Source organism: Xenopus tropicalis, chromosome 5, assembly GCF_000004195.4.
Source record: "Xenopus tropicalis strain Nigerian chromosome 5, UCB_Xtro_10.0, whole genome shotgun sequence".
Classification (NCBI taxonomy): domain Eukaryota; kingdom Metazoa; phylum Chordata; class Amphibia; order Anura; family Pipidae; genus Xenopus; species Xenopus tropicalis.
The window spans coordinates 39193568-39337746 of record NC_030681.2 but is presented as its reverse complement, the minus strand read 5'-3'; the positions used below and the strand labels follow the sequence as shown (position 1 = coordinate 39337746).

The following is a 144179-nucleotide window of genomic DNA, read 5'->3' as shown; positions in this document are numbered from 1 at the left end:
AGAAGAATCCACTGGAATGGGGTTATTTGCATTTGTAAAAAAAAAAAACCTTTACATTTAGGGTATTGGTATAATATTGCAGTACAGTATGTATGAATATTACATTACTAGTCAAAGTGCGCATTTGCACGATATGGAAAGAGATTTGGGACAAATATAATGGGACAGATTCAGTATGGTGAAAAAAGTGAAAGACCATGAGATCCATTATTCTCATCAAAGTGAATCTGGGCTATTATGTGAAGAGTCGTCTTTATAGTGGCTATAGGCAGGGTAGGCGGGACTGGGCCGACGGGACACTGAAAAAACCTGGTGGGCCATGCTGATCCAGGCCTGATCCCTGCCAGCAACTTGGACCATCATCCCCTATAAATGCGGTGCAAGTAAAAGAACATGCGGCATGCACAGGTGGTGGGTGGAGGAGGTGCGTGTGCAGGTTGAGGAGTTGCCGACTAGGTGCGGGCACTCGAGGTGGCAGCTGCAGACACCCCAGTCCAACACTGGCTATAGGGTTTATATATAAACAGTTGCAATTGTTGTACATACTTACACTATTCATTAAAGGGACTTGCATCTAAACATGCTCCTGGCACTTATGTAAATGTTCCATTGCATAGCCTTTTGTACACCAGGATTAGAGTTATTTGTAATTAAATTTGTAATACCCTTAAGATGTACCTCTAGCTCGCCCCTGATCCACTCGAATCTTACCTTTTTTTCTCCCCAGTTGTCTTTAAACTCATCCTCCATCAGGCCATGTGCCACTTTTGCGTCACTATCCCACCCTTTTATCATCACTACCCTGCCCCTTTTGTGTTTGCCCTCACCAACTGGTAAAAATAAATTAGAAAGGTGGCAAGCCCAGCCCTAATGTCAAAGAAAATATTGATATATTAAGTAATGAAAGGGCCCCTTAAATTTACTAGGACCTAAAATAGATGTCCCTTCTTCACTACTATTATTTATGCTTCAGTTTTATTCATATAATACAAATTATCATGTAGGAATCTAAAAAAAACTGATTCTACCCTAATAATGTATTGTGGGCATTGTGTAACATCAAATGAATATGTTATTGTTCTATAGAAATTTTACATGAACATACATACCTTTTGATTGTATCTCTTTTTCCCGATTGCTTTATTGCATTCTCAAACCATGTAGATTTGATGGACTGCATTTATCACGGAATAATACTTGCTTATTGTTCCCAGTGTTCCTTGACAGATTGTCCGCTTTTTTCCTGAAGCAAATAAAATCTATACACATTTGACTTGCCATTACCAAAGCTGCAAAAGCGCCATTGTACCGGTAGCAGATCCATTTGATAATGACAAAGATAGTGATAAAAAGAAGCTCTGGTGCATTTGCGCTTTGTGAGCCGTGTATGAATAATTGCACTTTAAATTACAACGTGTAGTCAGTTGACACAAAGAATGGGAACTTAAGGAAAGAATCATACTCATGGCTGCTATGGAGGTTATCTCTTTCTAATCATTTCTTCCACCATCCTGGCATTTTTCTATTTTTTTCTATTTTTTACTGTTCTCTTTGTGGAAGCAAAAAATCAGACATCAGTACTGGTTCAAAATTTATTGTCAAGTTGTAGGGAATTAAAAAACAAATACTGAACATGAGTATACTATATTCTTGATTTACCCTAGACCAAAATTGTAATATAGTCAATATAGGGGTGTCTTGACTGGGCAGTGTCCTCTGTTGCTCTCTAACGATCATGCAAGTTAGTAGGTGGTAGGGGGTCGCCTCTGTGCCCTAAGGTAGTGTTCATAGAGCAAAAAACAGGTATATTGTAACCATTTTTTGCACAGTGCCTTAGAGATTGTACATGACCCCTAATCCAACGGTAGTAGGTTGTTGTTCCTATGCTTGGGGTTTTGTAAAGGGCAGTGTCGGACTGGGACCCCAGGGGCCCACCAGAAAACCTTATACCATAGGCCCCCTCTCCAAACTCTTTTTCCTCCTATCGGCTAAAGCCAAAAAACTCTACTCGCTACTAATACTTCTCGATCTCTCTGCTGCTTTTGACACTGTGAATCACCCTCTTCTCCTCCAGACTCTCCGCTCTCTTGGCCTTCGTGACACTGCCTTATCCTGGTTTTCATCTTATCTCTCAGATCAATCCTTCAGTGTCTCTTACAATGGGGAATCATCTTCTCCCTTGCCTCTTTCTGTCGGGGTTCCTCAAGGCTCTGTCCTGGGCCCATTACTATTTTCTCTCTATACCTCCTCACTTGGAAAATTAATCAATTCTTTTGGCTTTCAGTACCACCTCTATGCTGACGATACTCAGATCTATCTTTCCTCTCCTGATCTCAACCCAGAGCTTCTAACTCGTGTCTCTTCCTGCCTGTCCGCTATCTCCACTTGGATGTCCCAGCGTTACCTTAAATTAAACCTCTCTAAGACTGAATTGGTTCTCTTTCCCCCATCCAACGCCCACATTGTTCCTGAGGTATCTATAACGGTTAACAATTCTACCATCACCCCATCTTCCCAGGCCCGGTGCCTTGGGGTTATCCTTGATTCTGCCCTGTCCTTCACTCCTCATATCCAATCACTTACCACATCATGTCACTTTCACCTAAGAAATATTTCCAAAATACGATCTCACCCAAGATGCTGCCAAAATTCTTATTCACTCTCTTATAATATCTCGCCTGGACTACTGTAACTCCCTGTTAATTGGCCTTCCCCTCCAAAGACTGTCCCCTCTCCAGTCCATAATGAATACTGCTGCCAGGCTCATACACCTCTCCAACCACTCCTCCTCTGCCGTGCCGCTCTGCCAATCCCTGCACTGGCTTCCCCTACCATCCAGGATAAAATTCAAACTAATGACTCTCACATTCAAAGCAGTTCATAACTCTGCCCCACCCCACATCTCTGAACTCATCTCTAGGTACCATCCAACCCGCTTGTTACGCTCCTCTACTGACCTGCTCCTCAACTCCTCTCTCATTCCCTCCTCACACACTTGCATTCAAGACTTTGCAAGGGCTGCCCCCCTTCTCTGGAATTCACTCCCACAATCTTGTCAGACTTTCACCCAATCTCTCTGCCTTCAAGAGAAGCTTACCCTAATCTAGTTTAGCAATACCCTGTGCCACAACTCTCACAACTCTGGTCATGCCCATTCCCACACCTTGGGGCACATTTACTAACCCACGAACGGGCCGAATGCGTCCAATTGCGTTTTTTTCGTAATGATTGGTATTTTGCGATTTTTTCGGAAAATTGACGCGACTTTTTCGTTACTAATACGATTTGTGCGAAAAAACGCGAGTTTTTCGTAGCCATTCCGAAAGTTGTGCAAAATCTGGCGATTTTTCGTAGCGTTAAAACTTGCGCAAAAAGTTGCGATTTTTTCGTAGTGTTAAAACTTGCGCGAAACGTCGCACCTTTTAAGTTTTACCGCTACGAAAAAGGCGCAACTTTTCGCGCAAGTTTTAACGCTACGAAAAAATCGCCAGATTTTGCGCAACTTTCGGAATGGCAACGAAAAACTCGTGTTTTTTCGCGCAAATCGTATTGGTAACGAAAAAGTCGCGACAATTTCCGAAAAGTCGTAAAGACGCCGAAAAAATCGCAAAAAATACGAAAAAGTCGCAAAATGTTCGTTTTCAAATCGGAATTTTTCCAATTCGGTTCAGATTCGTGTCTTAGTAAATGTGCCCCCTTGTGTCTCAATCCTTTCTCCTTGTAGATTGTAAGCTCTTTTGGGCAGGGCCCTTGTCACCTCTTGTATTAGTTATGTATTGCTTTATATGTTACTCTGTATGTCCAATGTATAAAACCCACTTATTGTACAGCACTGCGGAATATGTTGGCGCTTTATAAATAAATGTTAATAACAATAATAATAATAATAACTAGGCTGCAATGCTTTTTGAATCTGCTTCTGGCTTCAGAAAAGAAAGTATGGATCCTTATATGTCTCTTTCTCTCCCCAGTTTGATGGCCATGCTTTATGAATATCAACTGGCAAAGTCCATAGAAGTGTTTATCTGGTTACACACTAACCCACTGGCCAGTTCAACATGCTTAATATGCGTTTCAAAAAGCATCAGTTAATAGAGCTTCTCCTGCAGAATCCTGCATTGAAATCTGTGTGTTTGCCCATGCCAGATTCCCTTAAAAACTACCGTTCTACCTACTACAGTATTGCACTATAGAGTCCCTGATTTTCTTATTAAATCCTCTACAATAAATCAACTAAGAACTTGCTATCATGGGCGTCCACAGAAGGGGGCAAGAGGGGGCACTTGCCCCCCCCTGGAAAAGTAGGAAAAAAAAAAAAAAAAAAAACCTTACTCGGTTTCTGCACTGTCCCCTCAAGCCCGTTTTGCTGTGCTCCGATTGGATCTTTCTTCTTGTGGATTCTCCAATCAGAGCACAGCTTCCTTGACAGACAGTAAAATTGACCAATCAGAGCACAGATGCACACAGGGATCGGGAGATTTTGCAAACTGGAAACAGAAATGAAGACTGAAAAGAAGAATCTGCAGCTGTAACTTTACCTAAGAACCAACTCTCAACTTTTGCTGCAGTTTTCATCCCACAGGTACTATACACAGGTACTATACACGGGTACTATACACAGGCACTATACACAGGTACTATACACAGGTACTATACACAGGCACTATACACAGGCACTATACACAGGTACTATACCCAGGCACTATACACAGGTACTATACACGGGTACTATACACAGGTACTATACACAGGCACTATACCCAGGCACTATACCCAGGCACTATACACGGGTACTATACACGGGTACTATACACAGGCACTATACCCAGGTACTATACACAGGTACTATACACAGGCACTATACACAGGCACTATACCCAGGTACTATACCCAGGCACTATACACAGGTACTATACACGGGTACTATACCCAGGCACTATACACAGGCACTATACCCAGGTACTATACACAGGTACTATACACAGGCACTATACACAGGCACTATACCCAGGTACTATACCCAGGCACTATACCCAGGTACTATACACAGGCACTATACACAGGCACTATACCCAGGCACTATACCCAGGCACTATACACGGGTACTATACACGGGTACTATACACGGGTACTATACCCAGGCACTATACCCAGGCACTATACACGGGTACTATACACGGGTACTATACACGGGTACTATACACAGGTACTATACATGGGCACTATACCCGGGTACTATACCCGGGCACTATACACGGGCACTATACACGGGTACTATACACGGGTACTATACACGGGTACTATACCCAGGCACTATACCCAGGCACTATACACGGGTACTATACACGGGTACTATACACGGGTACTATACACAGGTACTATACATGGGCACTATACCCGGGTACTATACCCAGGCACTATACCCAGGCACTATACACGGGTACTATACACGGGTACTATACACGGGTACTATACCCAGGCACTATACCCAGGCACTATACACGGGTACTATACACGGGTACTATACACGGGTACTATACACAGGTACTATACATGGGCACTATACCCGGGTACTATACCCGGGCACTATACACGGGCACTATACCCGGGCACTATACACGGGCACTATACACAGGCACTATACACGGGTACTATACACAGGCACTATACCCAGGCACTATACCCAGGCACTATACCCAGGCACTATACACGGGTACTATACACGGGTACTATACCCAGGCACTATACCCAGGTACTATACACAGGCACTATACCCAGGCACTATACCCAGGCACTATACCCAGGCACTATACACGGGTACTATACACGGGTACTATACACAGGCACTATACCCAGGTACTATACCCAGGCGCTATACCCAGGCACTATACCCAGGCACTATACACAGGCACTATACACAGGCACTATACACAGGTACTATACACAGGTACTATACACAGGTACTATACACAGGTACTATACACAGGCACTATACAGTTCTAAAGAATCACTAGCTGACAGTAAATTGTTTTTTGCCTGACCTGACATCTATAATAATTTATAATCTACCCCCTACCCTAACACATGGAGGGTAAGTTAACTCTTTCCCTCTGAAAAAGCTCATTGTGTGTTTGTATATATATATATACAATATATATATATATATTTGTATATTTGTTGTTGTTTTTTGCACTTACTATTTTTTTTTTTTTTTTGTCATTGTTTTGTTCATTTATAGTAAGTTACAGTGGGGCCAATGTTGTGTATCAGTGCCAGTGTTATAGTGCCAGGGCCTGAATATCTGCCATCTGTACCCACTGCTCCTCATGGCATATAATGTGCTGGGTTTGTAAATACGGACTGCGTCTCACTGTATATAATGGGGAGTCAGTACCCACTGCATTTCTTGCTATAAAACTAACATTAACACATCTAAAGGGGTGGTTTACTTTAACCTTTAGTATGTTATGAAATGGCCTATTCCTAGTAACTTTGCAATTGGTCTTCCTAATTAATTTTTTTGAATAATTTGCCTTTCTCTTCTGCCTCTATACAGATTTCAAATGGGGGCCAAAAAATATTGCTCTGTGAGGCTACAATTTTATTATTATTATAATTTTGTATTACTTATTTTTCCAAGTAGGCCCCTTAACTATTCATATTCCCATCTCTTGTTTAAATCACTACCTGGTTGCTAGGGTAAATAAGACCCTAGCAACCAGATAGCTGCTGAAATACCAAATGGAGAGCTGCTGAACAAAAAGCTAAATAACTGAAAAACCATTAAAAATAAAAGTGAATTCGAATGCGAACTACCCCTTTAAGCTAACTGATCACAAACACAAATGTTTGCAGATCCCCTAACAGAAGTGCGCGTATGAATACTTTTACATACTAAACATTTTAGGATAAAAAAAAGCACCCCCACCCGCACTTTTGTACAGTATCCCTGGGAGTCAGTGGGAACGGCAAGAGGTAGTTGGGAGGTTAACTTTTTACGCCAGCAGCGAATCCACTAAGTGTCACATTAGCTGTAGGTCAGTCTGTGTATGGCCCATCTTTAGCCTCCCCTAGTATCATCCTGCAAAAAAAAAAAAAAAAAAATATATATATATATATATATATATATATATATATATATATATATTTGTCTGTTGCAGGATGATACTAGCTTACTTGCCCCCCCTTGGAAAATTTTCTGCTGACGCCCATGCTTGCTATGCCACAAAGATTAGTAGTGTTTGCAAGGTAATGCTTCAGAGCAAATGCACCACGCAGCATGGATTAGAAGCTGAAGATGATTTTGATTTAGCGCATTAATAGACAGAACACTGGGGGCTATGTAAAAAAAAAAAGTGACTAAGTTTGCCCAGGAGCAATCACCCATAGCAACCAATCGGCATTTAGAATTGCTGGTCACCTATTTAAAAGCAAACATCTTAGTGGTTGCTATGGGTTACATCTACTGGGCAAACAGTGATTTTTTTACATATATGGCATCCTTCCATTTATTTTATATTGTACACAGATGTCCAGGGTATGATAAGTATTTAACATACATTGACCAGCCAATAGTATTTAACATACATTGACCAGCCAATGAATAGATGGGCCAATGACTTCTAGAAGAAAAGTAAAAGTCATTTGCCAGATCTGTAGGGGGTAGAAAAGTTGTCAATAAAAGTGCAAGAGTGCAGATAAGAGCAGAATGAAATATTTGCTTGTCGCAGGAAACACATCTGCTGGTTGTGGACAAATAAAAAAAAAAGCAAAGAGAACAAACTCCTCTTATTTAGTTTAATCGTAACTACAGCCCATCAGTTTGCCCAGATGCAGCCCCTTTCCACCTGCTCATGTGAACAGAACATTTGTTGCCCATCTTAACTCGGCACAAGGTGACAATTAAAGAGATTTTATTGTTCCCTCCACCTTCATATCACTGGCAAACAGTCTCAGTGTTTTTAGTTATTATAGAGATCTGGAAAAGGCTGAAACCCCTCTAACATCAGTCTGACCACCCAGGGATATTTGATCAAATAACTTTCACATTATAATAGCCTTTGATGAGACCCATCATGTCTGGCACTATCAGGTCTTAGGGGGCATCTTGCAAAGGGCAAGACGCATTGGGACAGGAATTGTCATGTTTTTCCCCCCCCCATGTATAATATAAGGTTGAAGGGAGTTGTTGCTGGCAGGAGGAGGGCCGTACCATAGTATCCAACAGCTAGTGCTTTAATGGAGACTGTTACACAGTAGAAGCTGCGTGGAAATAAAAGTGCTGGGAATGAGACAACTGCTGATATTGGGGCACAGTATAACCTTCCAGTTTGGGGCAGCGCCACTAAACACACACTTGGGCTGCTGCTACTGCACAGTTCTGTTTGTCACTTACAGTTATGGCTGTTTCTTGTGGGAGAGGGAAAGGACTTGCCCAGCCCTCATTAAAACATTAAAACACATTGTAAACCAATTGTATATTTGACATTATACAGTTAAAGGAAGGGGGAATATGATACTAGGAGAAAAGGCTGCATTTTGGGATACTGCCCCAGTGTTACTCCATAGAACAAGTAGCCCTATCTGAAAGCTGCACTGATGACATCATGAGCTGTAAAAGACAAGATTACTATATGGGCAGTCAGTTAACTGGGCAGCACGGTGGCGCAGTGAGTAGCACTGCTGCCTTACAGAAGCACTGGTCACAGGTTCAATCCTGGCCAGGGCACCGTCTGTAAGGAGTTTAAGTGTATGTTCTCCCCGTGCCTGTGTGGGTTTCCTCCGGGTCCTCCGGTTTCCTCCCACACTCCAAAAACATACAGATAGGTTCCCCCTTCCCTTAGTGTGTGAATGTGTGAGTGAGTGATAAGCCAGTATGAATAATCTCCATGGTCGTGGAGGACTATACTGGCTTGTGTGAATGGGAGCCAGTATGAATAATCTCCATGGTCGTGGAGGACTATACTGGCTCGAGCGAATGTTTTTACAAAAAAGATACATTGAAGTCAATGGGCCCTTTTTATCATATGAGTTGTTTTGCAATATGAAATTTCAACATGTAACAAAATTTACCTAATTTATCTATATTTTTGGAGTTCATATAATACATTTTCTGAAAAATTTACATTCATATATTTTCATAAAGGACATGCCAACCCCAAAAATATTTTTTTGCCTCATAAAAGAAAACATAATTTGAAGCAACTTTCCAATATCAATTTGTTAAACATTATTAGTGCTTTAATAGTTATTGTGTTGGGTTGAAAACCCCACAGACTGTTCTTCCACTTTGGCTTATTCTTCCGCTTCTTCTTCTTAGCGCCCCCCATTTTCTAAACGCTACTCCTCCTACAGTTTTAGGGGTACAGCACCCAAACTCCCCACACTTCTTCGCCCTATAGCGGAGCAGGTTGCTTGTGCTTTTCTAAGCGATCCCACTCCCCGTCTTTTTGTGGCGCCGCTCCAAACCCCCCAATTTTCCCATTGACTTTGACAGGGAAGATTTTCAAACTGCTGCCACTCTTACAGCTTTGAAGCTACACCCCCCAAACTTGAATAACATAATCATGGGGTCACCCCGAATGAAACAGCGACATTTGTTGGATGACCCCAAAGTGGGAGGGGCCAACAACAGCCAATCAAGTTTCACCCATTGACTTTAATGGGGAAATTGAAACTGATGCCAATTTTACAGCTTTGAGGCGACACTCCCCAAACTTGAATCACACAGTCATGGGCTCAGCCTGAATGAAAATATGATGATTGTTTGATGCCCAAAAGTGGGCGGAGCTGTGAACAGCCAATCAGATTTTACCTATTGACTTGGTGGAAATCCAACCTGCTGCCATTCTCACAGTAATAACACCGGGGTCCTACAAACTTTGCAGACTTAGGCACCAGGTAACTGCTGTTAAAGGTTAGAAAAAGTGGGCGGAGCCACCAACAGCCAATCAGAGTTTACCTATTGACTTTCAATGGGGAAATCCAACCTGCTGCCATTCTCACAGAATTAACACGAGGGTCCCCAAACTTTTCACAGTTGGTCACTAGGGGACTGAAGTTTAAGTTTAGAAAAGTGGGTAGAGCCACCAACAACCAATCAGATTTCACCTATTGATTTTTATTGGTTTGTTGCCAGGGTTCCCAAACTTTGCACAGTCAGACACTGGGTGACTATGCATTTAAGGTTTTTGGTATTTTTTTAAGTGGGTGGAGCCACCAACAGCCAATCAGATTTTACCTACTGACTTTTAATGGGGAAATTCAACCTGCTGCCATTCTCACAGTATTAATACCAGGGTCCCCAAACTTTTCACAGTTTGTCAATAAACTGCAGTTTTAGTTTTGAAAAACTAGGTGGAGCCACCAACAGCCAATCAATTCCAAGCCAATTCGTCAGAATATGTACTTTTCAAAAATATATGGTTTCCTAGGGTAAACCTAATGTCTCAGGATCTTTGGAATCTAAAGTATGCCATATTCTGCTGTAATGCTTTGAAAATTTAGTAATTTACTGCTGGGAGTTTTTGATCTATAGAAGTCAGAAATCTCCATAAAACTATACATATCGGGTTTTTGCACGTTTGGGAGACATGAGACTTTCCAAATCAGTTGAATTTTTGTCCATAAAATAAAATATGTTTCTGGTATAAATCCCTATGGCATGAAAAATAGCATTTTTTTAGCAGATTTGGAAAGCTCAGGATCTCCAGAAAAAAACAATATATAGTTTGCCTACCTAAACTTAACCCTGCCCCCAGTAAAAGCCCCTAAATTGAGAGAGCACAGAATGTTTACAAAACGTCTGGCACTGAGGGGAACCGAAATGTCAAATTCTGCTGGCACTTAAAGGGTTAATAGCAATTATATATACAAATAACTCAAAAACCATTACAAATATGTAATGAATGTATATTGCAAAGTTGCTTAGAATTAAGTTTTCTTTTATTAGGCAAAAATTTATCATTGGGGTTTACATGTCCTTTAAACCTGAAATTAATACATTTTCTGAAATCTGAATACTCCCAGCACCGAGTACCTTGTCCAACATTGAGAAACAGGAGCTTACAAGATTCACTTTTAGTCAGAGTGACTGCAGCTGTATTACATAGTGAATAAATGCCGATAAATATTCTGTCAGCTATACACACTTGTACTTTAATATCCGCTCAAAGGAAAACGAAATTATTGAAAAACATTTTGAAATAATGTATATTTTCCATGTATTTTTTTTAAAACTTCCCAAAATATATTTCTCTTAGTCAATGTTACTAAAGGAATCATAAAGTGGCTTAACCAAAATTCAGCGTAAGGAGCAGAGTACATTGTCCACCCGGTTTCTCCTAAGTAAGCACTTAGGGGAACGCACTTGTACTACTAAGCACTTTAGCATTTGTGTCCTGGGCTAAAACTAATGCCCCATTATGTGTAATAAAATTCCTATAATTCCTACGCTGACATTTATGTTATATCTTTGCACAGACAGACATTAGGCCATGCCCATGAATGATGCCCCAAGAGCTTATTATTATTAACATTTATTTATAAAGCACCAACATATTCTGCAGCGCTGTACTATAAGTGGGTTTCATACATTGGACATACAGAGTAACATATAACGCAACTAATAACCGATACAAGAGGTAAAAAGAGCCCTGGCCAAAAGAGCTTACAATCTACAAGGAGAGAGGGTTGAGACACAAGGTGTGGGAATGGGCAAGATCAGAGTTAAGCAAGGTGAGAGATGTGGCACAGGTTATTGCTTTCAGCAGCACACTGAGGTTATGTTAAGCTAAATTAGGCTAAGCTTCTCTAAATAAATGCATTTTTAGAGATCTTTTGAAGGCAGAGAGATTGGGAGAAATCTGACAGATTGTGGAAGCGAATTCCAGAGAAGGGGGGCAGCCCTTGCAAAGTTTTGAATGCCATTGTGTGAGGAGGGAATGAGAGAGGAGTTGGGGAGCAGGTCCAGTGTTGGACTGGGACCCCAAGGGCCCACCAGAAAACCTTATACCATAGGCCCCCTCTCCAAACTATTTTTCCTCGCCCAACCTCTTTATTCTCCTAGTCTCTTTTATTTACTGTACATGTTAGCATCTATTCTTCTATCTATTTCTCCTCTTCATTTCTATTTAGAAATAGGTAATGACTATATAGCAGGCCATTTGGTAAAGGGCAGGAGGGCCCACTGACACCTGGGCCCTCCGGGAGATTTCCTGGTATCCTGGTGGGCCAGTCCGACACTGGTAAAGGGTTTGTCCTTATATTTATACATTGCCAATTGCAAAGGTATGTAAGCTGATGCAGATAGTGTGAGAAGAAACTCCATAGGTAAGTATCAATATAAAGGAGGCACAGGCCCCTGGTTCAAAGAAATAAAATCTGTGCAAGACTCACCACTATAGAGACAGGCTCAGTTGCACAGTCCTGAGCTTTTAGCTAGCAGAGCGGATTTAATGCATTTTTTGAAGAGCACGCACCTAATGAGAATCTCTAGGCAGTATTCTTAAAAAAGATCAGTTTATTGAAGAACTATAGTCAGAAAGTTGCCTTACACGTTTAGTGTCCCTGGATACTTTATCACAGGCCAATGACTAGGTGGCCTATGATTGAGTGTCCAGGGACACGACTGTCTGACTATATTTTTTTTTAATAACCTGATCTTTTTTGAGACTTCTGCCTGGAGATAAACTCAATAAGTGCCCGCTTGTCAAAAAAAAATGTAATAACAGGCCCCTTGGCTGCAATTTTTAATATTTTTGCATTAATGCACCAAATAAATGAAAAGTAAATGGTCTTGGGAAAGCTAATATTTACACCATGTGATAACAGACATTCCTCATAGATGGGCCAATGTGCAAAAAATGGGGTAAGCAACTACTGCCACAGCTCTTTGCACTCCAAAATGGGCCACAAGGACCTGCATCCCCCTCATGAATACAGTGCTGCCCGCAGTTGGCATGTAGGGATTCCCTCCTGCCCTCTAACTGCTCATTATTTAGACCCACAAGCCAGGAAGCACTGGCAGGCACTGGATGTAAAGCAGCCCTGTACTTACAACCTGCTCTGACCCCTAAATGACTCAACTAAAAATAATGTGCCCACCCTGCCTTTTCTGCAGAACTTAGCTCGAGTGTGACTATTAACGCTACAGACCCTGGAACTACTGCCACCCTTGGATGCCCCCTAGTGAGTAAATCATTTGGAGCAAGTGCCACTAGTACAAGGCAGGGGTGGGCCAAGCTGACTGGGCACCCTAGGCAACCCGGTCGACCACTCCTCCCCACCCCCGAAACGGTGCATGTGCGCCAAAGCACAAGCGAGAGGGGGAAGAGAGGTGCGAGGGGGGGCACGATCAGAACGGTCATTGCCTCCACCGCTAGTGACAAGCGGGGGGGCAATGACAGAGGAAGATGACTAGGGGTATGCAGAAGAGGCTCCTGCCTGTCGTTGCGCCCTAGGCAGCTGCCTCTTCTGCCTACCCCTAGTTCCAGCCCTGGTACAAGGAGCAGGAAAACACTGAACATAGTTTACAGAGTTACTGCACCATATTTTTAATCCAAACCATTGCCCCAGACACAGCTGGTAATTACAAGGGGGCTAAGGGGTGCCATTTTGTACCAGGTAATGCTCTTGCAGAAGCAACTACCAACAGTTAATTATCTCCTACTAATGTATGAGCAGATCACAAAAAAAGCAGTTCATCCTTAAAGTAATTTACTGCTTGGTTGGCTTCATAGAATTCACTACAGTTCAAAAATTAGCTGTAGTCGTTTGAAAAAGAAAAATATCAAATACATTTTAAAGGACATGTCAACCCCAAAAACAATTTTTTACTGATAAAAATAATAATACAAGCAACTTTCCAATGTGAAGTTATTGAAACATTTTAGTGCTTTAAAGTTATGTGTAAATGTAATTGCTATTAAAAGCAGCATTTGCTGAACTCCTGGTTGTTACTTTTTAAACAATGTTGCAAAGATCAGTCTCCTCCAGGTCAGGTCTGTCAGTCTGCTGCCTTGTGTTACATTGTTACAAATATCAGAGCCACCAGGGCAGAGAATAGAAAGGACAGACAAACACTGCTTCTAATAGCAGTTGTAAAGTTGCTTAGAAATATGTTTTCTATTATTGGGCAAAAAATAATATTTTGGGTTGACTTGTGCTTTAAAATAAGCAACATAAAACACAAAATGAAATATATTTTCAAACAAGTCTGTGCCTTTAACAAGGATTATTCTTTTATTATCCTTTTATTAAAGGAACAGTAACACCAAAAAATGAAAGAGCTTTAAAGTAATAAAAATATAATGCACTGTTGCCCTGCACTGGTAAAACTGGTGTGTTTGCTACAGTAACACTACTATAATTTATATAATAAGCTGCTGTGTAGCCATGGGGGCAGCCATTCAAGCTGGAAAAAAGAAGAAAAGGCACAGGTTACATAGCAGATAACAGATAAGTTCTGTAGAATACAATAGTGTTTTATCTGTTATCTGCTATGTGCCTGTGCCTTTTCTCCATTGAATGGCTGCCTCCATGGCTACATAGCAGCTTATTTATATAAATTATAGTAGACTTTCTGAAGTAAACACACAACTTTTACCAGTGCAGGGCAGCAGCACATTATATTTTAGTTACTTTTATACACTTTCATTTTTTGGTGTTACTGTTCCTTTAACATTATTCCCAACTCTTTATCAATCCTGATATCTCTTTGTCTTAATGATATTCCAGGCAGCACTAAATAATATTGATACATTATCCCAAGCAGAGAGCTCATGGCCTTTCTGATCATTTTTTTCTCTCAGTGAGTTTTATAGTTATTCCTGTGGTGTGCACTGAAGTGTAGAGCAAGCTGTAATTTATCAAGACGTACTGAAGTAATACATTTTTATATGCAGATTGTGCAAACAACCAGCGAATCAGTTCTAAAGAAGCTGCATAGACCAAGGCCTTAGTCATTATAATGACTATAAATGTACAATCATTCCTTGTTGTCCTCCCTGATTGCAAATGGCAGAAAATCCAGCTGTATTGTTTCTAAAGCTCAGAGATGTTACATTCAGCGCCCTCCAGGTGTAGAGCTGTAGCGAAAATAACATGGGGATAGAGAGAGAGCTAGAACACGTGCCCCCGCTGAAAGTCAAAAGCAAATTTTGTGACCCAAAAAACAGTACTGTCAGCAGAAAATCATTTAGATACCAGCAGCTGCTGCCTGTGTGCGTTTTACTGCATCTGCAGGTTTGCCATGTTCTCCCTGTTTACCTTTGTTTCACTGCTGCAGCTGCCTAAAGCACCTCACATATAGAAACAGAGGAATAGCAGTTACATTTGGGTGGAGAAAATCTAAAAAATCAAGGTTAACCCTTCCATACAGTATATATATATATATATATAATATATATATATATATATATATATATATATAGATGCAGTAGAGGACAGCACTCATAGGACTTCAAAAAAACATCATCAGAAAAAATAAAGGTTTTAAAAAAAAAGTATTTCAACATGGTTTTTTATTTGCCCAACGTTTCAGTTCCAAACAGGAACTTTCTTCAGGGAGAACAGCACAGAGTTTGTACAAACACATTTAAAGGTACAGGGTGGCACCAAAATCGCGTTGCTAGGCAACCGCAGACTAACAAAAATCAAGTCTGTGGTTGACTAGCAATGCATTTTTGGTACCACCCTGTACCTTTAAATGTGTTTGTACAAACTCTGTGCTGTTCTCCCTGAAGGAAGTTTCTGTTTGGAACTGAAACGTCGGGCAAATAAAAAACCATGTTGAAATACTTTTGTAAAACCTTTATTTTTTCTGATGATGTTTTTTTGAAGTCCTGTGAGTGCTGTCCTCTACTGCATCTTTATTTGTATATTTTGCATTTAGCACCCGGGCATTTATCCCCCTGTGTGTGGTGTGCTACCTCTGCAGAGACTATAAATATATATATATATATATATATATACACATACAGGTATGGGATCCCTTATCCGGAAACCCGTTACTTATGAAAAGACCATCTCCCATAAGCTCCATTATAAGCAAATAATTATAATTTTTAAAAATGGTTTCCTTTTTCCTCTGTAATAATAAAACAGTACCTTGTACTTGATCCCAACTAAGATATAATTAATCCTTATTGGAGGCAGAACATGGGGTTTATTCAATATTGAAATTATTTTTAACAAACTTAAGTTATGGAGATCTAAATTATGGAAAGATCCCTTATCCGGAAAACCCCAGGTTCTGAGCATTCTGTATTACAGGTCCCATACCTGTATAATATATACACAAACACGCACATACCTATAACTACCTATCTATATACTCATATATCTAAACTATATATTTCAATATCTATAATAAACTAATTGTAGATCTCAAAGACAGATGGCGACTTTTTTAGTTTAGGAAGGCTAATTAATCAATTAAGCTATTCTAAAGATAGCTAGAATCTTAGCCATAAAGAAATAAAGCAGGGCAGGACTGCTGCTCACAATGAGTATTACATAGGGTCTGTGCCACTCTAACATACTGCTCTGATATGGAGATAGCTAGAATCTCGGCTATAAATACGTTTGCCACCTTTGCCGGAATCAAAATCAAGACAAAGGGGGGGGGCTGCAATGTTTGTAGGCGGCCATGATGTGGGGGCCAGGGTTATGATCTTACACGCTGCACATATTGAGGGATTTCATACGTTTTTTCAATCTGGAGAAACTGGGCAGGAGGTTTTGAACCGGACAGGCCCAGACAGGTAGGGCAGCTGCTTACAATGGGAGTCGTATAGGATCTGTGCCGCTGTGACAGACAATGAAGCTAGAATTTCAGCTATAAAGAAGGGCAAAATACAATGAGCTTCAGACAGGAATGTGAGCCCACTGTGACATAATGCTCTCTTATTGAGACTGCATACAGCATGTACATTTGTTTGCACAGCTTCCCTCAAATATCTTACCCAGACCAGCTATCTGCCCTCTCACTTCAGTTCATACACTTCTGTCAGTGCCACTCAGTATAGCATCACTTTTTTTCTTTTCTTTTTAAATATTTCTTCTTTTAGTCTTAAATACCACCTATATGCAGATGACATCCAGATATATTTAGACACCCCTGCACTAACTGCTGATGTCCAAACCCAGATTGGTAACTGCCTCCTGGCTATCTCCTCCTGGATGAACCGATGCCAGCTCAAACTTAACCTAGCTAAAACAGAGCTCATGGTCTTCCCGCCCAAACCTGGCCCTCCTCCTCCTTTCACCATTACTATTGATGGCATGACCATCAACCCTGTAAATTCTGCACGCTGCCTTGGGGTTATCTTTGACCAGTCTCTCTCCTTCTCTAAGCATATTAATAACACTGCCAAAACCTGCCGCTTTTTCCTCCGCAATATTGCCAAGATACGCCCCTTTCTTTCACAAGCAACAGCTAAAACACTAATCTATGCTCTTTTCCTTTCCCGCTTAGATTACTGCAATCTCCTACTAACCGGCCTCCCAGACTCCCACCTCTCTCCCCTGCAATCAATCTTAAACTCTGCTGCCAGGATCCTCCTGCTCTCTCCTAAGAGGGATCCTGCTCAGCCTCAATTAAGCTCACTAGCATGGCTGCCTGTCAAGCAAAGGATAGCTTACAAAATCCTTCTGCTGACATTCAAAGCCCTTCACTCCTCTGCTCCTCACTACATTTCTTCACTGGTCTCCCTACATGTTCCTGGTCGTCTCCTCCGCTCCTCTCAGAGCCTCCGTCTCTTTACACCATCCACACCCACTGCGCTCTCTCGTCTTAAACCTTTCTATCTCGCTGCTCCTTACCTCTGGAACTCTATCCCTGAATCCCTCCGTAGGGAAAACTCACCCACTCTCTTTAAGAAAAAACTCAGCTGTTACCTTCTGGAGCACTAAGACATTATTTTGCCCAGTCCTGCGCTTAAGGGCAAATGCCCATATCTGATGCACTCTTACCTTCCAGTTTGTGCCTGTATGTTACCCAACCACTCAGATTGTAAGCTCTACGGGGCAGGGACCTCCTTCCTACTGTGTCTCATACTACATGGCACTTATATATATATATACATATATGTATTTATTGTATTTATTTATTATATCACTTGTCCTCCCTGTGTGTAATTTTGTATTCTGTAAGACTGTACAGCGCTGCGTACCCTTGTGGCGCTTTAAAAATAAAGTTATACATACATACATACATACATACATACAAATACCTTTATTTGTATATTTTTTTGGTAGGGTAGGGGTAGGTAGGGTTTCAGTCTGGAGAAAGTAAGGGAGGTGGAGTACCCCACTAATTTTTTAATGTAAGGTATTAAAAAAGAAGAGATAAAAGGTCAGAGGTATTTTGAAAAATCTAAAGAAATCAATCCAGTTGCTCCTCAGCAGAGTTGCTCCTCTAGCAGTCAGGATGATTATGAAGGGTCCTGCTGCCTGAGCCAGAGTTTTATCCAATCAGATTGCATATAGATGGTATGTGCCACCTTTGATTTGCCAGCAGCATTTACTGGTCACCTGTTTAATAGCAAGCATCTTATTGGTTGGTACAGCTGGGCAACCTTTGTGCCTGGGGATAGACTCATTGGGGGTCACTTATAAAATGTGTGCAGCACAGAATTATTCACACAGTGAAAATATTTGTCCTGCCTGTGTTTATATTTATAAAGCTGGACAATGTGAAAACATAATTGTGAAATTTATTTGCAGTGTAAATGTTCTTAAAAGCTTTTTAAATATGGCATATTTGCAAATTGTAAATATTTATGCGCACACTCTGTGTCCCAGTTATGGCACAACTTTGGTGCAAATAATATTTACTAAACTGATTTCGCAATTTCTGAATTTGTATTTGCAAAGTAAAAATTGGCATTGTATTCGTGAACAATAAACCTGCACAATGGGCACACGCATGCATGTAAATTTGCGAATTTATGAGAACAGTGCAAAATTTAAGCAAAAACATGTTAAAATAACTGTTTGTAAAAAAATATGCACTCTGTGAACTTTATAAATGACCCCACTGATATTGTGCTTATTGTGTCAGAAACTCATGCTAAGAGATTTGTGAATGGGTTTTTGCCAGTACAGGTATGGGACCCATTATCCATAATGCTTGGGACCTGGGATTTTCCGGATAAGGGGTCTTTCTGTAATTCAGACCTCCTTCCTTAAGTAATCTTAAAATAAATTATAAACAGTAATTAAACCCAATAGGATTGTTTTGACTCCAATATTTATATTAATTATACCTTAGTTGGGATCAAGTACAAGGTACTGTTTTATTATTACAGAGAAAAAAATGTGAATTATTTGATTAAAATGGAGTCTACAGGAGATTGTCTTTCCGTAATTCGTCTTTCCGTAATTCGGAACTTTCTGGATAATGGGTTTCTGGATAAGGGGTCCAATATCTGTACTTGATTTTACTGATATTGTTTATCGGAAATATTTGGAAATTTTCTCTGAAAAATTCAAGTTTTTCAAAAATAACACCCATAATTCATGAGGCAGGTTTGATCTGTTGAGTGCCATTGAGTCCAATGGAGGGTTAGAATAGAAGAGGAATAGAATAATGACAGCCTGTCCTTAACACATTTTCAAGGAGAAGTTAGTCCCCTCATTGTTTTCTGTTTCACCCAGTTTCAAGGGGAAATAAATTCCCTCATTGTTTTCAGTTGAAATTTTCTTACAAACTATTTAAGCATTATCGTGACATTTTATGAATACAACAATTCAAATTTATACCATGTCAAGTTTACACAACTTACACAAGGCCAGAACAAAACAAGTTTTAGTAAATGTGCCCCTTACCTTTCTGGATAACAGATTTTTGGAAAATGGTATTTAATCTGCAAGCACCATTATTTATATATATATATATATATATATATATTATTTAAATATATATTATTTATATAATCTAATGGAAACCATATCTGTGCAGAAAATTATTATTCCTTTTTTACATTTTACTGAATTGAACATTTACACCACAAACCTAATTTTCATGTCTGAGCCCTTCTTTAAATACCAAGTTCAAGTGGGAATACCTTAAAGCACAGAGAATGAGTTAGTCATAGGGGCTTTTGGACTGAAAAACCTCAGTATTCCTTAAGTCTTATCTCTTCTGAAAATGGCATAATTTAGTAAAACCCTTTTGCAGTTAATTAATTCTACAGTCAATTCCTAGAGCATCATGGATCCAAGCAGCTAAATATTGGATTAGCTGTATAATAATTATGTAGAGACGGTTTAGAGGAAAAACATTTTACTTTATCGGAGACACTTCATCTGAAAGATCTATTCTCTATGAGCTCTGTGGACTGGATTTTATGCACTGACTGTGAGTAATGTTCAGTATAGGGAATCAGATAATAAGGCCCCGCAATGCAAGGGCCGCCAGGGTCTGCAGGAACCTACTGAGCATGCCCCACCTGAAAGCTGATGCTTCACCCTGGGTCGACTGTAATAAATCAAAGATCCACTGTGCAACGCATGGCCATGTTTAATTTTTTTTTTAAGCCAGGCAGAGGGAGACAAGCAGCACTGGGGCAGTGTTTGTGGTATTCTATTTGGGTGAGTTAATACTTTCAGTCTAGCCAATTATGCAGTGAGCATTCAGGCAAATTTGGAGTTAATGGTGTTTTTATTGGCCAGTTCTGCAAGTCTGGCATTAATCGAGTGCTCATTGGCTGTTTCTGCAGTGATGTTACTGTCATGAAATGCAGGTGCCACAGTATGTCTGGAATGCATTGGGCTGCAATATGTCATGAAATCGTGGGTGCCCCTTTGTTTGTCTTCTGGTGCACGTTGTGCTTCTGATACTGCTATTCTAAACATGGAAAAGAGGGTGTTCTTTTTAAAATGGCATGGTATTTTAAAAGTGTTTACACAACAGATTATTATTTCTACCTTTCTAATTTTTTTATGTGTTGGGAGGTATAGTACTGGCAGCTAGGGTGTACTTTCTAAGTCTTTTGAGGGGGAGGGGACCTCCCAATGTTTGCCTGCTGGGGGGCAACTTCTAGTTACGCCACTTGGAGGCACTGGTGTGTTCAGGTTTTTCTGCATGTTATTGATGAGCACTGCCCCTGCAGTTCTGTGGGCAAAAGTGTCAGTTCTGTTAATGACAGAAATTTAGCTGATCATTTTGGAATATATTCAAGTTTGGGAGCAACTTGGGAAAGAACATTAGTCAATTACAATGAAAGTAGACTTGACTGACACTAGTAATATCCAGTCTCTCCATCCAGTGCCAAGGAGCACAGAGCCATTTGATGCTGCCATTGCAGCTGAACAGCAATTGGAGGTTATTTGTATATCCATGATTTTTAAATCTATATTAAAAGGGCAGACACCGAGCTGTTGAGGTGATACTGTACATCTTAGAAAAAGATATGTATATTGCTTACAGCTGTTATTAACTGATGGGAGATCAGGGAGGCAGGTGTTTACAGAGAAGGCAGGTACCTTACTGGAGGATCCTTCCATTAAGTGGGTTGTGAAAATTGCTGTGAAAATTAATAGAGTTGCAGTTATAGGGGGGCAGCTCTAGAAAAGTCCTGGAGGGGTGTGTGAAATGACACCATAGAAGGAAGACAGAAAGTAGAAAATATAATTGCAGCCTCAATTCGGGTGTTTAGCAGTAAAATAACTGATATTATTTTTGTTTTATATCTCTCTATCAATATTTACTATAAGTACATATACAGTATGAACAACAAACCCTATGGGATTCCCTGGAGGTTGGTTTTAACAGCAGCTAAGGCTAGAACCTTGGCATACCCGACCTTGGTATTTAGTATGCTACCAAAGGTTAATATTGTGATTTTTCTTCATTCTTCCCCTTGCTACTGCTCTGAGCTTCACTGTCTATTAGTCTATTACTTTTTTTCCAGCCATGGTGTGTGTCTGACAGGTATAACATTATGGGTCATTCATTTTTCATGTGATTAATTCCTATCACAGGGATAACATGATGGGAGAAAATTCTCTCAGTGCCCCTTCATACTGGCAGACTACTGTGACCTCTGCAGAATTTGTATCATTCAATATGATATGCCTACAACTAGAACGTAGCTCCAGCCTCTTCTGTTGCAGGGTAGCCATCTGTGACTGGGCCTGACATATACCAGAAATTAAAAGGCTGAATACACATTTCACTCATTGTGAATGACACATTACCAAGTGTCTGCTGGCAATGCAGAGTTACAGTTTGTGTAAATTATAAATGATTGATCTAACATTCCTCTAATACCTATGCATATTTATCTAGGAAAATAAACTTGGCCTTTGCCACTGCTGATAATCCAGAAACCACTAATCTGTCTTTATATAAAACTACATAATTGAGGCAAGATGCATAAGTCAAATAGAATATAATGAGGGTATTTGGGGGGGAAACAAGAGCAGAAGCGACGGTCCCTGAAGACTGTTACCATACCTAATGGAAAGGCCAGGGCCCCTTTTCCTATCATTGCTGCCATGTCAGAGGCAGAAGCCTCACATTTAGAGAAGACATTTAATACAAGCGCACAATGAAATTGCACATATATTGAACCTGTGCATCAGTCAGGAGTTGCCTCTCTATTATTCCGAGTATTCATGTCTCAAATGTTAGTACCCTGGTTGGCTGCATTTAAACTAAGGGGCGTGGTGATAGTGTGGACTGACAAGTGTTCTGTTATAGTTTAATAAATGAGTATTACACAAACAAGCTCTTTCTGGTGAGTATGCAGACTATACATTCATGACCATTAGTCAGATGAGACATAGGAAGGTAGATCACAAATACAAACATGGCATCAGGCACATTTTTCAGCAAACAGCTAATGACAAATATGGAGCTCAAAAACATCTTAACCGGCTGTAAACTGATGGCAGGGGCTCCTCACACTATAGGGTGACCCCTTAAGCTCTACTCCCTCTTACCCTTACGTGGTTGGAAAATTGTATGCATCGTATATGGTGCAGGTCAGTTCTACTTTAAAATTGATGAAGGGTTTTTTTGGCCAAAAAAAGTCTGTATTTTTATACCCTGTGTATTATATAGTGAATAAAGTACCCCTTTTTGTCACAATGGTGTTCTATGACCATATGCTTTTGAACAGCTCATGGAACTCTGAGATGACTTATAATATCCTCATAATTTTTAATGGGGGGGTACAATATTTATTATAATACACAAGTTTCAGTGAGTCCTGTGACAAAAATTACATCACTAAGCACCGATTACAACTGATGACATCATTAAGCATCATATATAAGGATATAATTTACAGGATATTCATGGCTCTTGTGTATTATAAATAAATATCCACAAAGGTCAAAATTGAGGTAAGAGTGCTGGTCTTCCAACTTCTTTACATGGACTTTAAAGATGGTCTTTAGATGAACAGCATGACTTGTAAGACACTTTTATGCATATAGCCTTGTCCAGGGAAATACTTCAGAAAGTTCATTTTGTATGGGATCTCCAAGAAGAGTTTTTTCATAGGGTCACTCTCAGTTTGATATTTTAAGGAATGGACATGGAACCTATAATCTAAAGGAGGCATACATTGCAGGCTGGAGTCCCCAGCTCTCAGCAGAGGTGGTTGGCACATTTTATTGTGTAAACCTTGACATTTGTATAAACATACATACGCATAAGAAGACCTTTACGTGTTTTACCTCAGATATGTTTTCCATGCCAAGGCATCCTTTATTAGCTCTCAGTAGTGGGAATTCTGGAGGATGGCGGCTGATGCATGAGCAAGCCAATGAGCCGTGACCACTATGAATCTTGAACATCTGTTAGTATACACATTAAACAATTATATCAGGGGACTTAACACATTGCCATCCAAGCTGTCTGAAGCAGGTTGTTAGCTAAATTTAGCACTTTAGGAAAAGTTAACCTTATAATTACAATTACCTGGTACTTTTGTGAACATTTAACTTATTCTACCACAGAGTTAAGGGATCCACTCTGCTTTGAAAGTCCATGCAGAAATAAACTGTCCAGCACTGCAGCATGAATACTGGACTTAGTATTGTCACTGTGGGGTCCCTTCCCCCGACTACCAGAATCCAATCTGGTAAACAGCTGTTAACATTTACCCAACACCATACAGAAAATTCTTATAGCAGCCATTACTGTTTATTTTTCCTTTATATTCTATAACACTGACATATTTACTAGTATTTTACAGAGAGAGTTCATCATTGGAACTTCAATGCATTCATTCAAGTTCAACAGCAGCTTGTTGGCCTACCTAGACCTGGACTGGCAATCTGTGAATTCTGGCAAATGCTACTGTGAGATGCCATGGATAGTCACTATTGCATACCTCCCAACATTTTAAAAATGGAAAGAGGGACAAATAAAATGACGCAGACAGAGCAGCAAACCATTTTTTGACCTCGCCCGTTTTTGCAACCACACCCCCTAATGCCACGCCCATTTTACAGTTTTGCTAAAGAAGGTGAAATTGCCCTTTAAGCTGCAAGTCTCAGCTACCCCCAAGAGGCCTGTTTAGCTTATTAGTTACAATTGTATCTAAGTGCAGGTGTAGTTTGTTAACTTTCTGGTCTCTTTGCCAAAAGCTACCTATTTAATTAAGTTTGAGAAACATTGTATTTAAATGCAAGTGTAGCTTGTTAAGAGTTCTGGGGTCTCTGCCAAAAGCTACTTTTTAATTAAGTTTGAGAAACATTGTATCTTTTTTTAATCAGTGCAGGAGATCAAAGGGAAATGAGGGACTATTCAGTAAGAATCTGGAACTGCGGATTGAGTTGTTAAAAAAGGGACTGTAGGGAGGTATGCTATTGATGGGGACTGCCTGGGTCTCTGACTACTTAAAATGCCATGGCCTATTTTAAATCCCAGAACTAGAGCACTAAGGGGTCATCTAATGATCACTCATGCCCCAAGGTAAACTGGGCTCTTCTCCTTGTGCCAGATTAAAAATATCCTTGTCTTTACCCTAAGGCTTACTTCGTATTATATTGACCTTCAAGCATAAGACTTTCAAAGGTGTTGAGTTACTGGGGGCTAAGCTTTCCATTATTGTGCATTGCCACAAGTCAGTAGTGGTTATGTACAGAACACGCTAAATTAACACTGAAATTGCCACCACCGTTCCGTAGCAACCATGCCCACAATTGTTCTCAATTCATCAGAGAATGCTGAGCTAAACATACCACTTGAGGGTAATTCCAGGGTTGCCACAGTGTGTCAGACACCAACAACATTTTTGATTTATTCACCAAAATTGACACAATTCCCACTCTAAAAATGCTGGCCTCATATTGCAACCCATTCATTGATCACAATTTCATTAGATGCGACTCTTTGCCAATGATGCTGGAACTCACTGCATAGTGGGAAAACCTAGTGAATGGAGTCCAAAACCTGCACTTTGCCGGTAAGTAAATGCTTATTGCTTATTATGTTGATAGTTGCATTTTTCTTCTCAATTCAATTCTTGTATATATATATATAACCTAAAGGTGACAATTAATTAGTTAATTGCACTTTTGTGGATTTGTATAATTATATAATGGAGCTCCAAGGACACATTATTGTGCTGTTTTTCTCATTTTGTGTCTTTTTTTTAATTGAACTTCCGCACCTCTTGCATAAAATGAATTTAAATACCTCTTTCTCGCAAAGCTGATCTAGAGAAATGTTATTCACATAATATTTAAGGTTATGTAGATTCATGTTAATATGCAAGGCAGCAAATTTACTTTTAATTTCTTTTTTTTACAGTGTTCCCTGCAGCTGTAGAAAATGTAAAAGAAGAAATAAAAACAGCACTTCTAAAGTCTCTGGCAGAATTAATGCCGAGCTATTATGTGCATACAGGTGAAGTAATTTAAGGCTAAAATAAATGACTGAATTCAAGATAAACCATTATATGAGTGTAACCCTTTCTTTGTACCACAATTTTGCTGTTTTTGTGGTGCTCATTTGCTTGAATTGGACAAACAAAAACCTCTACTATGTAGGCCCTACTCTGTAGTGACCGGGGGTCAGATATACTATAATGCAGTGCCTACTCCTAATGGGCACTGCCAGGCCTAGGTCTATTTTAGTCTTGTTGCTGTCAAACTCCACTGTATCCCCTCCAAATTGTGCCCTAGGTAGCTGCAGGGGCCCAAACACTAATCATGCATAGAAGCCTTGTAGTACAGGTATGGGACCTGTTATCCAGAATGCTCTGGACCCGGGGTCTTCTGGACAACAGGTCTTTCCATAATTTGGATATCCATATTTTAAGTGTACTGAAAAGTGATTTCATCATTAAATAAACCAAATAAGATAGTTTTGACTCCAATTAGGATTAAATGTATCTTAGTTGGAATAAAGTACAAGCTACTGGTACTGGAAATCAGTTTTAAAAAATTAACTCATTTGATTAAAATGGATTCTATGGAAGATAGCTGTAGGGACCCGTAGGAATTAAGCTCCCTATGGCTTTAGCCCTACACTGTGTTATCTGCTGTTACTGAGCAGAATGTAATGTTGCCACTTTAGTTATCTGTAACTATGCACTTCTTGGCCCTTAGTTAGGATGACCACTTCCTGCACACTGTAATATAGTGATTTGCAGGGTGTGGGCACTTCCTCTTTGGCATTCCTATCATACAGAGCAGGTTGCACATTGAGCCTGGGACCTAAACTACGCCCAGAAGTCTGTGCCCTAGAGGAAGCCAAATCCATCTAGTGATTCTAAGTCGGGGATCAGGGACCCCTTGAATGAGGTGTAGTCATTTGCAGGTTAGACTCTGTTATAGCACGCTTTAGGAGTGTGACTTAGTTCAGGGCTATTTAGCAAGAGCTGCTGTATGCTCCAACAAAGGAGGAATTAGAGGGTTTAGTACACCCAAGGCTCTGCTGCCTTACTGTAGGGACCACAGTGTCAGACATAGGATTCAGGCTGTTATTAACCCCTGAACCACCGTTGCCTGGAGGGATCCGGTCCAGTATAGGTAGACACCCTTGGGACTCCTGGCTATTCCCTATATCCATCTCCACAGTGGTGTCATACTGTTTCTGCAACCTGCAACTGCATTTGATATTTGTGCTATTCTACCTCAATGCTGTGAGTATTAACCCTGCTTATGCTGTGTACCATCAATAAACCAAGTTCTAGTTAAATGCAAAAGAACCTCTGGTGTCCATAATTACTTTATATACAATCTGTGGCAGTGGAGAGTTGCAGTTCAGCAACACCTCACAAGTGCAATTCTTCCGTTTTGCGAAGGCCCAGCCTGTGTGTTGGAGTCACATGTGCCCGTACTCATACCTACTAGCTGGTACTGGCAAATACTAGCCAGGATTTGCCTTATTTAAGCCAAGATAGGGTTACATTGCGATACCATAATTTGAAGTTATCTGGATAATGGGTTTCCAGATAATGAATCCGATACCTGTATATATGTCTGTCACCGACAGTAAAAGGCATAGGTATTTGCTATCGGTTCCATCGCGGAGATAAAAGATCACAATGCCCATTAACTGTGCAAAATAAATTATCTGTGTGAAAAACCCTGATGATAAGATGATAATTGTTATTGTTAATCTGAAATTATACTACATACTTTACTTTATTTCACAGTTGATATATATCTACAGTTTTAAACACTTTCAGTGACGAAATGGCTGTTATTTATATATCTAAAACAACTCATTGTTTTTCATTTATTATCTGAACAATAAAACATATTATAGATTGATGTTTCCAACTCATTGTTTATCAGCAGTATAACCCATATGCTTCCGGTGTTACTTTGCACTAAATTAGTTTCCAGATTTGAAGTCTGAACATGCGCCATTTCAGTGAATATCCCCTTCAGCACATGATATCTATTGAGAATATCTGGGTTCCAAAGCATGTAAGCACTGGTGCCCTCACATTATCAGTCCCACCCTAATAAATGTCCCATTTTCATTATAGTACAAAAGTCATCAGGGGTGTTAGGAGTTTACACGATCCCCCTTTAAGCAAAACAGGGATTGTTTGTCCATATATTGCAATCTATTCAAGCTGGCCAACTACATCATCCCTGTCTTGCCATTCCTACACTCACTTTCATCTAATTTATTAAGAAGTCTGTGGCTTCATTATACATTTTTACAAAGTGACTGAGTTTTACCTGCAACTTGCCATTTTATTGGCCACCGTTAGCATCACCTGACTGTAGCTGGGAAGCATGTGAGCTACAACTAGTTTAGGAGCTAGGAGTAGTTGGGTATCAGTCATGTCTCTCTACACAACTGTAAGGCTAATGCCACAGGAGGCATAGGGCTGAAATTTTCGGCAAGCGGAAAAACGCTTGCCAAAAAATCAGCCCTACGCCTGCTACTTGTGCCTGCACCCAAATGAATGGGATACGCTCGGGTGCAGACACATGTAGCCGATATACGCATGAAAACGCGAGACTTTGCATTCTCTCGCGTTTTCATGCGTATATCGGCTACATGTGCCTGCACCCGAGCGTATCCCATTCATTTTCGTTTTTCCGCTTGCCGAAAAAATCAGCCCTACGCCGCGTGTGGCATCAGCCTAAGACAAAAGCTTTTCTCATATAAAATGTCCTATATTGCTGCTGAGAAATATTTTATTTGAAAGTGATAGACAAATAGATATAACCTTTAAATACAATATTTTCACTTTATGGTGTTATGGGACTTTTGGTCTTCTGTAGATCTCATGAGTCACTTTATCTTTCTGTCAGACTTTATCTAGAGATGTCTGTTTATCTGAGTAGTTGAGAGATACTTCAGTGGAAGCAATTCCTTATAGCTATAACATGTAAATCAATCCCAGAGCTGCATTCAGAAATCATGGGACCCATACGTCTGCTAGGCTCTATCCATTGTGTACCAAAACTTCAGTTTACTCCAAACACTATCCTGTTCTGTGCAGACTTCATAGGATTTGACGCCCCATGTTGGGGCCCTTACAAGTCTCTTACACATCCACCCCTGATAGTGGCCATAACTAAAACACTGCTCTTTTAGGGCTCTGGCACACGGGGAGATTAGTCGCCCGCGACAAATCTCCCTGTTCGCGGGCGACTAATCTCCCCGAGTTGCCATCATCTGCCATCCCGCGGCGTGGCACACGCGGCGGCGCAATTTCGGGAAATCGCCAAAAAAGCACCCGCCAGTGTGATGGCAACTCGGGGAGATTAGTCGCCCGCGAACAGGGAGTTTTGTTGCGGGCGACAAATCTCCCCGTGTGCCAGAGCCCTTAGTTATAACTTATCTAAGCTAGGAGGCTCTAATTAACTGATAGGCTCCTTATGTACCCAAGAAAACATCTGTCAGGAGTGTCTGCTAGAGAATATTCTGATTAAATTGTCATTAGTTTACAGATTATGTATAATAGTTGTAACCCTTTTCTGAAAAGGGGTTACATTTGCGTTTACATTCCCTTAGCAGCTGTAGGAGTGTTCCTCTGTGTTACACAAAGTACATACACAGACTTAATAAAAAAGGTAAATAAGCACAAAAAATGCCCTATCCCAAGCATAAAGGAGAAGGAAAGGCTAAGTCACTTGGGGGTGTTAAAATGTTAGGCACCCCCAAGTGATTTTAATCGCTTACCTTGTACCCCGGGCTGGTGCCCCTGTTAGGAGAAAACTGCACCAGTAGCTGGAGTGATGCGCTTCTGCCTTCCTGCTTCCTTAAACTGTGACTATGCGGTAGGCGCATGCGCAGTAGAGTGAAAAGCCGACTTCTCTGTTAAAGTTCCACTATTCACTCTACTGCGCATGCGCGCGCTCGTGAAGGAGGAAGTAGGAAGCACTGCAGCTACCCCGGGCTAGTGCTGTTTTCTTCGTACAGGGGCACCAGCCCGGGGTACAAGGTAAGCGATTCAAGTCACTTGGGGGTGCCTAACATTTTAACACCCCCAAGTGACTTAGCCTTTCCTTCTCCTTTAAGTCACTCATTATAACAGATCTAATCTGTTAGATCTAGATCAATAGCAATGTCTAATACAGACTAGCTTCTTTAAAAAGATATTCTATACGCTAACCCCCATAGGTAATAAAAGGCACTAAGTTTGCCCAGGAGCAGTAACCCATAGCAACCAATAAGATGTTTGCTTTCAAACAAGTGGCCAGTAAATGGTACCTGCTGTTTGGTTGCTATGGGTTACTGCTCCTGTGCAAACATATTGCCTTTTATTACATAACCCCTTTTGTAGATCGCTTATTTCTGGAAGGCAGAATGCAAGCATATGGATACAATTATTCTGCATTTTAAAGATTTAGAAAGGGGTTATTTACACTTCCCCATGGAACGAGCACCCCAGAAAAGCACTGAGCTTATTGCACCATAGGGGTAAAGACAGGGCACCTTTGCCTCCTGCTTGACTATTTGAAAGGCCTGCATTGGCTGAAAATGGAGTGCAGAGGCTCCATTCTGCAACAGCAGAAAGCAATGAGCAAAGTGTAAAACTGCACTATCCTACTCTCCCTGGATTGAATATTGTGCCCAAAGTGCAGAGAGCAGCATCAGGAGGAGCAGGTAAGCAATGGTTTGCACTGATACCTTGCAGTGCTAGGGTCCTTTAATTCCAGCCTGGGCACTGCTGGGTGCTTGTATGTTCTTCCAGTGTCTGAAAATGTCAGCACTATATAAATAAGATATGAGATGAGATAATGAATAAAATAAATAAGGAGTTGGCTAATGTACTCATATATTACCACAATAATTGTGATAAATGGTATTGTTGGCTGAAGAGCAATTCATTACAGGCCCATGAGGCAGCAAAAGCACTGAGTTATCAGCATTGTATGAAAACGTGACTCTTGCAGCAAATAGCACTTACATGTTACATGCATTAAGCCTCTAGACTGGATAAAGGTTGTTGCTTCTTTCCGTCTGCTTTGGTTAGAGGGGGATCTGTGGCATGTCTAGATATTGACAGACAAGCAAAGAAAGAGTGATCTAGATATACAGATGATGATAATACTAATAGATGATAGATAGATAGATAGATAGATAGATAGATAGATAGATAGATAGATAGATAGATGATAAATAGATATACAGATAGACTGCACACTTTATATGTGAATAGACAGACACAACCCTAAAATAGCTTTAACTTGAAGCAGCCCAGTATCTCTTTTTTTTTCTTTACAAGAGGCAAAGAATAAGGAGTTTCATTATTTAAAGCAGCGGCAAAGTGGGCTTACAGAATGCAAATACTAATCACGTGTTTTTTTTATAATTATCTTATTTGCAAAATTATAATTTTTTTCTTTCTACACTGGTGAACACAATAGCTACTCTGAAGCATCACAGCGCCACCTACAGGATTTTCTCAGCTACATTTTTTAAAGGAAAGCGTTTGCAATAGCAACACTGCAGCATGGGGGAAGGTCTCTGGTCCAACATGGGGGTCACTCTAAAGGCTGAAGCATATTGATTGCTGGTGTTCTTGAGGAATTCTAAAATATGTATTTAATTTTTTAAGACTTTTGTATGATTGTAGGGTCTATCCAGGCTTATCAGCAGGGAAGAAGTACATCGTAAAAAAAAACAGATGATAGGACATAGACTGTGTCATTAACTTCAATTATATTTAAAGGCGAGTTGACAACAAACACATATGAAAGACTGTAAGTTTTCAGTCTTACCAAAGATTTAAATAAAATAATAAAAGAGCTAAAAATAAAAGTTTGTCACAGTCTAATAAAATGGTAACCAATCGGAATTTTCTTTTTCAAACGGCTGACTAATAAATGCTACCTGCTGATTAGTTGCTATAGGTTACTAGACCACAAGCAATCTTTGCATCTATAAGAACATTACCCACAAATTAAGACTTTAATTGATCCCAGCAGATACAGATTCCAGGTCCTTCCACGTGATTATCAATCCCATTTTACTTAATGAGCTGCAGAACGTTACTGAGCCTGCTTTTAGAGTTTCTGCTAGTGTCAATAGACTATTGCTTTAATTTAGCTTGTTAAGCTTGTTTTTCATGCAAGCAATGAGCAAAGAAAGGCAGTGAACCAAATACAACTGCTCTGCTTTGTCCTATATACCTAACAGTTTATTCTATTTAAAGGTGGCAAATCTTTCAGAAAACTCCCCTTATTGCACTCCCTAGTTCCCCAAAGCTGGCAGCCCAAACTTGCTTTAGCACTATCATCTTGGTGTTAGATACAAAAGGGAATTATTGTGTTTGTAACATAACATGAATCAGAGCATAAGTGACACTAGTGGGAGACTATATTGACATCATTCATTATTCATTATTGTGATGTGGTTTACCAGGGAATTACAGGTAAGGGAATGCATTATCCAGAAACCTGTTATCCAGGAAGCTCCGAATTATGGGAAGGCCATCTCTCATAAAATACATTTTAAGCAAATAAGTCTAATTTTTTAAAATGTTCTTTTTTTTCTAGGTAATAATAAAACAGTGCCGTGTACTTTTTTAGTAACGAAGCTGCATAAATCCATACTGGTGGCAAAACAATCCTATTGGGTTTATTTAATGTTTACATGATTTTTAGAAGACTTAAACTATGGTGGTCCAAATTATTGGAAGACCCCTTATCTGTCAAGTCCCAGGCCCCGAGCATTCTAGATTATTAACCCTTTGTAGTACACACCACCATACGTGGAGACTCCCTGGCTGGCTGGGCACTTCAACATTAAATAAAGTGGAAAGCCACACAGGTCTTGCAGATGAATTTAGGAACAAATTTTATTCACAGTTATTGATGCAGTTGTTCACCAGAGGGTAACAGAATATCTAACTGCTTCTCCTGCCTTGTCTGACCCATAATGAAGCATGCATCAGAGGAACCGCTGCCTAGCAGGACAAGGACCTACTTAGTCCTACAGGGTTCTAACCCATTCCTTCCTCCTTAATGGAGCCTCTGCTAATTGGCTAGCTGACCTCTTGTATCTTAAGCTGCCCTAATGCTAGCTTTTATACACCTACTGCATTACAAAGAACCAGGTATACATAGTGACCAAAGGCAGCAGAATTCTCCCTGAGGGATTTTTTTTTTACATCAATAGGGCAAATTACAAATATGATCCCTCCTGTACCTAATGGTTCCCTCCAGCATTTTTATAATACGTCTAGCACTGCTGCCTTTCAAGTGCACCCAATTTACACCAGAAGTGATGGCTTCCAACACTTTTATGCACTCTCCCTCCTAAAGAATCGCTAAATTTACAAAGCAGCTGCAATAACTTGGCACAGTGGGTTAATGTACAATGAAGCCCTTATGCCCCAGTACTGCATTCTGCAAAATGTAATATCTTTATTTATAGACTTCTATTTCGGTATTTTGATATTTTGGTATTTACATAGATTAAAGTAAACATTTTTATTAGTATTTCTTGTATGTTTTAATTAAAGGACAAGTCAACCCAAAATATAATTTTTTTTGCCTAATTAAAAAAAAACATGATTCTAAGCAACTTTGCAATATACATTCATTACAAATTTGCAATGTTTTTTACTTATTTGTATATATAATTGCTATTAAAATCAGTGTCTGTCTGTCCTTTTCTATTCTCTGACCTGGTGTTACAATGTACAACAGACCTGCCTTACTGGAGGAGACTTGTATTTGCAACATTGTTTAAAAAGTAACAACCAGGAGTTCAGCAAATGCTGCTTTTAATAGCAATTACATTTACAAACTAGAAAGGAAACTTGATTGAGAACAAACTTCATGTTGGGTTGAAAAACATGAAGTCACTGAATGAAATCGGACCTGTTGTTGGCTCCGCCCATTTTTTCTAACCGTGGACCACAGTTATATAGTAAAAACCACTGTGCAAAGTTTGGGGACCCTGGTTTTAATAGTGTCTGAATGGCAGCAATTTAAATTTCCCCACAGAAAGTCAACAAGTGACATCTGATTGGCGGTTGGTGGCTCCACCCCCTTTTCTAACCTGGAACTGCAGTTACCCAGTGACTAACTCTGCAAAGTTTAGGGACCCTAGGATTAATAGTTAAAGAACGGCAGCAGTTTAAATTTAAACCAATAAAAGTCAGTTGATAAATTGTGATTGGTGGTTGGTGGGTGTGCCCCCTTTTTCTAACCTTGAGTCAAAGTCACCCAGTGATAAAAAGTGGGCACCCTGGCATAAATAGTGTGAGAATGGCAGAATTTTAAATATAAACCAATAAAATGTAATGGATGAAATCTGATTGGCTGTTAGTGGCTCCGCCCACTTTTTTTCTACCTTTGAACTTGAATACCCAGTGACTAACTCTGAAAAATTTAACAACCCTGGAATTAATACTTAAATAATGGCATCAGTTTAAATATAAACCAATACATTTTAATGGGTGGAAATGGATTGGCTGTTGGTGGCTCCGCTCACTTGTTCTAACCCTGAATATGTAGTCATCCAGTGACTGACTGTGCAAAGTTTGGGAACCCTGATATAAATAGTGTGAGAAAAGCAGCATTTTAAATTTAAACCAAAAAAATTCAATAGGTAAAGTCTGATTGGCTGTTGGTGGCTCTGCCCACTTTTTTAAAACCTAATACTAATATTAGTATTAATATTTAAAGAATGGCAGCAGTTTAAATTTAAACGTATGAAGTCTATAGGTGAAATCTGATTGGCTATTGTTGGCCCCGCCCAATTTTCTAAACTTGAAACATAGTCACCCAGTGATAAACTGTGCAAAGTTTGGGGACCCTGACATTAAACATGTGAGAATGGCAGCAGCTAGAATTTCCCCACTGAAACAATGAAAGAAATGTGATTGGCTTTTGGCAGCCCTGCCCACTTTTTCTAACCTTGAGTACGAAGTCACGCAATGACTGACTGTGCAAAGTTTAGAAACTCTGGCATCAAACCAATAAAATTCAATGGGTCAAATCTGATTGGCTGTTGGTGGCTCCGCCTACTTTTCAAAACTAAAACTGCAGTCCCCTATTGACCAATTGTGAAAAGTTTGGGGACCCTGGGGTTAATACTGTGAGAATGGCAGCAGGTTGAATTTCCCCATTAAAAGTCAATAGGTGAAATCTGATTAGCTCCACCCACTTGAAAAAAAAAATTTGAGTATGTAATCATCCAGTGACTGACTGTGCAAAGTTTGCGAACCCTGGCATCAAACCAATAAAATTCAATAAGTGAAATCTGATTGGCTGTTGGTGGCTCCACCCACTTTTCAAAACTAAAAATGCAGTCCCCTATTGACCAACTGTGAAAAGTTTGGGGACCCCGGTGTTATTACTGTAAGAAAGGCAGCAGGTTGGATTTCCCCAATGAAAGTCAATAGGTAAAATCTGATTGCCTGTTGGTGGCTCCACTCACTTTTTCTAACCTTGAACTGCAGTTACCTGGTGCCTAACTCTGCAAAGTTTGGGGACCCCGGTGTTATTACTGTGAGACTGGCAGCAGGTTGGATTTCCTCCAAGTCAATAGGTGAAATCTGATTGGCTGTTCACAGCTCCGCCCACCTTTGGGCATCTAACAATCATCATATTTTCATTCAGGCTGAGCCCATGACTGTGTGATTCATGTTTGGGGAGTGTAGCCTCAAAGCTGTAAGATTGGCAGCAGTTTCTATTTCCCCATAAAAGTCAATGGGTGAAATTTGATTGGCTGTTGTTGGCCCCTTCCTTTTTGCTTTTTTTTAAAAGAAACTTAAATGCGTAGTCACCTAGTGACTGACTGTGCAAAATTTGGGAACTCTGGCATGAAACCAATAAAAATCAATAGATTTGATTGGCTGTTGGTGGCTCCACTCACTTATCAAAACTAAAACTGCAGTCCCCTAGTGACCAAGTGTGAAAAGTTTGGGGACCCTGGTGTTATTACTGTGAGACTGGCAGCAGGTTGGATTTTAGTCAATAGGGAAAATTTGATTGGCTGTTCACAGCTTCGCCCACTTTTGGGCATCCAACAATCATCATATTTTCATTCAGGCTGAGCCCATGACTGTGTGATTCAAGTTTGGGGAGTGTAGCCTCAAAGCTGTAAGATTGGCATCAGTTTCAATTTCCCCATTAAAAGACAATGGGTCATTTGATTGATTGTTTTTGGCCCCTCCCACTTTGGGGTCATCCAACAAATGTCACTGTTTCATTCGGGGTGACCCCATGATTATGTTATTCATGTTTGGGGAGTGTAGCTTCAAAGCTGTAAGTGTGGCAGCAGTTTGAAAATCTTCCCTGTCTGTTGATGGCTGCACCTACTTTTTCTAACCTTTAACCTTGTTCCCTTAGTGACCAACTGTGAAAATATTGGGGACACTGGCATTAAATATGTAAGAATGGCAGCAGTTTAAATTTCTTCATAAATCTGTATCTCTGTATTGTTGGCAGCATTCAGTAGAAATAGAAAAAGCAGGTCCCACCTATAAATTTGGATAGAATTAATGGAGAACTGATTTCCATGCAGTGGGTGACAGAAGGAAACAGACTCTGCAGGCGTGGGCAGAGGGGCCAGGGGGACAGAGTCTGCTTCCATTGTTGCATATGGGGATTTGTGTGCAAGGGGAGGGGTCATTTCCCCTGCGGACCCCTACTCTGAGCCCTCCCAGCACAGCGTAATTACGTCATTGTTTCAAGGCCCTTCTCATGGTAGTGGCATGGAACCATCATGGGGGTCTGATAATTCTGTTATGTTTACTATTAAACAAAAACAACTATTAAAATTTTGCAGCAGTTTGGTAAAAAAAATCACCAATTTTTATAAATGATTCCTTTTTCTCTGTAATAATAAAACAGTACCTGTACTTGATCCCAACTAAGATATAATTACCCCTTATTGGGGGCAGAACAGCCCTATTGGGTTTATTTAATGGTTAAATGATTCCCTTTTCTCTGTAATAATAAAACAGTACCTGTACTTGATCCCAACTAAGATATAATTACCCCTTATTGGGGGCAGAACAGCCCTATTGGGTTGATTTAATGGTTAAATAATTCCCTTTTCTCTGTAATAATAAAACAGTACCTGTACTTGATCCCAAGATATAATTATTTGTGGCAAAACAATCCTATTGGGTTAAAATAATGTTTAAATAGTGATGGGCGAAATTTTTCAGCAGGCATGGATTCACTGTGAAATTCTCCATTTCGCCATAGGTGGATTTTTCATGAAACAGCAACAAAAATTTGGTGCGGAAAAAATTAACCAAGTGAGGAAAAAGTTGTGGTCACAATAAAAAAGTTGCGGTTGCATAAATAAACTCACTATACCATAACGTGTATTCAAATGTTCATTGTTTTTTTTATTTTTTGAGATTGTCTTTGAGGAACAAAAATAAAATACATTTGTAGCTTTTACTGTTGTTCTTTTCTTTAAGTATTATTATTACTATTATTAGTGTCTGATGTTGTTGGTGATTTTTATTTGAAAAGAAAGTGCATTTTCTTTTAAAAAAAAAAAAAAGATCTTTTGTTTTATAGCTTTCCTATATATTTAGATTTCCTGCTAATATGGAACCAAGGCAGTCAGGGTGATACTGAACATTCCCTTTAGCTGTTTGGTAAAACACCCCTGCTGTCATTACAGTGGTATTGCCCATCCTTCAAGTTCTATGGTAAGACAAACCTGATGACATCACAATGGTATTGCTGTCCTTCCAGCTGGGAGGAAAAACAAACCTGATGACATCACAATGCTCTCCAAACGATATCAAGTTTCCGCCTAGAATTCTTTTCTTTACTAATTGAGCTTGTCGTGGAGGAACACGGGTTTTTCCCGTTGACCTTTATTGGCACTCAATTTCCTAAAACCATGGAAAAAATCTTTTTCTGGTTTTTATTTTCTTTTTTTATATTCTTGACAACTTTTAATAGAAAAGCAGGTACGATATTCATTTATATTAATACACAGAAAACTCATGTTCAGCTTCATTTTATAGTCTAATTGCAGTGAGGTCGAACCATTAACTCTGTGACGTTAACTATAAATAAAAGCTATAGGGTATACTAAGATTCAGTATTGTAGTTTTTAACCCTAGAAACAAGTTGATATTAATAAAAAAAAAGTAAAAATAAAACAATTTTAGTATTTTCTAAATGTTTAATGTTTCCCTAAATTATACATTTGTAGATTTCTTTGACTTTCTTTTTAGAATAGAACATGACTGTAAGCCCCTTGAGCTAATATGAGATTATTTTCTTTTCTCAATGCAGGAGCTAGTTTGGAGTTTGTGCTTGATAATGATGATAATGATGATAATGATGATCGCACTCTAACTATGAAACCCAGCACAGCTAATTCAGGTACCATTACATTGGGCCTAATAATATTTGTGTGTGCATCACTTTCTTTTGGTTACACTCAGGGCCATATTTATATATATACAGTATATATAGGCACCACAGATGGCGGCAGCTTTTGGGGGACGCCCCTTGGGTGCAGATATATAACATTTTTCTTTATTTAAAATAATAAAAACTGCCCCCAGGCTACGCCACAGAGTTCCTAGGGTAATGTACCAAGCCTTGGTTACACTACATTATCAGAATAATAATATTATACTGTTATAGGCTAATGACATGGCTCTTGGACAAATGTTTGTAATTTGGCCACTGGGGGCACTGCTTCGTTTTAATATAATGGTTAAATAGTATACTAAAGTCCTCTCATATTAATGAATACAAACATGAAAAAGGCAAACCATAGTCCATAAGATATGGATACTTACCTATAATTCAAAGGAAGAAATCTAATCCTGCTTGATGAGAAGTGAGAGGACTATGCAGTAGTTTAAGGGGTGCCCAAATAGGCCATTTTGATCCCCCCGTTAAGCAAGTCTGTACAGCCACTCAGAGCTACTGAATATTAGCAGTTTAATCAGTTAAGCAGCTGTTAGAATTTTCTCATCTAATGGAGACTAAATATAGAAAGGGAACATCTTTATTGGTGATGAGCCAATGGAAAAGGGTATCAATTGGTCATGTGTTTGCATGTCTACTCCTTGTACCAAATGTTTGCTATTACTTTTTATTTGAAATACAATTCTTTTTGCTTATTGCAGCAGCAACTTCTGTTGGACCTATGGACACTGTCCCAAAATTAGATGATTCCGCTGCCTATGGCAGTAGCAAGGATTATGATAATAAAGATGATAATGATGACACCATCAAAAATGATCAAACAGAGGAAGGAATAAGAGGTAAGGTTTCATTTGTATCTATTCATGGTTTTAGCTGGTGCTTGTGTTACATTTGTGGGATACCTATGAAGCTCATATTGATATTTACATTATTTAGGCGACTGTACCAACTATTAAAAGAGCTGGTAGAATAAAGGCAGAGATAGGCCAAAATCTTGGCAATGCAAATGGAAATGAGTGTTAATATATTGTTATGAGACCATGTCATGATCCCTCTTCTTTGGACCAATCTTGAGACCTATGGCCTTGAGATCATGTTTTGACCCCTCTTATTTGGATAAACCTTGAGACCCATGACCTTGAGACCTTTTTATCACCCCTATTCTACTTGAAAAGGAGGCTGGATATAAATATAATAATTAACCATGTCAGAAACTCATTACTATTATCTGTATGAGACAGAACAGAAGAGCAATGTGATTGTGCATGGTATTATTGGGACACGTCTGCTATTTATAATGCATTGAATTTGTGTTTTTGGTTATGGAATTCTAAGCAATGTTTCAATACACAGTCATGAATAATGCTCAGTATTTGTTTTATGTTTTAGTTCATATCATTATGCAATAGACAGTTTTAGGGTAGAGGGCGCCTTTAGTAGAATCCCCATGCTTACATCTGTTTGTTTCCAACTATTATTACCTTTATAATTATTATTACCTTAACTTGAGTTCATAAGATGCGCAAGATAATTCTATTAATACATGTCTTACCTCCCATAGGTTTATCTGATGCAGAGAGAACATCGGCACCTGCAATCTTATCTTCAAAACTAGGTAAATCCATTTCCCTTTAGTGCCATTTTCCTATGCTGACGATAAACTCTATTGCTCCTTAATATTCTTAATATACAATGATTATTTAATGATAAATGTTGTAGTTTTTTTTTTATTATATAGAGATTATAATCTCATTTTCTTTTCAGAGCTTATACTCGAGATGCAAAAGGACCTGTTTGAGTCTAACAGACTATATCTTATTTTGGTATGCTCTGTCATTGGTGTTGGTAGTTTGCTGCTTTCTCTGGCGATAATATACTTGGCACTGAAGATCTCCAAGTTAAGCAGGTATTGCTGGGTTTCTTTCGCTTCTACTATATCTCCATTTTGAATGGTCAGATTTGTAATTGTTATTTATTGTCTTTCAGTGAGAAAGCTGACATAGTCTCAGCTGAAGAAGGTAGATATTTGAGAAAATAATGATTCTAGCTGGACGGGGATATCACGTGGGAATAGATACTTAATACGTCTGCTCTTGTAGGACTTTCTCAATAACTTCATTGGAAGAGCATCGCACAGGCTGAGCAAGAGGATTGGAAGAGTAATAAATTTTAACCAACGAGCAGTAAATATTTTCCACTGCCTTCGATTCTTCTGGCATGGGAAATCTGAACGTTTCTACTTCAATAAAGAGTAAAGTCTAAAATTAAATTTGCTTTAATTCATTCAAATTAATATGGGTAATAACGGGAAGATGTCAGGGGAGATTTATGGAACAAAAAAGTGTAATTGTAATTATGCGGTATAAATTGCAGTTTTGACTTCATAATTCAGACTTGCATTGGTGCCATGGTTTCCAAAAGAGGAATCTCTGAGTATCACCCATGTATTATAAGGGATAATGTACCCCCTTCTGTAAATGATAAGGATATTAGAAGTCACTGAGGGGTTCTGTGACCATATAAAGGCACAAGGCTGCAGGCTAAGTTATACAGGGAGCTCTATCGCTTATGTATTATAAGGGATAATGTACCCCCTACTGTAAATTATAAGGAGTAGTATTCATACAATGGTAGGTAGGGTTGCTACCTATCTGATTTGGACCTGGACAGCCTGGTTTTCCATGGGGCTGTCTGGGTCAAAACCTTTTTCACAGTTTCACAAATCTTTTCAAAGAATTGTATATTTTCTGCTGAAGCAAAATGGGACAGATTCGCTCATCACTAAACCTGGGTGATATGGGGTGCCCATATACAGATCATGTACCACCATTTCAGCATACTGCCGGGCACAGTTAGTGCTCCATACAGAATAAAACACATTCTAAATGCTCATTATAGTCTACTGGCATAAAACTTACCCTGGAAGATTAGTATTTCTGTAGATTTAGCTTTATTTACATGAGCAGCATCAGCCATTATGGCTACAAACAGGAAAAAAAAACAGATGTGGAGTCCATACATTATCATTATGCAGGGCCTCATAGTGGAAAAAAGCGGTGAAATGCTTGCCTGCTTTTAGGAAGCAATAACCTTTGAACAGTGTTTCTCTCCATATAACAGTTTGTTTTCCAATTCCAGATTTTCTCATTAGTTGTTGCAGTAGTTCCGTATGCAGAACTACACTCTTTATGTTCCCAAGACCCCCTGTGTTAATTTGCAATCTCGTCTTGTCTTACAGCCACCAGGATACTAGGGAGGGAGATGGAGAATGTGCATATGAGTGTGGCATAGTTACTGTATATATATATAGTATTTAGTATTTCAAATAGTATAGCATATAGATCCCAGTTATCGTGTGACCCCATTCCCTAAGGTAAGGGAATCCAATAGCTTCCAACTCTGTATCCACTATTCACACAGGTACAGAGTTCTGAGTCTCTGTACTTTAGATTCCCGGGTCTTTTCAATGGCCTTACATAAGGTAGGGCCTAGACCTTGGTATGGATTGACTGGGGTTTTTAGTATTGCCTTGACCTATGAGGACCAAGGAAAGTAATGTAAAGAAAGAGAAACTGCCCCTTCTAGGGGCCAAAATGCAGAAGCAGAGCAGAACCTCAGAGCTGAACAACAGGGCAAATATCTGGGGCAGATTGTATTCAATATAGGAGACTTGCTTGGAAAGTTGCTTGGAATTATATTCTCTTTTATTAGGCAAAAAAATATTTTTGGGGTTGGCGTCCTTATGCCTGAGAGGGGTTCAGAGGGGCTCAGTAGGAAGCACTTGGAAAAGCTGGTACCATTTGGTCCTCTAAAAGAAGGTGTGATTGAGATTGATCCTGAGGAAATGTATAGGGGGTAAGGGTGGAAGTGGTGGATGGACAAAAGAAAGGGCAAAGTAAGTAACTAGTGGAACTAACTGCTATCTTAAAAGAGTAAAACATAACTGTTTTGGAAGACAACAAGCAGTGGCTAGTCATGCTTTCCTGTCTGCCCCAATATGGATGCTTTTACAAAGGGTAAATAAAACATTTTTGTTAGATGCAACTCCCGGCACCCTCTCAGTTTGCATTAATACTTGTCCAAATGGGGCAGCTTTAATTTCATTTGCTTCCATAAATTAAGAAATATTTTTGCCCTGCTTGTATGCCAGATCTGTATATTGAATGTCTCAAAATGACATCTGCTCACAAACTGACACTGAAAAATCTGAATGTAGGAATATTTTCTTCACTTCTGGGAAAGGATCTACTTTCTGTTAAACAAAAAGAGCAGGTGGCTATGATGCAGTGCCGTCTAGCCACAGTAGGCTTTTGGCCCGCTATACATGTGCATCTGGTTCTTCATTGGATGTCATTCTACCAGCTGCACTTGTTCTAAAAGCCTTGACTGTGATTGAAGCTGCATGAAGTTTAATTGATACATTTCTAAAAATACAGTGATGTGGGTAAATCTTTATAACCTTCACAGCAAATATGCACTGGCAATAAATTCAAGACAAAGGCATATATGTCACATAACATGCACTGCCGTTTGCCTGGGTGTTAACTCTATATACAGAGAATACTTTACAAGTGAGTTTCTAATATAGTATAACACAATGGAGCCATTAATAAATGTGTTGAAGAACCATTATAGATTTAGGACTGTCAGTTTGAGAGAAAAGTGGGGTCTGCACAGTGTGTTTATATAGGTACCTTAGACTGCAGGGACTGATGTGAATTATGTATCGCTATGTGACAGCACTGCTATAAAAACAGGGCCATATTTATATATAGGCACCCAAGGGTGGCTGAGGTAGGGCAGTAAGTAAGAGTTCTAGTAAGGGTGCTTTATATAAATACTGAAAATATTTGGGTAGCACAGATATTGTCAATTTGAAAATAAGTGAGAGAATAGTAATTTGGGCTGGGCCCAAGCAACTGTATGCTCTGCAGTCTTTATCCTTATGCTAACATAAACACATAGGGATTACAGGCGGAACATGTGATGATCTTTTTGAGCGTCTGTTCTAAACATAAAAGAAACAATACAGAAAGGTTGGTCATTTTACAATGTATTGTCATGTACATGTTGTGGCAAATAATAAATCCAGTCCAAGTTGCAGACCATAGCATGATGGGGGTAGGCAACCCTGTCCTTAACACTTGCCACAGGGCAGGCAGTAAGGGCAGCCCCCCAACTTGTGCATCTGCCTTCCTAATAGTAAATGACCAGGGTCAGAATGGGGGGTGCAGGGCCCACAGGGGCTTCTGCCTGAGGGGCCCCTGTGCCCCTCAATGGCCCCTGCCGCAGCCTTCACACACACCCCCGCGGGGGCCCCCACCAGCCCCTCCCCTGAGCGCCCATAAATTAAACTTGCAGCGCGTCGGGGGAGGGAGACTGGCAGCTCAGGGGAGCACCCTGCGGGGATAAGGTCCCAGCCCAGTCCAACCCTATAAATTACCCCCCTATGATTTTATTGCCAGTCACACAACAGATCAATTGTTTAAAACTTGTGAGATAAACTTTAATGTAGAGAAAAACTTCACTATAAATGTAATATTACTTCACAAACTTTATAACAGCTACTCAATCACAGACAGCACTGTAGGGGCTTAGCCATTACAGGTTATTTAAATAAAGGATAATAATTTACAGTGTCGAGCAGGACCTGTGCTCCAGCGGTGCAGATCAGCAATACTCCTACATAAACTTGCTTGTCTTATCTCAAGAAATTGCATATAGAAATTCCTTGTAAGAGAGACCGGGGATCCCTCTTTGTTACTCACTGTACAACAGGGCACCTGCCCTTCCTCTGAGAGTGTCAGAAAAAGAGCAGCAAAGCCTTACAGAGCCTTTTAGCAACTTGGGCATAAAGATGGCAGGCCCAACTCTTGGGTTTGCAACTGACTAGGGAACTATGAGTTAGTGTGGGTCTTTGCTAGCTACTTATATTTCACCTCTACTAGCAAAGGGACTAGTATGCATGATTTAGCATTGTCTGAAGAATGCTAAGTAATAAATAAAACTTAGGGGCTGATTTACTAAGACACGATTTCGAATCCGAATTGGAAAAATTCCGATTGGAAACGAACATTTTGCGACTTTTTCGTATTTTTTGGGATTTTTTCGGCGTCTTTACGATTTTTGCGTAAAAACGCGAGTTTTTCGGCGTCTTTACGATTTTTGCGTAAAAACGCGAGTTTTTTGGCGTCTTTACGAAAGTTGCGCAAAGTCGTGATTTTTTCGTAGCGTTAACACTTGCGCGCAAAGTAGCGCCTTTTTCGTAGCGTTAAAACTTAAAAGGCGCAACATTTCGCGCAAGTTTTAATACTACGAAAAAATCGCGACTTTGCGCAACTGTCGTAAAGACGCTGAAAAACTCGCGTTTTTACGCAAAAATCGTAAAGACGCCGAAAAACTCGCGTTTTACGCAAAAATCGTAAAGACGCTGAAAAAATCGCAAAATTACCGATCATTACGAAAAAAATGCAATCGGACGCATTCGGCCCGTTCGTGGGTTAGTAAATGTGCCCCTTAGTGACTTTTATTACACAGCTATATGTATATAATAATGAAAAGACCTTAATGATCTTCAGAAAAAAAGCAAAGCAATTTATTAGTACCTGTATATAAAAACCTTTTAAATCATTTACATAGAAATCAATAATTTAACACTACTTTAGAATTGTTAATAATAAAACAGTACCTGTACTTGATCCCAACTAAGATATAATTAATCCTTATTGGGGGCAGAACAGCCCTATTGGGTTTATTTAATGGTTAAATGATTCCCTTTTCTCTGTAATAATAAAACAGTACCTGTACTTGATCCCAACTAAGATATAATTAATCCTTATTGGGGGCGGAACAGTCCTATTGGGTTTATTTCATGATTAAATGATTCCCTTTTCTCTGTAATAATAAAACAGTACCTGTACTTGATTCCAACTAAGATATAATTACCCCTTATTGGGGGCAGAACAGCCCTATTGGGTTTATTTAATGGTTAAATGATTCCCTTTTCTCTGTAATAATAAAACAGTACCTGTACTTAATTCCAACTAAGATATAATTACCCCTTATTGGGGGCAAAACAATCCTATTGGGTTTATTTAATGGTTAAATGATTCCCTTTTCTCTGTAATAATAAAACAGTACCTGTACTTGATCCCAACTAAGATATAATTACCCCTTATTGGGGGCAGAACAGCCCTATTGGGTTTAATTCTTGTTTAAATGATTCCCTTTTCCCTGTAATAATAAAACAGTACCTGTACTTGATCCCAACTAAGATATAATTACCCCTTATTGGGGGCAGAACAGCCCTATTGGGTTTATTTAATGGTTAAATGATTCCCTTTTCTCTGTAATAATAAAACAGTACCTGTACTTGATTCCAACTAAGATATAATTACCCCTTATTGGGGCAAAACAATCCTATTGGGTTTATTTAATGGTTAAATGATTCCCTTTTCTCTGTAATAATAAAACAGTACCTGTACTTGATCCCAACTAAGATATAATTAATCCTTATTGGGGGCAGAACAGCCCTATTGGGTTTAATTCTTGTTTAAATGATTCCCTTTTCCCTGTAATAATAAAACAGTACCTGTACTTGATCCCAACTAAGATATAATTACCCCTTATTGGGGCAAAACAATCCTATTGGGTTTATTTAATGGTTAAATGATTCCCTTTTCTCTGTAATAATAAAACAGTACCTGTACTTGATTCCAACTAAGATATAATTACCCCTTATTGGGGCAAAACAATCCTATTGGGTTTATTTAATGGTTAAATGATTCCCTTTTCTCTGTAATAATAAAACAGTACCTGTACTTGATCCCAACTAAGATATAATTACCCCTTATTGGGGGCAGAACAGCCCTATTGGGTTTATTTAATGGTTAAATGATTCCCTTTTCTCTGTAATAATAAAACAGTACCTGTACTTGATCCCAACTAAGATATAATTACCCCTTATTGGGGGCAGAACAGCCCTATTGGGTTTATTTAATGGTTAAATGATTCCCTTTTCTCTGTAATAATAAAACAGTACCTGTACTTGATCCCAACTAAGATATAATTATTTGTGGCAAAACAATCCTATTGGGTTAAAATAATGTTTAAATAGTGATGGTCGAAATTTTTCGGCAGGCATGGATTCACTGTGAAAATCCACATTAGGTAGATTTTTCATGAAACAGCCACAAAAATTTGGTGCGGAAGAAATTAACCAAGTGAGGAAAAAGTTGTGGTCACAATAAAAAAGTTGTGGTTGCATAAATAAACTCACTATACCATAACGTGTATTCAAATGTTCATTCCTTTTTTTTTTTTTTTGAGATTGTCTTTGAGGAACAAAAATAAAATACATTTGTAGCTTTTACTGTTGGTCTTTTCTTTAAGTATTATTATTACTATTATTAGTGTCTGATGGTGTTGGTGATTTTTATTAGAAAAGAAAGTGCATTTTCTTTTTAAAAAAATAAAGGTCTTTTGTTTTATAGCTTTCCCATATATTTAGATTTCCTGCTAATATGGAACCAAGGCAGTCAGGGTGATACTGAACATTCCCTTTAGCTGTTTGGTAAAACACCCCTGCTGTCATTACAGTGGTATTGCCCATCCTTCAAGTCCTATGGTAAGACAAACCTGATGACATCACAATGGTATTGCTGTCCTTCCAGCTGGGAGGAAAAACAAACCTGATGACATCACAATGCTATCCAAACGATATCAAGTTTCCGCCTAGAATTCTTTTCTTTACTAATTGAGCTTGTCGTGGAGGAACACGGGTTTTTCCCGTTGACCTTTATTGGCACTCAATTTCCTAAAACCATGGAAAAAATCTTTTTCTGGTTTTTATTTTCTTTTTTTATATTCTTGACAACTTTTAATAGAAAAGCAGGTACGATATTCATTTATATTAATACACAGAAAACTCATGTTCAGCTTCATTTTATAGTCTAATTGCAGTGAGGTCGAACCATTAACTCTGTGACGTTAACTATAAATAAAAGCTATAGGGTATACTAAGATTCAGTATTGTAGTTTTTAACCCTAGAAACAAGTTGATGTTAATAAAAAAAAAGTAAAAATAAAACAATTTTAGTATTTTCTAAATGTTTAATGTTTCCCTAAATTATACATTTGTAGATTTCTTTGACTTTCTTTTTAGAATAGAACATGACTGTAAGCCCCTTGAGCTAATATGAGATTATTTTCTTTTCTCAATGCAGGAGCTAGTTTGGAGTTTGTGCTTGATAATGATGATAATGATGATCGCACTCTAACTATGAAACCCAGCACAGCTAATTCAGGTACCATTACATTGGGCCTAATAATATTTGTGTGTGCATCACTTTCTTTTGGTTACACTCAGGGCCATATTTATATATATACAGTATATATAGGCACCACAGATGGCGGCAGCTTTTGGGGGACGCCCCTTGGGTGCAGATATATAACATTTTTCTTTATTTAAAATAATAAAAACTCCCCCAGGCTACGCCACAGAGTTCCTAGGGTAATGTACCAAGCCTTGGTTACACTACATTATCAGAATAATAATATTATACTGTTATAGGCTAATGACATGGCTCTTGGACAAATGTTTGTAATTTGGCCACTGGGGGCACTGCTTCGTTTTAATATAATGGTTAAATAGTATACTAAAGTCCTCTCATATTAATGAATACAAACATGAAAAAGGCAAACCATAGTCCATAAGATATGGATACTTACCTATAATTCAAAGGAAGAAATCTAATCCTGCTTGATGAGAAGTGAGAGGACTATGCAGTAGTTTAAGGGGTGCCCAAATAGGCCATTTTGATCCCCCGTTAAGCAAGTCTGTACAGCCACTCAGAGCTACTGAATATTAGCAGTTTAATCAGTTAAGCAGCTGTTAGAATTTTCTCATCTAATGGAGACTAAGGGGCGCAACTTTTCGCGTAAGTTTTAACGCTACGAAAAATGCGCAACTTTTTACGCAACTTTCGTAATGGATACGAAAAACTCGCGTCTTTACGCAAAAATCGTATTGGTAACGAAAAATTCGTACAGAATCCGAAAAAATCGCAAAACATACGAAAAAATCGCAAAGTAATCGCAAAATGTTCGTTTTCAAGTCGGAACTTTTCCAATTCGGGTCGGATTCGTGGGTTAGTAAATCAGCCCCTAAATATAGAAAGGGAACATCTTTATTGGTGATGAGCCAATGGAAAAGGGTATCAATTGGTCATGTGTTTGCATGTCTACTCCTTGTACCAAATGTTTGCTATTACTTTTTATTTGAAATACAATTCTTTTTGCTTATTGCAGCAGCAACTTCTGTTGGACCTATGGACACTGTCCCAAAATTAGATGATTCCGCTGCCTATGGCAGTAGCAAGGATTATGATAATAAAGATGATAATGATGACACCATCAAAAATGATCAAACAGAGGAAGGAATAAGAAGTAAGGTTTCATTTGTATCTATTCATGGTTTTAGCTGGTGCTTGTGTTACATTTGTGGGATACCTGTGAAGCTCATATTGATATTTACATTATTTAGGCGACTGTACCAACTATTAAAAGAGCTGGTAGAATAAAGGCAGAGATAGGCCAAAAGCTTGGCAATGCAAATGGAAATGAGTGTTAATATATTGTTATGAGACCATGTCATGTTCCCTCTTCTTTGGACCAACCTTGAGACCTATGGCCTTGAGATCATGTTTTGACCCCTCTTATTTGGACAAACCTTGAGACCCATGACCTTGAGACCTTTTTATCACCCCTATTCTACTTGAAAAGGAGGCTGGATATAAATGTAATAATTAACCATGTCAGAAACCCATTACTATTATCTGTATGAAACAGAACAGAAGAGCAATGTGATTGTGCATGGTATTATTGGGACACGTCTGCTATTTATAATGCATTGAATTTGTGTTTTTGGTTATGGAATTCTAAGCAACGTTTCAATGCACAGTCATGAATAATGCTCAGTATTTGTTTTATGTTTTAGTTCATATCATTATGCAATAGACAGTTTTAGGGTAGAGGGCGCCTTTAGTAGAATCCCCATGCTTACATCTGTTTGTTTCCAACTATTATTACCTTTATAATTATTATTACCTTAACTTGAGTTCATAAGATGCGCAAGATAATTCTATTAATACATGTCTTACCTCCCATAGGTTTATCTGATGCAGAGAGAACATCGGCACCTGCAATCTTATCTTCAAAACTAGGTAAATCCATTTCCCTTTAGTGCCATTTTCCTACGCTAAGTGATGATAAACTCTATTGCTCCTTAATATTCTTAATATACAATGATTATTTAATGATAAATGTTGTAGTTTTTTTTATAATCTAGAGATTATAATCTGATTTTCTTTTCAGAGCTTATACTGGAGATGCAAAAGGACCTGTTTGAGTCTAACAGACTATATCTTATTTTGGTATGCTCTGTCATTGGTGTTGGTAGTTTGCTGCTTTCTCTGGCGATAATATACTTGGCACTGAAGATCTCCAAGTTAAGCAGGTATTGCTGGGTTTCTTTCGCTTCTACTATATCTCCATTTTGAATGGTCAGATTTGTAATTGTTATTTATTGTCTTTCAGTGAGAAAGCTGACATAGTCTCAGCTGAAGAAGGTAAATATTTGAGGAAATAATGATTCTAGCTGGACGGGGATATCACGTGGGAATAGATACTTAATACGTCTGCTCTTGTAGGACTTTCTCAATAACTTCATCTAAACACTTGGAAGAGCACCGTTCAGGCTGAGCAAGAGGATTGGAAGAGTAATACATTTGAACCAACGAGCAGTAAATACTTTCTCTGCCTTCTATTCTTCTGGCATGGGAAATCTGAATGTTTCTACTTCAATAAAGAGTAAAGTCTAAAATTAAATTTGCTTTAATTCATTCCAATTAATATGGGTAATAACGGGAAGATGTCAGGGGAGATTTATGGAACAAAAAAGTGTAATTGTACATTATGCGGTATAAATTGCAGTTTTGACTTCATAATTAAGACTTGCATTGGTGCCATGGTTTCCAAAAGAGGAATCTCTGAGTATCACCCATGTATTATAAGGGATAATGTACCCCCCTACTGTAAATGATAAGGATATTAGAAGTTACTGAGGAGTTCTGTGACCATATAAAGGCACAAGGCTGCAGGCTGAGTTATACAGGGAGCTCTATCGCTTACGTATTATAAGGGATAATGTACCCACTTCTGTAAATGATAAGGAGTAGTATTCATACAGGACACACAATGGTAGGTAAGGTTCCTACATATCTGGTTTGGACCTGGACAGCCCGGTTTTCCATGGGGCTGTCTGGGTCAAGACCTTTTTCACAGTTTCACAAATCTATTCAAGTATTTCTGTAGATTTAGCTTTATTTACATGATCAGCATCAGCCATTATGGCTACAAACAGGAAAAAAAAACAGATGTGGAGTCCATACATTATCATTATGCAGGGCCTCATAGTGCAAAAAAGTGGTGAAATGCTTGCCTGCTTTTAGGAAGCAATAACCTTTGAACAGTGTTTCTCTCCGTATAACAGTTTGTTTTCCAATTCCAGATTTTCTCATTAGTTGTTGCAGTAGTTACTTGTGCAGCACCGCACTCTTTATGTTCCCAAGACCCCCTGTGTTGATTTGCAATCTCGTCCTGTCTTACAGCCACCAGGATACTAGGGAGGGAGCTGGAGAATGTGCATATGCGTGTGGAATAGTTATATATATAGTATTTAGTATTTCAAATAGTATAGCATATAGATCCCAGTTATCATGTAACCCCATTCCCTAAGGTAAGGGAATCCAATAGCTTCCAACTCTGTATCCACTATTCACACAGGTACAGAGTTCTGAGTCTCTGTACTTCAGGTTCCCGGGTTTTTTCAATGGCCTTACATGAGGTAGGGCCTAGACCTTGGTATGGATTGACTGGGGTTTTTAGTATTGCCTTGACCTATGAGGACCAAGGAAAGTAATGTAAAGAAAGAGAAACTGCACCTTCTAGGGGCCAAAATGCAGAAGCAGAGCAGAACCTCAGAGCTGAACAACGGGGCAAATATCTGGGGCAGATTGTATTCAATATAGGAGACTTGCTTGGAAAGTTGCTTGGAATTATATTCTCTTTTATTAGGCAAAAAAATATTTTTGGGGTTGGCGTCCTTATGCCTGAGAGGGGTTCAGAGGGGCTCAGTAGGAAGCACTTGGTGTGATTGTGATTGAGAGTGATCCTGAGGAAATGTATAGGGGGTTAAGGGTGGAAGCGGTGGATGGACAAAAGAAAGGGCAAAGTAAGTAACTAGTGGAACTAACTGCTATCTTAAAAGAGTAAAACATAACTGTTTTGGAAGACAACAAGCAGTGGCTAGTCATGCTTTCCTGTCTGCCCCAATATGGATGCTTTTACAAAGGCTAAATAAAACATTTTTGTTAGATGCAACTCCCGGCACCCTCTCAGTTTGCATTAATACTTGTCCAAATGGGGCAGCTTTAATTTCATTTGCTTCCATAAATTAAGAAATATTTTTGCCCTGCTTGTATGCCAGATCTGTATATTGAATGTCTCAAAATGACATCTGCTCACAAACTGACACTGAAAAATCTGAATGTAGGAATATTTTCTTCACTTCTGGGAAAGGATCTACTTTCTGTTAAACAAAAAGAGCAGGTGGCTATGATGCAGTGCCGTCTAGCCACAGTAGGCTTTTGGCCCGCTATACATGTGCATCTGGTTCTTCATTGGATGTCATTCTACCAGCTGCACTTGTTCTAAAAGCCTTGACTGTGATTGAAGCTGCATGAAGTTTAATTGATGCATTTCTAAAAATACAGTGATGTGGGTAAATCCTTCATAACCTTCACAGCCAATATGCACCGGCAATAAATTCAAGACAAAGGCATATATGTCACATAACATGCACTGCAGTTTGCTGGGGTGTTAACTCTATATAAAGAGAATACTTTACATAAAGTGAGTTTCTAATATAGTATAACAGAATGGAGCCATTTATAAATGTGTTGAAGAACCATTATAGATTTTAGAACTGTCCACTCTGCCTTATTTTGCTTGTTTGGCAACAGTTTAAAGGAAAAGTGGGGTCTGCACAGTGTGTTTATATAGGTACCTTATACTGCAGGGACAGGGCAGGGACTGATGTGAATTATGTATCGCTATGTGACAGCACTGCTATAAAAACAGGGCCATATTTATATATAGGCACCCAAGGGTGGCTGAGGTAGGGCCGTAAGTAAGAGTTCTAGTAAGGGTGCTTTATATAAATACTGAAAATATTTGGGTAGCACAGATATTGTCAATTTGAAAATAAGTGAGAGAATAGTAATTTGGGCTGGGCCCAAGCAACTGTATGCTCTGCAGTCTTTATCCTTATGCTAACATAAACACATAGGGATTACAGGCGGAACATGTGATGATCTTTTTGAGCGTCTGTTCTAAACATAAAAGAAACAATTCAGAAAGGTTGGTCATTTTACAATGTATTGTCATGTACATGTTGTGGCAAATAATAAATCCAGTCCAAGTTGCAGACCATAGCATGATGGGGGTAGGCAACCCTGTCCTTAACACTTGCCACAGGGTAGGCAGTAAGGACAGCCCCCCAACTTGTGCATCTGCCTTCCTAATAGTAAATGACCAGGGTCAGACTGGGGGCTGCAGGGCCCACAGGGGCTTCTGCCTGAGGGACCCCTGTGCCCTTCAATGGCCCCTGCCGCAGCCTTCACACACACCCCCGCGGGAAGCTCAGGGTCACCAACAGTGATAATAAGTTTCCAAATAAAGTGAGAATCAAGCATCTATTTTAGTTCAGGTTCTTTCCAAAAGAGAAGTACCGATCCTGCCACCTCACTGAGGGGGGCTGAATCAAGAGCTGTATTTCCACCTTTGCTTAGTGCAATGTTAAAAAGTGTTATTTCACCACCTTTCAGTAAACTCATTCATGTCTGTATAACCTGTATTGGCACAGTCATTTAGCTCCTGAAAGTTCTTTTTGTTCTTGACCAAAGAATGTAGAAAGTACTTCTTGATGTGGGTGTAAGGAGCCAACTAATGGAAAAGTTTGTTCTCTTCAACAAAGTAACCTATTCAAAGACTGAGCACTACAAACGCTGCTTGAGCACTGCATAGGGGCGCCAAGGAGTTTAACATGGGGCGGGAAATGTGGCAAAGGCACAAATCAATAGATTCAATCAATTTTAACATTCAATGTTACCTTGACAACAAGGTTAGGATTTCACATGAGTGTTGAAAATGGAACAGAAATATTTTATCAATTTAATAACGAAAATCTGAATGTAGAAATAGTTTTAAGTTGGACAAGTTGAAGGAATAACATTCTTTAGAGCTGCTGACGGCTAATAGGAGAGTTTAAAATAACACTTGATCACACGGTTACATTTACCCTCGCAACACAGGAGAGGTAGAGCATAGAACAAGGAAAAAAGAAACTTAAAGAGACACTGACACCTGAAATGAAACTGTTTTTTTAAATATATCATCACGTTGTATTTGCATTTTATTTATAATTTTGCCACCCAAGTACCGACTGATGCTTTGACATTATCGATCAGATCCCCCATGTTCCTCGATGAGGGGGCGGCCAAATTTGTGCAGCAGGAGGCCATTAGCATTAGAAGCTGTAACTGACAGGCTGAGAAGGGACAGTCAGGCTTAGGAACATCAAGTAACAATTACTTACAAAACAAGCCTATAGGTGAAAAATGATCAACACAACCTATAGGTAACTTTTTATGTACATTAATATTTCAAAAAGTTTTTCATGTCAGTATCACTTTAAGCACACAGTGTTCTGTTCTTCCCTGAACTTCCCACTTGGTAAAGCTAAACATGACAGCTTCCCTGGTGTTTTCCTTCCTTTGTTGTTCATTGGCAATAGAGGAGTTTTTATCATATCAGGTTTTATGATCTTCACCAAATATCATCCTTACAGTCAAATAAGGAGATATATTATGATAACAAACTTAAGGGAAATATTAAATAGCACTATCCAAACAAAAATACATCAAGTTTTTGCAAAGCTTTTGTTTGCATGTATTTTTTATCTTGCCGAACTTATTCGGATGCAAAAACCGGTCATGCATTAATACTATTTATAAAGGTTTTTCTAGCCATAAATTCAGAGCTGGCAACTTTCTGAAATAGTGCGCCGGTGGATCCTATGCAGTGTGCTCAGAGCACCACTGAACGTTTGGCCCGTGACTGGAAGTGGCATCATACGCCGCTGCGCCCCACCGGAAGTGATGTCATGCACATATGTGATTCTAGTCAGCACCTCTGTGCCCATTTAACGTCTTGTTATTAGAAGCAAAATCAAAACAATTCAGAAGGCTACTGAGAAGCCTTCTGTATAAACAAGCCCCTCCATTGATTGTTATAAAAGCTACCAGTACTGCACCTGATATACACCATTCTCTGTATAGCCCTAAAATATGTAATACCCTATAAATTACTAGGAATTAGTGATGAGCGAATCTGTCCCATTGCACTTTACTTCGGAACTGGAGAGACACAAATCCCATTGGAGATATATAATTGTAAAATATATTGCACCAGGTTGTGTGCATATAAATCCTCAAATACTGATAAAGTTGTCACTAAATGGGCACTGCACTAATATGTGGAAGAATAGAAATCTGATGCACTTGGCTAACACACAGGATAGAAGGCTTATTCAGCAAATGGAGAAGAGACCATCCCTGCAGGCACATGTCAAGCACAGAGACTAGTTTAAGCAGTGCCATGGAAAGAGACAGACACCAACACACAAGCAGGTGACACATCTCCCAGGGCCACTCACAAGGGAGCAACTGGATACAGAACTGGACAAATATATGTCCCAAGCAAAAGGAGAGCAGGATGCAGAGCTGGCAGGATCCCTGAGCAAGACTTGTATCCATCAATAGCCAGACTGGGGCAATAATGATGATTAACATCTAATAAAGATTTGTCTGGTTACACAGCAGATTTCTCTGTTTTTCTTTATTTCTTTAAACTGTTGCAGACAATTTGGAAGGTATGTCCTTTGCCAACCATAACTATTATGAAACTATGAGGGCAGGGGTGGGTGTTGCTGGTTCCAGTGTGCCCATGGGCACATAACTCCAGACAAGCTTTAACACATTAATATTCTTCTCCCCAATGTAACAATAGTTTATCAGAATGATCAGTAGCCTACAAGCAGCACTTCTTCTCCTGCTCTGGCTGTGCTCCTCATGTTGCAGCAAATAAAAAATCTAGCCCAAGTTGCAGACCACAGGATCATGGGGTGCAGGCCAGCCGTGTAACATAGGGCAGTAAGGACAGGGCCCCTCCCTAACTTTTGCATTGTAAATGACCCTTTATGTTTTGATTGCCAGTCAGACAACAGGTCAGGTGTTATAAACCTTGGGGTATAATCTTTCATTTGAATAAAAAAGATCATTCAGTACCTGACACCCATCAGCTAAAAATGTTCACAGTTAAACCTCTCTACATGGCTACTCTACATATAGAAGTATGCAGGATACCAATGCAATTAAAAGTGATCCCAGCAATGGATTTATTTCTTGTGCACACACACAGCCTCAGGAAATTCTTTGATTTTTCCTGGGAAGTAACTGTTTACCATTAATATATGATGTGTAGTATATTCTTGGTATGTATGCATGTCCCCATGTAAGTCCCTATGTAATATTAGTAACAAAGGTATAATTAAATAATAAACATTTTACAAACACTTTGATATAGCTTGTTGTAAGTAATCAGTTCCTCAGTACAAAGATCACATTGGTCTTTAAATATGTATCTCAACGATGAAACATCAAGGGACCTTTGCAAGCTGACTCTTCTCAGTAGTGAAGGATTCATTTGCTAACTCAATTACTTATGACAGAGTTAATGCCCAGCAGGCGTTGCATTAACAATTCAATATTTGGGTCATTAGCTTCTGCTAAGGGTTGATTTGACCTGTGATGTGACTGTATTACAGCTCTAAATGGGAAATTACGGTTTTTGACAGCATTCATTTCAGAGAAGGACAGAAATAGAAAAGGGTTCTTCATAAATCAAAAACACAAGATAAGAGGAAGCATTTATCCACTGCAAAAGTTTAGGACAGGGAAGAAAACAAATTATCTTTCAACAAGCAGAGAATCATGCATAATTCTTCTCCAAGGCACATAGTATTTACTGCTGTGGGGAACATGATAACGTTAATTAATTTAATTACGGTCTAAATAATGTCTTATTTGCAAAGAAAATAATTTGTTTTCATGAATGTAAGCACATAGTTGTGTGGGGAGGAGGATATTCAAAGGATATTCAACTAAACTTTCAGTCTGTGAGGGAAGAAGGCACACATTAGAGTAAAAAGGAAAAATAAGTGTGGGGGTGGCAGGAAAAAAACTAAAATGTGTCATTTAGAAAGTGGTTTCTGAGAAAGAATAATTTTGGAAGCCCCTTCTGGGTGGCATATATCTGCAGACATGCTGAGCAATTAAGGTTACAAGTTGTATGCAGTAGTAAGGTCTATGAGGGAAAGGAATAGAAAAATAGAATGTCCTTAGCTAAATCTAAGGGCCAGATAGAAGTAACTGAGATGTGAGGGTAGATACACTTGAATAGGGACATAGAAATGTTATCTATCAGAAGGAGATTATTTTTTGCCTGTGCACCACTTGATAGGAGACCTAGGGCAACAGAAGAAAGATGAGAGGTCTAGAAGAATGATAGATGATATGGTGACCTGCATGGAGGACAGACTGGAGTGGATAGAGATGCCAGGAAACTAGCCAGTATCAGTCTCATGACGGTGAGGATTTGAGTGTTTGAGCAGTAGATGTGGAGAGGAATGAACATTTCCCCACTGCACAAAGAACACTAGTTTATAACTTGCAAATACATTACTTGTACTTCCAACAATAATGGGTAGTCTTCTTAAGTTCAGCCGAGGGATGAAAATGTGTTCAAGGTTGCTCTGCAAGTGCAGTTATTGTCTATTTATCTCTAGTATTAAATATTGTGTATAATGACCTAGGTGGAAAAAAACATTATTGACTTAGTAATAATCTATTGAGTGTCAAAGCTCTATTAATGGAGATAATGTACTGTAATGCAAACTGGGGAGGAAATATGGGGGAATAAATATAATATCTGTGTTGTAAAAATTCACATATCATGACAAGGCTCAAGTATCAGCACTAATACATATACTTACATACATAACTACCCACTGACTAGTGATTAGATGTCCCAAAGACAGCAGAAATGATGCTGAAGACCAAAGAAGTGGAACAGGGCCCTGCTCAGACACTGGGGTTGCCACCTGGCTGGTAATTCAACAGTCAAGTCTGGGGACAGTATTACAAATTTACTGGTAATGTACACCCAAGCAAGTAATGTACATAGCGGTGAACATTTCAACTACAATGGGAAAAATGTAGAATCCATGGAGACTACACCTCACCACTGTAGATTCTATGTTGCCGGGTTTCTTTTTGATCTGTGCTGCAGCATGGCATGCATCTAAAGAGCAAGCACACATAGGGTCAAAGATGCTTTATAAGTTTACAAACCAAAGACAAACTCTAAAAGGAGACCCATTGATATGTTTTGGATGGTTATAGAATTTTAGGAAATACATGAAAATGAATTTATTAAAACCAACACATTTTGTAATGTGAGTCTTCAACTCACATTACAAACAAGGTACATTCCAAAGAACTGGTAAGTGCATTCCTCTACATTACTTGAGATGAATGTGATGCAATGAGAAATTCCCTTCAGTTGAACAAACCACAAGAATTCTGCCACCTACGTTTACTGCTCTCACATTTGTACAAACACTGATAAATGGAAGCTAGTGGGACATGCTACGAGGGAGAGAGACCTAGAGGGGTGTACACTCGGGGGATTCAGGTGGGGGTAATAGAGGCTTAGGAGGGTGATATATGGTTAGGTGGATATATCTAGGGGAAGAAATGAAAGGAGCAATGCAGCCAGGGAATGTAATGTGATAAAGGTTGTGCCTTGTCTACTATCAGAAACCCACTTTTTCACCATGGTTTCATAAAAATGTAACATTTAGGATCCTGTGGCGTGCAATATTAAATATTTTCTATTACAACCCTAGTAGTGATTGGGCCTCCCACAGCTTTTCCACCTGTCCTCTCCTATTGGCTGCCCTGGTGTGCAGGGAGTGTACTCATGGGAGGCAGTATGAGAAATAAAATAAAACATGAATAGAAGTGGGTAAATCCACTTAATGGATTGAAGCATTCAGGATGGAGTATGGAAAAGGAAGAATAGTACCTGTGGACTAGAGCTGCAAAGATGCCCAACTGCAGCTGTCTATTTATTCACCAGAGCTGGTAAGGCAGCTAATATAAGGTGATCTTGACCCCCCTGCTGCCCATCAATTGCTGTCTTGTTGCTAATGCCTATGTTTTTATTCAAACTGCAGTTTCATTTAGCCTTTGTAACATTATTATTATTATTAGCTCATCCCCCCCAGTTTGTAATAATAGTAATAATTTGGAAAACCGGACTGGCAGTTTTGACCCGGACAGCACTTCAGAAAAATCAGGCTGCTTGGGTCAAAACTGGAATGGCGGCAACCCTACCCATGACTGCAAGAAGTGTTTGTGCTCTGAATATTAAATGTATTATTAATGAATTTAGATTCATTCTGCATGGCTGTATATAAATCAGTTCAGTCTGCAGAATGTATCTTCCATGCATAATGTGAATTCAATATATGGTCAGTATTAAAGGGGTGAGGTGGCAACCTCTAATATGAAAGTGCATTTTGCACCATAATATGCAATATGTTGCAGCTTCAAACTATAAAATGCAATGTTCTTTAAGGCATTCTTTGCACTCTTTATTCCCTGCTTTGTGGATATTGAGAGTTTCTGCATGCACGATGAACTGAATTTGCACAAATCATTTTCAAAAATGGACAGATTAAAGGGATATTGAAACAATGCATAAAATATTAAATGAGCAAAGATACTGAAACTTTGTGAAAAATGGTCTTTAGGGAACATCTTCAGTATGCTTTCTGCTTACTAACTGGCAGGAAGAGACTGTGTGAAAATATGTGTAACATTAGTGAGACACAAGAAGCAGCAGTTGGTCTGTACAGTTCACACTTTAGCAACACACAAACTACCCGAATGAGTGACATTGCTTGCAACAGCATTGGAGAGCTCTTCTATCTCTGACCAATCACACACTTCCTACTAACTAAACATCTTCCTGTGTGAGATTTGCCATTTCAGATAAGTGGAACATTCTCTGCTTCCCCTTGGTCCTTAGAACACTTGCAACTATGTCTTCTGTCTGGGTTATTCTACCCCTATTCATTTTCATCATGTACATCTGCACAGGGACCTACTGTGGTGAGTATGCAAAATAGACTTGATTCTGGGTGCTATTAAATCTGTTCTATTGTTTCAGTATAGTTCAGTAGCCTGAGCTCACACAGAGGAGCAAGCTGCCTCCATTTACCATTAATCAGGTGAAAGTGAGTGCAACTGAGCCTCGTCCACTTGTCTGGCTTGTACATATCCAACAGCACAACCTCTCTGAACTATTACTGTGCCTGTTAATTGAAGTTCTTGGCTGTAATTTAGCTAACAAAAGACATGCCAAATAACTCCATGTCATTCGGGTGATAACAATCTTTTCTGGGCATTTTTGAAACCTTATTTCAGGTTACCATTTAGAGTGAGTTGGAATGAGGTTTGGATCATTATCATTCTCATGACATAGGGCCAGTTGACATGTCTGCATTAATTCAGAGTAAATCTCATTTCCTCCTGAAACCTGTGTAAAGACCTGTGGTCAGCCTGCTTTGTAGACACTGAAAAATAAAGTCATTTGTAGTGAATGCTGCTGGGATGGTTGACTCAGAAATGAAACCAGATAGAGATAAGGTACAGCCGCCTTTGCCAGCAATTTGATGTGTCTTAATGTATATATAATATATAGAATTGCTGTGGTACAGCAAGTGTTACGTAGGGAAATGCAAATTCTCCTATAAATTAACAACTAGTATGATACATCCATTGGTATTCTAAGAAAGTTTATAATTTGTCTTTATTTTTTGTGTGACTTCTGAATAATGTTACTATAATTGCATGCCCCCAGTCTTCAGTCTGTAATTCCAAATCTAGTTGCTAGCCAACCTACCCTAGCAACCAGGTAGCAGTTTCCCTACTTGCCCTAGAAACTAGGCAGTTGATTTGGAAGTCAGAATGGATGATAAATAGGACAGACTCTCTTTAGTAGGATAAGTAATGAACATATCAATAAAATGGATCCTCACAGAAAGTCAGATTTAAAAAAAAAATAATTTTTGACAAGTTGTTCAGAATGGCTTACTGTATAGCATGCTATAGGTTCATTCCTCTTTAAATAGAAAACACATTCCTATGCCAAGTATCCACTATTCAATAATCCCAGTTTCTATTAATTTCCTATACCCCAGCAACAGGGTGGGTTGCTGCCTTTGCTCCATTCAGCTAGTACTCCTATGACAGTGCAGGGGTTAAAAGGCTTTCTGTTTGTAAAATATAGTCTGTTCGTCTGCCTTTTATACCCTTTCAATGCCGATTGATCAGGCCAAATCGAGAATATCTGCTTGCTTTCGCCCATAGGTTATGCTGTAACCCAAATATGTAGAATAGGTTTTTCATAATCTGCAATCTGAGAGGCCATACATTTATGCCAATACAAGTGTATCTCTGTACTATTTACCATTCTGCTGGCAAACTTAAATTCCTGTTAACTTTTTAATACAGATATATATGCAGCAAAGCAGTTTGGCCCCATGCTCTTTTCTGTATGTGTTATTGCTCATCTTATCTTGTTGCTAATTGTGGTTTCCTTTCAGGCAACAGCGACTTTAATGTTGTGAAATTAAGTTTCATGTTCATTTGAGCTGTTTCTTCTCTGTGTGCTGTAGGGAACACAAGTCCATATAATATGCTGTATTATTGGCAGCAGTAGTTTGTGAGAGAAGGTAAAATCCTTAAATCATCCAGTTTCTCTACCATAGCTGTCAGCAGCCCCCAAGATTCCATTTGCACACCAAGAGATAGTTGTTTTACAAATTGTGTGATTCCTTGTATCAGCATTGGTGAATCAGGAGCACTTGCCTATATATATATATATATATATATATATGTATATATATACTGCCCTGGCTGCCATTCTGCTATGGCAGGTACTGAGATTTATCATGCCCAGTTGGTGTTTTCTTCATATTTTTTATTATGTCAGGCAAATATCATTTAGCTAAGAGCTGTCTAAGGTAGGAACTGGAATTTTTTTCTAGCCCAAGCCCATCTGAAGCCTCAAGATCCTGCCTTATCCCTCCACTATATGAACAAGGCTCCTTCAAAGGAAGTGGCCCATCAAGGCCAAAAACAATTTAGTATTAGGAAACACTACACACAGTATAAAATCCTGGATTTGGTACATCCCTAGTTGAAACAAACTGGGGTGGCTCATACTACTGACTACAAGTCCTAAACCTCAGATGGAGAGTCCCTAGTGCAATATGTTAATCACAAATTTTGTTGAAAACAATTGCTCTGGTTTTGGTATTGTAACATTAACTTGTGCTATTAACCCTAACTGTGTAACTTTCAGTAACGGTTTGGCATGGCCCCTGAAACAAAATAAATACAAGAGCTGTGAACATGAGCTGTTTGTTTACAGCTCTTTATATAAGTTATACGCATAAAGCAAGAATGTCATACAAAGAGCTCTGTGGAGATCTTGAGTGTGCCGTTGGGCATGCTGGAAGCCATAATAATCTATTGTTGAGCCACCAGTTGGACAGTCCTATTGTAGACTAGACTGTTGTGGGATATACAGTAAATGGATAGATTTAAGATTGTAAGTTCTTCGGGCAAAATATCAAGTACATATATAAGTACTTGATATTTTGCCAGAAGAACTTACATTCTTAAATCTATCCATTTACTGTATATCCAATGGGACAATTTTCATTTTTACACTTTTTAAAAAAATGTTTCCTTAAATATTGTCTATCAATATTATTATTGTGTAATATTAAACCAGTGTGAACACAGCAATAATGGAATCTAGGTACCCAATGTTGGTGTTCTGCCATATCAGGTCATGCTGTACAGACAGGCAAGAGTATTTAAGAGCTAAATGACTGCAGTACACGTGGAACTGCCATTCTTGCCAATGACTTTGTTGTGGTTAGTGTTTTGAGAAATGCATGCTTCCTGTAATATTTGTAAATTTCGAGTCACATCCTAATCTGTGTGGTCATACACAGTGTAAATTTGATGCACTCATGGGTGTCTGCAAGGGCCCCCCCCCCTGGAATTTTGCAGCATACATCCTAATTGTTCCATTGTATTATTCTGCTTGAGCAAGTGTAGGCGAGGTAATGATTTCAGTCTATCTCAATCTATTTTAATCTTTTATTTCTGAATTCTTCTTTATGGCATGTCTGGATTTAATGGAGTGCTTATTGGCCATTTCTCAGTTATCTTAGTGACTTGCCTGGCATTAATGAAGTGCTCATTGGCCATTTCTACAGTGGTTATACTGTCATGTCTGGGGTTAATATGCTTATTATCCCTGTTCTGTAGTAATTGTACTCGCAGCCAGTGGTTAATATTCTGATTATCCATTTTCCGTAGTAACTATACTGGCACGTTTGGGGTTAATAGGCTTATTGTCCATTTTCTGTTGTAATTACACTGGCATGTTTAAGGTATGTTTTGTAAAATGGATGTGTTATTTAGCAACCAAAGTGTATATGGCAAAAACATTGTTGGGCCCTGCTGTCTTCTAAGGCTAATGCCACATGCAGTGTATGTAGCGTATTTTCAGCAAGCCAAAAACCACTTGGCGAGAATATGTTACATATGCCTAAAACTTCTCCTACCAGTGCCTGCACCCGAGAGCATTGAATATGCTCACACATGTAGCTGATATCAGCCCAAAACAATGTCTTGCGTTTTTTGCCCAATATTGGCTACATGCCTGCACCCCAGAATGTGCTTCTAATGCATTTTGACAGTGATCTTACTGGCATGCAAGGATAATTATGGCTAAAGGGTGTGGCAAAGCACAGTGGATTTTTGGGGGGGTCCCAGGCTTCTTTTTCACCTTAGGACCTATATTTTGTTGATACAGCCTTGCTCTTCTATGTACTGGGCAGAGAGGGGGGGCAGTAAAAGCTGTAAGGGGTACTAGTGGTGGTTGCAGCAGAAGTTGGCTTGCGTGTGTGCATAATTGTGCAGTAAGTAGGGTGGGGGCATAGCTATTTGTGGCTACTGCACCAAGGGAACCGACCAAATTCCAGTCTGTATTTATTCTGTGTATTTCAATTTAGTGATGTGCGGGTCGAGTACAACTCAACCCATAACTGGCCATAACCCACCTGCTCCCAGCCCAAACCCTACCCAACCCAGCTAGTCCCCTCTATTTATAGACCTGTATCCAACCTGCCCCACCCCTTGTAATGCCACTGGGGGGCAGGGCTCACACCTATAAACCCGAAAGCCGCCAGTATAAGGTCACTGGCAGGAGAGCAGGCAAAAGAGCTCAACCCGAACCTGCCTGCTACCCGCAATTGGTGTGCTGAGGTCGGTCCAAACCCACCCAACACACGGGTACCAGGCCAGCCTGCACATCACTATTTCATTTCCCTTAAAGTCTCTTATGTTCTGGCTCTTCCCACTGAAGAAATATCACAATACTTTTGTCAATAAACACATTTATTCACCATAAAATATATATAATTTAAAGGTAAACTAACCTTATAAAGTTTTGTTAAATCTTAAATATTCAAATTAGGGTTTGGATTTGGTTTGGTATTTATCTGAATCCAAAAAAGATGGATTTGGTACATCCTTAGTTATTACATTGCTTTTGTAAATAAGTAGGGGACTGGGACAAGGTCACAAAGAGCCTAGAGTGGAACCACGTTAGACATGGTTGTATCTGAATGGACTATTTAAGCACCAATGCAGAGCTCAGCCCAAGGGTAGTAATCACTTTGATTTCTTTCAGTCCTTTAGTGGCCCAGTCTGTTAATATTCTATAATTTTATTTTCCAAAGTGAACCCCGGAGGTATGATCTTATTGCTGGAGAATTATCTTTTGCTTAAAGATACAATTCCTGCTTGGTTTCTCTTTTTTTAAGTCAGGCAAAATGAGTTCTCTGGCCTCTTTATTGTAAAGCAGTTGAAGCTCATGAAGCCATTATTAAATGATACCTTTACCGGCACAAACATCTAGAGGCCAAGTGTAGGATTAATGACTCTATTATCTCAGCTACAGCAGAGGGAAGCATCCCCACAGTCATGTGTTTATCATTTCCACCACTTGTCAGTCCTGTAACCTGTGAATTGCTCCACCTAGCTTTCTTCTAAAAAAAAACCATTTTCTACCCTACAAAATGCTTTATTCCAGCTCCGGACTTCCAGATTACAACAGTTGACCCCGGCTTCCCCAGAAATATCAGCACAAATGATCCTGCAGTAAAAAATGCGGCCAGGGTAACCGTATACGCTTATAACAACAAGTCCAATGATAGCTTTCTCTTTAAGGAGCTGGAGGTTCAGAAGGCTATGATTCAGGTAAGGCTTTATGTTATGAGTTTTGCTGGTACAAAGCTTTCTGGCTGATCCCAGTGCACAAGAGTAAATACCATTTCCTTTTTGCACAGATTGTAAAAGGAGTGAAATACTTGCTGCAGACTAAGATAGGAAGAACCGTCTGCCCAAAGAAGGAATTTTACAACTTGGATCAATGTGACTTTCAGGAGGACAATCCTCTCAAGCAGGTAGCATTTGACATTCTTGTAATTTTCTTCAAATATGCTGTCTTACACAATGCACATACAGAATGACTCAATAATAGCCTATTTCAGCTATTACAGGAAAAATGTATTGAGTCATAAAAAAAATTCCAACGTTTAGATTACACCTAGTGATCCCCCCCTCCTATCCCCTATCTTACACGTCATTCAGAGGCGCAAGGTATGGAACGGCAGGAGGTGCAGCCTGTGTCGGGGGCCTGTGCTTTCCACTTGTAAGGGCAGGGCTTGGTAGCTCCTCCTGCTCTCTGCAGTGAGCACCAGATTTTTGATGGGTGTCTGCAGACAGTTTTCCAAGGGGGGGCAAAGTCATCAATTAAATACAACCTGTTTTCCTAGACCAAACATGTATACAATAACTAGGTTTGTAGGTTATTTTGTAGGAAATCCATTTATTGAAAAAGTTGCACACTGCTTACATAACTGGGGGGCTGTTTAATCGGAAAGTATAATTAAAGACAAACCCCCTTATGTAAGTAAAGTTTGCCTACGTGCAGGAATCCATAGCAACCAGTAAAATGTTTACATTAAGACTAGTGCTACCTGGTAATTGGTGGCTATGGGTTACTGCACCAGGCCAAAATTAGGGTCTTTTATTTTATAAACCCAAAGGGGGTTATATAATAAAAGGTACAAAGTTTTTTACAGGTCCAATCACCTATAACAACCAGCAGGTAACATTTAACATTTACAGATGCTTAGATGCAAACCCCTCATTAGTTGCTAAGTAGTGATGAGCAATTTTTTTCACCAGGCATAGATTAGCAGCAAAATTCCACATTTCGCCATTGGCAACTTTTTTTGTGTGAAACTGAGAAAAAATTTGTCAGAACAAAAATGTCACTGAGACAAAAAATTCAGCAAGACAAAGAATGTCGCTGATAGAAAAAATACCCCTTGGCTTTAATGCGTTAATGGAGTAAAAAAATGTGTTGCATGTAAAATTTGTTGCCTTTTGACTTCAGTGCGTTTCATTACAGATTAGACAGATTAGCTAATCACTATTGCTAAGGTTGCTACATATGGGCAAACACAATACCTTTTATTACATATGGGGAAATCATTTATACCAGGCCTAGTAACCCCTAGTAGCAAGTCAGACAAGTAGTGTCGATATATTTATGGAGTGGAGTAATGAATTTCACTTTCTGGCAATAGTAGATAACATTTCAGTATATCTGCACCTTCACATAGTCCAGACAATGTTACCTCCACCCTATGCTCTCATACAAACCTACACAGTTTATGACACCGTTACACATGGTACACAGAACATATTGTATTGAAACACATAAGGCAGCACTTGCTCATGTTTTTGTGCATCAAAAAGAAATTACAAATATTTGCACACTAAGCCTATTGGAAACAAAAGGAATGTGAGTGAAAGAATTACCCAAAATTTTAAATCTTTGGCTCAAGCAGCAATGTCTGAAGTGATGTCCAAATTTATTAGGGGGTGAGGTTGAATTTATGCCAGGAAGGAATTCCTGGCTACTGTGCTGGAGATGTTTGAGTGTAGATTCTGGGGATGAGGAAGTGTTATATATATATATATATATATAATCAATTTTTTTTAACCCTACATTTGTTTCATAAATACATATTCTAGTTGTAAATAATGATTGTTTGCTATTAAGGCAAGTTGGCCTGTTTATGTGTGTGTTTTAATTTATAACTATAACGCATTTGTTTGGTTTTTTTTCAGCAAATGTTGAGTGTTGTATCTTTCTTTTTTCCCATTAGACCTTCTCATGCTATTCTGAGGTTTGGAACATTACCTGGCTTCACGTGGAAACCGTCCCAGTGCTTCGCTGCCAAGACCTGAAGTGATCACACAGGACCTTTATTTCCAGGACACAGAACAAAATATTTTGTTAATTGAAAGTGAAATATAATATGCACATTGATACAGATTAAAACAATAGACACTGCATTATACAATTATCTTGCCATACATTTTGTGTAAGTCAAAGGCAAGGAGAGCCACTCGGCAAAGACTGGACACTTTGTGATATCATCTCGACAGCACTGCATTTCCTGTGTTGTTACCTGAAGGCCCATAGGGGAGAAACTAACTGGAGTGCAGGGTATGGACCGTTGTACAGTCAAATATGAAGAATAACAACACCAGCTATTCCTATCTTGCTTACCAGCATGAATGGTGCAGGCATATAATATACTAAACCCATCCTATAATTACTATGAAGGACTGTAAGCAGTGCCAAGTTTGGTCAAGTGCTGGTACCTGACAAGTGTGGATCGGACTTTTCACCTGTTATTACATTTTCCTTATGCAGCTTCCCTGCTCAGATGGATGTTTTCCAGTGCTTTCATTGTGATCAGTGTGCTGCCATTGCTCATCCAACAGAATCAGTCTGCTGTCTCTACATTAGAGCAAAGTTATATATTATACTCCATTTTATAATGATACATTACATTTCTTATATTATACGTTAAATATTGTTGAGGTTGGTGACTATTTTGTTTATAAATACTTATGCACTTGGAGTTCAATGTCCCATGGAATATTAGCACTGTACTGATAGTAAGTTCCCTTGACACCAGGCCTGGCCTAGGCTTCAAAATAGGCCCTGGTATTAAAGTACACAGAGGCCCAAACAACCCCCCATCAGCCCACTACAAAATGGCATGTTAGCAATCCAGTACAGTGTTTGGGGTGTATGTAATAAAAGAAACCTGGAGAAGTAACCAGTAGCAACCAATCAGTAAGTAGAATTTACTGATCACCTGTTCAAAAGCAAACATCTTATTGGTTGCTATGGGCTACTGCTACTGGGCACACGTAAAGCTTTTTTTTACATATGGGGGTTAGAGTACTTCATATTAGACTTATATCTCCTTTAAATATTTTAATACAAATTAAAATTGAGGGATCTGTAATAATAATATGTATATTTTAGGTAAAACACAAAAAGTCTTGTAAATGTGGGCCTAGCTCAGGGCACTCAGGGCTTGTTTAAGGGGATCTGTCACCCTAAGAAATACTTTCAAACCCTTTTCTATTGTGCTAGTCAGGCAAAATAAACTTAACTTACACTGTATAAATTATATAAATTCTGTTTCCTTCCCAAACCCAGCAAGCAGGCAGACAGGCACCATTGTATGGAACACTGTTTATAAGGCAAGTTTTGTATTACCCCGAAATCTTGTTTAAGTGCCAGAATGAGGGTCCTGACCCAATTACGGACTGTTTGGCAGGTGGGTAAATATGAGGAGTGCAGTGATGTCTAGGAAATGTAGAAGTGGAAGTGATTGCTGTGCATGTGTTATACACATAGGGGCACATTTACTAAAATCCGTCTTTTTCTAGGCTTAAAACCTGATATGGTATAAATTCGGAGTAACCATGATAATTTCTGATGTTCTAAAATGTCTCGACAATGCTTTTATCGTTCGTATGAAAATATTACAATTGCATTCTGAAAGTCACAAAATTTTTGTGCTAAAAAATGCGTTAGCACCGCGAAAACCTTTGTGGGTTTGAAGCCTTCCATGTCTGGCTTTGGAAGCCTTCCATAGGACTCAATGGTACTCGACAGATCAGACCTGGCGAAAAGATAATCCCGAGGAAAGTGTAACCAAAGCATTAACGAATTCTGAAATGTTCATATTCTTTGTGCAAAGTACATTTTTTCTGTGGAAATTTAACGAAAACCACGAAAAACTCATGAAATTTTAACAAACTTTCTGCATACATTCCAAAATGTTCTATAAGTTAGAAAAAAAGTTAGAAAAAATATGAAATTATCTCAAAATTGTTTAGTAAATGGGCCCCATAGTATTTAGAATTTATGGATGGTTAAGTTGAAATGTCCAGAAACAGACCAGAAAAAGTGTGGCTTCCCGTCAGGAAGGCATCAGCGAGAGGCTACTCCTTCATTGTTGCTACTGACTGAGTGCTGTATGAAAGTGTATGGCCTGGAGCGTACCCCTATGGCTGCAGCCATATGTGAGTACTAGTTGAAACACTTTGTGGAGATCACAACCACTTGCTAGCACACAGCTCTTGATGTTTACTTGGTGGTTCAAACCACCTCTGCCTCCATACCAGCTAAACCATCAGTTGATATTGCCCTTTACCTTCAATAGGGATGTACATAAGAGAAACTAGTTCAATTATAATCAGATTCTTTTATCTATATCAACTCAAATAGTGGTGCACTTCCTAATAGCACTGCTTAGTTTGGCACATGCAAGAAGCCCTAGTTATGGTCATGCACAGCTTTAATGCATTGGTCTAATTCTTCTTGGACTTGTACCTAAAACAAAAATATTATATAGCCTAATTTTTTTTTTTTTACTCTGGCAGAGAGCATGGTGCTCCTCTCCACCAAATATAACCCTCAGATTCAGTTGAAGGAGAACAAAAAGTACCTCTCTATTTAAAAAAAAAAAGTCAAAATTCATATCTGCTAATATCCCCACTTAAAGTCAGAGGGGTTTGGGGTACAGCAGCACAACTAAAATGCAAGAGAATGTCAGTTTCATTACAAAACATTCCCTCCATCTCTTAGCTTGACCACTCACAGATATCTAACGGGGCTTTTTTAGATTTTGTTGGGATAGTACATAATATGCCATTCAGGCTGTTGATGCCATTTGTGGCTACAGAAGAATAGTCTGCACAGGCCTAATTCATGGGTTTTCAAACAAGTGGGCCCATTGGTTTAGCAACCTCACCAAATGAGGTTATCTATCTTAAAAGGCATGGAGATGTTTTGAAGCTATAGGAGGTCATGGGTTAAACATCAATAATGTAATGTATAGGTGTAATATGTGATAGCTATTCATATACAGAAAGTAAATCAGCACATTTTATGTTTAAAGTCATCTTGAGGAAAAGTCAGTTTACGCACTACTGACGTCAGTGCTGTCCTGCAGGGCTTAAGGTTTGGCTTGTTTTATTACAGCTGTATAAAGACAAGCAAAACAACCTTGGATATATGATGAAACAACATTCAATTTATTCATTAAAAAAAAACATTAACATTATATAACAATGAGCCTTATTAAGGTTAACATTTCACACTGAATATTCCATTCACCATTTTGATCAATGTAAAACAAGTGCATACTATATCACAATATTATTAAAGTGACACTAACAAGAAAACATTGCGTTTCTGTATAGTCTAGCTGTGCCAGTGGCATTTGATTTTTTTTTTTCAAAATATTGTATTTGAGAACTAAAGGAGCCCAAACATACAGACTTGACTGTTTACAGAGCAAGGTGGGTGGCTGTACGCCCCCCATACAGAGAAGCAACCAAACCTCTAGTGCTTTGTCAGCAGCTGGGTTTTATTTTCAGGCTCATCTAGTCCCAAAGGGTTAAGAAAGAATATGTGCCATCCCCCAGATACCATCAGTTCTTGGCCATGGCATTTTTGCATTATACAGAAATATGCTTTATTTGCGTCAGCATCGATTTAATGTAGCTTCCAGTGTTTGTTCATGGATTTACTCTACTCCAAAATAGACTCTCCGTATGTCTTACCAGCTAACTAGTAAGATTAGTCAAACCAATAAAGAGTGCAATGCAGGTATTTAGGACCACACAAAAAGGCATAACTAGGTTAGAAACTGACCAAGGTTTCATGATGGAGGTTACTATAGCTGCTGTTCAGTGGTTGAATCTTCCAAGGTGAGGGATGAATGTAATGCATCTTCAAAATTCTTCAACTGCCCTATGCAGGTCAAATTTCAAACTTCTGCACCAATTATATTCAAAGGTTGAAGGGCTGTAAAGAGCATCACAAGAATCCCAACCGAAGGAAGTTTGTGATTGGCTGTGCAGTTATAATAGACTGTGCCTGCAACAACTAATGCATTACCTGAATCTCTCAAACAACCAACCTGAGCATCTGTATTGAGTCTGGATGGAGCAATATCCAATGGGTGGCGAGCTGAGCATAATCTTATTGGAAGATACTGGCTGGAGACCGCCTCATAGCAATTTGGCAGTGAGAGGTCTTTTTATCTATATGTAAGGATACGGTCATTGGAATAAAGTAAAACAAAACTTTTCACAGTCCTCCAGGGAAATTCAGCAACTCTTTATTTACTTATATGAGATTTTTAGGAAAATATTTATCAAACAGTGAAAGTAAGAGTTTACTATTTTATAAATATGTCTAAAAATCAATGGAATTTTACTCTGGCAAGCTCTATTTTCATTCTGATTAATATGCCCCTTTGTGTTAGAAATAATCTCATCAGAAAAGTCCCTAATAAAAGGGCTGTTCACCTTAACGTTAGGATTAGATGTAGATGTAGAGATTGGTATTCTGAGACAATTTGCAGTTGGTCTTCACTTATTATTTTCTGTCATTTTCAAATTATTTAGCAGCTCCTTAGTTTGTAATTTTAGCATTTATATGGTTGCTGGGGTTTAAATTACCCTAGCAACCAGGCAGCGATTTCAATGAGAGGTTAAAATATGAATAGGAGAAGGACTGAACAGAAAAGATAAGTAATAAAAAGTAGCAATGATAACAAAATTGCATCCTTACAGAGCATTCATTTTTGGCTGCCCCATTTGAATGCTGGAGTCAAAAGAAGATAAATAATTAAAAAAAAAAAAAATGAAGACCAAATAAAAAGTTGCTAAGAACTGGCCATTCTACAGCATACTAAAGGTTTACATAAAAGTGAACCACCCCTTTAAAGTTTGTGGCCTTTTTTACTTTCATATCCAAAAGGTTCAGTTGTTTACATTTATTTTACTGCAGTTGGAAACACCTTCATTAAAGCCTTCATTAAATTATAAAGGTAGTTGAAAAGGGACATTTTTGTTAATGCTTTGTGCTTTATCTAAAGTTCTAGAAGAATGTTACATATTACTTTCAGAGAAAAGAACATTCAATGAGGTTATTGTATAGAGTAATATTGTGCTGTTACATTGCCCCCTTTAATTTCCTGTGCTGGCTCAGTTTCATCTACCTACAGTGAACAGCACGGCATTGAGCAAAGAGAAACTAGGAACATAGTCTAAGGCTGGTACTTATGTGTCGTTGCCATAGGTTCTCTCATTGAACAAAGTGAACCAGATTCAAGTAATCATATGATATTGTGCATGTGGTAAGCGTATCCAGCAAGACAAACCAAACGGCCACTGTGCTGGTTACTAGTGGCTATTAGCTTTTCAGATTTACTTACCGCTGTGTTAAAATTGGAATTTTCATGACTCATTAGTACAGAATAACTGCAATACGATCCACATTATCAGCAAAACATATTTCTTCACTCACTCAGCATCTAAAGATCACCTACAATCTGCTCACTAGGCTGCTGTATTTTACCAGAGTGCTGGCAGTGGCTCTGAGTGGCTTGCTCCTTGTATCCTGAGTGCAACAAGCTTCCGGCTTCCCTTTCTGCCGCCTCAACTGTAACTTCAGTTTGTTTTATCTACACGTAAGTAAATGTTTCAACAGATAATGGTCTGGAGACTGGTCCAACAAAAGCACCACTTTCTGGCTTTTTAATTGCCTGGATGGTACATAATTTAAAATGAAAATATAATTGCCTAAATAAAAACAGATCTTGACAACTCGGTTTACACAGCTATGCCAATGCCTTGTGAGTAGGAGTGGCTGGAAGACCTAAAGATAAAGGGGTATAGAATCTATTATCATGAATCCATTATCTATTCCCATTTCACACAGAGAACTGTTTAAAATAATTCTTCATTTCTGTCTTGCTTGCTCTTCTCCATGAGAACATTTTAGCCATGGTGTTCCATAGTCTGGAAATATCTGCAAAATTGCAGTTCCAATAAATCCTGATAATACCAGTATTATACATACCAGTAAGTCAATTAACAGTCGTGTAAATGAATGCATGGCTACTTTGGGGGTGGTACATGAGAGTAGTCTCTCCTCCCCATTAGTGTGTACATGCACGGTTGTATAAGTGTAAGGAGAGGAGTCATAACGGGTAGCACACAGCTTGCCAATATAATAAGATATGAAAACTAATTCAAAGTCAGATACTGAAATCCTGGGAGACGAGCAGAGCTGTCAATGTCATTTGATCATAACACATCTGTAGGAACTACAGTGACTAAGTAAACAGCACCATATGATAGGCAGCTCTTTAAGTCCTAGATAACTGCAGCCCTAAATGTGAGCATTTCAAGGCTTTTACTAGACTTGTCAGAGTGTAGCAAAAGAAGAGAGTTCCAAATGTGACAAATTTATGAAATATTTCAGTTTGCACCCAGTTGGTAGATAATCTATGCCATACTTCTTTAGAAGGGATCTATAAAATGAATGTGATTATTTTTAAGCTAAGCCATTATGCATGGTTTCCTAGTGAGAAAAAGTCATTTATTTAGGTAGAACAGTTATTCCTTAAAGCGACAGGCCTTGCTGTGTATTACAGAATCAGCTGGTGTTCTTATAGGCTTAGCTTGGATCAGCAGGTCTGGCAGAGGCCCATCGCTTGATTCCTCACATGCCAGGGCAGGCTTCCTGTGTAACCTCATACATCTTTAAGGTTAAGCCTGCAAATAAATGGTGAACGGAAGGATCCCATATACAAATATCCATCATGTTCATGGGCCTCGCTAATGAAGGTGGCCACCTCTCCATTAGGATCATGAAAACTTCTCTTGTACGACCCCTTCTCTCCAATCTCTACAACCAGGCTGTATCTGGGGACAAACTGCATCACTGTATCATGACTGAAGAGCTAAAAACCAAATAAACACACAAATGATCAGTAAATGCAAAATGTCATTACAGGGGTAATAACTGGCTTCAATAGAGTAAATGGCACAAAGTTTTCAGCTACAGAAAGATTTGTGTCTATGTTTAACTTATAAATAGGTCAAATCATTATATAGTATGTATACAGGTATAGGATCCGTTATCTGGAAACCTATTATCCAGAAAGATCCGAATTCTGGGAAGGCAGTCTCCCATAGACTCCATAATAAGCAAATAATTCTAATTTTTAAAAATGATTTCCTTTTACAATGTAATAATAAGACAGTACCTTGTACTAGATCCCAACTAAGATACAATTAATTGTTAATAAAAGCAAAACAATCCTGTTAGAGAGGTTAACTCGGTTTATTTAATGTTCAAATAATCTATTAGTAGACTTAAGGTAAGGAGATCCAAATTACGGAACGATCCCTAATCTGGAAAACCACAGGTCCCGAGCATTATGGATAATGGGTCCCATACCTGTACTAATTTTGCACTAGCATGTACATTGCCTCCATAAGGTAACCAAACACACTTTGCTCCCTTCTGATGCACATTTTTATTTTGCTTTAAAATTCTTTAGCACAGACATGTTATGAGTAAGTCCCCTGGCTTGCTAATTATGTGAATGCATTTGATGTAGGTTTGGTAGACTCTTCCCCTGATCTTATGTCACTTGGCCAAGGTCTGTGGTCCCTCATGTTGCAGGCAACATTGTGCTTGCTATAAGGATTTTTTTTCCAAAGTAGTATTGTTTCCTCCAACTGGAGTGCGGGCTCTATTAGCCTGCGCCTCCAATGGGGGAAACAATTTTGCTATGATAGGTGCCCTTTAACTAAATATGTAATTTGGCAAGGGGTGCCCAAACATTTATATTTAACTGCATGCCCCAATGCTATGCTGTTTCAGATGTATTAGCCATAAAGAACTACATATCCTTCCCCGTGATCTGCCATCAGAAAAAGGTATTTTAGCCCACTTCTTATGTGTTGAACAAACTTGACAGAGCATGTTAACAAAGTAAATATCAGTGTTGGTCAAGCACAACTACTCACTGCTGCCCTAACCAAATACAGCATTTTTCTTTTCATTATATTCATTTTTTTCATTATATTCAGATTCACTTACCTTAAAAACATTTCTTCTAATCCATGGTTTGTCAGACAAGAAATCAATCATAGAAAACCCAGGATTAAGTCTGACAGCAGACATAGCAACCCAGTATCCTCCCGAGCTACTAAGGCGAATGTTATCAGGGAAGCCGGGCATGTTTTCCACAAACATATCTGCACCGCCTTTGGTAAGGCCTGACACATAATACCTAATGAAAAACACAAGTATTATATTAACAAAGCAAACTGACCCCTATTAAACAGGTACATATATTTTCTTGCATATTTATAAAAACAAACCACATTGTCTCAGAGATGCTCCAACTCCATGTCTGGATTATCATAGAATAACCAGCTGGGACACAAATGCAAGCTGTTAGAGGATGCTAGGAGTTCTATTTTAACAGCAGCTAAATATTTCCCCGGACAGTTATGTGTGACCGAGTTAACCTCTCTAATTAACCCCTTCAAGTGCTACTGGTGCCACTATAAGCCTCAAACAGAAAGATTAGCTCTAGTAGGTTTTTATGTGTAAGGTGTGCGTTGTTGTGTTCATTTGCGTTTGTCTGCATTTATGTTTGCTTGCTTTAATTTGTATATCTGTGTGTTTGTATGTGACCTTCTGTCTGTGTGCAGGGTTTTGTGTGTTACTGTATGCATTTCTGTGCACACTGTGTTTATGTGTTCACAATTGTGTATTTATATGTGTTACAGAAAGTCTGTTTGTGTCTTCACCTTCACCTGCCAGTATCTTAATGTTTCATTCTCCAACATAACAAGCAAGTTAGTGGCCCACTTAAACTTCTGTTTCCACTTTCCTTTCCCTGTAGGGCTCAGACAAATGCTTAAGAGTATAGGTGACGATACAAAGGAAGATAAAAGCTGCAGACTCGGTCACAACAGACCAAGTCAGCAGCTTATTAGTTCATGTATGGGGCCCTGGGACTGGCCTGCTTGACAGATATCTGTCCATCGAAAAAGAATTATTAAGCATCCAATATAAAGTTTAGTTGGTTTTTTTTTTTGTTTTTTTTTTTTTTTAACAGTGTATGTTCCTGAAAACTGCTTAGCAGGCACCTACAAAAGTTAAAATAGCACAGCACCCACCTCCTTATTCGTGCCATAGTAGTTTCTGCTACAAGTACAAAGTCTTCTGCCGGTGAAAGCTGAACTCCATTGGCGAATCTCAGCCCACCCATCAAAACCTTCACCACCTTTGTGACTGTATCATATTCCAGTAAGCTAGAGATGGCAGATGATACAATTAATGTTTTAAAAGTGCATGTGCTATGCTTCCATAGCTGAAACAAATAATATTTTATTGACATGGCAGATTAAATTCCACTATATTACTGCCAGCAACACAGAATCCGTGTTACTGCCAAAAAGGCTACAAAGTGCTAGTTGGTAGAGGTTAAAGAATTAAACAAATCTAGTGCATTAGCTGCATCAAAAATATATTAATTAAATCCCACTGACAACAATTATCTACCAGATGTGCAATACAGTAACAAGCTCTCCACTTGTTACCCCAAACTATTCATCCCCACCACTGCTGTGTTTTTGCTGGTTATGGGGCTACTGTAAACTCAGAGATTAACATTATTATATATACGGGACTGGCATTGGCAGGCAAAAAATAAATATATTACTTGCTCACCGTCCATCGTCTGTGCCCTCCATAATCAGGTAAGGATAATCTCGCCGCTGCCATTTACTGCTGGAATCCGTAAAGTAAATCTTTCTTCCATCGCTGGTCACAGTGAGATCATTTACAAATGACATTATTTTTCCCTCTACTGGGACCTTGGACGACACAAGCATTGCCACAGCACCTAAAAGAATGGGGTCCCATATAATAATTACATTTTTTTCATTTCAAAATATCATAAAAAGAAGATTAACTCAAAATGTTCTAATTTCCTTATCTCTACCTGTCACTGGATTTACTTCAAAAATCCCTTGATAAGCATCAGAGACGTACAGAGTTCCATTTGGGCCAACTCTTAGACCCAAGGGCCGCCCGCAGGTATGTTCATGCTCCCTGAATCCTGTAGAAGAGATATGGAATACAGCTTATAATAAATGGTTGTAGAGCAGTCCCAACCTTTCCCACAGTGTGCCAAATACATAGTAACAAATGTTAGGGGCCGTACCGTATTAAGCAATGCCATTTAAAGTGATCTGTGGGGCTACTAGGCTGAGGAGCTGCCATTCTACTACTTTGATTGTGTGAACCTACATCCAAACCTGGTCCTCCAATAAGACAGCACAGAATATATGAAATACCTTAAGGAGACAATGGGGTTATGTAATTAAAGGTGCAGAGTTTTCTACTGGTCTCCTTAGCTATAACAACCAACTGGTAATCAACTTGATATTTATTGTTTTTAGCATGTTAGATAAACAGATATTTGCACATTACATTAAGCTTGTGCATTTGTCAAATGGAAGTTTGGTTATTAAAAACAACATTTGTCTAATTTCCATATGATATATATACAGGTCCTTTTCAAAAAATTAGCATATTGTGATAAAGTTCATTATTTTCTGTAATGTACTGATAAACATTAGACTTTCATATATTTTAGATTCATTACACACAACTGAAGTAGTTCAAGCCTTTTCTTGTTTTAATATTGATGATTGTGGCATATAGCTCATGAAAACCCAAAATTCCTATCTCAAAAAATTAGCATATCATGAAAAGGTTCTCTAAACGAGCTATTAACCTAATCATCTGAATCAACAAATTAACTCTAAAAACCTGCAAAAGATTCCTGAGGCTTTTAAAAACTCCCAGCCTGGTTCATTACTCAAAACCGCAATCATGGGTAAGACTGGCGACCTGACTGCTGTCCAGAAGGCCATCATTGACACCCTCAAGCAAGAGGGTAAGACACAAAAAGAAATTTCTGAACAAATAGGCTGTTCCCAGAGTGCTGTATCAAGGCACCTCAGTGGGAAGTCTGTGGGAAGGAAAAAGTGTGGCAGAAAACGCTGCACAACGAGAAGAGGTGACTGGGCCCTGAGGAAGATTGTGGAGAAGGACCGATTCCAGACCTTGGGGGACCTGCGGAAGCAGTGGACTGAGTCTGGAGTAGAAACATCCAGAGCCACCGTGTACAGGCGCGTGCAGGAAATGGGCTACAGGTGCTGCATTCCCCAGGTCAAGCCACTTTTGAACCAGAAACAGCGGCAGAAGCGCCTGACCTGGGCTACAGAGAAGTAGTACTGGACTGTTGCTCAGTGGTCCAAAGTATGTCATTCGGAAATCAAGGTGCCAGAGTCTGGAGGAAGACTGGGGAGAGGGAAATGCCAAAATGCCTGAAGTCCAGTGTCAAGTACCCACAGTCAGTGATGGTCTGGGGTGCCATGTCAGCTGCTGGTGTTGGTCCACTGTGTTTTATCAAGGGCAGGGTCAATGCAGCTAGCTATCAGGAGATTTTGGAGCACTTCATGCTTCCATCTGCTGAAAAGCTTTATGGAGATGAAGATTTCATTTTTCAGCATGACCTGGCACCTGCTCACAGTGCCAAAACCACTGGTAAATGGTTTACTGACCATGGTATTACTGTGCTCAATTGGCCTGCCAACTCTCCTGACCTGAACCCCATAGAGAATCTGTGGGATATTGTGAAGAGAAAGTTGAGAGACACAAGACCCAACACTCTGGATGAGCTTAAGGCCGCTATTGAAGCATCCTGGGCCTCCATAACACCTGAGCAGTGCCACAGGCTGATTGCCTCCATGCCACGCCACATTGAAGCAGTCATTTCTGCAAAAGGATTCCCGACCAAGTATTGAGTGCATAACTGAACATAATTATTTGAAGGTTGACTTTTTTTGTATTAAAAACACTTTTCTTTTATTGGGCGGATGAAATATGCTAATTTTTTGAGATAGGAATTTTGGGTTTTCATGAGCTGTATGCCACAATCATCAATATTAAAACAAGAAAAGGCTTGAACTACTTCAGTTGTGTGTAATGAATCTAAAATATATGAAAGTCTAATGTTTATCAGTACATTACAGAAAATAATGAACTTTATCACAATATGCTAATTTTTTGAAAAGGACCTGTATATGGTCTGGTTAAAGAATATGCACCAGTCCTTGCCTAAATAGCCATATTTTCCATACTTTTTCATATTTGCATAAGTTATTGTTGAGTAATGCTGTAGGTTTCCATCTCTGTTGTCCACAATAATTTATTGCAGACAGAGCTGACATTGTAAAAACTTGTGTGGTTCCTGGGTCAGTGAAACTACAGCTGGGGAGCACAGAATGTAGAGCAGCACACACAGTTCCGGTAATATTTTCCAGATAAAGACTTGCATGTGCTGATTTTTTAGAGGATTTACATTATCAAGTGTGTATTTTGTGAGGGTAATATTTAGATTAAGTAAATGAGGCATATGCCAGACAAATCAAGTACAGCTGTGTCTCATCTGCTTCTATGTTTAGCAGTTATATTAATGGGTCACTGCTCCCAACAACCAGATTATGCCTGAGACTAGATTTGTATGTATACAGTTCATCGCTTATACATCCCCCTGTCTGCCATCAAAACTACTGTCTGACTGCTGGGCTTGAACACTACCAATGTGGTAGCAGCTGACAAAATAGAGAGAGCTCCAGGACAAAAGTATAAATATTAAAAAAAAACAGTGCTAATTGCACTGGTTTCAGAAATGCCATTTAATGAAAATCTGAATAAATTACTAATAATCAACCTTATATTGAGACATTTATAGTCTGTATATATTGTCAGTCCCCAAGTTCAGTAACTGACAGCAGCACAGAGCATATGCAGTACATCAGCAAAAGAGAAGATGGGGAGCTACTGGGGGCACAGATCTTCCCTGCTAAAGGGCTATGGGGGTCTTAGGCTGGTATTAAAACATAATGCACAATATGTCTGCCCTACATCTTTAGTTAAGCTTTAGTTGTCATTTAGTGTGAAGACATAAAGAGCTACTAGTAGCAGCTGCTTTTCATGGCTACTAAAATAGACAATGCTGAATATTTACGGATAACTGTCTCTAGGTGTGTTTTAGCAGAGGCAATTCTTCAGTATCATCTATGACAGGGTATTTAGTAGCTGTAAAAAAGTAGCTGCTACTAGTAGAGCCAAGTGTCTTCACTCTTAAAAGTCAGGGCCGCCATCAGGGGGGTACAGGGGGGACAATCGTCCCGGGCCCCGTGAGTTTTGGCTCTTAAGGGGGGGCCCGGCTCTACTGCACTCTTTATTAGCCGGGCCCCCCTGCTGTCAGCAGCTAAACCTAGGATCTTCCTTTACCCAAGATCATTGCACTGCCTGCCCCCAGAACTGCTTGCCCGGCCCGCCCCAGCCCGGATTGGCCCGGCCCGCCCCCAACCCGATTGGCCCAGCCAGCAGCAGCCCGAATTGGCCCAGCCCCCCCAACCCGATTGGCCCAGTCCGCCCCCAACCCGATTGGCCCAGCCAGCAGCAGCCCGGATTGGCCCAGTTCACCCCCAGCCCGGATTGCCCAGAACTCTGCAGCCTGGATTGGCCCAGCCCTCCCCCATAGAGAAAAGTATGGGAAAAACAAGGAATGGGTAAGAAAAAGTGTTTGGCAGAAAAATATGGTGAATGGGAGAGTGAAGAGATTGGGAGAAACAGAAAGGGAGAGTATGTAGAGAAAAACAAAGAAGTTAGGAAAGGTGGGTGATCCACTAGCAGAGATGACAGTGTGAAATATGGACAAAAAGTTTAAAAGAGATGAAAAGTAGTATAAGAGCTGAAATGCTGAAAGAAGAAAAAACATAGGAAAATGTAAGAAAACAGGAGAGAAAAACAAAGCAGAAATCAGAGAACAGCAAAATCAAAAAGAGAAAGTAAGCAGAATTTTGCACTTGCACATTTTCTATATATCCAAGCCTTGTGTTGCTTGTGTACATAGCAAGGCAGCAGTGGCGCAACAGTATAAGTGTACATTTTTTATTATCTGCAGTTTGAGTTTTTTGTGTTGTCGCCCACGTAGCCAACAGTTCCCTCAGTCTCCCCTCGTGCCATAATTATTAGCACTGCTGTTGTCACGTCTCCCTCTTGTTGGTTACACGGTACCCATGGTCACCAATATGTGTTCTGGTTTTTAACCATTATGCCTCTGGGGGGCCCTGATAATTTTGTTGTACGGGGCCCCGTGATTTCTGATGGCAGCCCTGTTAAAAGTAGAAACTCAGAGTGTGCACTTAGATTTGCTCATATCTAATAGGTGTTGGACATGGGATTTACAGCTATTCAAAAGCATGAATTCCTTGGTTACTTCTGAAGTACTCAAGGTATCTTTAAGAGCAGTCTTTCTGTGCTCTACTTATGTGAGAGCATTAATGTAGAGAGAACATGTAGGAAATCTATGTAAATGGCTGTTGATTCTTATGTAACATTGTTCAGATATTATAATTCTAACACCTTTGTCAACTACATTTCCCCAAATATAGGAGATGTGTGGTTGTGGTGGAGGACTGCAGTCCTTACAGACAATGTCATTTACAGTACAGTGTGAAGAATTAAATAGATGGGCACTTTGTATTGCCATATTATTTGCCCTGGTAATTAACTGTAAGTAGAAGGTAGCAGACTAACAATGCAGAATAGAGCAAGCCTAATCTTTTATTAATAGGTGGCTTAAAAGCGAGTCAATATAACAGAGGAGAACATACCACAAGGAGGTTTGCCAAGTCTCGCTATTGTGTGGATTTTGCCATCTTCTATCTTCAGAATTTGCCCATCAGCTGTGCCTGTAAACAGGACATCTAAAGAGAAGAGATGAAGTAATGTTAAGATTGTTGTAGAAAACTCATAAAAAATCTATAAACCCAAATCAAGTTTAATGCATTAGTTGACTAACAAAATATTAATTAGCTATTCATTACCTGTCAGTTTATAATATGATATATCCAACACATGTAAGAAACAGGCAATTAAATTATATTTGTGGACAGGTCTTTATCACTGCCTACAATAGATTAACTGATAATAAGTACTGTCTGAAGCAATGCACACACTCAATTATGTAATTATGTGATAGTATATGGAAAAGGACAGAGAAGCTCTAACAAGGGAATAGTGTATATTCAGCAGTTGACTGGGAAATGAGACCAACTAGGAGGCCCAAGACTAGGGTCCAGTAAAAAAAATAATTTCATACATAGGGAGGATATGTGTCCTTATACCACTGCTTATAGGGCCCTTGCATTCTATCATAGGTTGCAATCCTTGTTAGACTACAACACTCAAGATTTACTGAGAGCCAAAAGGTAGTGCTAGGCCTTCTACATTTTCACAAGACCTCCCTCTCCTTTTTCTCTGCCCATGTTAATTCTAATAACATCTCTGTCCTGGTTAATTTTATTCTCAACCCCTCCTCCTTTTCTGTTTTCCAACTTGTTGGTAAAGCTGGCCATACATGGGCCATTATTAGCTACAGACCAAGCAGGCAGATTATTGGCCCATATATGGGGTCATTCTATTTGGCAGGCTTAAAATCCCATCATGTAAGAGTTTTAATGACCCACTAATGGTGTTTTCTCCTAATGGAATTCCATAGGCACCTATTTGATCACTGGCCTAATCACCGAATGAGCAAATATGCCCAATTTGGCCATTAACATGAGTAGCCAAATTATTTATTTTTATTAATTTCTCTAAAAAATGTTTTCAGTCCTGTCTTACATTTGGAAGGGATTTTATTGTCCAGAAGAAACAGCGCAGGATGCTGCCAGGGGATGTCTTTCTCTAATTCAACCACTCATTTATGGCACCTGAATCACTACTGGAACAGAAACAGATCTCTATAAAAGCTTGCCTAAAAACGTAAAGGGGTTATATAAATAAGCCGTTATGTGTGTGTTTACTGGTTTTGAGTTGCTGGAATTTCAACAACAGCTCAGGTGCTGCAGGTTAAACATCTTATGCATATAATGAAAATATCTGAACACTTTAGTCCATATTTTTCCTATAAGGATACCCTTCTTTAATACATTCACACACACACAAAAAAATGTCCATTTTGTTTGTAAAGTCGTTTATTTTATACTATCACTTACCTCCAATATTTGCAAGAGACTCTGGGCCCACCAGTTCCCCTTCATATAAACGCTTGGCTTGCCTTAGTTTTAAATTGGGCTCCAGAACACCAGTCATAACAGGAGGTGTATGGAAACTATGGCATAAAGTTGAACAAATATTTGTGAGTTAACCAGAAATTGATTTACGTTTATTTGGCTCTTAACATGTATGGTGCCAGCAAGTGAGCCTACTCAACTGATATCTGGCTAAAAATCAGCCAGATATCGATCAGGCTGGTTGGATTTTTCAGTCAGATCAAGGACCACATATGCACATTGATGGTGTCCCTGTAATACAATTGTTGGCATGTGGGCAAAACAATTGGATCAGTCTTACATTCCCCACCTTAAGGTTGGCATATCAGGTGTAGATGCACTTGTTAAGCAAAATTGCCATACAAGTTAAGCAAACTTGCCATACAAGTGGATCTTTACATGCATGGCCACCTTTATCCTTGGCCATTGGTTCAACTTTAAAAAGAATCAACTAGATGGACATACAGAAAGGCAAATCAAAATTGTATGTAGCTGTAGTATGCTTTATTCTCCCCTTTAACAATGTTTTTATACTACTGCTGTGGGATGGATTACCCGGTAGCACCAGTCCCTTCATTAGAAAATGCTTCCCATTAAATGCCACCAAGTAGCCAGGAACCAGAGTACAAATAATCCCAATGAAGTAAGAACCACCCTTTGTGGTTTATCTTTAGAAATTTCTGACTAAAAACTACAGTTTTTTACCCAGCACACTTACAGAGAATTTAATAACTTAACAGCAGTCAGATCAGTAGTGCAGTTAATTATACAAAATGAGCATATGTGCATTAACCCCCCCCACTTTGTAACCTAATAAGTGCCATGTAGTGAAGAACCAGTATGAATAATACATTTATTATAGATAATAATATATTAATTATAGATGCATGCTGCTATATTACAATAGCTGTGCACATGTGTTTGGAAGCAAATGCAGGCTTCTAACCAATGATAATGGCATGTGGCACAAGTGCAAGTAAAGTTAAATGTCTGGAAATGTACTGCTTATGGCACACAGAACTGAGTATGACCTAAAAACTTGGACAATTCTGGTCAATAATCTTTCTAGTGACATAGAATACAACACAAAGACACTGCCAGAACTTCCATTATTTTTTTGTGCCGACACCCTAACAGTAGCCTAGGGGCCTCCTGGATTTTCCTTGGGGACAATTTACGTAAATAAGCTTGTGAATTAGCTTGGTCTATGGCTCGAGAAGATCATCTCATTGATATATCTCAAGATATACTTCTTTCTCATTTAAAACATGAGCAATGACTGAGAAACCAAATCCATGATTGGATTTTTACCAATATGACAGCATAGCTATCACGATATTGGTATCCATTAGCAGGCACAAAGAAAGTGCCTGGTGCAGCCGACTAATTAATCTCTTCCTCCACTCAGTTTCATTTCAAGCCTTTATTTACCATATGGACCTAGAATCATTGAACCGTTTTATAGGTCTCTCATGCGGCTAAGCTTGACAGGATTTTACACTCCCACCTGCTAATTCTAGAGCTGCCAATAAAATCACACAGACAAGATCTTTCATAGCTGACAGTCCATTCCTGCCCTATAAAGGTTATTGTTCAATAACAGAAGTAGTGCGTGTTCAACCCTGCAGTGTTGTAAAAATGGGTGGGAAAGAAAGGGGAACACATTCTGCAGATTCTATTGCTTCATTTTATCACTCTTATTGCATGACACTGTTAAACTCTGCTCTGCTGAAATCTGTGATGAAGAAATAAATTACAAATCTATTTAGAAGATGAACATACACCATTCCTAACCAGTGACCTTCAGCTCTTCTCACTGAGTACTACAAATTGTATAATACTCTGCTCCATAAAACATTACTCGTCTGGGTTTAACATGCCAGTAAAATACTGGCTGATTGTTGTACCCATCTCTCTGCCAGTGCATTTGTAGGCACAAGTCTCAGCTGTGTGTTACAACAGCCTCATATTATTATACAACATCCCATAGATGTGTGAGAATTATATAATATCAATGCTGTGCAAGGTGGCCCTGTTTATTTGGCTATTTATGTTGACTGGATTCCCAAGTACAGATCGGTTTTGCCCTTATTGGGGATCATCGGTGCAATGAAGTTAATTCTTACCTTAGGGATTGTGGCTCTCTAGGAACCAAAAGCATCAGAATATGTACAGCCAGTAGATCTACTAGAAAAAGTATTTTGGTTGAGGAAAAATATCCTCATTAGCTCAAATTCAATAGACAGTATACTGCAAAACTGCTCTAATACAGGCAGTTCTTTAAGGCTGGCCATACATACTTAGATTTGGTCAGGCAGTTAACACAGTTTTAAGTACACAAGAAAAAGCATGGCAGCCGGGGGGGGGGGGGGTGGTCAATTTTTCAGCAGATCCTTCCCTGGATTGCAGCTTATCAGTCTAAACTGAAGCTTGTCTGCAGCTGCACTGGCAGATGAGTCTTGCATTAACAACAGCATTTGCCCATCCCTCTGTATAGCCAATTAGCCATTTAGCATGTAAGAATCACTAGTATACCTACCTGTAGGATAATTGTACAGCCACCTTGATATCCATTTTCTATCTGCACTATGGCTTTGCAGCTCTATGTCCCGTTCCCATCTGTCAGCAGGAATAATTACTAGGCTATTCATTTTATCCCGCTGATCAGTATACCTTCTCTAGTTGACCCTGTGTTTCCCACTGATTGTTTCTGCTGATACGGTTTATTTAAAAAACAACGCACAAGTTACAATGTACCTGCAACTGCATGAGGTAGCTGTGTGTGTGTGCTTGTTGCCTAATTTGGCCTTTAAATAGTATTCTCCATCTCTGCGAGGGCACACTCCCCATTCTTAATTATACATACAGTACTGAAAACACTAAAAGTAGCAATTAACTATGTAGCAGAACTCACGGGAAAAACATGTCCAAACTATGCACCACCACCTGGCATAAAAACAAAGAAATGAAGTCTGAAGTGAGCAATGCAGTGGACACAGCCTAGGTAAAATAATCAACAATAAGGAATTTGTTCAGGCTGCAGGTGGAGAGTCCAGGGAGCATTATAATGCTGCAGGCAAATATTTTGTGAATATACACAAAGTATGCTGGAACTTGCATTTTTACAGTGTCCTTTTTAGATAACTTTGTTTTACTCGATTATGTTAACTGATATATGCAGGCCTGGACTGGAAATCTGTGGATTCGTGTGATAAGTGCAAAGTTATGCACTTTGGTAGAAATAATATAAACGCAAACTATCTACTGAATGGTAGTGTGTTGGGGGTTTCCTTAATGGAGAAGGATCTAGGGGTTTTTGTTGATAACAAGTTGTCTAATGCCAGGCAGTGTCATCCTGTGGCTACTAAAGCAAATAAAGTGCTGTCTTGTATAAAAAAGGGCATTGACTCAAGGGATGAGAACATAATTTTGCCCCTTTATAGGTCCCTGGTAAGGCCTCACCTTGAGTATGCAGTGCAGTTTTGGGCTCCAGTCCTTAAGAAGGATATTAATGAGCTGGAGAAAGTGCAAAGACGTGCAACTAAACTGGTTAAGGGGATGGAAGATTTAAGCTATGAGGTGAGACTGTCGAGGTTGGGGTTGTTTTCTCTGGAAAAGAGGCGCTTGCGAGGGGACATGATTACTCTGTACAAGTACATTAGAGGGGATTATAGGCAGATGGGGGATGTTCTTTTTTCCCATAAAAACAATCAACGCACCAGAGGTCACCCCTTTAGATTAGAGGAAAGGAGCTTCCATTTGAAGCAGCGTAGGTGGTTTTTCACGGTGAGGGCAGTGAGGTTATGGAATGCCCTTCCTAGTGATGTGGTAATGGCAGATTCTGTTAATGCCTTTAAGAGGGGCCTGGATGAGTTCTTGATCAATCAGAATATCCAAGGCTATTGTGATACTAATATCTACAGTTAGTACTAGTGGTTGTATTTATAGTTTATGTATGTGAGTGTATAGATTGGTAGGTGTGGGTTGGGTGTGCTGGGTTTACTTGGATGGGTTGAACTTGATGGACACTGGTCTTTTTTCAACCCTATGTAACTATAACTATGTAACTAACTATGATTCTGGCAAATGCCAGAGGGGCTGCTGTAAGGTTCCATAGACATTCACTATTTACTGGGCTTGTGGGGGGCTGTTTGGGCCTCTGAGTACTTGAAATGCCAGCGCCTATTATGAATCGCAGACCTGGATACATGAATAGTAACACACACAACTCTCTTACCACAAACAAGAAAGCAAACTTCATATGCAAGGAAAGTGAGCTTCTGAACAAACAGATAACGGCATTATTTGCATATATAAATGAAGTTAATTCTTACCTTAAGTATTGTGGCTCTATGGGGCTCTCTAGGAACCAAAAGGCTGCAACAGTGGGAATGAGAATGGAAAGCACTAGTGTCGTGAAGATGGTACGGAAAACCTTCCCGCTGTACGTGCTGCAGGGGATATAATGGGCAGAAGTTAGTTTGCAGTAGTCAATGTTAATTTCCTCCTGAAATAAAGATGTTTAAATTGTGGAAGCCTTACAGATTTACTGCAGCTAAAACAAGCTAATGCCACAAGGAGTGGATTCTCTATTTGATGGTTAAAAAAATCTCACTCCGACTCCGACTTGGTGAGCATTTTTTGGCACAAAAGCACTCACACCTCCAGTTTTGATCATTTCAACTAAAGTCAGTGTCGGCGGGGAAACTTTTACATGTTACGTTAGCCTTAGGCAGCTTCTTCAACCATGGATAAGCGCCTATAAAAACAGCACCTACACATTGCTGTCAGTTTTTATTTAAAAGAAAAATAATGCACATAGCCCAAAGGTAGTACCTTTATACTACCAGGCTTAGAACAAATGATGTAGATTACTGTTGGATTCTGGGGATTAAGAAAAACACCACTGCATTGAACATATGATGTGTGTATATTCATATACTGAAACACAAGTGGATACCCATTACCCAGTCGATGGTACCTGGATTGTAGGGGTTCAGAAGAGACCCTTAGACAACATGCAAAGACCTGATCCTGACCCCTGGTCAAAAGATCTAATCACATAAGCCTTCATAACCTGTCTTTGGCTAATGCCACACCAGGCCAATTCCCAGAGCCACTGCCGAAGTAGATTTTGGCACCAAAACATGCGAGTATACATTTACTCCGAATGTAGTCACAGGGGAATGGCTGATTGGAGTGTAGGGGGGCGACCCTTGGCCTGTGAGTAAACACAGCCTGGTGTTGCCATTGCCTTTAGCGTAAGAACCCATGGAGCGGCGATAGCTCTCTACTATCACGGGTGATAAACCATTCCGAAAAGGCTTTCCAGCGGCAATAATAGGAGTTGGCGGTGGAAAGCCCGTCACATTGCTTCGGTAATCCAAAGTCGCGCAAAGTTTCCTCCTTTAGGCGACTTTGGAAAATGAAGCGATGCAAAGGGCTTTCCACCGGCAACAATAGGAGTCCCCGGTGGAAAGCCCTTTGCATCGCTTCGTTTTCCTTTTCGGAGCAGTTTAGTAGAAGTCTATCGCGTACAACACAACCACTCTGTGGGTTCTTACCCTTAAACAGGTTGGACCTTCTTCACACAGAACTCTGAATGTTTGCTTACTTGTGTAATGATACAGGATCAGTAACTAGACAGAGAAACATTTATCAGATTTACTACCCGTAGGGTTATGCAGCAGATGTCACCAAAAAACAGATAAAGAAAGAATTCTCTGCTCTAGCATCTTTATGAGGATCTGTAGCTCCTGTTTACAGATTCAAGAGAATTTGATTAGTAACTAGTTAAATTCCTATGGCATTGATTTAAGGTGTGGGTAAAACAGGTTCTTCTTCTCAAACTTGAACAGTGAAATAGGTGTTTGTGGGTTGAGTTGTAAGTTGTACAATACCCTGCCCACCCTATAAATGACATAATGCACCAAAATGGTATGATTTTGCAATTAAATATTCAGCTTACTGATCTATCAACACTGCATTTCAGCATCTAAAACAATATGCAGCATGTTGTATACAAAGAATATAATATGTAATACATACCACCCAGCAACAGAGACAGATTATCAGAAAGATACTTTACGGCATCCTGACATTTCAGCACAGTTTAACAATCCCTAGTGATTTTACCTTTCCTTCTCCTTTAATTCTTTAATAAATAGATGTCTGCACTGGGGCCCACTACCACTTAATTCCATCTCTCCCTTGGAGATTTGTGTCTGCACTAATAAAGTACACCTCATACACTGCTGTCAGTGCACAAAATAAACCCAAGTAAAATTAACAAAGCCTACTGGATATCACTTACTTGAGATATTACTTTAAAGATGTCACTAGAAAAATATCCCTCTGTATAAAATATTATGCAAACATGATCTGTCATCTATTATACTCACAGGAAACTGTTGCAAAGAGCCCGGTTAATCACATGTATGAAGGTTATCCAGTTATTACACAATAAAGAAATGCAAGTATTACACAATCAGGCAAGCAAATCCAGTCCCCCAATGCTGGCCTGTACGGTGCTGCATCATGTTCATACAGAATGGATTGTGCTCTTTTTGTAACATTTATATGAATATATACTGTCTATAAAGAAACCCATTATTATTACTGTATTACTTAATGTATATAAGGGTTAACTAAGGTTACTGTAAACTAGGGTTGACTAAACTGTATAAAACTTCTAATATCTTAGAAATCACTAAACACAAACTCTGTAAATTGCAAAAGTGCTGAGAGAAATACGTTTACATGAATTCATTTGTTGGGGTATAGATGTCCTTTAAAGGAGTTTTATACAGTGGAGGAAATAATTATTTGACCCCTCACTGATTTTGTAAGTTTGTCCAATGACAAAGAAATGAAAAGTCTCAGAACAGTATCATTTCAATGGTAGGTTTATTTTAACAGTGGCAGATAGCACATCAAAAGGAAAATCGAAAAAATAACTTTAAATAAAAGATAGCAACTGATTTGCATTTCATTGAGTGAAATAAGTTTTTGAACCCCTACCAACCATTAAGAGTTCTGGCTCCCACAGAGCGGTTAGACACTTCTACTCAATTAGTCAACCTCATTAAGGACACCTGTCTTAACTAGTCACCTGTATAAAAGACACCTGTCCACAGAATCAATCAATCAAGCAGACTCCAAACTCTCCAACATGGGAAAGACCAAAGAGCTGTCCAAGGATGTCAGAGACAAAATTGTAGACCTGCACAAGGCTGGAATGGGCTACAAAACCATTAGCAAGAAGCTGGGAGAGAAGGTGACAACTGTTGGTGCGATTGTTCGAAAATGGAAGGAGCACAAAATGACCATCAATCGACCTCGCTCTGGGGCTCCACGCAAGATCTCACCTCATGGGGTGTCAATGATTCTGAGAAAGGTGAAAAAGCATTCTAGAACTACACGGGAGGAGTTAGTTAATGACCTCAAATTAGCAGGGACCACAGTCACCAAGAAAACCATTGGAAACACATTACACCGCAATGGATTAAAATCCTGCAGGGCTCGCATGGTCCCCCTGCTCAAGAAGGCACATGTGCAGGCCCGTCTGAAGTTTGCCAATGAACACCTGAATGATTCTGTGAGTGACTGGGAGAAGGTGCTGTGGTCTGATGAGACCAAAATAGAGCTCTTTGGCAATTACTCAACTCGCTGTGTTTGGAGGAAGAAAAATACTGCCTATGACCCCCAAAACACCGTCCCCACCGTCAAGTATGGGGGTGGAAATATTTTGCTTTGGGGGTGTTTTTCTGCTAAGGGCACAGGACAACTTATTCGCATTAACGGGAAAATGGACGGAGCCATGTATCGTGAAATCCTGAACGACAACCTCCTTCCCTCTGCCAGGAAACTGAAAATGGGTCGTGGATGGGTGTTCCAGCACGACAATGACCCAAAACATACAGCAAAGGCAACAAAGGAGTGGCTCAAGAAGAAGCACATTAAGGTCATGGAGTGGCCTAGTCAGTCTCCGGACCTTAATCCAATAGAAAACCTATGGAGGGAGCTCAAGCTCAAGAGTTGCACAGAGACAGCCTCGAAACCTTAGGGATTTAGAGATGATCTGCAAATAGGAGTGGACCAACATTCCTCCTAAAATGTGCGCAAACTTGGTCATCAATTACAAGAAACGTTTGACCTCTGTGCTTGCAAACAAGGGTTTTTCCACTAAGTATTAAGTCTTTTTTTGTTAGAGGGTTCAAAAACTTATTTCACTCAATGAAATGCAAATCAGTTGCTATCTTTTATTTAAAGTTATTTTTTCGATTTTCCTTTTGATGTGCTATCTGCCACTGTTAAAATAAACCTACCATTGAAATGATACTGTTCTGAGACTTTTCATTTCTTTGTCATTGGACAAACTTACAAAATCAGTGAGGGGTCAAATAATTATTTCCTCCACTGTATATGACTAATGGCACACATAAAGATTTAGTGTATTTCAGCCAGCAGAGAAGCCATCCTTCTCCTCGGAGCTGCTTTTGTCTTTTAGATGACCACCATAACAAACAGATTCATGCAAGAAAAAGCACAAATGCTACATTTTTAGGGCCGAATCCTGTTGTCACAAGGGGTGAGAGGCACTCTCCATTCATGGAAATGACATGGGGCACAGAAAGGCATCCTGCCAGCACTCAAGGGAGGCAGAGCAGTGATGTCTTGAGGCGGACTGGTGACATCAAAAGGGCAGGAATAGGGTTGAATTATCAGAGAGTAATTCCAGGGTTCCCTTAACAGGTTGCATCAATATCTGCAACCATTTGCTCCAAGTGAATGGGCAGTGTTTTCAGGGGTGATATTTGACCATATATGCAATAAGACAAATGCATGTCGCAACTTATGGCCATTTACCAAACTGGGTATTAATTTGTGTCAACATTGGTACATCTTGCATGAGTTGGATAGACTACAATTATGCTGTAATTCTGGGAAAAAAAGCACAGCATTGCAACGTTGGAGGGGCGTTAGGCATTTACCTCTTCTTCTCCATGTTCTTGCCCCCCCCCCCCCACAGCCTGCTCATTACTGGTCCTGATGATCACGGAGAAGGGAAGTAGAAGAGGTACATGCCTAATGCCCCACCAGCACCTTGCACCCCCCAATGTCATTGTGCATGGGCATGCACGGGAATGAACGCATGCATGCGTGCCGACAGTGAGGTGGGGGTAGCACGATGGGAGAGGGGCAGTGTGGTGGGTAAGGTGGCCGCCGAGCCGCCTAGGGTGCTAGGCACTGACTCGGAGATAGCTGGAATTGGATCTAATTCATTAGGGTTTATTTAATTACCGCCGCATGCAAAGTGTAGTTCTTCACTGCAATTGCCATGTTTTTTTTTTAACCACAATGCATTCATTTTTCCCACAATTCCAGACATGGGCATTCGCAGAAAATTTTCTAGGGGGGCAAAGTCATCAATCAAAAATCTGTATACAATAACTAGGTGCCAAGTTTGTAAGAAATCAATTTACTGGTAATGCCCATAAAGTCGCTCACAACTTACATAACTGTGTAACTGGGGGGGCTGTTTAAGTAGAGAGTATAATAAAAGACAAACCCCCATGTGTAAGTAAAGTTTGCCGAGGTGCAGTAATCTGTAGCAACCAAAAAAATGTTTGCTTTAAGACTACCTGTGATTGGTTGCTATGGGTTATTGCATCAAGACAAAATAAGGGTCTTTTATTTCATAATATATAGGTCTAATCAGCTATGACAACGAACCAAGATTTACTGGTCAGTTGCCTAGATGAAACAGAAAATATTGTATTGAAACACATAAGGTAGCACTTGCTCTGCACTAGTTTTTATGCATAAATAAAAAATACAAATATTTGCACACTAAAGCTGGCCATACACGTTCAGATTTTAGTCTTCTGTCAATGAACCTTTGGTTATTGGAGGATGTTCTGAACATGAAATAGTTGGCAGAAACCAGCCATACGAAAGGGACTTCTATTGCAGGTCCCCCAAGGATATAGCATGATACACAATAAATTTGCAGATTCTACCATTAGCCATAATTCGGAGACCACACGTGATCCGAAAACCATACAAAACTAGGTTTAGTACAATTTTTATGGTAGGTGTATGGCCAGCTTATGTCCACTAGAAACAAAAGGGAACATTGTATGTGTGAGAATTAGCCAAAATTTCACATCTCTGCTCAAGCAGCAATGTCTAAGGAGATGCCCAAATATATTGAGGGGGCGAAGTTGGATTCATGCCAGGAAGGATTTTCAATTGGTACTGATGTGTTCCTGTGCCACTATGCCTTCAATGTACAGATACAACTGAAACATTGGATTATGCTTCACTGACATCATCTGGAATGACATTCTTGGACCATGGGTGTCCGCTGAGAATTTTACAGGGGGAGAGGTCAAAGTCATCAATCAAAAACAACCAGTTTTTCTAGACCAAGCCTGAATACAATCACTAGGTACCAAGTTAGTAAGAAACCAGTTTATTGGCAAAGCCCATAGTGGCAAGCAACTTACATAACAGTATAACTAGGGGGCTATGTAGAGTATTTAAATCATGAAAATGTGCAGCACTGCACAAGTATGGGACCTGTCCTCCAGAATGCTTGGGACCTGGGGTTTTCCGGATAATGGGTAATTTAGATCTCCATACTTTCAGTCTGCTAAAAAAAAATCATTTAAACATTATATAAACCCAATAGGATTGCTTTACCTCCAATAAGGATTAATTATATCTTTGTTGGGATCAATTACAATGTACTGTTTTATTATTATAGAGAAAAAAGGAAATCATTTATAACATTTTAAATGAAGTCTTAGATGGCCTTCCAATAATTCTGAGTTTTCTGGATAACAGGTTTCTGGATAATGGATCCCATACCTGTACATAACACAAAAACAGATTTTTTTTACCTAAACGTTGACCGTAAGCAGTCAACTATGTGGCTATCTAAGCTGAATCTATAAAAGCCCCCTATATGTGTTATATGAGAGAGTTTCCACTGAAGGCTGGTATGCCATTATTACCGTATATACTCCAGTATAAGCCGATCCGAATATAAGCCGAGGTACCTAATTTTACCTAAGAAAACTGGAAAAACTTATTGACTCGAGTATAAGCCTAGGGTGGGAAATGCAGCAGCTACTGCTAAGTTTTAATTATCAAAATAAATACCAATAAAATGACATTAATTGAGGCATCAGTGGAGTATATGTTTTTCAATATTTATTTAAAAGAAAAACTGTAGCTTTTTAACTAGCTCTGTAAGCGGAGAAGAGGGTCAACAAAAACAATGAGTACTACCCCACGCTCATTGCGCATTGGCAAACTGGCAGCAGACCCAGCCCCGGAGGAGATGTAAGGGGAAATAAGTATTGCTAGTGGGAGCCTAGGCCAGGGCACTGGAGGGTCTGGTTGCGGGGGGCCTAATTTGCACACAAAGGACAGAGGGTGCTAGTCTGGAGGGACCCATGGCACCCGACTCGAGTATAAGCCGAGGGTGACTTTTTCAACACATTTTCGGTGCTGAAAAACTAGGCTTATACTCGAGTATATACAGTATATCATACATACTTTTGGTTTATAAATGGTTATATTGACAACAGTATAAACAGAGTTGCCAATGAGTGGGAAGAGCCAGAAAACAGGAGACTTGGGAAGAGAAAAACACATAATAAATACAGAGGGGCTTAGAATGGGATTCGGTGGGTTCCCTTAGTCAGCCACAAATAGCCATGCCCCATACCTAACAGTGGCCCAGGCCCCAGCAATATATAACGGAGTGTCAAACCAATCTTTGAATTTCACGTTAGCGCAGCATTGCCATTTCATGACACAAGGGCAGTGACACAAGAACATATTAGTTATTAATGGCTTTTGTATGTATTTAGTTGGGCTTGGATGGATGCAACCTGCCAGGGGGACCCTACAATCAACACCACTGGCCCACAGGGATACCAGGAAAATTCCCGGTGGGCTCAGGTGTCAGAGGGGGATTACTTATTTTTCTATGGGAACAAAGCAACTAAATATGTAGAATAGATTATAGTATGTAAAGATAAAAAAAAACTAGGAAAATATAGAGACTGACTAAGAAGTGGGTGAAAAATAGTTTGGAGAGTGTGGGCCCATGGACTAAGGTTTTCTGGTGGGCCCCTGGCATCCCAGTCCGACACTGCCACCAGGTCTAGGCTGAGGTGGCACTGCCAGTGCCTGCAATTAATCACCCCAGTCCAACTGAGCACAATGAAGCTGCCACAAGTTCGGGAGCTCAATGTCCGTTCAATTTTGTGCCCAGGGCCGCCGCTCCCTATAAGCAGAGTACTCAGTCTGCATAGGGCACCAACTCCCAGGGGGGCACCATCCCAGCTGCTCCAAAAAATAAAACATTTTTATATATTATAACATACCCCCCCAACACTGCCCCGCCGGTTTTTATAGCGCATCCCGCTGTCCCGGATAGTTCTATCAATCTATGGGGGCTATTGGGGGCACTTACTATGGGGGCATTGTCTATGGGGGATATTGGGGGCACTGTGTGTGGGGCCCCTATAGTAGGTGTTTTTTTTTAATTATTTAAATTTTTACTTCCGTAATATTTGGGGGAGGGGGCACAAAAGTAAATTTCTGGTTAGGGCACCCATTTGGCCAGCAGCGGCCCTGTTTGCGCCCAATTTAGCACTTTGTAGATGCTCCCCTGACAGAAATGTGCGCTACGGTCTGCCTGTGATATGTGCACCACATGGAGGGGATTCTATTAGTTCAAGCAAATTCCCATTTTACAAATTTTGGAATCATGAAGTGTCAGCGTTAGGGGCTGTCATTTCTGAGCGGCTACACCTCAATGTCACGGCTTTACACGTAACGCACATGGAACCAACGCTAGGCAGCTTTGCCTTCCTGCACTGCGGGCCATTCACTATTAGCCTAGGTATAGAGCATTCACACGTCTCTGGCTGCTAAGGGACACGTTTGCACCTGCTAAGGGATATATAAAGGCAGATAATTGTACTGGGAAATAGAGCTGCCACAAGCCGTAAGTGAAGGCCCCCTTCCCAGCTGACCCAGCCATTCGCTAGAGGCAGCTCTAGCCCCAGCCCCCAGACAGGCAGCTCTAGCCACAGCCCACAGCCTCGCCGCGTCAGGCACCCACTCAATGACAAACTCACGCGTGGCGCCGAGATTCCTGCGCCACTGTCTCGTCTGTAATGATTTGAGGCCGGATGGGCCTCCGCTGGCGCAGCCCGTCTCCCTCTTCCATGGTCATTCGCTACGCCCTGACCAAACAGCGCTTATACCAAGGGCAGCTAGAAGCGGCAGGCAGAGCACTGGGCGGAGAAACGACACGGGGTGTAAACCAATAGGAACATGAGTTTGTTTTCAAGCGACCAATAGCAAAGGCTAAACACAGCCCTAACCAATAGAAAGCGTGTGTGTGTGTGGAAGTCGTCCCTCAGTAAGAGAAACTTGAAGTTTGACCCTATTTCTGAGCCCAGTACATAAATATTCTAAACGTGTTTCATTCATTAATGTTGATGTTTTTAGCAGTCCTAAAGCATTGGATTTCAGGTTACAGGAATAGCATTTATCCAGAAAGAAAAAATGACAGAAGTGGCATTTTTAGCCTTTTGACACAGTCTGCTGTGGGAACTTTAGAACTATTGCAAGATTTTGGATTGTATTTATTAACCTTGGTGACAAACAACACTGGTGATGTTGCCCATAGCAACCAGTCAGATCTTTGCTTTTGTAGGTGACCCTTCAAATTTAATTGCTGATTAGTTGCTATGGGTAACATCACCGCCAGTCACCAGTGTTAATAAATGCGCCCCTTTGTGTGGCGGTAATAGCTCCAGGGCCAAAATGTGCTCTTGCACACAAATTATCATAGCAGACTGTGGACCCATTTCTCCACAGGGTGCCCAGAGGCCACCCCCGTCAGCCACCACTCCCCCTGATCATGTGCATCCTTTTATCTCACACACAGAGCACTGGGGTCAGGACGCATAGAAATTTTCTGCGCTACTAGAGCCCAGTGCTGCGGATGTGAGCAAAGTTCAGGTGCGGCTGGACAGCATACCACCCCTAAATTTGTGCCACCCTAGGCTCAGGCCTTTATGGCCTTGCCACAAGACCAGGCCTGCACATTGGAAAGGAGCAATACCTTTACTGAATGGTCGCAATATGCACATTTATATCCATATTTGGCGTTATCACAATTTTTGCATAAATGACCCATCAGGTCCCAGGCATTAGCTCCAGCGTTTTATGACACAGAGCCCCCAGCATTTTATGACATGCGGATCTCTGCTTTTGATGGTACAGTGGAATCAGCATTTGAGTGGCCAAGGCCCCAGCAGTATATAACAGTGTCCTACCAATACCTGACACAATCCCTGGAATTTCATGACACAATGTCTCCACCAATATACTACACTGGCATCAGAATTTAGTAATATAGGACACATTGGCATCAGGATTTCCTGACACAGCAGCACCAGCAACATATGATTCAATGACCTCAGTATTGTATGAAACAGTGTGCCCAGGGCCCCAGCAAACCTGGCCCTTGAGATTACTGGTCAGGCTGGAGTGCTTTATTATAAACCCCAGGGATGTCCAGCCTATGCGTTTTCTGCTATTGTTGAACTGCAGCCCCAATGGGTAAATGTCATTTGGGTCTCCTGTCTCATGCCCTGTTTATAACTCATTTCAATGGAATATTATGAGGAACCTAATGGGAATACTATAAAGAATACACCTGGTACAGGACTGCAGATAGAAAGGATAGTGCTAGGGGCACTGGAGGAAGGCTGGGGCCCTAACCTAAACTGTAGGAAATATTTTAAATGCAGGGATGTTCAACCTGGAGCTCTTCAGCTGTTTAACTAAAACTCCCAGAATATTCAACAGTCTTAGCAATAACATACTTTAAGGTCAGCTATCACCCAAAAATTGCTTCCCTTATTAGAGGTGCGGGCTGATAGAGCCCACACTCCTGCTGGGGGAAACAATAGTCTTTTTATAAAAAATGGCTCCTGTTCAAGCAGCCATGTTGTGGCACTCCCATGCGCAGAACGATCGAGTGCCACAATTCACTTATTGAGCGTGGAGTCCCTCTCATTATGCATATGCACACTAAATAACATAGCCGCCCACACCGGCAGCCTAGCAAGAAAAGGGATTGGGTTTTTTTTTTTTCTAAAAAAAACTATTGTTTCCCCCAACCGGAGTGCAGGCGATGTGTGTAGCCCACATCTCTGGTGGGCGAAGCAATTTGCGGGTAATAGGTGCCCTTTAATTCAAGTCTTTTCGAGTTTTTGATTTTTTTTGACAAGGCTGACAAGGTTCAATAGAAGTCAATGAGAATTGTCTCTAAACTACTTTATTTATTAACCAGTTTATTTAAAAATTCTAGTTTTTTTTAGCCTCATTGGAAAATGTTATTTTCACTAGCAAGACAAAAGGCACATGGGAATATTCAGGTTTTTTTCTTAGCAAGGTGGTTCACATGCTGAGACAGGGTGTTTTTATGTCTGTTTGTGGGGGGTGTCTTGTGAATAGTCAGCAATAAGGGGTTTGGTTTCCAGTTACTCACATATTTTTTTCAGGAAGGTCATGCATTTTGCTGCCTGCTGAACACATTGTCTGGCTTTGAAATTTTTTTAAAAAAAGTACTCAGGGGCTATGGAAACCCTTTATTTGTGAACAAATAATACAATTCATTAGATGTTTTGATTAAAAAAAAAATATATATATATATATATATATATTTACACAGTCACCACATGAAAGATCCTATGTATGCTGCTAGCTGTGCACGCAGTGCTGTACAAAATATCATCCTAGGGAATCGATATTTGGAAACAGTGCTCCTTAAAGAAACTTTGCCATTCACAATAGCAGGGATGCCATGTTGTTATTGTATTATTATTCACATGTATTTATAAAGCACCAAATATTCTGCCAAATTATGTTCAACTTTTGACTAATGTAAGGATGGGGAGAGCATAGAAACCCATTTCCATAGAGTGCCTTGGCTGCAATGGATGTGCTATATGGCTCCAGTGTCTAATGCTATTTTATGATAAGAACTTTAAGAAATATCTTATAGAATGATATGACATGAATGATGATGACATTGTGAGGAAAAGGGTAGTAATGTGCTAATGATGGCTGCCTGTCTGAGAGCTGATGGAAAGGGAACATGTTTCAGCTTGTGTTATCTGGATTTAGGCAGTGTTCATTTTCTTTGCACTGTGACCAATAAAAATGGCAGTGCATTCCCCTTTGTTCCTGAAACTTATCCTATAATATGCAGTACAGCAGGTCACCCTGTACATTCCTATGCCTTTTTCCTTTATGTTATGCAAGATACTTTCTTGTAAAACCAAATATGAGGTGCCCCTCCAACTGCCAGTATTATTATATGTTATTTGCCCATTTTTTTGCATATTTAGATATGTGTAAAATGTGGTGAGTTTTAAACTATTACAAACAATTCAAAATTATTTTATAACAGGTGATACTTCAGCTTTAACATATATATGGGCTCATTTATTAACACTGGACAAATTTACACCTGGCAATAACCTATAGCAACAAAAATTTGATTTTTCCAGACAGCTGCAGGTAGAACAATGAAAACAAATGTCTAATTGGTTGCTATGGGTTACTGTCCAGGTGCATATTTGCCCAGTGTTTATAAATGCCCCCTTATGGTCAAGGAGTCTCGGGCAAACATCTGTCGAGCCTATAGTTTATCATTTCATCTGCTGCCTCAAAGCTGATATAAAAATGATAGGGACCTCAGGCTGAAAATTCCACTGGGGCAGAGACTGTTATTAATAATAAATAATCTCTGTTTAGTGCTGGAGATTATAATGGCACTACATAAAGGATAATAACTCCTGGCATCTTGGGCCTGTACAACAGAATACTAGGAGCTATGGTTCAGGAACAGCTGTAGATGCCAGTTGGAGTGATAATATCTTGCTTTACTATATACATAATCAGCAACTGCAGCCCCTTTCCAGGAAAAAGATGAAGCTCTGGTGCCAAACAGATTTCCAGTATAATAAAACTGCTGCTTTGTGTAAGCCCACAATGAGAGAAAGGCAGTTCTGACAGAGGGTACAGAGGTCTCTGCAAGGTTCCTGAGTAGTGCACAGTTTGTGTCTAAAACAGATTCTCGTTTCCATAGTTTGAGAGATGGGAGAATTTACTGAGGTGCCCAGTAATTTGCTAAGGTGCCACTCCAATTAGCCTAAATACAAACTCAACAAAGGATAATGTGTGTAACTGATGATTCCTGGTTACCTTGTGGTTAATATCTGTACATGAAACGCACTCCTGCTGCCGCCACTAGCATTTTTCTTGGCTCAGAATATAGGACTCTGGAAAGTGGAAGAAAGGTGTGTACTTCCGTGTATTTGATGCTTCCATTGTTTCCATTGTTTTACATCTGCGTGCCCTGTAACCTAATTGCTTTACTGGCTTTCAGGTAAGGAAAGAGAAGGCAGGGAAAAATAATGATCTCTAAAGGAGGCACAGCCGAATTTTGCATGTTTTATTGGCCTCTCATTTACACAGTTGTGAGGCCAAGATCACTCATGATGATTTATTAAACCTATAAGGCAGAGCAGCATGAGGACATCCTGTCCTGTAAATAAGAACCAAAAGAGGTAGTACATTCACTGTCTTTATTACAGTACACGTTTTGCAGTCCTGAGGTACAACTTAGCCCTTGAATACACAGTCTACACAAGTGCACTCTTTGCTACTGCACAATCAGGCTTAGAACATTAAAAAAAGACAATTTGTTAGGCATACGTTACAAAAATTTACAGAACTACAAATTTAGACCAATAAATTAGAAACATACATAATAATAGTAGTATAGAAAAATAAGAAACACTACTGGAACCAGAATCCATTGCTTCTAAGTGCTTGCAGATCTACAGCAGGTACATGATTACCGGGCATAATTGGCACATTTGTGTGTGTAATTTGAATATAACATTTAATTGTGCTTTGATTTACACTACATTTGAGATCTCTAAACCTGCCAAAGGCCATATTTGTCAGTGAATATCTTTCAGGCACAAAATAGTTTGCAGAGTGGCAGATGCAACAATAAAACATGCCCCTCAACTGTAAAATAGGCCTGTAAACAGGGAAGCTTAAAAAGCTCTGTGCCAGTTACACAGGTCTTGAAATGTCCAAGATCAGCCATAAAGCTTAGTGGTTGACTGAAAGTTACTATCATTGCTGTGTCATGTCTACATTCAGTGGCAATGTTGCTTTTGGGGCACGCCAGCAATTGTGGTACTTCTACTCTAGAGCCACCAAGCTGGTATGTTGTAACACAGTTTGCTCCATAAAGGTGTATTTGGCAGAACCAACTTTAAGACCAAAGTCCTTAATTTAAAGGCTCAGTTCTGATGTTCTGCCCATATGCAGCCCTGTTATAATTAAGTGGTAAAGCTACTGAAAAAATTTCAACCTGGAGGAGACTTTAGGGCCCGACATCTCAGGTCTCTAATTCTAGCTTAGCAGCTTGCTGCATTAGCCATGTTAGTAAGCACAACACCACCATGCACTAGCACTTATGTTAGACTACAGATGGCCAGAGCTTGGGACACACTTTCATGCCACTGTAATAGTAACAGCTAAATGCAGACAATTCTTTCATGAAGTTGCAAGTTTTGACATAGGCACAAAGGTGAATTGTAGTTAAAACTTATCAGATTTACAGTTGATTGCATTATAAAAGATCATTATTACAAAGTCCCACCTTTGCTTCACATCCTGAAATCATATACCCAAATCACAATGCAAATATATAAACTTACAGTGAGTGATACAAACATTCTCCTAAAATACATTTACTCTTTAAAACAGGTTAAGATAAATGCATCCTAAAGGTTGTTTTTATTGTCCTTTAACTCACCTCTAAAATTCCACATTTGAAACCTATTTCATATATTGAATAAGGGTTTTTGAGTACAGGTCTGTTTGTTTTTGGGTAGGGATCTTGTTTAGAAGCACGGGTCTGTCTGTCTGTCCAGGAGCACGGCTCTGCCTGCCTGTCTGTCCAGGAGCACGCCTCTGCCTGTCTGTCTGTCCAGGAGCACGCCTCCGCCTGTCTGTCTGTCCAGGAGCACGCCTCCGCCTGTCTGTCTGTCCAGGAGCACGCCTCCGCCTGTCTGTCTGTCCAGGAGCACGCCTCCGCCTGTCTGTCTGTCTGTCCAGGAGCACGGCTTTGTCTGTCTCTTCAGGAGCCGCCTCTGCCTGCCTGTCTGTCTGTCCAGGAGCACGCCTCTGCCTGCCTGTCTGTCCAGGAGCACGGCTTTGTCTTTCTGTCCAGGAGCACGGCTTTGTCTTTCTGTCCAGGAGCACGGCTTTGTCAGTCTGTCCAGGAGCACGGCTTTGTCAGTCTGTCCAGGAGCACGGCTTTGTCAGTCTGTCCAGGAGCACGGCTCTGCCTGTCTGTCCACGAGCACGGCTCTGCCTGTCTGTCCACGAGCACGGCTCTGCCTGTCTGTCCACGAGCACGGCTCTGCCTGTCTGTCCACGAGCACGGCTCTGCCTGTCTGTCCACGAGCACGGCTCTGCCTGTCTGTCCACGAGCACGGCTCTGCCCGTCTGTCCACGAGCACGGCTCTGCCCGTCTGTCCACGAGCACGGCTCTGCCCGTCTGTCAAGGAGCACGGCTCTGCCCGTCTGTCAAGGAGCACGGCTCTGCCTGTCTGTCAAGGAGCACGGCTCTGCCTGTCTGTCAAGGAGCACGGCTCTGTCTGTCTGTCAAGGAGCACGGCTCTGTCTGTCTGTCAAGGAGCACGGCTCTGTCTGTCTAGGAGTAGGCCATTTCAGAAGTCTGCTTCAGTAGATGCATGCCATTGAGAAGCGAATTAGAAAGTTAAAAAAATTATACTGTTTTATTTTTATGTTCACCTGGGTATGTCATATTTTTTTATCCATTAAAAAATTAACATAAATGCAGCTGGCATTTGGATGATTTGCTTTCTATGGTGTTGTATTTTTAAACTCAGTTTCTGTGCACTGGAAGGGTGTTTGCTCTATGGAGAAGCATGTCTTCCTGTATATTACTTCTGTCCGCAAACAAGCTAATATAATAAATGCATGTGTATATATAATACAGCATTTCTAAACTTAAATGTAAAATAATCGGGACATATTCTAAGAAATTATGTGGGTTTGCAATAGGCCTTTTGTTAGATGTACAGGTAAAAACACCTGTGGTTACCTAGCCATACAGAGGAAGGGGGGGGAGGTGAAATGCTTCATGCTTAATTTAGAACCAGACCCACCCCAAAACTAAGACTGGACTGCCTGAGATTAACCAGTGGATAAGAACTAAGTATACCCTGTTTCTCTAAACAATTTTAAACCACACAGTGGACACTGTCTTTCTATGGATAAAATTGTGATTTGTGAATGTATAGGCAAGTGTGCTGGATTTCAGTTTGTGGTAGCTAACATGTGTTGTACCATTCAGGTTAAAAGGAAATTATACATTTTATTTCAAGTATTAGAAGGTTTACTAATCTTTAGTTTTTAATGAAGAATTATTTTTGTCACTCTATATATGAATGGTTTGATACGCAGAATAAACAATATTTGAGAATAAATAGGGGATTGAGTAAAAGCAAAGCAGAAGGCACAGTAGTGAGACTCAGTTAAGCTGCATGAAGGAAGGGGCAGTTATTCTGATACAGAAAGGATACAGCACGTTACATTTTTAAGACACCTTACTGAATATCAGCAACACCCCTTTAATCAATGGTAATGACAAAGCAACCCTAATGATGCATTAGAATTAGATTCCAGGTAATAATTCATGTTTCATTAAAACATTGTCTTCCTATTAGACACAATGGTGTTATACATATTTCTTCCTGCATGGATACAACAATTCATTATTCTAGAATGGACCACACGTTCATAAAAAACGTACCTTATCCTTTACGAGACATTTGTTACAATGTAAAAGAAATTGATTACACACATTATAGGAGTCCCACGTATGCAGCAATTACACATATAGCATCCATTTTGCTTTCTTTCTGGAGGGAAATCTGATAATTTTTCTTAAACAATAACAGCCTCACCATTAGGGCAATGGCAGGGAGATTTGTCGGCCGCTGTAAAAATGCGCTACAGTGGGCAACAAATCTCACAAAAATGCCATGCCCTTAACTAAGATCTGAATCACTCCAAGTAAATTATATTATTCACAGTGACCCAGCTTAATCACAGGAAGATGCAAAAGAAGGCACTTCCCCATGATTAAACCGAATAGCTGCAAGTAATGTAATTTACTAAGGCCATAATACAAAGGCCATACATGCCCAGGTTTGGTCAGCAGTTTGTATGATTGACCCAACTACCTTACAGTCTGGACATGTGCATCATTTGACAGATAAGGAAGATATGACACTTCATGCCAACAGACATGGGGCAACAGTATTTAGAGTACAGCCACTTTGTATAATATCTATCAGTTCAGCCAAGGGGCAGTTACCTTGGCTGAATCTAAATCATGCAAGAAAAAAAGCCGCAATTTGGATAACTTCTGGACAAAAGCTTTGATTTATCCATCCCTATTATATATCTAATAAATAAATGTAATACTTCATCCTGGTAAAGATCAGTACCCTATAATAAAGCATTGGGATTTCAGTGAAATCAGTGGGGGGGAGAAGTTACTGCGAAGCATCTCAGGGGTTGTTTAGGTTTACTTTCCCTTCATTATAATTTCACACAAACATTACAAGAGTAAACATCCTACACAGTTAAAGATTTGTTAATTAGCCATCCATCCTCAGAAAAATAAATTAAAAAAATTCCTTTTCACAATGTGTAAACATAGCACATATTCTGCCAGAGCTAAAATCTGACCAATCTTTGCCACTGCTGAATGTCCATATATCATTATGTTTGCTCACATAGTCTCCAGATTCACAGTTTTTTTCTCCCAGAGTTATCTACAAGTGAAGTTTCACAAGTGCTGTTTGTTCATTATACTGGTATAGTAAAATGTTGCTCCCAAGGCCCAGCTGGTTTCCACATCATTAATCTTTTTAGCAAGCTGTTAAAAAAAAAAAAAAAAAGAAAACCAAGAGAAAAATTAGTAGGTGAAGGACAGAGGCATGGAGCATTCCAGAGAAAAATTTGCTGAAATATGTCTTCTTGTGTCTGTCACTGGCTTATCAGACTAATCAATATCTAAGGACAATAGTCACACACTTGAGTAGTCATACTGTACTGATGGCTATGCTGGTGACTATCAAAAGTTGAAGGAGAGAACAGCAGCCATGTTGAAAAGAGTCAGTGATAGATTCCCAGCAGCAAAAAGCTGTACTGCACTTTAATCCAATTGGGCTGCAGCACGGTCTGTCAAAACATGATCCTGATGGGCTTGAATATGTATGTTTTGATGGGCAGTAAGGCAAAATCAGCGAAATAGCACAAGCATATTATTGTATGTATGCCAGCCTTTAGAGCAATGACCGACAGGACGTTTGTTGCCAGGGTACTCCCAGGGCCATACAGAGGGGAAATAACACAAACAGAAGTTGCTATGGATAAAACATGCAAAGGCATTTTGCATTATTGAAGTATTTTTATACAGCTGATAAGAATGATGGTTATGATGGTCATAGTGAAAAAAAATCTATGGTGATGTGCTCTTAGCCAGCTGTGATTCCAGTTGGAGGCAGTGAAAAAAGACATGATTTCTCACAGGCAAAAAAAAAAAAAAAAAGCGCCATGTACCATTACCATTAAAAGGTACACACCTCATCTAAATTACATGCTAAGGTCAGATTAGTGGAATGTTATTCAAATGAAAACAGTACTGGAAGACACACAATTGTGTAAAGGGAAGCTGACTGATAGGCAAGTTAATGATTGCTATTTAAGGAGACATCCACCTGTTCATTAGATCAACAGGTCCCAGGGCATGTTGGCCAGTCTTATCCCTGCCCACCCCCATCAGTAAAAAAATGCTACATATTATGAAATCACGCAAGTCACCTAAGTATCGCTGCTTTTACAGAAGAATGATAACAAGGGTATTAACACAAAGCCTTGTTGGAAAAATCTGGAGGTTTCACCGTACAGAAATGTATAGGTTAACTGCTCTCATACTTCTTAATGAGACTTGCTGAATTAATTTTCAAAAATGTAAAAATATGTGTTCCAAACAAGCTGATCACGAGCTGACTGTAGCCTTAGACAACACCTTTCCTGAACTTTATGCAAAACATCCAAGTTGAAAAAAAAGTTTCATTTAACTTAGGTAGCCCCATCATCAGGAACACTATTCCTTATTTGTTTACTATCAATCCACCTGATATTGTTTTGTGTAATTGTTAACCAAGAGGATTGCTTAAAGATAAAGGAAGGTATAATACATATCATCTCTATAGATAGTTGTCATTCTGCTTTTCTTTTCTGCCTTTACATTTTTTTTTTTTTTTTTAAAGGTTTACATTTCCTTTAACTCAATTTGAGACCCACCTATTTTAGTAATGATGATGTTAACATGTACATTACCTTTAGCTCCTTTTCCACTGGGAAACCAGACTCCTGCAGGAGAACAGTTATATACGTAAGATCCATGCAAAGGAATGGCTTCTCTCCTGGCGCCTCTTCTATAAGTTTACATTCTGTCAAAAAAAAAAAGTTTTGAATGTAATTACTGAAGCCTTCATAATGCTGTGTCAGAAATACAAAAGAATGCTGGTGCATCTATAGATAATGAAGAAATGTGATACCCCCTATAAACATTCCTGGCATTAACATTCCCTGAAGTACATTTTAGAATTTAGAATGTCCTACAGGTATGGGACCTGTTATCCAAAATGCTTGGGACCTTGGGTTTTCTGTATAAGGGGGTTTTCTGTAATTTGGATTGCCATACCATAAGTCTAATAAATAACATTAAACATTAAATATACCCAATAGGATTGTTTTGCCTCCAAAAAGGATTAATTATATCTTAGTTGGGATCAGGTACATGGTACTGTTTTATTATTATAGAGAAAAAAATCATTTTAAAAAACATTAAAATGATATGATTAAAATTGAGTCTATGGCAAATGGTCTTCCCTGAATTTGAAACTTTCTGAATAACAGGTTTATGCATGAGGGATCCATTGCCTTTACTATTTTTATGGATATTTCAAGTCTGTAGGAATTAAAATGTTTTTTCTATAATGGTATGTACTGTTCACATGATATTATGTTTATTAAGGAACTATACAGATGTATATCAATCTAGGAACTTAAAAAAATGGCCAGGTTCCTAGATTGATCTAGATTCAGTTTAGAACTATATTATACAATATATATTTATTGGTGTTCCCCTGACCATATATTTATATAGAAAAGCACTGCCTATTGTTACCACTAGATTCCTCTCAGACAAATACCAATAAAAGCCAAATATATAAAAATAATATATTTTAACAGAAAACTTGGCCCACTGTTTTATCATATTATATACATGATTTCCTGAGCATCGTTTTATACAAAGATGTATTTTGTCCAGTACACTGATGAAAATCTGTATTCTTTAATAGAAGTGAAGATATACGGTAGAACTCCACCCAATTCTGTCAAAAAAACACACAATGACTTTGCCAATTGCCTGTACCATGACTATGATTAGTCATAGTTTGATTTTTTTCTCAATTTGAGTTTTTTTGTGGTTAAAAAAACTCAAATTTGAGTTATGGTTCAAAAACTCGAATGTCTGGTATTTTTTTATGTGCATAAAACCCGAAAACGTGAATGTAAAAATTTGCCATTTTAAAGCTTGAGAGTTTCTATAGAAGTCAATGGGAGTTGTCAAGCCATATTGTCAAACTTGAATTTTGAGTTTTTCGAGCTTGTAAACTCGAAAAATCCGAGATCTTCCAGTTTTTTATTCAAACAACTTTTCCTTATTAATAAATAAGGGACCATTCGATATACAAGTTTATTCGATTTAGAGAAACAAACTCAAATACTGATAAATAAGCCCTAAGATGTAGCAATATTATATTTAAGATATTGCTTGTGTGAGAACCCACCTTACTAAACTAACTGGTACAGATTTCTGTCTTACATTCTCTTCTTACTGAAATAACATGCCTGTGCACCAGATGCAGCATTAAATTCTGCTTCATTTTACAGATGTACCAATGAAGTCTAGTATCTACTCCTTATGGGCAGGAGTCAGACTTACCTTTTTTTGCTGCCATATCAAAATCTTTAACTTTTAGTGAGCCACCAAGTTCAGGATCTGGAGAAAAAATAAATTGTTGTATTAATGAATGCAGAGGACCTCTTATCTCTGTCTATATGAATTTTGTGGTCATCACACCCTCATTGCACCCTTGCTAAATGGTTTAAAATTTAGAAGTGAGCACAACTTTCCCTTTTTTGCTATTTGTCTAGATTTAGGACACCTTCTCTCCTTTTTACTGCAGGTGAGAAGAGCAGTTTCTTCCACACTTCTTGCTGGAGAAGCCTGACGTGTATATAACACTCTGGCCAAAAGGAATAAGTTATTTGGTCTTAAAAACACCACCATTTGTTTTGGAAGCAAATTGTTTGAAAGATTTGATATACGAGCAAGGAACCAAGCTTTTGTGCATTTTTATTTTAGTGACTTGCACAGACTTCTTTAGGATTACATGATTGACAGGCAGTCGGCATGAACAATATATGATTTTATTATTCTGTAACAATGTCATATGTTAAAAAAACAATTGGAACAGTATTCACTGCAGGCAGAAAATAAGCAATATGAGCTTACCAATCAGGTGAGCATCCACAGCACGATCATAGTAATAGGAAAATGCATAGAAGAACAGGTTTGGTATTTCCTTGGACCGTTCAACTTTACCACCAAGTACTGCTAGCACTCTTTTATAACATGATACGTACAAAGGCTCATCTGTGGGACAAGGAAAGAACATTTAAATTCACTATAATGAGAAGAGAAAACAAAAGGTCTATAGGTTGTATGTATGTAGGAGAGATCTACTTACCATTTTTTTGCCCTTTTATCTTGTATGTTATTTCTGCATGTTTAAACTCTGTCTTGTGTTCAGGTGTGAGGCAGGAAGTTACTAACTCTTCTCCTTCTTTTACTGTATAAAATAAAGAGCATAAGCAAAGTGTATTTTATTATCTCTCAAAATCCAGATCCTACTACTTGCCATAAACACATCTAGGCCAAACTGCCATTTTTATAGATGAGCCATTTATCAGATATACTATTAACATGATTATCTCAAACAATCAAGTCTATCAAGCCACTGAAGCTTGCTGGTGGAGTAATATCTATCAGTCTTCTATCTTTCATTTGAACAATATTATAGCTTGGTGTCTCATTTTCTTTGACGGAACACAATTTGAACATTAATTAAACATACAGAGAATGTAACATATAAAACTTACAAGCTTTTCCCTCTTCTCCTCCCATGATTGCCAGCCTTGCAGACATTAATCCATACCCTAAATAGCTGTTGGAGACAGAGAAAGACATTGCTTAACGGAGAAGGAAAGGCTAATAAAGAGTTAATCTTAAGGTGCAGGCATTTCTTCAGTTCTCTCAATAGTGCCATTAAGTCTCCCCATATTTCACCTTTTCAGATGATCAGAAGCCAAACAGGAAGAAAAAAACGCTGAGCTGTGTAAAGAAAGTTCCCATAATGCCTCACTACTGCACAGAGACCCAGACCAAGTGTACATGCTCAGTTAGTAACTCTGAGTCAGATTCCTGCTGATTGGCTCAGATACACATTCCTATGGGGGGCGGAGGGAGTTCTTAGCATTCTTGAGGGAGTGGGGAGCAGGAGAGGGGAGAGAGCAGAGAGCTGAGTGTCTCTGGCACATCAATTACAGACACAAGAAATCTTTTGACAGAGAAGTCAGTGCAGCATTTCTGTGAGTGCTTATGGCTGTATATACATAGACCTTTCTGATAAAGCTTACTTGGTATTTACCTTTCTTTCTCCTTTAATGCAGTTTTAATTTAAAAAGGAAATACTTTGTAAAATGATTTAAGCTGCTCCCAGACATTCACAGGACTTTACACATAGCAGTAAAACACTCCAAAATATAATCTGAAGCTTAATAGTGACAGAAATGCAAATGCACAGCAGACAGCACAATCCTGCATGTGCTCTACTAGCAGACTAAGTTACGTTATCTTCCCTGCGCTCCTGTTGTCTGCAGGCAACTGACCAGAATATCAAGAGTACTTATAAGCAAATGGATTCAGATAGCAGAATAGCATGTAAATGTTGCCATACACAGGCCAATAAAAGCTTCCTACTCTGCACCTCCAGACCAAGCCAGGAGCTTATTGACCTATATGTGAAGCCTCCTAAAGACCTGTACAAAAGATCTGAGAAAAATTGGGCAGGTTAGAAAATCCTGTAGGGGAAGGACTTCATCAGCGAGTCCTGGGTCTGCACAGGCCCTAATAGGATCAGTCCAATTTGGCCCAGCACATGAGTGGTCAAGTCAGGCAAGGAGCTGTTCTATAGGTGGCCAAACTAGTACATCTATTAATGTATGATTAGCTTTAAAATTGTATTGGCTGTTGGAAACATTTAAGGGAAAATTAACAATTAGTAGTCCTTAAACAACCACCTTGCACACCATTTTATCCTACATATAAGATACAGGATGAATCCAAGAACTCAGAAAATGCAATTCATTGTAAATGTATTAATCCCTTCAGCAATTCTCTGCCTAAACAATTCTTACCACTTAGGTGGTTGGGTCAGTCTTAAAAAGAGTCACTGGCTAAAACAGCAGCTAATAACTCTATTTATGAATGCATTCACAGCCTTTTACTTTATTTTTATACCATATACATCTTACATTTATTATTTGAATTTTTTTGCCTTAAACTCACCTGTGTGAATAAAGACTGTAGGTGTTGTGAAAGAGTTCAAATTCTGTGATATAGCCAGGTGGAGAACTAGTCAATGTATTCTACAAATATAGAAGGAGACACAATATTATTAGTGTGGAAAAACAATTATTTAAGCAATATCTTCTATGGAACTGAACCTCTATCAACTTCTAATAATAATGAAAAGAGAGGGATTGAGTAACAGGGGCTTCTTAATATATAAGGTTCAGCTCCTAAAGTGGTAATTCACCTTACCAAAACTTTGTTTTCCAATAGTACACAACTGTAGCAGATGAGAGATGGCTATTATGTTTGACATCTTCTCATTCCAGCCTTTATAGATTACTTTTTTGGCTTACTATATTGAAAACATTTTTTATTTTGCTCAGTCAGATCTATTTTACCCGGTTTCATTTTTACACTGAAGCATTCCTTTAAATCAGGGTATGGAAAACTGAGGTTTCACTATACTCATCTGCTGCAGGGAAACATAACAGGGAAGAAAACTCCCTGTATTCAGTAAGGAAATTAGTCTGTAGGATGAATGGAGAAGCGGGCGAATACCAAACCTAATCCTAAATTTTCCACTTTTTTCACACAGCGACATTTAACCCTTCAAATCCAAATTAGCATATGCTAATTAGGATTCAGATTAGGTTCAGCCAGGACCATGGATTCAGCCAAATCCGAACCCTGACGAAAAAGGCCAAATCCTGGCCGAATACCAAACCAAATCCTGGATTTGTTGCATCCCTATTTTCTATACTAAGTCTGTATACAATAACTAGGTGCCAAGTTTGTAGGAAACCCATAAAGTCCATAAAGTCACACACAGCTTACATAACTGTATAAATAATCATGAAAATGTGCCATGATTTATTATATAATATATATATTTTATGGTTTAATAAATGTGTATATTGACAGACATATTGGGATAGTTTAGAAGCAGGATGGGCAAACAGGAACAAAAAAAAAAGATTTTATGGGAAGTGAAATACACAGTCTGAGGGGCTCAGACTGGGATTTCATGAGTTCCCTTGCCCGCTTACTGCCCAATAATGCACACCCACGCACACAGGCAAGCCAACTTATACTGAGTCTCTCTCACATACACACACAACCATTTTTTGCCAGCCCCACACTGACCCAGAGCCATATTTTAACACAATGTCACAAGTGTCTCTCACACAGAAACTCCCAGGGGCCCACCAAACAAATAATCGCACTTGCTGCTGTAACCACCACTAGTACCCATTACAGCTTTCACTAACCTCCACTTCTCACTATGTACATGAATGAGCAAGGCCTGGGACCCCCCAAAAATGCACCGTTTAGAACGATTGCTCCTCCCATTCATTCCTTTTGTCTCCTTTTCCCTTAAATATTTTGTGTCCATTCACTGTAAGCTTGCCTCTGTGACATGAAATGTGTAAGACTTTTTTTGCTTTATTCATAATGTAAAATAAATTAGAATTGTATTAACCAAATAAAGGATATGTTGTAGAGTCTCAAGCTTTATAGCTGTACAAGATAAGCCTAAATGGTTTTCAAGGATTTTCCATTCTGTTTAAATAAACTTTATATTTATTCTGTAAGGTTGAACAAGCAGTTGAAAGGCAGCCCTTGAATTGTCATGGTAAATTTCCTAGAAGCATTAGTCATGTTCCTTTAGCTGTTCACTTAGTTTTGAAGTTTCTCTAAGTCTTACCATGTTTTTTCTCCATTGCAAGTTTTAATGAATTGAGAAACATTAAAAACAAAAATCAGAAAAGTAAAAAATGAGTATTTTTCATATACTATTTGAAAACAGATGGTCTTGCGAAAGTGAATTACCAGTATTAATCAAAGGTTCTAAGAATGAGAGGTACATCCTCCCTTACTCTATCTATCATTTTCTTCCCCCCCCCAAGGTTAAAATAAATGTGTATAAATAAATCATTAATATGTTCACACTAGTCCACTATAGCTCACTATAGTCACAGCCAGCGGCCAATATAAATATACTATACTATATATAGCAAGACAATGAGCCGCACACGCAGGGACTTTGTTAGAAAACAAAATTTTTTTTTAATGAAAACAATCCAACGTATACTATATATAAGTATAACTTACATATTCCAACTTTATTGGCCTCAAGACTGAAAGAGTAAGGCCATGTCAGACCATCCAGAAATGTTAATAGCAGCATGGGGGTGGATTCAAATTTTGTCATATAAAGCTATCGCTGTTGTGTCTTTTGTTGGATAATGCTGAGAATTATAATTCAGCAAGTGAGGAACAGAAACAGTGATTTAAACCAGTTACCTTTGAGTAAGGATAAAAAGTAATTTGTGTTGATCCTCCTCCAAGATCAAGCATTCCCGAGTGTTTCTTTTCATGGCTGGTTAGACTACCTGAAAAAGTATTCATTATATGGTAAAAGGGAAAAAAATCAATTTAGACTTTGTAGATTGTACAGCAAAAGCTACACTGTATCTCCTAATTAAAGATATAAATATTAGAATAGGCTTTCCCTATAATGCTGACATGCGAATAAATGCTGCAATAACCTGGCATTAACGTAATATAATTGTTGTGTGCAAAATGAATCCAATGATACCAGGATTTTTGAATACAGAATGTGTCTTTGAGCATCGAAATTTGTCATAATAGCAAGCAGACAAAAATATGTCTTTATATCAGTGCAAAAGAAAGGTGCTATGATGTTGCTCTGCTCAGACAATAAAGTTAGAAGACTCATCTGATGCTTTTCTAGTAAGTAGAGCAACATAATATCGTTTTATTCCTGACTAGAGACAGTTGGTCAAATGAGCAGCAGGTGGCGTTGTTGTTACAGAATTCATTTACATATTGTCTATGAAATAGATATTACATCTTTTCTTTTTCAATTGTTTTAATTAAAATTTTGAACATAGACATTTAGATATTTCACAAAATAGTGATAAACAGGACAAGGTATTAAATAATAATCTATAAATAGTAGCAGTAAAACAATATGAAACATATTATATAAGTGAATCATATTATTATATAAGTGTACATAAACCTCTCATAGATATTACATCAATAAAAATGATTGTCTTATTTCTCACTCATAATAGTAGGTTGCCTCATAATTTTAATGGGATAAAGAGGAGACTTCTTGTATGCAGAAGTGGTTTTGATCATTTCTGTTTTTAATATACAACAACAGCATTCACAGCCAGGAACGGCAAAAGTTGAAAAGCCAAAGTCTATTATGTGTGATCTTACATAGACTATATATATTATCCAATATTTACATCATGAAAGATTAAAATCAAATAGCATACCTGTCAAAAAATTGACTGTAATCCAGGCAAATATTCCTAAAGGAAGAAAAGAGGAAAGCACACTAAGCATAGAACATGAGGTTTTATTGATAATTACATTTGTTTATCTGTTTGTTTATTTATTTGTATTGATGTGGAGACATCTGTGATACTGACATTCTGTAAGAAGGGGCATTAGAAACACCAGACCAAGACAAAACCTTAGCATTAATGTGGACACAGGTTGATCCATACAGTAATGGAGGGCCAAAAGGACAGATACTGTAAGGGTGGCCATACAAATTTATGGCTACTGTTCTATTGGATAAAGGATCACAACAGAAGGAAGTAAAAAGGAGTTGCAGCTCCACTTTACTTCCTTTCATTTGATTCCATCACAGATAATTTATCTTTTGAAACACCCTCCGACTTGCCATTCATGCAAGGTTGGTCATCAGGGTCGCCATTAGGGGGTTACTTTAGTCAGGGGCCCCAAGATATACGTCATGAAGGAAGTGGGAGTGGGAGGTGAGGGGAGTTTGGGCAGATCATAGGTGTTGTTTTGGTGGGGCGTGTCCATGCACGCATAGGGCTTTTTTTTTTTTTTTTACTTGGGCACCATTCTACTTGTTGTATAGGCACTACAGCTCAGGGATCCCAGACAATGAGCTAACAACTGGCAGGAGGGCCCTGCTAACTTCATAATATGGTCAGTATGGTCAAAAATCTACCAAACTGCCAGACATGTATGGCGTGTATGGCTGCTTTATATTTGCATATGCAGATAAATGTGCAAGTTTAAATTAAAACAAAAATGGAAATAAAATGTATAAGTATAAATGTGAGAAGAACTTAGCTGAGCCTCATTTATATAACTTGAAAAAAAAAAAAAAATTATATATATATATATATATATATATATATATATATATATATATATATATATATATATATATATATATATATATAAAAAAAAGGCGGGTAAACCTTGGGGGCACATCCAGCACTGCATCTCTCTGCAAATGTACTCACCTTCATCAGTTCCATTCATTATAGAAACACTATCTTTCCCAATTAGGAAAGGGGAAGCCTTGAAGAGTTCCCTCACCTAAAAAGAAAAAAATATCAGTGGCTTCTGTCAATAAATGTCACAGTAGGGTGTGCCCACCCCTCTTATACACTTGCTTGCAACTTCATGCTATATTCTAAAGGAAGGGGCCAACGGCAGCCCTATAGTTAAAGTGGCCCTAGCTACAGCTTGCACCATCCCAGACTAGGCAGCGGCTACTAGTCATGCTTTTGCTGGCTTCCTTTCTGATATAATCCTTGTGGGAAGCCATCTATCAGCCGTAGAACTGATGGATGGTGTTAATAATAATTTTAGACCTTTGATAATGCAATGAGACTAAATTATATAGCACATAACATGGTAAATGGGTACTGTATATGAGGTACCACTTGGAATGTATCAGTAAAATATTTATTAGGTGAGTTAATTCTTTGATAGGACATGCTCACCAAGGGCATTGTCTGTGTATGTCTGCTGTAAAAGGAACAAATGCAGTTATTTTATAGCAACTTCCATGTAAGGGACACTGCTCATAGGCAGGGACCATGCATAAAGGCCTTGAAACTGAGGGTTCTGCCTACAATTTCCTGGCACTGGTACTCTCAGTTTATTGTCTGATAAATTATTGTGTGCCATATTTATTTCTGCATCAGATAAGTGTTCTATATGATTTGTAAACATTTCAGAGTGACAATAGTTGTATTAATTATATTTTCTATATGGGCATAACAAATAGAAGAAGCAGACCCTGAGGTGACAGGGTCGGAATGTATGTATAACTTTATTTATAAAGCGCCACAAGGGTACGCAGCGCTGTACATTCTTACAGAATACAAAATTACACACAGGGAGGATGAGTGATATAATAAATAAATACAATAAATACATATATGTATATAAGTGCCATGTGGTATGAGACACAGTAGGAAGGAGGTCCCTGCCCCGTAGAGCTTACAATCTGAGTGGTTGGGTAACATACAGGCACAAACTGGAAGGTAAGAGTGCATCAGATATGGGCATTTGCCCTTAAGCGCAGGACTGGGCAAAATAATGTCTTAGTGCTCCAGAAGGTAACAGCTGAGCTTTTTCTTAAAGAGAGTTAGTGAGTGTTCCCTACGGAGGGATTCAGGGATAGAGTTCCAGAGGTAAGGAGCAGCGAGATAGAAAGGTTTAAGACGAGAGAGCGCAGTGGGTGTGGATGGTGTAAAGAGACGGAGGCTCTGAGAGGAGCGGAGGAGACGATCAGGAACATGTAGGGAGACCAGTGAAGAAATGTAGTGAGGAGCAGAGGAGTGAAGGGCTTTGAATGTCAGCAGAAGGATTTTGTAAGCTATCCTTTGCTTGACAGGCAGCCATGCTAGTGAGCTTAATTGAGGCTGAGCAGGATCCTTCTTAGGAGAGAGCAGGAGGATCCTGGCAGCAGAGTTTAAGATTGATTGCAGGGGAGAGAAGTGGGAGTCTGGGAGGCCGGTTAGTAGGAGATTGCAGTAATCCAAGCGGGAAAGGATAAGGGCATGGATTAGTGTTTTAGCTGTTGCTTGTGAAAGAAAGGGGCGTATCTTGGCAATATTGCGGAGGAAAAAGCGGCAGGTTTTGGCAGTGTTATTCATATGGTTAGAGAAGGAGAGGGACTGGAATGACGCCGACCCAGACCCGATCCCTGCCAGCATTACCCCCGTCTCCCTCCCCCGATCGTGCCTAGATAATTATACGATATGCGCACTTAGCGAGGAGGGACAGGGCGTGTGGGGGGCCCCTGGGGTGGCGGCACCAGTGTACCCCGTACACCCCTGTCCGACCATGTGCAGTGAGGCACTACCTGCTAAACATTTCAGTACATATTTATAAAAAAGTTTAGGGGGGCCATGCTTGTTCTGCTATCAGGTTATGGTTATATTATGGTTCTATAAAAAGTGCTTATAGAAGGAAAGACAAAAATGATTTCCTGCATGTGGTACTCATTTGCCCTACATATTATTTGTTGCTCAATCATTTTTTTCTGTGCAATTATGCACATTTTGTTAAATAGGAAAATAAGCATTATCTTCTATATAGGAATATGATTGATCTTCTAAACAGTTGTATATATATATATATATATATATATATATATATATATATATATATATATGTTAATAAATAAATAAATAGATTTACCATATCAAGCAGTTTCTGTGCTTTTTCCCCAGGCAAGAGGCGCAACCCAGCAGTAGCTTTGAGTACCAGTGGTGTAGATGCCCACAAGTTCTGAGGTATTTCCTTCTTGGCTATATCCAGCAACTCATTAATTCCTGGAGCACACTGAAAGTATAAATAATACATAGCAATCCATCATTACAATGCATTAGCATATTCTGCAGAACTATACAGCACTTCAGCTGAAAACACAAGCAAATGCCCCCTGCTTTAACAAACCAAACAATGCAGCACACACAGACGAGCCATGACATTACAGGGCCCTTCCAATAAAGTTTTGAAATCTTACTTTGATAAATGCCACAAAAGAAATTAATCTTAAAGTCCTAAGAAAAAAATAACCGTTTTTTTTTAATGTTCTAACCATTGAAGACTTTATAAATCCCCTTCCTCTTAACAGTTCCAGCAGCAACCAAGGCCAGCACAGGGCCAGATAGGAAAGTGACCCATGCAGGCACAATTCTGAATTCCTACTTCTCAATAACTGCTACTTAAATGTGTTTATACAGTCATCATTTTAAAAGGTTTCTGATGAATGCCCACCCAGAGTTGAGGAGATAAGTTACAACACGATCAAAATTTACCATGGTCCAGTAAACAGCAGCAAAAGATATAACAATGTTTAAATCTGTTGCTTTCCCATACCTTTAAAGGGTTGTCAGCGTAAGAAGAGAGCCCTGGCTTTAATGCTCTGAACTCTTCATGGTCCAAATTTGGTGCTCCTAATGAAAAAAAAAGCGAGACTGTGTAAGGGTGTGTGCATTTTAGGGATGAGGAGGTATAAGACAGATATTTAAAGAAAGGACAAGACATTTCCACTAAGTCCAACCATCATTATAATGCATTGAGGCCTAAGGAAGCAATGACTGCATCAACTTGCCAAGGTGGCCCACATCTGTCAGCCAGTCTTATTGGCGAGGCTCATACATAGGCCAATAAGCTACTGACTTGGTCTAGAGGGACCTTTAGATTCACCCCCCATGAATGCCTACACTCTTATACAAGACACATATAGTTAGGACTAAAGGTGAATATACATGAGCCAATAAAATCTGATTTGGTCTAGATGGAACAACTTACTGGCCTGTGTACAGTGCCCACCAACGGCCTGTCTGACAGATATTTGGCTGAAAATCAAACAACAGGTTTCACATGGGGCTACATCACAATAAATAGATCTGCAGCCAACAAATGAAGAGTTTACATCAGTTCAAATGCTACATGCATTACAGCCTAAAGACTTTGGTTACGTGGTGACATTTATATAATATAATATAAATGACGCACCAGCCTCACCTAACAACTTAAAAAAAAACTACATCTCACCAGGTTACATGTTTTATAGCAAAGGTCTGAAATGCAGAAGAACTTGCATAACTACTTTCCTGCATTAGCTTAATAGCTAAGCAGTAACATACAAATGTAAGTAGTAAGGGAGAAAAAATCAAAAAGCAATATGAAGTACAGTCAAACCTTAATTTTACATAATGCATTTCAAAGAGTGCTTTGCGCAGATTTTACATAAAAAAGTTGTCCTAATGTTCCCAAAAATGGCTGTTTGTCCCCTGTAAATGTTATTATTAGAGAAATAAAGAGGATTAAAACACTAACCAGATGTATACTTTGCCATGGTTGTGTCTATAAATAGTCTATTCCAGTTAGTCTGCACCCCATACAGTCATGCATTTTCCTGGTTTAACATTTTAACAGATTTTACACTACTTTTTCCTGGTCCCTGAAAAACGTAAAATGGGAGTTCCATTGCCTTCTTACAAAATGGCTCTGATTTCAGACAATAATGGCATCTACAGTGAAAACTCTTGGGCTGAGAACCAGCTGCCTCCGTTTGTGTGTGCCTCTGCCCTAACAGGCATTGCATTGGCCTGGGTGGAGACAAAGGCAGCAGATTTCAGCAAAGAAACATGAGTACGCATTATTGCACCAAAATCTGCGCCGTGTGTGTAACCAAAGCTATTGCTTTCAGTCTGGTGGTTTGTCCCTGAGGAAGAGCACAGTTGGTGCTCGAAACGTCGGATCTTTTTCAATAAACCTTTTTTGTTTTTTTCATAAAGTCCCTATGTGTGCGGTACTCTGTTTGTTTATAAAAAAATTTTGACCAGCACCTAGGGCATTCGATTGCCTTAAGGGTGTGCTTCTTTTGTTTCTGTGTATATATATATATATATATATATATATATATATATATATATATATATACACATATACACATATACACACACACAGATAAATATATTACAAAAGCTAGGTTAAAAATTCATTCCTACAACACTCTCATCTGACACCTTAACAGTCTTACGTTCACATTTGTTCCCGGATAACGGGATCTTTCTATATTTCAGATCTCCATACCTTAAGTCTACTATGGAATTATTAAGCATTAAATAAACCCAATAGGATTGTTTTGCCTTCAATAGGGATTCATTACATATTAGTTTGGACTACGTATGAGGTACTGTTTCAGTACTACAAATAAAAAGGAAATCATTTTTAAAAATGTGAATTATTTGCTTAGAATGGAGTCTATTAGAGGTTGTCTTTCAGTAATCCGTGGCCTTCTGGATAATGGGTTTCCAGATAATGGATCCCATACCTGTATATGCTATAGGAGGGTCACTATACTAACACACCATAAAAGCAAAAAATCAGTTTTACTAATGTACACATAGCAAGGAAGGCACAAGTGTTAGGGTAGGAGAGACAGTACCACCTTACTACTCCACTGTAAGAGTGGGTTGGAGCTCTGGTAACCACTGCCTTTCCAGCTCTGTCACAGAAAGCATGTCCTCCTAATAAATGTCCATATTACCTGTTTTTAGCCCAACACAGACATCAGCAGAACAAACGCACAACAGCAGCTATTTGCTTACTGACAGATGAAAGCATTGGACACAAGCTTTGAAGCACTTGCAAGGTGTGGGGGACCCTGCCTATTGCACACATCCTAGTTCAGCAGGGTCCATGACATAAAAAAGGGCTGCTAAGTGGGAATGTACTGATTGCTCACAGCACATTATGTATGATAGACAGGTGCTGCCTGGTTCTTTGAGGCAAGTTATCAGTAAATTAATACACTATACACAGAATACACAATAGCCATTGGCATGAGCAAGGCTGTTATACTGTGCCAGAATATCATGGCTGCAGATGCTGTATACTTAATGTCTGCAATGAATTGGTATCTCCATGTACAGGTATCTGTGCACACGCTGACATAGTGCCACTCAAAGGAGAAAATTGCAAATGAAGCCTGAAGCTATGTACTACGTATACAATGTCAAAATAATTATTCACAATGCAGGAGCAGTCTGCTACTAGCAGTGTGATTATGACGCTGGAAACGAAAATAGAATAAAATTCCTTGAGGACCAAATTGTCGTTTTTTTTTTAAGTAAGAGGTTTTAGTATAATTATTTCCACATTTAGCTGGGGCAGTGCCTATAAGCGGGTTTGTAAATGCGTGGAGCTCAGTGTCGGACTGGCCCACCAGGATACCAGGAAATCTCCCGGTGGGCCCAGGTGTCAGTGGGCCCTCCTGCCCTTTACCAAATGGCCTGCTATATGGTCATTACCTATTTCTAAATAGAAATGAAGAGGAGAAATAGATGGAAGAATAGATGCTAACATGTACAGTAAATAAAAGAGACTAGGAGAATAAAGAGGTTGGGCGAGGAAAAATAGTTTGGAGAGGGGGCCTATGGTATAAGGTTTTCTGGTGGGCCCTTGGGGTCCCAGTCCAACACTGGACCTGCTCCCCAACTCCTCTCTCATTCCCTCCTCACACAATGGCATTCAAAACTTTGCAAGGGCTGCCCCCCTTCTCTGGAATTCGCTTCCACAATCTGTCAGATTTCTCCCAATCTCTCTGCCTTCAAAAGATCTCTAAAAATGCATTTATTTAGAGAATCTTAGCCTAATTTAGCTTAACATAACCTCAGTGTGCTGCTGAAAGCAATAACCTGTGCCACATCTCTCACCTTGCTTAACTCTGATCTTGCCCATTCCCACACCTTGTGTCTCAACCCTCTCTCCTTGTAGATTGTAAGCTCTTCTGGGCAGGGCTCTTTTTACATCTTGTATTGGTTATTAGTTGCGTTATATGTTACTCTGTATGTCCAATGTATGAAACCCACTTATAGTACAGCGCTGCAGAATATGTTGGTGCTTTATAAATAAATGTTAATAATAATAAGCTCTTGGGGCATCATTCATGGGCATGGCCTAATGTCTGTCTGTGCAAAGATATAACATAAATGTCAGCGTAGGAATTATAGGAATTTTATTACACATAATGGGGCATTAATTTTAGCCCAGGACACAAATGCTTAGTAGTACAAGTGCGTTCCCCTAAGTGCTTACTTAGGAGAAACCGGGTGGACAATGTACTCTGCTCCTCACGCTGAATTTTGGTTAAGCCACTTTATGATTCCTTTAGTAACATTGACTAAGAGAAATATATTTTGGGAAGTTTTAAAAAAAATACATTATTTCAAAATGTTTTTCAATAATTTCGTTTTCCTTTGAGCGGATATTAAAGTACAAGTGTGTATAGCTGACAGAATATTTATCGGCATTTATTCACTATGTAATACAGCTGCAGTCACTCTGACTAAAAGTGAATCTTGTAAGCTCCTGTTTCTCAATGTTGGACAAGGTACTCGGTGCTGGGAGTATTCAGATTTCAGAAAATGTATTAATTTCAGGTTTAAAGGACATGTAAACCCCAATAATAAATTTTTGCCTAATAAAAGAAAACTTAATTCTAAGCAACTTTGCAATATACATTCATTACATATTTGTAATGGTTTTTGAGTTATTTGTATATATAATTGCTATTAACCCTTTAAGTGCCAGCAGAATTTGACATTTCGGTTCCCCTCAGTGCCAGACGTTTTGTAAACATTCTGTGCTCTCTCAATTTAGGGGCTTTTACTGGGGGCAGGGTTAAGTTTAGGTAGGCAAACTATATATTGTTTTTTTCTGGAGAACCTGAGCTTTCCAAATCTGCTAAAAATCAATAGGTGAAATCTGATTGGTTGTTGGTGGCTCTACCCACTTTTCAAAACTTAAACTTCAGTCCCCTAGTGACCAACTGTGAAAAGTTTGGGGACCCTCGTGTTAATTCTGTGAGAATGGCAGCAGGTTGGATTTCCCCATTGAAAGTCAATAGGTAAACTCCGATTGGCTGTTGGTGGCTCCGCCCACTTTTTCTAACCTTTATCCGCAGTTACCTGGTGCCTAAGTCTGCAAAGTTTGGGGACCCTGGTGTTATTACTGTGAGAATGGCAGCAGGTTGGATTTCAACCAAGTCAATAGGTAAAATCTGATTGGCTGTTCACAGCTCCGCCCACTTTTGGGCATCCAACAATCATCATATTTTCATTCAGGCTGACCCCATGACTGTGTGAGTGTAGCCTCAAAGCTGTAAGATTGGCAGCAGTTTCAATTTCCCCATTAAAGTCAATGGGTGAAACTTGATTGGCTGTTGTTGGCCCCTCCCACTTTGGGGTCATCCAACAAATGTCGCTGTTTCATTCGGGGTGACCCCATGATTATGTTATTCAAGTTTGGGGGTGTAGCTTCAAAGCTGTAAGAGTGGCAGCAGTTTGAAAATTTTCCCTGTCAAAGTCAATGGGAAAATTGGGGGATTCGGAGCGGCGCCACAAAAAGACTGGGAGTGGGATCGCTTAGAAAAGCACAAGCAACCTGCTCCGCTATAGGGCGAAGAAGTGTGGGGAGTTTGGGTGCTGTACCCCTAAAACTGTAGGAGGAGGAGCGTTTAGAAAATGGGGGGCGCTAAGAAGAAGAAGCGGAAGAATAAGCCAAAGTGGAAGAACAGTCTGTGGGGTTTTCAACCCAACACAATAACTATTAAAGCACTAATAATGTTTAACAAATTGATATTGGAAAGTTGCTTCAAATTATGTTTTCTTTTATGAGGCAAAAAAATATTTTTGGGGTTGGCATGTCCTTTATGAAAATATATGAATGTAAATTTTTCAGAAAATGTATTATATGAACTCCAAAAATATAGATAAATTAGGTACATTTTGTTGCATGTTGAAATTTCATATTGCAAAACAACCCATATGATAAAAAGGGCCCATTGACTTCAATGTATCTTTTTGGGGGAAAACAAATGTTTTGCAAAACATTCGCTCGAGCCAGTATAGTCCTCCACGACCATGGAGATTATTCATACTGGCTCCCATTCACACAAGCCAGTATAGTCCTCCACGACCATGGAGATTATTCATACTGGCTTATCACTCACTCACACATTCACACACTAAGGGAAGGGGGAACCTATCTGTATGTTTTTGGAGTGTGGGAGGAAACCGGAGGACCCGGAGGAAACCCACGCAGGCACGGGGAGAACATACACTTAAACTCCTTACAGACGGTGCCCTGGCCAGGATTGAACTCGCGACCAGTGCTTCTGTAAGGCAGCAGTGCTACTCACTGCGCCACCGTGCTGCCCAGTTAACTGACTGCCCATATAGTAATCTTGTCTTTTACAGCTCATGATGTCATCAGTGCAGCTTTCAGATAGGGCTACTTGTTCTATGGAGTAACACTGGGGCAGTATCCCAAAATGCAGCCTTTTCTCCTAGTATCATATTCCCCCTTCCTTTAACTGTATAATGTCAAATATACAATTGGTTTACAATGTGTTTTAATGTTTTAATGAGGGCTGGGCAAGTCCTTTCCCTCTCCCACAAGAAACAGCCATAACTGTAAGTGACAAACAGAACTGTGCAGTAGCAGCAGCCCAAGTGTGTGTTTAGTGGCGCTGCCCCAAACTGGAAGGTTATACTGTGCCCCAATATCAGCAGTTGTCTCATTCCCAGCACTTTTATTTCCACGCAGCTTCTACTGTGTAACAGTCTCCATTAAAGCACTAGCTGTTGGATACTAAGGTACGGCCCTCCTCCTGCCAACAACAACTCCCTTCAACCTTATATTATACATGGGGGGGGAAAAACATGACAATTCCTGTCCCAATGCGTCTTGCCCTTTGCAAGATGCCCCCTAAGACCTGATAGTGCCAGACATGATGGGTCTCATCAAAGGCTATTATAATGTGAAAGTTATTTGATCAAATATCCCTGGGTGGTCAGACTGATGTTAGAGGGGTTTCAGCCTTTTCCAGATCTCTATAATAACTAAAAACACTGAGACTGTTTGCCAGTGATATGAAGGTGGAGGGAACAATAAAATCTCATTAATTGTCACCTTGTGCCGAGTTAAGATGGGCAACAAATGTTCTGTTCACATGAGCAGGTGGAAAGGGGCTGCATCTGGGCAAACTGATGGGCTGTAGTTACCATTAAACTAAATAAGAGGAGTTTGTTCTGTTTGCCTTTTTGTTTTTTTTTATTTGTCCACAACCAGCAGATGTGTTTCCTGCTACAACAAATATTTCATTCTGCTCTTATCTGCACTCTTGCACTTTTATTGACAACTTTTCTACCCCCTACAGATCTGGCAAATGACTTTTACTTTTCTTCTAGAAGTCATTGGCCCATCTATTCATTGGCTGGTCAATGTATGTTAAATATTATCATACCCTGGACATCTGTGTACAATATAAAATAAATGGAAGGATGCCATATATGTAAAAAAATCACTGTTTGCCCAGTAGCAGTAACCCATAGCAACCACTAAGATGTTTGCTTTTAAATAGGTGACCAGCAATTCTAAATGCCGATTGGTTGCTATGGGTGATTGCTCCTGGGCAAACTTAGTCACTTTTTTTTTTACATAGCCCTCAGTGTTCTGTCTATTAATGCGCTAAATCAAAATCATCTTCAGCTTCTAATCCATGCTGCGTGGTGCATTTGCTCTGAAGCATTACCTTGCAAACACTACTAATCTTTGTGGCATAGCAAGTTCTTAGTTGATTTATTGTAGAGGATTTAATAAGAAAATCAGGGACATATAAGGATCCATACTTTCTTTTCTGAAGCCAGAAGCAGATTCAAAAAGCATTGCAGCCTAGCTATTATTATTATTATTGTTATTAACATTTATTTATAAAGCGCCAACATATTCCGCAGCGCTGTACAATAAGTGGGTTTTATACATTGGACATACAGAGTAACATATAAAGCAATACATAACTAATACAAGAGGTGACGAGGGCCCTGCCCAAAAGAGCTTACAATCTACAAGGAGAAAGGATTGAGACACAAGGTGTGGGAATGGGCATGACCAGAGTTGTGAGAGGTGGGGCACAGGGTATTGCTAAACTAGATTAGGGTAAGCCTCTCTTGAAGGCAGAGAGATTGGGTGAAAGTCTGACAAGATTGTGGGAGTGAATTCCAGAGAAGGGGGGCAGCCCTTGCAAAGTCTTGAATGCGAGTGTGTGAGGAGGGAATGAGAGAGGAGTTGAGGAGCAGGTCAGTAGAGGAGCGTAACAAGCGGGTTGGATGGTACCTAGAGATGAGTTCAGAGATGTGGGGTGTGGCAGAGTTATGAACTGCTTTGAATGTGAGAGTCATTAGTTTGAATTTTATCCTGGATGGTAGGGGAAGCCAGTGCAGGGATTGGCAGAGTGGCATGGCAGAGGAGGAGCGGTTGGAGAGGTGTATGAGCCTGGCAGCAGTATTCATTATGGACTGGAGAGGGGACAGTCTTTGGAGGGGAAGGCCAATTAACAGGGAGTTACAGTAGTCCAGGCGAGATATTATAAGAGAGTGAATAAGAATTTTGGCAGCATCTTGGGTGAGATCGTATTTTGGAAATATTTCTTAGGTGAAAGTGACATGATGTGGTAAGTGATTGGATATGAGGAGTGAAGGACAGGGCAGAATTAAGGATAACCCCAAGGCACCGGGCCTGGGAAGATGGGGTGATGGTAGAATTGTTAACCGTTATAGATACCTCGGGAACAATGTGGGCGTTGGATGGGGTAAAGAGAACCAATTCAGTCTTAGAGACATTTAATTTAAGGTAACGCTGGGACATCCAAGTGGAGATAGCGGTCAGGCAGGAAGAGACACGAGTTAGAAGCTCTGGGTTGAGATCAGGAGAGGAAAGATAGATCTGAGTATCGTCAGCATAGAGGTGGTACTGAAAGCCAAAAGAATTGATTAATTTTCCAAGTGAGGAGGTATAGAGAGTAAATAGTAAGGGGCCCAGGACAGAGCCTTGAGGAACCCCGACAGAAAGAGGCAAGGGAGAAGATGATTCCCCATTGTAAGAGACACTGAAGGATCGATCTGAGAGATAAGATGAAAACCAGGATAAGGCAGTGTCACGAAGGCCAAGAGAGTCTGGAGGAGAAGAGGGTGATCCACAGTGTCAAAAGCAGCAGAGAGATCGAGAAGTATTAGTAGCGAGTAGTGTTTTTTGGCTTTAGCCGATAGGAGGAAAAAGAGTTTGGAGAGGGGGCCTATGGTATAAGGTTTTCTGGTGGGCCCCTGGGGTCCCAGTCCGACACTGATGGAGCTTATCCAAAAGTAGGCTGGGTTTAGGCATCTAGGCAAACAAAGTATATATATATATTATATATATACACACACACAAAGGATGGCACACTGCTACATATCATATTTCAGGTGCATGGTAAAGGGTTCCAATACTGTAGAAATGACCAGCAACACCTCGTGAAAAAAATGTGTATTTTTAAAACAGCATAAACAGCCAAGAGAACTTGGTGTTGCTCGTCATTTCCACAGTATATATACTGTGAATTTCCCCATATAATATAGAGTTCAGCATATTATATATATAGGGAAATCAAGTGAATGTGCTGTGTTTAAGAGCAGGGAGAATATTTGGTGCACTTATATATCAGTGTAATATTTGAATTTTTTAACTGGTCACTGTCGGGGGTTGTTGGTCACAAGGGGTTAATTTCCATATGATGTCACATTAGCATATGAAAGATTATACATTAGCATATGCAATTGTACGGTGTCAAAAGTAAGAAAGAACAATAAAGGAAGGTGTAAAGTGAAACTAAAACCGATCACAGTTAAGGACAGGACAAGTACATGGTAACCAAGTATCCAGTAGTGAAATAAAGTATGTACATAGTACAAAGGTACATATGTACATATGTATATTACTATACAGTGTAGCGATCTTAAGAGCCAAGCAGAAACTAATACATAAATGACAGGTGGGTGAGAATCAGCAAGCTTACCAGACACAACAAGTTAAAAGAGTGACATTGATGGAGACCTGTAAGTGGTAAGTCACCCATTGGCCTCCTCTTTGAAGTTGGTGCCCTAGGCTTGGGCCCCATGTTGCATATATAGAAAATTTGCCCCTTCTGGTGTGTATAGGCACAATGAATACGAGGTACATAGGCTTTTTCCGTAAGTAAAGGTGGCCATACAGGAGCAAATTTAAGATGCAGATTTGGCCACTTTTGATGGATTTGGCACCTTATATGAGTGTGAATGGGGCCCTCCAATGGGCCTACTCAATAAATATCTGGGCAAAAATTGTCTAGATATCATTCGGACAGGTTTGATCTTCCCATTGGATCGAGAACCGCGTCAGCTTAATAATGTGGACCTCATCCCCACAGCCTGTATTCCCGTTGTTATCGGAACGTTAAAGCCGGTGTAAGGGTGTGGAGGAAAACAATTATTATTTTGTATTTTAGACAAAAGGAGCCAAGTTCAGGTCTATTGTACTCATTATCCCCAGTCAGCTATTGTATGCATTTATGTCAGTTTAAAACAAACACTTACCACTGGGTGTCCGGCTAAACTGATAAACATGGATCCTTGTTCCTGTGCTTCCGGCATCAAACATTATTCCATAAAATATTTCATTCTTGCTGCTTAATCTGCCTATGTCATTTGTATCTTTACTCTGCAAATCTGAAGAATCAAGGGCTTGTTCTTTTCTTGGCTTCCACTTTATATAAGTAATAAATAATACAACGCACAACACAAATAAAAGAACACAAGGTAGCCTGCCAATCTTCATGATTCTAAAAACAGAAAAAAACTGGTTTGGATTACATTGAGCAAATTACATAACATAAATAGTCTTTAAAAATCAACTGCCTTTAAAAAGACATTGTGAAACAATTGATCCGGAACAATGAGGAAACTTGGGATAGAACACAGAGTAGACAACAGACAGATTTTATCCTTTTTTTTTTGTGTAAACTGTAAATTTTGAAACATTTAATGTTCTCACTCACAGAAATGTTAGGACATCTAAAATGTATAATCTTAAATGTATGTATATTCCACTTCTGTAACATGATTTATGATTCTAAATACATAAATATACCCCTTTTGTAACTCAGATTCTTAGATTTAGATTCTAACATATCTAAAATGGATAGATTTGTCTTTCTATACCTCCAACCTTATTACCTCAAGCCTATGTAAGTAAAAGCCATGGCCAAATTGCATTGTAGAAAAGCTTTCAGTTGTTTTTTATAGGATCCAAGAGGAAGAAGTTTCCAGGATATGTTTAGACTGTCAAATCCATATCTACAGCAATATCTATAAGACCATATCAATATGTACTGTTAGTGGATTTTAAGGAAGTGGGGCATGTAACTATGAATTCTCTCTTTAAAAATAAAAAACTCGAGAGCTCAGTTTGGGGCAATATAATAATATTCCACCACTTTTTTGTTCTTGTGCTGAAAATAAAGATGTACAAAACTAAAAAAAAAAAAAACTTTTTTCTCTCTATGCTGAAAATTTATAAATATTTACCAAAATATATAGTATGTTCCATTACAAAAGGGGGGAGAGAAAGTGGGATATAACTGTGCCTTCCTAAAGCAGATATACAGTTCTTCAGTTTGTGGTTATATACGTAACACGTAAGTTCTTGAATGGATTCAAATATGGCATTGCGATATAAGTACGAACTTAAATAGAAAACAATACTAAACCAGTGTTCTTTATTTATACAATAAATTAATAAACTGTAAAAGGCTTTAAAAAATCTTGAAGGTAAATACTTACAATGGTTTTTTCTCCCGGTTGCTGTTACCTATATAAAAGATAGATCAATTTAGTTACTGCATTAAAAAAAAAACAATACTTTTGTCTTAAAATCAGCATTCAACACTTTAGGTAATAGTTATACCTCTAATAGACACAGTAGCCCTATATATCACATAGTGAGATACACTAAAAGGTTCAGAATGCAGGCCTCATATCTGTGCATGTGCATTTACTGTGCGGTTCTATGAGCTCACCACATGGCAATGCAGTTAACCAATCTACTGTTTCCCAATGGGTCTGCATATGGAATTAAGCATGACCAATGCTTCCCATATGAACAGACCCATGTGGTAACATGAGATTCATTATGTAATCAGTTATCATGTGAATGTACAGAACCCAAAGGCAAAATGTACACACATAAATGGGTCCTGACATGTGTCCTCCTAGACTTCCAGAAAATATTTTGGACTATATGTAGTTTTTTTTATACTACCCCCCCACCCCCATCAGTACACAAAAATACCTACATAAAGATTATCAGTAGAAGATGTCAAGCTTTAGGCAAATGCCTCCAGATAAATGCAGGTCGAGAATCAGCTTCTCCACTGGCATCAGGCTTTTTCTGTGCCTGCCAGGGTGCATGTGCATGGAGTGGATTTTGGCACAAAATGTATAATTGTGTTGATTCTGAGCCGAAATCCACTCCGTGGGCCTGCACCCAGGCTGACACAATGGCTCTGTGGTGCGGTCACAGGGACAGGCTTTTGCACTAGGTAAGTGTCATCTGTGGCAAATGTAACAGTTTCTTTGTATAACGATTTTATGAAAATATTGACATACTTACAAAAAAACCTGAGTATAGTAAGTTATGGTAATTTCCATAAACAAGTATGCACCGAGTAAATTAAAGAAACAAAGGCTATGAATTTTGTCAGTCAAGCAGCAAAACATTCCGTTATATTATTTACACTACAGAAACGTATTGTATTCTATGCTAATGGTTCCCAAACTGTGGAGTGGGCAGGTACGCCAGGGTTGGACCAGAGCAATGGAAGGGAAAGTCAAGCCTGAAAGACCAGTTAGGTTGAAGGAATGTTTATTCACTTTGTCTTTGACATCCCTATAAATACATGAGATATGTGGTTCTGTTCGCCATTTCTAATTATAAGTTAAGGGGGCCAAAAAAATGTTGTTCCACAATAAATGGCTACAACACAAAAATTATTTAGAATATACTTAAATTAAATATAAATCAGTTGTCAAAGTATTGTTCTATTGCATGCTATTTCATTGTAAATCAAATCAAATGAAGTGTATGTTTGTGAATTTCATATAGGGGCTACTGTAAAGTTTCTTTTAGATAAGATATTCCTCCAGTATTGTAACGTTCATCCAATTTGCTAGTGTAAAATGACTGCTTATTGCACTGCCAGTTTATAGGACAGCCCAGATTTTTCTATACTATCGCACTGCTAAAAGAAAGACAAAATAAGTGGGCATAGTGGGAAAATGGGCACAGACCCATTTGGCTTAACAACAGGGGAGAAATGATGGCTGGGAGAGTAATAAGATGCTGTGTAGTCATGGAGGCAGCCATTCAAGCTGGAAGGAAGAAGGAACTGCACAGGTTACATAACAGAGAACAGATACACTCTGTAGAATACTATGGAAATCTACACAGCGCATCTGTTTTCTGCTATGTAACATGTGCCTCTTCTCCTTTTTCAGTTTGAATAGCTACCGCCATGGCTACACAGCAGCTTTGCTTATATAAACTTTAGCAGAGATTTGAAGCAAACACACAACTTTTTACAGCGCAGGGCAAAAGAACATAATATATTCATTAGTTTTATGCTTTCATTTTTTAGTACTACTGTTCTTTTAAATGCAAACACCCTCAGAAAAGAGCATTTTTCTAAAATTTCAAATGGGGGTCACTGATGCTAGCAGCAAAAATTCTTTTGCTCTGTGAGGCTTCAATGTTATTTTATTTTTTTTTTAAAACATATCTTTCTGTTCAGGCCCTCTCTTAGTACGATGACACACGAGTTGCCTGAAGTTTCCTCATGAGGCAATTTAGGGTGACTTTAGAAAGCCGAAATGACATATATGTTTTCCTACCGGCAATTTACATTTTTGCTGGTAGGAAAGCATTCAAGGAGATAGTTGCCACTGCTAGAGGAGATAAAACGCTGGGCAACTAACCTCCTTGTGTGTCATCGCCCTTATTCATATTTCGATCTCTCATTCAAACTACTGCCTGGACCCTAGCAATCAGATAAATAATACAATTCCAAACTGGAGAACTGCTGAAAAAAAGCTAAATAATTCAAAAACTACAAAAAATTGAAAATAAAGCCCAGTTGAAACTTGCCTCAGATTAAAAGTTAATTTAAAGGTGTCCACGAGTAGCTTAGTAAGGGTGATGGCACAAGGGACGTTTGGTTGCCCGCAATAAATCTTCGCTGTTGTTGGTGAAATACATCCCTTGTTTCCTTCCCAACGTCTAACATGCGGCGCAAATTTGCTACGTCAGAAAGTCAAAGCACTCCAAATGTTTGAGTACCTGCAATTTGCATGTTAGCCAGTCCAGGTGTGGTGGAGTGGGAGTCAAAATAGGCCCCAGCATTCCTAATACACAAAATAGTGCCACAGCGGCCCTATGTCTATGGCATCTTACAGCAGCCCCTCTGGCATTTGCCAGAACCCACAGATCATCACACAAACATCCTGTATGCCATAAGCCCATAGGTTTTAACACTTGCTTTAGTGGTTGAGAAGCACTAAAGTAAATGTTATTAATAGAAGCCTAAAGTTTCCTGCCAAAAAGTAATACTTTTCCTATCCCTGCCCTGTTTCTGACCCATTAGTAACACTAGATTTAAGTGACCATTTTAGCAGCAATAGGAACAGTTTTACTGCAAGAATCCCTGACCTAGGGCTCCGGAGCCAGCAATGGGTCCCTATAATGTGCAAGTTAGCTCTTAATGGTTCCTTAATAACAGGAGCTATCTGACTGCCTGTATCAGAAAACAGTCAGTACAACATGGTACATAACTTATTCTAAAGCATTTTGGGAGCACATTAGCTTGTATCCAGATAAAAGGATCCTGGGGCTGGAATTTATAGCTAAAGCAGCACTACACTGTTAATTTTGTTTATAGAAAATATATACTTTGTCTCATGTGTTTATCTGTGCACAGATCTGTCATAGGACTGTCAATACATGACCCTACTAACAAGGCAGTGAATTCCTGTCATCAAATTCAGCCCCTTTAAACAAAATGTTATTTCCTAATCACATGTATAAAACCTGTATTCAATTAAAAGCATTTAATATTGCTTCCAGTCACACACGGGTTTATACAGTGAGAATGCCCTGGGACCTATGTCCTGTCAGTGAGTCTCTCTAACCCAATTAAGCCAAAAGAGTTACACTATGGCTCCTTATACACTGACAGTACCAAGCAAGTAGAATAAATAGTGAGCCTAACGTACAAATGAGAACATACAGACTTACGTGCCAGTGGCTGAGAGCCTGAGTCCCATTCAGCCCGCTCCTCAGCAGCCAGCGGCAGGTACGGCATTCCCTGACACTGCCAGGCAATGAATCACGTGACTCAGCCCCCCCCCGCCGCTATGACAGGAAAGGGAGCCGGTTCCAGCGCTTCAGCTACACGTAGAGAAATGTGACGTCACTGCGAGCGAAGCCGGAGAGGAAGATATTTCCTATCTGTCAGAAGTGCGCCCGTCTCTCTCCCACTATAAACTCTCCGTATTACTAAGAAATACTTATTGCACCTCCCTCCGCTGGTAACAGATATGGGATCTGCTCTTACTTTGTGCTGCTCGGTTCCGCCTGCCACATTCACCCTCCTCCCTCCTTCCTGCCATTTCAGTTATGCATCTCCTCTTACTTTTTCCTGACAGGTCCTAGCTTCCCCGTTCTTCCGCCTCCCTGTGATGTCGTCCATGGCCCCTCCTCTGACCAAGGTCGTGCCTCGCCTTCCTCCATCTTTCTTATGGGCTACTGAATTATAACTTCATCAGTCGTGCTCTCTCATCACACGGAATTTCTCCCCCTTTCAAATGTCTACTCCTGAGGCACTATTACTCCACTTTTCAGACATAAACTCTCGTTCATAGGCCGTTCTTTATTTTCTAATGGCTTTATAATTTTCTTTTAGTTGTGATACTTTGTTCCGTAGAAAGACATCTCTTCACTAGCAGCATAGATGTATTGATTGTAATGGACGGTACTGAAGTTTTTTATTCAGCCGTTTTATGCCATGAAGTTAGTTTCTTATTTAGTCAGTGAATAAGAAACTGGTGTTTTAAAGAGTAATTGAGCTTGGGCCACAGATTAGAAAGGTTCCTAGACAGAGTTGCCCAACATAAACTACAGCTTGTGCCAGCCTGGCACAAGATGGTTCTGGGCATCAAAAGTGACCCCTAAGTGGCATTAGTTCCTAATTTGTCCAGGTGAATAGGTAACTATTGATTAAAAGGGTTACATGACTCTGGGTCGCTGATTTAAACCAATGTAGGGACCCATAGGGTTAACATGCCCCTTTGGCTTTAAACCCCAACTTCCTAGTTTATGCAGTTAGTGGGCAAAGACCCATGTATCCAGTTTATAGTTTTACATAGTTACATAGGGTTAAAAAAAAGTCCAGAGTCCATCAAGTTCAACCCATCCAAGTAAACCCAGCACCCACAACCCACACCTACCAATCTATACACTCACATACATAAACTATATATACAACCACTAATACTAACTGTAGATATTAGTATCACAATAGCCTTGGATATTCTGATTGTTCAAGAAGTCATCCAGGCCCCTCTTAAAGGCATTAACTGAATCTGCCATTACCACATCTCTAGGAAGGGCATTCCCCAACCTCACTGCCCTCACCGTGAAACCCCGCCCCCCATGCTGCTTCAAATGGAAGCTCCCTTCCTCTAATCTAAATGGGAGGCCTCTGGTGTGTTGATCGTTTTTATAGAAAAAAAGAACATCCCCCATCTGCCTATAATCCCCTCTAATGTACTTGTACAGAGTAATCATGTCCCCTCGCAAGCGCCTCTTTTTCAGAGAAAACAACCCCAACCTCGACAGTCTTACCTCATAGTTTAAATCTTCCATCTCCTTAACCAGTTTAGTTGCACGTCTCTACGCTCTCTCCCCAACTCATTAATATCCTTCTTAAGGACTTGAGCCCAAAACTGCACTGCATACTCAAGGTGAGGCCTTACCAGGGACCTATAAAGGGGCAAAATTATGTTTTCATCCCTTGAGTCAATGCCCTTTTTTATACAAGACAGCACTTTATTTGCTTTAGTAGCCACAGAATGACACTGCCTGGAATTAGACAACTTGTTATCTACAAAAACCCCTAGATCCTTCTCCATTACGGATACCCCCAACAAACTACCATTCAGTAGATAGTTTGCGTTTATATTCTTTCTACCAAAGTGTATAACTTTGCTCTTATCAACATTGAACCTCATTTTCCAGTTTGCTGCCCAATTTTCCAATTTTTTCAAATCGCTGTGCAATGTGGCAGCATCCTGCATGGAACTTATAGTTTTGCACAATTTAGTGTCATCAGCAAAAATAGAAACAGTACTGTCTATGCCCACCTCCAAGTCATTAATAAACAAGTTAAAAAGCAAAGGACCAAGGACTGACCCCTGCGGTACTCCACTAACCACACTGGTCCAATTAGAAAATGTTCCATTTACCACCACTCTTTGTAATCTATCCTTCAGCCAGTTCTCTATCCAATTACAAATATTATATTCTAGGCCAATATTCCTCAATTTGATCATTAACCTTCTGTGAGGTACTGTATCAAATGCTTTAACAAAGTCCAAGTAGATGACATCAACTGCCATTCCAGCATCAAGGTTCCTACTCACCTCCTCATAAAAGGCGACTAAATTAGTCTGGCAAGATCTGTTACGCATAAAACCATGCTGGCACAAACTTATAGTATTGTGAACTGCAATGTATTCAAGTACCCTATCCCTTATTACCCTTTCCAAAAGTTTTCCTACTTTGCTGACTTCTTTAAAAGCAAAGTCAATTCTATCCGCAATCAATTTTCCCAACCGTCAGATACCGGTAATCTCAACCTTCCTAAATCTCCTCTCTCCGTATTCAGCTCCTTCAGTCTCGTAACAGAGTCTGAAGTTTCTCAGCTTCTCCGATCCTCTCCGCCTACTACCTGCTCGCTGGATCCTATGCCCTCATCCCTATTAAAACAGTGTGCCCCTGCCCTTACTCCAGCTCTTACCCACATATTCAATTCCTCTCTGGCTTCTGGTACTTTTCCCTCTCTCTTCAAACAAGCATGTGTCAAACCCATTCTTAAAAAGGCTACACTGGGCCCGTCCTGCCTTTCTAACTACCGTCCCGTCACTCTCTCCTGCCCTTAGCCTCTAAACTCCTGGAATGTCTTGTCTTTTCTCGTGTAACTAACTTCCTCTGCACCCATAATCTGCTGGACCCTATGCAGTCTGGTTTTCGGCCTGCGCACTCCACTGAGACGGCCTTATGTAGAGTGGCAAATAATCTCCAGACTGCCAAGGCCAAAGGACGCTACTCGGTTCTCATTCTCCTAGACCTTTCCTCTGCTTTTGATACTGTCGACCATTCTATTCTTATGCAAATTCTCCATTCTCTGGGTATCCGGGATCAGGCTGCATCCTGGTTCTCTTCCTATCTCTCTAACCGTTCCTTCTCTGTCGCTCTTACTAACAAATCCTCTACCCCGGTTCCGCTTAGTGTTGGGGTCCCTCAGGGCTCTGTGCTTGGTCCCCTGCTGTTCTCCCTGTACACTCTCTCTCTAGGAGACCTTATTTCTTCTTTTGGTCTTAAATACCACCTATATCCTTCCTACTGTGTCTCATACCACATGGCACTTATATATACATATATGTATTTATTGTATTTATTTATTATATCACTTGTCCTCCCTGTGTGTAATTTTGTATTTTGTAAGACTGTATAGCGCTGCGTACCCTTGTGGCGCTTTATAAATAAAGTTATACATACATACATACATACTGATGTCAGACTAACAGGCCTATAGTTTTCAGGCTGAGAACAGGATCCCTTTTTAAATAACGGCACCACATTAGCAATTCGCCAGTCTCTCAGCACCATGCCAGACCTCAACGAATCCTGAAAAATTATGTGCAAAGGCTTGGCAATCACAGCCCTCAGCTCATTTAATACCCTGGGATGAATCCCATCCGGTCCTGAACTTTTGCTTACCTTTACATGTTCAAGTCTCTTTTGAATTTCCTCCCGAGTGACCCATGCGTCAGTAGCTAAATTACTAGAACTGGGAATATTAAAAGGAAAGCCTTCATTAGCTGGCTCCTCAGATGTATAGACAGATGAAAAATAAGTTCAAAATTTCTGCTTTTTCCCCGTTCTCATCAACCAACTTAACCCCCCCCCCACCCCGTGATAATAAGGTTCCCACCCCTTCTTGCTTCATTTTTTTACTATTCACATAATTAAAAAATAATTTTGGATTCTTTTTACTCCTAGCTGCAATATCCCTTTCCATCTCTATTAGCTTGTCTGATAGCTTTTTTGCATGCTTTATTTGCTTCCTTGTACCTGATGAAAGTTTCTGCTGTCCCAGCTAACTTGAATGCTTTAAAAGTATGTTTTTTCTTACCAACCTTGACACTAACACTTTTATTCAGCCATAAAGGTTTTGCTTTGCGATGCCTCTCCTTGCTTACAAGGGGAATATACTGTTGTGTATACCTGCAAAGCAATGTTTTAAAGATGTTCCATTTTCCTTCTGTGTCTAACCCTATGAAAAGCCTTTCCCAGTTGCCACATTGCAGAGATGCCCTTATACTGGCAAAGTCTGCACGTCTGCACATCTAAGTCTGCCTTATTGGTTTACTCCACTCTTTGCACTCCAATAAAGTGTTTAGCAAAAGGGTGGGTCTTCCTCTTTGGCTGCCTCTGATGTTTCAGGTGGAAGGTACACTGAGCTTGGGATCAACAGGGCCCCAGTAAAGACATTTCTACCCTAGAGTTACCATCTACACTCTAGAGAAGTTGGGGACATGGACCCCGTGAATGAGGACCAGTTATATAGTTACACTCCGTAGAGCACTTTCTAGGAAAGTGAGGTAGTTAGGAAAAGGAAGCAAGAGCAGATTTTGGTTCCAACCAGGAGGTTAGCTGGAAGTACCCTTCCATACAGGCATTTAAAGCTAAAGGTATTCAACCTGAGGACTGAGGTATCTATCCAGACTGCCCTCCATAGTGGTGCCGAGCTGACCAGGTGCCTTTACCCTGCCCAGTCTCGAAAAGAGGTGGGCATCTTCTCTTGTTTAGTGTACTACCGCTATATCTGCAATTGTGATTATATGATCTAACCCTGTGCACTAATTGTCTTTGACAATAAATCAGGTTATCATTTGTTCATCAACAAGAACCTTCTGGCGTCCATTATTTGCTATTTTACTCTGCACACAGTGACAGTGAGTTGTAGTTTCACTACCCCCTGGAATATTTCCACTTAGCAAAAGCCCATCTGAAGGTTTGAGTCCTATGTACCCCATAATCTAAACCTATTCTAGCTGGCGCTTGCTTGTTTTACAGCCAAATAGGGGTTACACCTACATATTTGCAGTCAGGGATACACTGCTGTCAACCAGTTCTGGCTTGGCCCAAAAGTGTTCTGGGCACCAAAGCGGGCATCTACACAATTCTTAGCATATTAGAAAATGTAAAGGGTGCTGACGGGTTTAAATGGCTTTGGTGCGACTGGTTTAAACCTCTATATTTGCAGTCAGAATAGAGTGGGGCACAAGTGCTATGTATATTGCATGCTGATGACTGCAATTTTGCATCCAGTATACACAATACAGGGGTACGGTACATTGCATAGCAACATTCGGCTTCCATGTCAGTGGACTGTGCATACTGACATCTGTCAGTGGCGTAGAATCAGTACCATTCAGTGGTGTAACTATAGAGAAAGTAGACCCCACTAGTGATGTGCGGGTCAAGAAATATCCAAACCCTAACAGACCCGGCTTCCTCCCTCTATAGACCTGCTGCGCAATGACGTAACAAAACGGGGGCGGGGCATGCCGGGCTTGCGCCTATAAATTAGAGAGCCAGAAGAGGAAAAAATTAGAGAACCGGAAGAGGAAGCTGGCAGTGTAAGGTTGCTGAAGGGGAGGCTTTCTCTATAACCAAACTCCTGAAGGAAAATTTGCACACCCCCTACAAGCCCAGGGCCCTGTTGTTATGCTTCTGATACCATTTCAGTGAAACACCAACAGTACATAACATAGATCTGATTGCTCCATCCAAAATCTTTCCCTGCTATAAGGGATTTATATTGCCCCAAGAGTGATCCTGTAGCACAGCCCTAATTGTTTTCACATAAATTACATTTTACAGCTCTGATTTTCCTTGCATTTCTCTCAGTATTAATGATTTGAAAAGTGGGTCATTTTAAGGCACAAACCAATCTGCCAAGGCCACAGACCCAATTTACAAAATCTCTGCTGTAGCATTGCATAGTACCGTCATGTAACCAATACTACATGAAACAGCCCACAGGAATTTTTTACAACCCCTTTAGTTTCATGCAACACTGAATCAATGGTTACATGTATTACTAAGCAAACTCCTGTGTGTTATAGCATCTTTTAAATGAAATAATGAGTTCATGTAAAGAGGAAACCAAACCCTCTTTGCGCTAATTCCTATTTCTCAATCACTTACTGTACGTATACAATGTTTGTTCCCTGACCTCCCACCTGTGGTGAAATAGATGTAGTGCATTAGTTTAGTAGTAGTTTCCATAAAGGTGCATTGAAAGGGGCATGTGCATTTTAAAGTGATCCGGAATAACATTAGCCTTAGGGAGCATATGGCAGTCAAAATTGCTAGCAAAAATGAAAGGACAATTTTAAAGCCACCAAAACTGCTAGATACTGGTGTGCAGAAATAGGGAAGTATAGTTTAGCAATACACTTCTGCATTGCTGGTAAACCACAAAAACATATATGAATTGTCTACCAATGAGACATTCCAAGTAAAAAGTAAACTATTGTAGAATTTTGGACCTAACAAGAACTTGTACAGTTTAATACTATATTTCTAGGACCATACATTGTATCTAATTGTTAGATCAAAATGTAACCTGGTAGAGGATTATATCAGCCTAGATATATGCCTTTCCACTGAAACACTTTGATTTAATTGTGAAAATAAGGTAAATGCAAAGTATAATAATAAACAACATATGGGTATTTTTAAGAGTACATCCTTGATGTTTTCTAGCTGAAAATTTCTCTGAGTGAGCACCCCATTGTTCTGTACTGAAACTAACCTCGTTTCATACGATATTCGGTGCGTGTATGGCAAGTCCGCGAGTCGACCGATATCGCAGGAGGCTGCCGATCGGGCGGGTTAAAAGATTTTGATTGGGTGCCATAGAAGGCGCCTGAGCAAAATCTGCCTTCAGGGCTGAATCGCCAGAAGGAGGTAGAAATCCTATTGTTTCTACCTCCTTATCTGCCGTTTCATCCCTGAACTTTAGTGGCGGATTGGAACGACCGATGGTCGCATGAAAGATCACAAATCGCCACGTGTGTGGCCACCTTAAGACTCCCCTAATATACTGAATGTCTAGAATGAATATATGGCTCTCATGTCTTTATCACAAGCCACCTAAGCACAAGATTGAGTGCTATCCATGATCAAAAGCACTAGACTAATCTCAGATCAATAAGGGGTAATTTACAGAACAGAATGCAGTGTGGCACAATCATTCATTTTGTTAACAATTTTCACTGTGCATTTTGCATTTCCTGTATTGCTGCTGTGTCTGGCCAAACTGGGCCCTGTACTCATAGGCAGTAAGGACAGGGCTCACTTATGCCTCCTGATGCTGTGTTCTGCTCCTTGTGCCAGAGGAGGGGGTGAGGAGCAAAGTGCAGCTTTTTCCGAGGTGCAAGTGCTTCTTAAGTGAGCACTTAGGGGTGCATGACCCCTATAGTGCTCAAATCTACCATCAACTCTACGTCATAGTGCTAGGGTTCCCACCTTTTGGTTCCGCGGAACCCTGCACTGACTCCAATAGGACAGGGCTGATGGAGTTGAGGTTAGGGAGTGTGGCTGATATACTGTAAGTCGACAATTGGCGGTGATTTGATTACTATTGGCACAATTGCTTTTGGATTGTTTTTGGATTTTTTTTTTGGCTCTGAAACCCAGATAGGCAGTTTAGAGTCAGATAGCCTGGTAAAGATCACAAATAGTCTACTACTACAAAGCTATCACTAATAAAGCCTGTCTGTTTATGATCAGCAGAGGATATGCATTTTTATGCTATTCTTTTGCAGTTTTTCAGACAGAGGTAAAGAATACTGGCCCTCACTAACAATAATGGGTTACAAATAGCACTTTGGAAGTGTGCCTGATATTCAGTTCTTGGTATTCTCAGAGCAAAATACTTTGTCAGTGTCAGTAAATTCATGTTGGTGTAGAGCAGGGGTTCTCAAACTTTGGCCCGCGGGCCGGATCCAGCCCCCCACTGCGTCCTCACCCCTGGCAGCGGAGAGAGAGGACTCAGCAGGAACGGGACCTGAGAGGGAGGACGGACAGTGAAAGTAAGGGAGACGGACGGCAGACCGGGAGGAACTGAAACAGGTAGGATGGGAGGGTGGACGAACAGACAGATGGAGCGCTGGCAGCGAGCCAATCAGACTAAGTATCGCGAGACATAACTATAGGGACCGCAGACTCAGAACTGAAGCATCACCGGAGGAGAAGGCCTGCGCGTGAGCAGAGTACAGCGCAGGTAATGTGCGGATTTGCGCATGCGATTTTTATATAACAAGTATCCTGTGGCTTGGCGGGGGAGGAGGAAATGCTGGAAAAGAATGCCCCTTGGTTCAGAAGTTTGAGGACCCCTGGTGTAGAGTGATGTTACCTTCATAGTATGCATTACAGGGATACATTTTTATCATTGAAATACATTAAACAAAAATTATATATTTATATAACTCTAGCCCACCTATTGAAAGGGACCACACATTACCCCCATACTGCCCTTATTGCCCTGGTAATAAAATGCAGAGTAGCTGCAGCTATCTATGGTTGTGTGACATCCTTTTCCCAGCTGTATGAGGCATCCCAGAGAGTTGGTGCAATTCAGTGATCACAGTCACAGAGCTGGAAAAATGACATATAGCAGCCAACAACCCCCAGCGCTACTCTGCATTTTATTAACAGGTACAGGCAAATGGGGCAATATTGGGAGTCCTGTGTGCTGCAGTTCAGGAGGGGCTATGAGGTCACTGCAGGGATCCCAAGGTACATAGATGGTTTTATTCTCCATTACACAAATACATTGAATCTTATTGCTCGCTATATTTGTGGGTGGTAATGTCTCATGTTTCACATTCTTCTAATCTGTCCTTACCAGCTGGAAGCCTTTATTCTCCTGGAGTATTGCAGTGGGAAATTTTTAAGGGAAATGATTGTGCCCAAAGGAAATCTGCCAATGTCAAGAATTATGTGAGTAATATTTGGCCAAAATAATAATTCTAGGGCAAGTGTAAAGTGCAAAAACAGATGCAAAACTTGCTCCTTTTCACACTTGAAGACCCCTTTCCAGCCAGGATCCAGTCCCTGGATCAACTTGTACTAAGAGCTATCTCCCATACCCCTGTATTCCCTCACTTGTACTAAGAGCTATCTCCCATAACCCTGTATTCCCTCACTTGCTAAGAATCCATCCAGCCCCTTCTTAAAGTTATATAATGTATCAGCCAGCACGACTGATTCGGGGAGGGAATTCCACAACTTCACAGCTCTCACTGTAAAAAATCCTTTCCGAATATTTAAATGGAACCTCCCTTCTTCTAAACGGAGTGGGTGCCCTCGTGTCCGTTGGAAGGACCTACTGGTAAATAAAACATTAGAAAGGTTATTATATGATTATTTATACATAGTTATCATGTCACCTCTTAAGCGCCTCTTCTCCAGTGTAAACAGACCCAACTTGGCCAGTCTTTCTTCATAACTGAGACTTTCCATACCCTTTACCAGCTTAGTTGCCCTTCTCTGGACCCTCTCTAACTCAATAATGTCCCGTTTGAACACTGGAGACCAAAACTGAACAGCATATTCTAGATGGGGCCTTACCAGCGCTCTGTAAAGGGGAAGAATAACCCCCTCCTCCCGTGAATCTATACCCCTTTTAATACAGCTCAAAACCTTGTTTGCCCTTGCAGCTGCTGCCTGGCATTGCTTGCTACAGCCAAGTTTATTATCTACAAGGACTCCAAGGTCCTTCTCCATTATGGATTTGCCTAGTGCAGTCCCATTAAGGGTATACGGGGCTTGCATATTTTTACATCCCAGGTGCATGACCTTACATTTATCCACATTAAATCTCATCTGCCACTTAGCTGCCCAGATTGCCAGTTGGTCAAGATCCTGCTGCAGGGATGTCACATCCTGGATAGAATTGACTGGTCTGCAGAGTTTTGTGTCATCTGCAAACACTGATACATTACTCATAATACCCTCCCCTAAGTCATTTATGAACAAATTAAACAAAAGTGGACCCAGGACAGAACCCTGAGGGACCCCAGTGAGGACCTTATTCCAAGTAGAGAATGTACCATTAACAACCACCCTCTGTACCCGATCCTGTAGCCAGTTTTCTATCCATGTGCAAACGACTTCACTAAGACCAATAGACCTTAGCTTAGAAAGCAGTCGTTTGTGGGGAACGGTATCAAATGCTTTGGCAAAATCCAAATAGATGATATCTACTGCATCCCCACTGTCCAGCTTCTTACTTACCTCATCATAAAAAGCAATTAAATTGGTCTGACATGACCTGTCCTTCATAAAGCCATGCTGATTACTGCTCATAATGGCATTCTCCACTACATAATTTTGTATGTGATCCCTTAACAAGCCTTCAAATAACTTGCCCACCACGGATGTCAAACTTACAGGCCTATAATTGCCAGGCTGAGATCTTACTCCCTTTTTAAATATGGGAATGACATTCGCCTTCTTCCAATCCCTAGGTACCATACCTGATGAAAGCGAGTCTGAGAATATCAAAAACAAGGGCCACTGCAATTCTGCCCCTAGCTCTCTCAGTACCCGAGGGTGTATTCCATCTGGCCCAGGTGCCTTGTTTACATTTATCGTGTGTAACCCTTTAAGCACCATATCCTGTGCCAACCACTGTGTATTTGGAGCTGAGGCAACAGTGCAGCTATTGGGTGGGACTTGGCCCACTGGCTCCTCTACTGTATACAAAGAAGAAAAGAACTGGTTAAGCACATCTGCCTTTTCTGTATCCGCTGTAACCATATTGTTATTACAACTCAATGGGGCCACACCCTCAACCTGCATCTTTTTACTATTAATATACTTAAAAAACTTTTTGGGGTTAGTCTTGGCCTCGGCCGCGATGCGCTCCTCATTTTCTATCTTTGCCTTCCGGATTG

The 144179-nt window shown here is 39.7% G+C and overlaps 3 protein-coding genes across 7 annotated transcripts; 1 reads left to right on the top strand and 2 right to left on the bottom strand.

Moving 5' to 3' along the window:
- The first annotated feature begins 59626 nt into the window (after window positions 1-59626).
- Window positions 59627-67671, top strand: cst7 (cystatin F). Its single transcript, NM_001011317.1, has 4 exons — window positions 59627-59732; window positions 64801-64967; window positions 65057-65173; window positions 66950-67671. Exons 1-4 carry the CDS (start codon window positions 59663-59665, stop codon window positions 67034-67036), a joined length of 441 nt encoding a protein of 146 aa, NP_001011317.1. The 5' UTR covers window positions 59627-59662; the 3' UTR covers window positions 67037-67671.
- Window positions 67672-70169: 2498 nt separating this feature from the next.
- Window positions 70170-96520, bottom strand: apmap (adipocyte plasma membrane associated protein). Its single transcript, XM_002937450.5, has 9 exons — window positions 96344-96520; window positions 87515-87631; window positions 83124-83239; window positions 81738-81830; window positions 76982-77098; window positions 76708-76882; window positions 76155-76289; window positions 75064-75256; window positions 70170-73915 (listed from the first exon to the last, which is right to left on the bottom strand). Exons 1-9 carry the CDS (start codon window positions 96439-96441, stop codon window positions 73706-73708), a joined length of 1254 nt encoding a protein of 417 aa, XP_002937496.1. The 5' UTR covers window positions 96442-96520; the 3' UTR covers window positions 70170-73705.
- A 4339-nt stretch (window positions 96521-100859) lies between these two features.
- entpd6 (ectonucleoside triphosphate diphosphohydrolase 6 (putative)) lies at window positions 100860-133623 on the bottom strand. Of its 5 annotated transcripts, none has more exons than XM_004914678.4 (15): window positions 133556-133623; window positions 129654-129681; window positions 128409-128653; window positions 118327-118403; window positions 117643-117786; window positions 115449-115524; window positions 114438-114473; window positions 113431-113519; window positions 111121-111200; window positions 109653-109717; window positions 109241-109342; window positions 109006-109146; window positions 108433-108489; window positions 106758-106870; window positions 100860-105288 (listed from the first exon to the last, which is right to left on the bottom strand). In XM_004914678.4, the coding sequence occupies exons 3-15, from the start codon at window positions 128647-128649 to the stop codon at window positions 105199-105201; spliced, it is 1311 nt and encodes a 436-aa protein (XP_004914735.1). In that variant the 5' UTR covers window positions 128650-128653; window positions 129654-129681; window positions 133556-133623; the 3' UTR covers window positions 100860-105198. The 5 variants fall into 5 exon arrangements, with proteins under 5 accessions (XP_004914735.1, XP_012819265.1, XP_002937497.1 ...); XM_012963811.3 differs by lacking the exon at window positions 133556-133623 and adding an exon at window positions 133151-133549; XM_002937451.5 differs by lacking the exon at window positions 133556-133623 and adding an exon at window positions 133159-133549.
- Between the last annotated feature and the right edge of the window lie 10556 nt (window positions 133624-144179).

Bases quoted from the DNA above. Each gene is read 5' to 3' on its own strand.
- cst7 (NM_001011317.1), top strand. From the start codon at position 59,663: ATGTCTTCTGTCTGGGTTATTCTACCCCTATTCATTTTCATCATGTAC. The intron at 64,968-65,056 runs GTAAGGCTTTAT...CTTTTTGCACAG, and splicing joins TTCAGAAGGCTATGATTCAG to ATTGTAAAAGGAGTGAAATA. The intron at 65,174-66,949 runs GTAGCATTTGAC...TTTTCCCATTAG, and splicing joins AGGACAATCCTCTCAAGCAG to ACCTTCTCATGCTATTCTGA.
- apmap (XM_002937450.5), bottom strand. From the start codon at position 96,441: ATGACCATGGAAGAGGGAGACGGGCTGCGCCAGCGGAGGCCCATCCGG. The intron at 75,257-76,154 runs GTGGGTGCTGTG...GTTTTTCATTAG, and splicing joins ACTATGGCACGAATAAGGAG to GTATTATGTGTCAGGCCTTA. The intron at 73,916-75,063 runs GTAAGTGAATCT...TTTGGTTTTTAG, and splicing joins TTAGAAGAAATGTTTTTAAG to CTCTTCAGTCATGATACAGT.
- entpd6 (XM_002937451.5), bottom strand. From the start codon at position 133,225: ATGCCGTACCTGCCGCTGGCTGCTGAGGAGCGGGCTGAATGGGACTCA. The intron at 109,343-109,652 runs GTAAGTTTTATA...TATTTTATACAG, and splicing joins AGGAGAAGAGGGAAAAGCTT to TAAAAGAAGGAGAAGAGTTA. The intron at 109,147-109,240 runs GTAAGTAGATCT...CTTGTCCCACAG, and splicing joins GATAAAAGGGCAAAAAAATG to ATGAGCCTTTGTACGTATCA.